At 39.8% G+C, this 120,823-nt stretch overlaps 3 protein-coding genes across 6 annotated transcripts; 1 reads left to right on the plus strand and 2 right to left on the minus strand.

Moving 5' to 3' along the window:
* Nucleotides 1-10,362: 10,362 nt before the first annotated feature.
* mafaa (MAF bZIP transcription factor Aa) lies at nt 10,363-11,370 on the minus strand. The gene has a single exon (XM_072683018.1). The coding sequence runs from the start codon at nt 11,368-11,370 to the stop codon at nt 10,363-10,365; it is 1,008 nt and encodes a 335-aa protein (XP_072539119.1).
* Nucleotides 11,371-23,172: 11,802 nt separating this feature from the next.
* zc3h3 (zinc finger CCCH-type containing 3) lies at nt 23,173-93,109 on the minus strand. 2 transcript variants are annotated; one of them, XM_072684295.1, is made up of 12 exons: nt 93,062-93,109; nt 90,287-91,808; nt 88,387-88,583; nt 57,822-57,960; nt 44,398-44,543; nt 42,330-42,402; nt 41,555-41,713; nt 41,229-41,298; nt 37,028-37,159; nt 28,375-28,538; nt 27,999-28,159; nt 23,173-23,788 (listed from the first exon to the last, which is right to left on the minus strand). In XM_072684295.1, the coding sequence occupies exons 1-12, from the start codon at nt 93,105-93,107 to the stop codon at nt 23,757-23,759; spliced, it is 2,841 nt and encodes a 946-aa protein (XP_072540396.1). In that variant the 5' UTR covers nt 93,108-93,109; the 3' UTR covers nt 23,173-23,756. The 2 variants fall into 2 exon arrangements, with proteins under 2 accessions (XP_072540396.1, XP_072540398.1); XM_072684297.1 differs by lacking the exon at nt 23,173-23,788 and having other exon boundaries at nt 28,045-28,154.
* Nucleotides 93,110-93,239: 130 nt separating this feature from the next.
* Nucleotides 93,240-113,844, plus strand: cyldl (cylindromatosis (turban tumor syndrome), like). 3 transcript variants are annotated; one of them, XM_072684298.1, is made up of 16 exons: nt 93,241-93,476; nt 95,598-96,042; nt 96,799-97,074; nt 97,192-97,261; nt 97,436-97,617; nt 97,778-97,922; nt 98,025-98,154; nt 98,803-98,913; nt 99,392-99,483; nt 100,164-100,227; nt 100,365-100,503; nt 101,900-102,008; nt 102,108-102,226; nt 102,613-102,838; nt 104,628-104,738; nt 105,497-113,844. In XM_072684298.1, the coding sequence occupies exons 2-16, from the start codon at nt 95,614-95,616 to the stop codon at nt 105,703-105,705; spliced, it is 2,412 nt and encodes an 803-aa protein (XP_072540399.1). In that variant the 5' UTR covers nt 93,241-93,476; nt 95,598-95,613; the 3' UTR covers nt 105,706-113,844. The 3 variants fall into 3 exon arrangements, with proteins under 3 accessions (XP_072540400.1, XP_072540399.1, XP_072540401.1); XM_072684300.1 differs by having other exon boundaries at nt 93,242-93,476; nt 95,598-95,748; XM_072684299.1 differs by having other exon boundaries at nt 93,240-93,476; nt 104,628-105,588.
* Nucleotides 113,845-120,823: the final 6,979 nt, after the last annotated feature.

Here is a 120,823-nt window from a genome sequence, read left to right on the forward strand (position 1 = left end):
AAGAAAAGAGTTTTAGAAGAAAAAGATTCTATGAATGTTCCTCAAAGCTCCTTTAGAGGTTTAAATTTAAGAACCCCTAAAAGTTCCTCAAGGAACTTAGACTTATAACAGTGACGTTGACTGAATGTTAAACTAATCACATGATTACAATAAGTAAGGCTTAAGAAGTGCAAGATAAGTGCTGATGAAAGTACTTTTGAAAGAGATGGGTCTTCAGTCGACATCTGAAGACAGCAAGCAACTCTGCCATTTGGACACCCAGGTTAAGTTCGTTTCACCACTTAGATGATAGGACCTGTCTTCCATGCATCTTTAAGGATGGTGGGTCAAGCCGAGCCGTACTAAGCCTGAAAGGCTCTTGGTACAGATCAGGTTTTTGACCATTGCCATTAAGTATGGAGGGGCTAGACTAGGGCTGGGTGATATGGTTAAAAATATTGTATCACAATATTTAAAGACATTTTCCATGATATACGGTATTTATCACAATACATGTAATCACAGACTAAATACATCAGCAGCAACAGATTTTTAAAAGCTACTATTCAGATACTCTCCCGTACTGAATACAGTGATTTTTGTCAACATCTGCTCCCCTTTATCCTATTAAACCAGTCTAATTACACTGTAATGAAACATGCAGTTGATCAGTGTTTGTTAAGCACTTGTAATACCCTCAATATGCTTATAAAAGCATATTGTGCAATAACAAAATCTATCACAATACGATAAAATGTTGTCATATTGCCCAGCTCTAGGCTTGTCCAGTCTTGGCTTTTCAGGCCAGCTTTAAGGTTTTGAATTGGATGCGGGCAGCTACAGGAAGCCAGTGAAGAGAACACAGCAGAGGGGTTACATGGCTGAAAATGGGAACATTGAAGACAAGTCATGCAGTCACATTCTGGATCAGTTGCAATGGCCTGAGGGTTCAGGATATAAAGACCAGCCAGAAACGTGTTGCAGTAAGCCTTGAAATGATGATAGACTGAGCAAGCACCTGGGTGGCCTCTCTAGCGAAAAAAAAGGTTGAATTCTCAGGATGTTGTAAAGGAGAAATCTGCATGATTGTGTCAGGTTTGCAACATGAGTTGAGAACAAAAGTATATAAAGTATTTGGATTTTAGTTGAATACGACTAATAAACATTTTACAGCATTTTTACTACAGATTATAGTGCATCAACACAGTTTTGTAACTGATAACAGATGTCAAAGACAGTGATGGCAGGACAACTGGGTCAGACCATCTCCAAAACATCAGGCAGGTCTTGTGGAGGTTTCAGGTATGCAGTGGTCAGTACCTACCAAAAAGTGGTCTAAGAAAAGACAACTGGTGGACCGGAACCTATGGCTCATTGATGCAATCCATGGAAGCCCCACCCCACAACTTACAGGACTTAAAGGATCTGCCGCTAATGTCTTAGACCTGTTGTGGCGTCACACAGGGGACCTACTCAGTACTAATGTTATGGCTGATTGTTGTAGACAACAATCCTCTTAACTTACATATCCTGAGGTCTATTAGCTCATGGGTCTATGTGCACATTGCACTTTGAACTAGTTGCTTTGAATACTTGAACAATAGGCTGCAAATGCTAATTCTCTTGCAATGTAATATAACATCTGCAAAATTGTAGCTAACTTGCACAGCTGACATAATTACCTCTGCCCATTCGCACATGTTGCCACGCAAAATATTGTATCTCCATGTTTACCATTTCTAGCTGTTTGACATAATGTGAATATGCATATTTACATTGTGTTACAATTTCAGGATGAATGGACCAATAGATTGCTACTGCATATAAAATCTTTTTATATTGACTTCCATTGAAAGTTTTTCCTTCTCCTGTAAAGTTGTCATTTTCGAGATACAAGGTTTTTTGTGTGACAGCAATGATATACAGTAAAACCTGTGCTGCAGAATTGCCAGAACTGCATTATTAGTTCATTCTTACAGCATTTACCAGACACTCTTATCCGTGTGACTTGCAAAAGTGCTTTGCTGTTTCCTCAAAAGATTTCCTTAGCTAATTTGTGTAGTCTAAAATTTAGTATGGATACCTAGATATGCAATACTAAGAATCTTTGTTTTTTTGTGTCTGCATCAGAGAAATGCAGCCAAATAGTGTTTAATTATACTGAGCAACCATGTATTAATAATTTGACAATAAAGATGAACTGAATCACATAAGCTAACAAATTTATCTGAAGAATGTTTTATACTTGTCAATAAGTGGCACAAATGATCATTCTCACTAGTTCTCAATGAGCATCTTGCTGCTGACCAGCAGTCCCTTACAGCCGTGCAGAGAAGGGAAGGGAAAGCTGTAGTGTAAGGGACAAAGCGATCCCAGTGAGTCAGCAAAATCATGACCTCTCTCTGGAGGTTACTGGAGGTCAGCACCCCTGAAAAACAAGACGGACCGCAGAGTGCACTCGTGCACGGCTCCTTACAACACTGCAGTGATCCCTCAGTCCAAATCATTACCCTCATGTGTTCTTTTCAAAGCCTTCACTTACATCCTAAGGTTTATTGTCCCGTAATGACATGGAAAACAGTTACTGCAGCATGCACACTGACGAGGCTTTTCTTAAGTTATAGAAGTGAGGAATGGATGTCCTGAAAGACTATTTAAAGAGTTAAGCTGCCAGCATGGAAGCACATTGGAAAGAATCCCTCCCAGTGAGTAGCTGCACTGAAAGCTAAAGTCATAGGCCACAAAGATGGTTAATGCATAGACTTTTAACAGCACTTACCTTGTTTTTCAAGGGTTGATTTTTCCAGCCTTATGACAACAGATCCATTGCTGGCAACTGTGTCCATGTAGGTTATGCACTTTTATCAGAGCAGTTAAACAGAAAAAGAAGAGGGGGGGAGGGGGGGGTGCCCTGTTTACTGCAAGGATCGACACACACATAATTGTGCGCCCCCCCAAACATACACCCCCACCTATCCGTTTACCCACAACCCAACGGGAATTCCGCTTGTGCACTGCCGGGTGATGACGTGCTGTCCAGGTGACATTTGATTGACAGGAGCCCTTTTGCAAACTCTAATTGGTGCAGCTAAAGCGCCTCTAACATTACACCCCCCTACGACTATAATCAGCTCCCGTTCTGCATTAGTGTTCCGTTTGTTCGTCTGTTTGTTTATTTATTTGTTTATTTTAGGTCTCGCTTGAACAATAAACGAAAACAACAACAAAAAAATCGCTGCTCTTGCAAATTCCCCCCCCCCCCCTCCTTCCCCCTTGCGATTGCATGTTTGCGCTTTGTCTATTCAGCACGGCGCGCGCGTGCGTCGGTGACAGGCGGCTGCGCGCACCAGCGGGAAATTGCTTTTTTTTTTTTATCGTGCAGTGGTGTAGTGCTGGTGTTTGGAGGAAGGGGGGGGGGGGGACCTGGGTCACTTCTTCAATCCTGAAAGCAGCCTGCATCATTATGAGCCGCTCCTGGACGTTAATAGAGCTTCATAGGCGATTCATCAAAGTGTCCGTTTGTTTTGGGGGGGGGGGGGTTAGGGGGACATGTTTGGACACTGGAGCTTGTGAGTCTGCTGTCCAGGTGTGTGACTGGACTCACTAGGCCTTATATGTAAAGCAATGCTAGCAATAGTTCTCTGATGCAAACAACCACGTGTTTCTATAAATGATGCGTTCGGCAGCGAGCACCAATATTATCCATTATACAATATGAACCACTATTATAATATTATATATTTGTTTAAAAACTAATACACATAAATCAGAAATCTAACCTCTCAGTAAGGAAACTTATTCTAACCGTAAAAACTGGTAAAATATTGTTTTCAAAATCATGTTACAATTGTTGGTGCCCCTCTTTATTCTTCTGAACAAATTCTAATTGATTATTCATATTCTAATTGATTCATATTTTTGCATGGTTTTACCAGCACAATCCTTAGATATTGTGAAGCAATGTCCTGCACCCTTAACTTCAGCTCTTATTATAAGAAAGATCAGAGAGGACACAACTGAAATGAGACAAGGTCACTGACCTTCATCAGTGCAGGACTGCTTCATGGCATGTGCTGTAGTAGGCCTTCAACTTCTTTGGTTGGCCTTCAAGAGTCTCTGAGCTCACAGAACAAGAGCATTTCAACCACATGCATCTCTCGAAGGATGTGAGGTGGAAAAAAAAACACGTCGTGTGAGATGCAGTGAAATGACTGGGTATAAAATTGTGTTTGGATTTTTATGAGTGATCCTACGGGCCTGCTGGGTTGGAGTGGAGCCTCTGCGTAATGGTTTATGTAAGTATGCAGACGCAGTACACTACTTGGAACGTGCCCTGTGCGTGTGTGTGTGTGTGTGTGTGTATTGTGCATTTTGTGTGTGTGTGTGTGTGTGTGTGTGTCTGCCTCTCCAGTAAACCGAGCCGTAGAGACGCTGACTACAGGGGAATCTCATCAGCAGTGCAGCTCAGACGCCAAAGAGCACACAGGCTCTTCCTCTCCCTCTCTCGTTTTCCATCCCTTGCTCTTCCTTTTCTCTCAGCCTTCTCTCCAAGTGCACCTTGGACTGCCACTGCAACTGAAGATCACACAGAGCACGCTCTGTGAAAAGGCAAACCCATTAACACACTTAACCCTAGGCTTATTATTCACTTCTTAATTTCAAGGCTGATTACTGGAGGTACATGTTAACTAATATGCCTTTAATAGATCAGGTATGTATTAAAAATAAACAAAAACAACAAATTCAAGTAAAGGCCGACAGAAAAGTCTGGGAAAACAGTGAGTGTGAAAATCATACTTAACATTTCTGAGCAGTATAGGACAATGTATTGTGTTCTATCCATCCATCTATTTAGGCATCAATCTATTTAGGCCTGTATATAATATAAATACATCCTAATATCACACATCAAACACAAGCAAAAGATACAGTGATGCTTTTTGTACACTTATACAGACTGTAAAGCTCAATTCTAAGCACACACAGATGCACACACACTGCATTTGAGTCAGGTACTGTGGAGGGCTGAGATGTCTGTCTAACACACACACAAACATACACTGGTTCTTCTGACTCAGCAAAAATGTGTGTGTGTATATGTGTGTGTTGCTGGTGGGGGGGGGGTGGCATCTTCTATACTGAGACAGAGCATCGGGATGGAACACCGTTTTGACTGAAAAGTAAGAGACATCATCTACATTGCCACCCCTGGCTCTGACAAAACACAGCATGGCCTGGTTGAGTAACACTGACAAATGTCTTGCTGATGAACTCTCTCAGTTAGACACACAGACCAGTAATCACTTAGTTTGCCAGTGCACACACCAATGACCAATGCCAAACACAAAGGCCCTCTGTGCTGTGTTTGCAGCTCCTGTTTTCCCCCATCAAAGAAAATACATGTAGACAAGCACTGATGATATTTTGAAATCCCTTCATTTCAAGGAGAAACAAGAGTCCTTACATTCGGATACGCTCTGATTTTCATGCCAGTCCCCCTCGTTTATGTCAGCAGCTCTAGCACTGTCAAAAATCAACACAAAATAAGCACAAAAAGCAGCAGTCATTATTTCATCATATAATGACTTCATTCCTCAAATGCTGCCCATTCCTTAATGCCTGTTTCCTATTGCTGTCTAAGGCCCAGTACTACACACAGCACCATCATTTGCACTAATGCTCCACAATAGCCAGATGATACATTTAAATTACAGTCAGATCATCCAGATACCAGCATTTTCCAATGGTGTAATCACAAGTGAACGGTGTTAACAGGGAGTCCTAATAATATCCAAACCAGTGGAGATCAGTAACGCAGGAGTGTTGCACTCAGAGATCCCGCAGCTTGACTCAAACCAGTGTGGACACTTAAAGCCACTGAAAGCCAAGGAGCCTCTTCAACAGTCCACCCTCACTTTCACCCCCCCTCCCTCGCTTTTCCCTTCTCACACCACAAACACTTAAACACACATGTACACACACACACGTTCATCAGCGAGCCCTTAAAACAGCAGTAAAACGCTGTGGAGACACTTGTTTTCTTCTCCATACAAATATTGTATGGATACGTGCTTCAGCTAACACAGACACACACACACACACACACACACACACACACACACACACACACACACACATGCATACTGGCTTTCTTTCTTGCACACATATTAACACACACACACATGGATTCTCTCTCTCTCTCTTACACACATATAAACACACACACAAAGAAACAGTTATGAATAAAACATCCCAGCCTGTGGCTGATGAAGCATGAGCTCTAGCCCACGTCTGTAAGACTCTATATCCATCTATTTCATGATCCAAAATACATCATCTTTTCATTCAGTTCAGTTGAACCATTCATACCATTCGAATAAACACAAGACAAATGGTGAGAAAGGGAACAGACAGATGAGAAGGTAACACTGGAACAGGAGGATGTCACTGAACAGAACAACCGCATGTGTACAGCTGGATGCAACAGATCTCATTTAAAGTCTCCATGCGGATCTTTGGCTGTAGGACGAGTGAGCAGAGTGTGTAGAGTGAGCTTCCTCTGTCACTTTAATAAAGCAGGACTTTACCGACTTTCTGACTGCGTGAGATAAAAAGAGCACATGTTCCACTGGTCCAGTTATTTAGAGCTTGGGGGAAAACTTAATTAAATAATTGTAATTATTTTTTTTCGAGGAGCTTTCATTAAAGTCGGCTAGGGAAAATGGCACATCCGTGTACAGAAGTGCATCCATGTTTTATGATCGAATATGAGTTCAAATGAGCTAAATGTGTACAGAGCCTCCTCTCACATGCCGTGAGTCACTGTGCACTACACTCACTATCACTGTGATGAACACACTCCCAGCTGCAGGTAAATGAGACTGAAGCCCATCAGTACCAATTCGCATCATCATCATTGTGAGACAGTCCGCTTTTGCGGCTGTGATCAACCGGTTGAGACTGTTAAACACACACACACGCGCGCGCGCGCATACAAACACACAGTGAGGGAAGGCGACCATTAAATTGTTAATTCCCTTATTTCGATTTTTGTTTTTAAAGAAACTCGTTTGAAACGAATTTATTGGACCTTGGACTTTCCCGTGCTGACAGACAATTATTATGATTATTATTATGATTATTATTATTATTATTATCATTACACCTACTACTAGCATTACTACTATTACTAACCACAACAACGATGATACTACTACTACTACTAATAATAATAATAATAATAATAATAATAATAATAACGAACTAGTTAGGCTATTATTATTATTATTATTATTATTATTACTTTAGTTTCCGATATTTAATAACGACGTACATACCACTCCGATATTTAGAGTCTCACATATTTCATAAGCAGGTTATTATCAATAAATTATAGTCAATTAAAACTACATCATGGCTTTAATCCGCAGATCGGATTTTAGAAATACCACCGGCAGTTAAATCGAGGAATTGTTGTTATTATTATTATTATTATTATTATTATTATTATTGCTATTATCATCATCATCATTATCAAATATACGAAATTAAAGAATTATACCTGAAGCAGACTAATTATATATTATAGCTTATATTTGGACTAACATTAATACTTTTTTAAATTGTAATATTGTTGGCTTATTTTCTATTGGCGGATTTAACCGTTCAAACGTTACGTGAAATGATCTTCCCACAAGCAAATAACTGGATTTCATTTCGACTTTTAACGCCTTTCAGGAACAGAGATGGAGAGCGAAACCGCGTTTGGCAGAACTTTTTATTAAACATTATGAAAACAAGAGTCTGAACAACATTCCAGTCAGAAACATTTGAGCTTAGACGTTTCGACACGTTATGGACATTAAATGTTTCTCGAATAAATATATAGAAATCGTATATACAGTCTTTTTTACACATCCAGCACATGTCTCTCTCAGGAGCTTTGTTAAATGTGACTGAATCACAGAGCCACTGCCTCAGCACTCAGTGGGAAACTTCAGAGAGGCTCCACTGACCACTTCCACTTAAAACCCAAATAAAGCGGGGCTCTACGTGTTCGAGAGACCCCTTAAGAAAAGCCAGAACGACTCGATCGCATGTGGCCAAAAAAAAAACGGGTCATTATATGTCAGCCGAAAGGGCTGATGAGCGTTTGGGGGAGAGCATTAGATTCTCCATAAGCTGCTGAGACCTTACTGGTGTCATATACTGGGGGTCGTTTCTATTGCACATTCTCCTAAAAATGAGCTGAACGCCAGTCAAATGGTCAGAACTAGTATTAAAGTTCCAGCTACGTTGCACACAGTCCTCGCCTATCTGCAATGCAATGCATGGACGCGATTCGCATACTTAACAATGGAGTTGATGAGAGCTTTAGGACGAGCAGTGAGCTTCACGGGTATGTTCAGGTTACACTCAGTTCGACAAGACTGTGGGAAATACAGTCGTTGTTTCGTTTTTCTCCATCACCTTTAAACATTGCTTGACACATTGCTTGCAGAGTGCGGATCGACAAGATTGCTTAGTTTATGTCGAGCCTGGCTGTGATGCACCATCGGTACACTGTAAGAGATGCTGGGGCTATTTTTTAAAACCTGCCACGTCTAACATTAATTCCCACAACAAAAAGAAAAAGAAAAGAGATTTGCTGTTCGTTTGCTGTTTTCGTTTTAAGCACAAACAGAATCACATCGTTAACTGCTTTTGAGTAATTGGATGCATAGAATATAGCAGCGACCGAAGTCCTTGTCCCAGATGAAGTAACTTAGGTACCATTCATCCAATACAAATCAATGTGGGCTTGTTTTTTCCCCCCTCAGTTCTTCTAGTCATAGTGCAGTAGGCTTCTCTTTTATATTGTACATTTATGGATAGGAAGAGAATATCGTTGACCATTTGCATGCTTTTACATACAAACATTGCATTAAGACGTTTTAAATAAACAAGCAAACAAACAAAAAGAGAGAGAGAGAGAGAGAGAGAGAGAAGACTTGGAAAAAAGAGTCATGTAAATTAACACACTAAACTCATCTCTACATATTTACATGTGAGAATAAATAAATTAAATCTGGCTCAGTTCAGTACGTGTGTCGTTATTTTGTTGCTTTGCAAAAAAAACAAACAAACAAAAAAAACAACAAAAACAACAACAACAACAACAGCAACAACGCCTTCATGGAAAGAAGATTGTCTTCCACTCAGGTCAGTCCTGAACGTCTTGTTCTGTTGCAGTTCCTCGCAGCTGAACACACTTTTAAAATAGTTTTTTGTTTTCACTACAGAAAGAGTGAAAGGAGGAGGAAGGAGAGGAGGAGGAAGGTCTGTGGGGAGGCATTAAGGGCCATGCTGCTTTTCATCCAGGTGTGTATGGGGGGCGGGGGAGGGGGGGTGGGGGTGAAGCACCGTACATGTCCCGCATGCAGGGTCGAGGGCGCAATGCTGAAGTTTGCGAGGCGCTCTGGAGTGTCACACGCTTATTCTTGCTTTCTTACATTCACTCACACACTCACATACACACTGTCCGACGAGGAGGAGGAGGAGGAGGAGGAGGGTGTGGAGAAAAACGACCACGTATTGCTATTTCCCGTTTTTGTTTGTAATTGATTTCTTCTTCAGTCCAAAAAAAATAATAATAATAAAAAAGAAATAGAAGAAGAGATACTAATGATAATCATAAAACTGCAGTTCCATAAGTTCCCCCACGACTTTAAGACTCGTGTCGGTCCGTTATAAGACGAGTATATAATTGAAGCGAGTTAAAATGACTGACAGTTCAGTCATGATATGAGGTTGGGTTTGAGTGACTGTTAATAAGACTTTTCGCTGCTGTTTGAGAAAGAACAACAGAAATTGTGCGGTGATGTAATGAATGAACAGAAATAATACAAAATCAGTCAGACTGAGAAAAGCACCCCTGTGCTGATGAAACATGCCCCAATGTTCTCAACTAACTTAGCTAGCAGAAAATGAGCAGACTTTTGGAGCTGTCTGATTGGATGCGATTGGTTGGAGCTGTTTGATTGAGTAGAGTTGATTGACCGGATGGTTGACCGGAGATGCTTGCTGTGATGTGTCTGACTGCTGATCCCATGTTGAAGTTCACAGCTTCTCTAAGAGCGCACTATGTTAAATATGTTAAGACTTCTGACGCAGTGCTCCGTGGTAGTCTAATAGTCTACAGGCGCGCACACGCTCAAGTGACTCACAAACTCAGGCGTGTGCATGCTTGTTTCACTGCGTCTAAAAGGACCGAGAGTGTGAAGTTCACACAGAGAGATTTAAAAACGTAACAATAATGTTGATGAAGATGATGAACACGTTGGCGTGGAGGAGGAAGGAGAAAGAGGAGGAGAAATGAAAAAAAAAGTCAGACACAGATCACTCTCACATGAAGAACTCTTTGCCGTGGTTGCCGGCGGACGGGTCCCGACTGCCTGCGCCGCCGCCGCCGCTCGCGCTGCCGTTGGCGCCTCCGCCGCCGAAGCTCCGACTCGCGAGCTTCTCGTACTTCTCCTTGTAGAGGTCTCGCTCCTTGGCGAGTCGCGCCACGTCCTGCTTCAGCTGCTCCACTTGGTTCTGCAGCGTGCACTTCTCCGTCTCGAGCATGTGCCTCTGCTGCACGCGCTTGTAGCGGCACGACTGCGCGTAGCCGCGGTTCTTCAGCGTGCGCCGCTTCTGCTTGAGCCGGATCACCTCCTCCTTGCTGAAGCCGCGCAGCTGCCGGTTGAGTTCGCGCACCGTCATGCTCACGAGCTGCTCGTCTGAGAAGCGGTCCTCGAGGCGCGCGTGCGCGTGGTGATGGTGCCCGTGGTGGTGGTGGTGGTGATGGTGGCCGTGGTGGTGGCCCGCCGCCGTGCTGAGGTCCTCGCCCACGTACTGCTGTGCGCGGAAGCTCGTGCCGTCGTATGCCTGGTGCGCGTGGTGGTGGTGGTGATGGTGGTGGTGCGCGTTGCCGATGAGCGCCTCCACGGCGTCCTCCGGGGTCAGGTTCAGGGCCTCGGGGCTCACGTGGTGCTGGTAGTTGGGGATCCAGTAGAGGTCCTCCAGCTGAGCCGCCTTGCCGGACGTGACCTGGCCATTGCTGCCGCCGCTGGGGCCGTTGGCGTTGCCGTTGGCGCCGTTGGCGTTACCAGCGACGCCGTTGGCGAGGTTGTGGCCCGGCTGGGCGCCCGGACTCGGGGCGCAGAAGCTGGGCGACGAAGGCACAGAGGAGCACGGCGTGCTGATGGGCGTGGAAGAAAGCGAGCCGGGCGGCAGGCGGTGGCAGTAGCGCTCTGATTCGGGCGGCTCTTTCTTTACCTCAAACTTCATCAGGTCGAAGTCGTTCACGTACTCGATGGCCAGGGGGCTGTTGGGCAGCTCGCCGGCGCTCATGGCGAGATCCGCGGCCATGTCCACGTCAGCGGCAGTCCATGCGATGGCGCGTGCCCTCGGAAGCAAAGGGGGGGAGGGAGGGTGGTGCAGGTGCTAGTGGGCTGGTGGTGTTGCACCGGGACTGCAGTCCTTCTCTGATCAGGATGGCAGTAGTGGTGGGAGGGGAGGGGGCAGTTAGCACACGTGCACGAACACAGAGGGGAAACCCAAGTCTGATTAGTCTTTAAAACAGCTTCTATTTAAAGTGGTGGTGGAGGTGAGTATGTGTAGGGTGGGGTGGGGGGTAAAGGATAAAGCACCCGTGTGCGTGAACTTGTCCACCTGGCAGCTCCTCCTGTTCACAACTTTCTCCGTTAATATCACCGGAAACCTGAAACTTCAGACCGACCTGTCTTGTCCTCGCGTACCCTCAGTTCCGTTACGCGCCGTCTGGAGGAAGCGGCCCTCGGCGTCAGAAAGAAAACAATAAAAAGACAAAAAGGGAAGATTCTTGACTGTGGTTTATCTGATCCGTCCAACTGTTTTAGTCCTTTCTGCACAAAAGCTGTAAGTCAGAGATGTGGAGTTTCATCGGGACAGGAGGCACAGAAAGTTCTCTTCCCTGTACTCGACTGGATATCAGACTTGAGTCAGACTTCTCCTCGAGAGTCCGGTGGAATGATCAGCCGATTCAGAAATGTACCAAGAAGCATAGCAGGAACACACACACACACACACACACACACACACACACACACACACACAAAAAAACAACAACAACAAGCAATCTCGGTAAGTTCCAGCGACGGGACCCCAGTGACAAAGTCTGTCAGCAGATATCCCGCGGTACCTGCGTGCCTTCTCTTCTGTTCTCCGCGCTTTTGTTTCACTTTTTGGAATATAAAACTGTAGATCCTGTAGATCAATGTCTCTGTTTTTCTCTAGTTCTGTTCCTTTCAGAGCTTCAGCTCTGTGCCCCACCGCTACCCTAAGCACTCAAGTAGCCTACTGGCGAAAACAGGCAGCGCTGTGTTGTATTTATACACGCGCAGTTCACGGTGAACCAATAGGAGGAGCCGATGGAAGTAAATTTGCATATTCCTGCAGCAACCTCCCGCTATAGGGCGAACCCGGAGCAGCGCGGGGCAGCTGTTTTGGCGCGTTTTTGCTTTTTCGTTTCCAACCCGTTTTCAGACAAAACCCCACCCCCCTGCACTAGGATTGGATGGTAGTGTACACTGACCAGGGCCATGGCTCCGACACAGACATACGGGATGACCTCATGTGACTGTAGGCAAATAGCCAATCCCTATGCAGGAGCCAAAGCTCCGTCTGAAAACGGGTGGAGGAAAATAAAAAGGAAAAAAAAAAAACACACACGGCGAAAGGGCCACTGCGCGCTCCTTCAAGTTCGCCCTATAGCCGGAGGTTGCTGCAGGAATATGCAAATTGACCCCATCGGCTTTTTCCCATTGGTCTACCGTGTTTAAATACATCAGAGCGCTGCCTTTTCTCGCCCCCTAGCGGCAGTTTTACGAATGAGACTGTCCGCACAAGAGGAGAAGAGTTGTACCTGTTTCAGTGCTCATCTGGAAACAGCATTAAACACTGAAATGTATCATCACTGTAACGTAATGGTAAATTACAGTGATATAGTCCCTCAGAAAAGTATATGGGGAGCGTCAGTCTATACTTTTTTAGTATAAAATAGCAAATCTGATATTTCATGCATTTGCTTGCCTATATAAAGAATACAAGAGGGGCTGTGTCCACTATTACCTGATGCAATATGGAATCCACAGTAACTTTAGAGGACACGATTTTTCTAATTGTCTTGTGACAATAACAGAACCCTGTCCGGTGCTGAACCTCAGAATCAAGACTCTTTTAAGAGATACATACAGAAGGTTATTCATCGCGGAGAGGAACAATTTAACAAAGCAAATAATCATTTAGACGTTGAAATTTAAGATGCCATGGTTATAGAACCGTAACATTTCATTAAGAAGCGCACTATAAGGGGTATATGTCGCTCCTATCCTGCTTGTGTAAAATGCAGTGCAGTTTTGAGCGTCTTTGAAACGGTTAAATAACAGCATTTCATAAGTAATTTGCATTGTTGAGAAGAGATGGAATAAAACTACTTTCTTTTGTAACACAAGAGCAATTATAAATAAAATTGGGATTCGTTTAAAAGACATAATCGATCATTTGTTCATCTACATTATTAACGAGTAAGAGTTGAATCCACGGTGCCTAAAGCAGCGCTTAAAACCGAGTAAAATGCATGCTCTGAGCCACCTCCAGTGACAATGCACCCTTACAGTAAATGGAAACAGAGGGAGAATTAGGACTTTGTAATTTATTATAAACAAGACTTATGAGTTTAATGGCATCTCGTTCCGCGAAGTGCAGGAAGGTTAAGAACAATCCCAGTATTGATGTGGTGCTGATTCCTGCACTGCCCTTTTCACTTCTCACCCGTTACGCCGTTACATCTGGCGATAAAATCAATCCTCATTTCCACCGGAAGAAGAGAGAAAATAAAATCATAATAAAGAGAGCTCTGCGACTGGATGGGTTCATTAGGACGGGAAGCGCCGGATTTCATTCGCAATTAACCCCTAATCGCCTCACGACTCATCTGCTTGGATCGACAAATAATTAAAGCCCCCCTCAGCACCCTGGAGTGAATAGAGGTGAAGATCTAGGGCCAGCACCCCTAGGTCACTGTTTACATGCGTTCTGGCTGGGTATATAGCTTTAACAGCAGACAGTATGTCTGACAGTAATTATAGTGGTGGTTATCCACGCTCTACTATACTACATAGTATCTAAAAAAGCAAAGTGCACTTCCTAATACAAATGCATTCATTAGTGTAGTATGTAAAGTACAGAAGTATGTGGTTTGGGACACAGCCAGGGAAACAGGATACAGGTTTAATTCTACATACATAGCTGATGACCCTAAAAGTGGAGCGACAGAGGCTGGTCGAGGTTGGTTCGTCACACTCAAACGTCTCTATTGCAGACATGGTTCTTTATGAGCACTAAAGCACTGGTGCCCAATCAGGAATCCTGGTCCATGATTACCTCCTACCTTCTGGAAATGTGACTGTTTTCCATGATTCCAAGACCAAAACCAACCATTTAGCTTAACAAGCCTGTCCTTAGTTTAAGTGGGTGTGTTCAAGCAGAACACATAAATGTTTAGGCACTCCAGGACCAGGGCTGGGATCCAGTGTCCTAAACCACTAACAGACTCCTTTTTTAATGGCATCCCACTATGTGCCTCTAAAATGTAAGGTGGTGCTCTAACTGATGTATGTGATGCATCAAGCAAATCACCAACCACTCGATCACTTACAATTAAAATATAAAAAATATATATTTTATAAGTTGTCCACTTCCGCACAGTAACCTACAGCAGATCAGATCTCCTTCATGCCCAAAAATACACATTAGTAAAAACTCTCTACATTTCTACATATTGAGGTATGTAAAAGTCCAAAGTACCCTGTAATGGACTTGCGCCTTGTCCGGAGGCTAGTCCTGCTTTGCGCTCAGGGATTTCTGGTGGGTTCCGGTTCCACTGCAACCCAAGATGAATGAAAAGTACATGATTTAAGTAACAAATTCACAGGAGATACAGGACATGCTTTTTTAATAACACAATGGTAGACATAAACTGTATGGCCAAATGTTTGTAGACACCCCTTCTAATGAATGCATTCAGCTAATTATAATTATAATAATAACTAATTAATAGTTGTACCCATTGTCACTTTACCCTCATTCTGGAGAAACACACTGCTCACACTCAGCATGCTAACACATACAACATGCTGTCTGCACGTAAGTGAATGTCTGAACGTTTGACCACTGCATCAAAAATCTACTTAATTGCCAAAATCATACTTGGCAAACAATATAATAGCATTTATACTAAAACACATTCATCCATCCATCTTCTTATCTGCTTCTTCCTGATCAGGGGGACGCAGTGAGTCCGGAGCTTACCTGGAATCAATGGGTGCAAGGCAGGGACACCCCCCTGGGGAGGGCACCAGCCCATGGCAGGGTAGAAGACACACCCAGGTGGGTGAAGTAAAAAGGTAAAGGTGTGTCCTCCCCATTTTACCCATCTGTGGCAGTGAACACACACACACACACTAGTGAACTAAAGGCAGCGAGTACACACACACACACACAGAAGCAGGTGGGCAGCCAACTCCAGCACCCAGGGTGCAGAGAGGGTGAAGGGCCTTGCTCAAGAGCCCAACAGTGGCAGCCTTCTAAGCCCGGGTATCGAACCCACAACCTTATCATCAATAGCCCGGAGCTCCAACAACTGAGCCACCACTGCCCCAGAAAATTGGGAGTGTGTGATATGTGAACAATCACCAGTAGTCATCCTTAGTCAAAAGCACAGTATAGCATAGTTGTGGGCCATTATTTAATGGTTTAAGAAAATATCCAAATATCCTTTCAAAATATCCACTCCTGTACACCAGCCCTTACATAAATACCAGTTAGCGTTGTAGGTTGTAGGTCTTATCCTTTTATGGTGATATGAATTTGATTAAAACAATCAACAGTAAAATGCAATAACTGAACTGATTGGCAGGAGAAAAACCTTTGAGGTGTGTAACAGTACTTTAAGGGGTAAAATGTATTTATGAGTACACAGTTTTGATAATAATCCAAAATAATACTTCAGTATGGAAAGAAATCCAATTGCTAAAGTCAATCCCTACCTAACCAGGCCAGTATTTCACTATTACATAGTTCTTAAGCTGCTTTACAGAGATCCGGGTGCAAGCCTCTTTTTTAGTAAACCAGTGGCGACAGTTAAAAGGAAAAACTCCCCCAGAACAAGATGAAGAAACCAAGGAACCAAGACTCAAAAGAGGAACCCATTCTGTCTGTTTGGACAGCGCAAAAGACAACAGAACAGCAGTAAAACAAACTGTAAGATAAGAGTGAGATCATGAAGAAGTATGGTTAATGTGAAAGCAAGCCATGTGTTATGTAGATAGGAATGAGTGCAGGACACATGCCTAGTAATAAGATAGATGGGAAACTACTGCTATCAGAGGAGAAGCTGTTGTTTTAGTTACATGTGATATGACAGGGTGTTTTGGAGCAGGGTTCAGTGACTCAATGTTCCAGTAAATCTAGTCCTTTAGATCAGGTGACTCACTTCTGTGGATTAGATACTAATTCACTATGTACAGAATGAGGACTTGATTTGGGACTGAGTCAAAGCTGACATGGGGTTCCCACCTCCTATCATCTACCACAGGGATATTTAACCATGCTAGAGATATCATAGTTATGGACGTTCCTTAAAATCCTCTAAAATGAGGATGTCTAGGTAACTAACTCACACATCCTTCTGCACTGGACAGCTTGGTTACAATGCAAGGTTGAGGAAAGCACAAACAATGCATAGGTGAAGCCCATAGGACAGACGATCGAATTTCACTCTGCATGCTGAGAATATTTATTAAAAATAACCCCATTTTCTAATTTTGCTGAATTTTTCATGAGAAACATTTTTTTCCAACAGATTTTTTAAAGCTTACAAATGCCAGCTGACAATGGATGGTTGCATAATGTAACTGATGCAAGCCACAAGTAAACTGAGGCCTCTATTTGCAGCAGGGGGCCTAAAAGCAGTGAGGGCTCGAGGCCTCTTCTAACCTGACGCGGCAGAGTAAGATATCCTAGCCGAGCTCGCAACAGTAAAATACAGACCCTCTCAAGACTCGAATCTGCCTACGAAGGAGGAAAAGGGGAGAAAAAATATGAGATGAAGGGACAAATCATATCAAGGTATTTGAGGTGCGCTAAGTCATTATAGGGGGTTTTTATCAAATAAGCAAGAGTGGACCCCAAAGTCCAAGCTAAGCAGTCCGCTTTAAAAATGCCACATTTAAGAAGATCTGCCGTGGTCCATTCAGCGAGCCGAGGCAGGGTGGGTGTGGACGTGGCCGAGGGCTTGAGACATAAATTTTGAAGTCAGGGCTTTCATTGTGCCTTTGCATATTGGGAGTTAGCTGCTGGTGCAGTTCTCGCGATTTAAGCGAAATGGACATCAGCACGTCCAAGGTGGAGAATAAGAGAGCGATAGAGTGAAAGAGAGAAGGGCGGCGGGTGGTGGTGGTGGGGAGAGGGAAGCCTGGGCCGGCCGTTAGGGGGGAAATCGCTGTGGCGGATTTAGTCCGGTTAACCCCCTTTTAACCAAAGGGAAAGATGTGAGGTGAGGTGCTGGAGGTTATCAAAGGCAGGTTTGGAAAAGCAAGCATTTGTAGGCCTTCAAAGCTTATTAAGCAGCTCAGCTCAGAGATTCAGCAGTAATTGTACATGTTTGCTCACACATTAACAACTTATTTGAAGTTCACAGCAAAAAAAGTAAGTAAAAATGGAAATCAACCATTTGCACTGCCAGTTATTAACAAGTTTTGGGCATTTGGGAGTATTATAGCTTCAGAATATTATTATAGAAAATGCAGAAAAGGATGTTGCATGGAATTAGACAGGCGACTAAAAAGAACGATCCGTTTTATATTATTATCGACACATAAGATGTTATTTTACTATTCAAATGGGATGTTTTAGGCATGTGAGAGTGGTGTTAGTGTTACCTTTCAATGTACATTGGATCATTTCTGTTCTTTAAAGAAAAATAGAAGTTTGCCATTTAGAGATACATAAACAAGGCCACTTTAGTTTATTTTAGTTCATTGTAATGTTAAGAATATTAGCATTAAATTGCATAGAAATAAATCCTTTTAATTAATTGAATAATTATTTATTTCTTATATATTAGTTTTTAGAATTGGAGGCAGGGTTTTGGGTGTTCTCAAAGGAATGATCCACCACTGATTTCAGAGAATGCAGCTTCATTGCTCAGTAGCCCAAAGCTTTACAGTGATTGCTTCATACTGCTCTAGTTGGAACTTGGCATTAGGCATGGTGTAGCATTCCCCATTCAATTGATGGCTTGAGACATGACTGATAGTGGGTGTATGTACTGCTCACAACTTTTGAAAACCAACATGATTAGGCAACAATAAACCACCGTAAGAGCTGTAAAACGAATTGAGGTATTTATCATTATCATCATCTCATTTACTAATACATGAAGTCTACTGTCCAAATAAAATGCTTTATTTGCTACTTATTTAAAATAGTGCACTTAACCTTGTACTAAAGCAGAATGAAGTTCTTAAAGCTCATTAGTTAGCAATTAGCTGCATGTAACATATCACTGTGTAACACTTCATTTAATTTACACAGAAACACTGCTAGAACTGAGCATAAACAAGTCATAGTAGTAGACATAGACGTAAATTACACACCTTTTGCCTCATTGTTTTGGAGCTTAAGCCATGTGAAAATACATAACAAGCTTTTACATATTCTTAAAAATTCTAATGCAACCCAAGTAACAACATATGAAAAAAACAAACACAACAATAATAAATCAAATAAAATAAATTGTTACGGGTTTGGGGTTATTTACACATAGTAATCTTAGGCTCTTGTGAGGTCGTTCTAGAGCACAGGTCTTCAATTCTGTACTTTGAATCCAGTTTCCAGTCCTGGATTTAGTAATCCTTGGCAGGTGTGACACTATGTGGCCAATCAGTGACTTGAACTGTTCCCTTAACTTTCAGTGAAAACCAAATCCAGGACTGGGAAAATGGATTCAGAGACCAGATTTGCATACCTGGAGCTCTAGAGCATCCGATTCTATTGCCAGTGCTAAATGAAGATTATGCAAGTTATGTACACTATGTAGCAATTGCATCAGAAATTGGTGCACTTTAAAAGAAATAGACTGTCTGGATACTTTTGGACACTTAGTGGAGATAGTGGACTATTTCATAACAGTTTGCAAAAATAATGGAAATGGTAAAACAGAAAAAAACAGTTAAAATCAAACGAAATCACCCAAGGAATAAAAAAAAAGTAGGGAGTGAAGAAGAAAAAAAAGGAAAAAGGATGAGTGTGAGACTAATGAATAACTACTTGCAGAGAAAGTATGATCTTTATTGATGGGGCAGAGTCTGCTGAGTTGTAATAAGTTTGTCTTTTTTATGCCTCTGCAATCTATCGAGGTGGAGAAAAATTACATTTGACCTTTCATTCTTTCCCTTTTTTTCCATTCAAGTCAGATTGTTCAAAGAAGAGAAGAGGAATAGATGTTGTCTCCCCCCCCACACACACACCCCACTCCTCTTTGCTCTCCCTCTGTTTCGTGTTCGCTTTTACTAAAAATTGAAATATTGATCTTAATTAGAGTTTGCCGAGCTCAGCAGCTCGTTGAGCTTGGAGACAAGCAGCAGCAGACATCTGTCTCGTGCACTTCCATCCCCACCGTCAGAGCCAGAGAAGGAGGGAGAGCAGGGGAGGGAGAGGAAAGAAAGAGTGATTGCTGTGTATCTCTGTCCTGTTGGGAGAATGTGCTTTTTTGTGTTGGCAACAAAGTGGTAACTCTTCAGTGCTTGTAGAGTGTGATAGATAAAGTATACTTCCCTCTGCTAATATATCAATTAAGAAGTTTTAGAAGTAGTTACCCTTTCTGTAGCAGCATGCACTTAAACACATAGAGCAAAAGGTATCATTGAAAATGTATATTCTCCCTAAATGGATACAAAAATATGAGAGTATGCGTCTCTCTGGCGTCCTTAGGTGACAAAGGCAAAGACTTTTTTTACCTTTACGTACATAAACCTTTAGTGCTAGAACCATATTTAATATGTTCTACATATAACTACCTACAATAGGTTGTCCTTTATTTGAGGTATTTGAAGAACCACTTGACCTGGAAAAAAACATTTAAGCATTCAGATACACTGTATAGACAAAAGTATTGAGACACATTTACATTGACATTGGCACATGCTCATTCATTGTATTTTTAATCAAGGTTATTTAAAAATGAGTCTATTTATTGGGGTATCTGTCTCTACTGTCCAGCAAAGACTTTCTACTAGATTTTGGAGCATTGCTGCAAGTATATGATTGCAATGGATGGTGGAAAGGATGTTGGATGATCACCAACCCAGCACATCCCCAACTCCCAAACTCATCCCAAAAATATTGGATTGAGCACCATCCATCATTCCAGAGAACACAGGTCCACTGCTCCACAGTTCAATACTGGGAAGGGGGCTTCATACCCCTCTAGCCCACATCTGACTTTAGGCACGGTGTCAATAGGTTCATGCTTATCACCAGAGACTAGACAAGCTGTGTCTGTGCGTGTGCATTTGCTTAAAGTCACTAAATGCATTCTTTAGAAGAGTTGTCCACAATCATTTGGACATATTGTGTATCATGGCTCTCTAGGGACCACTGCCTTTACTAAAGAACCTTGAAGGCTACCCTCACCAGCTTTTAAAGGTGTATTAATAACATGCTGTAAAAAGACCCATTCATGATGTGTGTTGATTTAGCAATCTCTTAGCAGTATTTATCCTTTTTTCATCTAAACAGAAGGTTGTTTTTGTTACTGTGTCATTAAGATTTACCATTTGTGAATGAATGTCTTTATGGTAATCCTTTAAACAGCAGTCCAGACTAAAACTCTCTGTATAATGGGAATGGATGGAGCTGGCTGAAGCTGCTGTGGGCTGAACAGGTAACTATCAATAAAGGTGGAAAGGAGAGCTCTACGCATTGCATCTAATTCTTCAAAAACCAGGCAAATTCAGTTTTCCACGATATGGGCCCTTTTATCTTTTGAGAGCCTTCCAATGAAATATGACTATTAGACCGGTCTAATCTTTTTCGTTGGCCGTCCTGTCACAGCTACTCCTTCATCCCATTCAAGAAGTGAGATCTGTGGTTGATCTTTAAAGAAAACCCCTCCGATTAAATCACTCTAAAGGCCAGCTGTCGAACATGCGGTCACTGTGCACTGCTTGTGTGTGTGATGCATCATGGCTTGATCTGCTCTTTGTTGAAACACACCTGTCACAAACACACCATCAACTTCCATATAAAGCATTCCTCTACATGACACACAACTGGAGGAGAGATGGATAGAGTGAGGAAAGTGAAATAGAGAGGGGTGCAGAATTTTCTTTCGCTCTATTCCTCTGTGTCAGCTTCTGTGTGTGTGTGTGTGTGTGTGTGTGTGTGTGTGTGTGTGTGTGTGTGTGTGTGTGTACAGTACATCAGGCCGACAGCCTTTATCTCGTTAACAGGGAGGCAGGCCTGTCAGGGTGTGTGAGTGTGTGGTGCTCCGAAGCGAAGCCCTCACCACGCTGTATTAATGCCCCCTGTCGTTGCCGGCGGCAGCGGTTAACCAGGTTTCCCGTAGCGACCAGTGGTCGTTTGTCATGGAGCGCAAGGCCTTGGTTAAACAGAGTATTAATAGTCTAAATATCAGCGGCTGGTGCACAGTGAGGGGGAAGCAAAGGATTACACACCAGACATCATCCAGCATCCACCTCTCTATCACTCAACACACTAATTACATTAACAGAGAGAGAGAGAGAGAGAGAGAGAGAGAGAGAGAGAGAGAGAGAGAGAGAGAGAGAGAGAGAGAATATATATTTATCAGTATGTGCAGCTGCTTTCTTTCGCAAGTAAACCTCAGTAGAGAAGGCAGGAAAAAGTGACACTATCAGAAATGAGGAGTGATGGATTTGGAGAGGCTGCACTACAGCAGCAGCAGAGGGAGAGAGAAGCAGAGAGCTGAGGATGGATGAGAAGGATCACATGCTTTCACTCATTCTCAAAGTCCAACAAAAGAGACTTAGAGATGTTTCACTCATAGTTTACTGAACATCTGCATGGATTAACAGCTCTCTTCATATTTACAACCCCCTACATTGTGCCTTTTTGTCATTTTACGCACCAATTGACAATATACACAATTCCAGCAATGCATTATTTGTAGCTAACAGAATATTTGACTAGTCCTGGACAAGACAGCGTTCTGAATGGGGATTCTTCATAAAAAAATAAAAAAAACAATAAATAAAAATTGTCACGGACTAGACTTAATCCCTGTCTGGGACATCAATCTATAATGTCTGTTCCATGTTCCAGAATTTGTGTGAGAGTTCAGAGAATATATTGATTAAATATAAAATGAAAGTACTGCGATATCATGTCCTGCCATAGTGTGTCAATTCTCAAAAATATAATACAGATTTGCAATTAATATTTTACACGTAAAGATTCATGGCAGACAGCAGGCAGTGGTTTATTTTGTGTTGTGTTTAAACCCTGACCACTAGATAGCAGTGTTGTCTTCAGATCCTACTGTTCTGAATTTGAAAAGTTTTCTTTTACTTAGATTTTATGCATGTGAAGGCGTGCTTTAATACTATGACAGTTTTTCTCAAATTGAATAATAAAGTGATACAGGGTGAAACATATTTTACAATATAACTCCTGTACTGTAAAACATAGCGCATTGCCAGCTGCCTGCCATACAGAGCCCGATATTACGTGCCATCTCCAAATGACACACTGGCTGTTGTTGCTGCTGTGCCTTTAAAACTGATATATTTAAATGACCTCTGTTCCCTAAATCTGGGCTTTGATCAAAAAGCAGTTCGGTCTAGAACATACAGAATAAACTTCAAAAAGTTTGCCAAATTTGTACCAAATCTTACGCGATTCCTTTCATATAACTGGATCGTTTGAAAAGCTAAGCAATTACAATATGTTGCATTGTCTACTACAATAACTCTGATAGAGGTTGTGGCATAACACTCATGATGAATTCAAAACATGCTGTTTTTGCAGCTTAATTTCATGACAAGGACTGTTTCATATGTTTTGTCTAATTACTTAAAAATAAACCAGACAGACAATCAAAACAGCTTTAATTCATTGTTTCAAATACAAATATCCACAAACTTAAATACTGCCTGATAACATGCCATGTTTTATGATAAAAACTCAAATTAAGATTGCTTTAAAAGTGACACATGCAGAGAAGAGAGTCCCTGAGATCAACTAGCTCAAAAGGGCACCTGTGTGTGATAAACACAAATGAGATATAGCTGTCAACACTGATTTACATTCAAAAAGATAGAAAGCCTAGTGATATGGCAGACAATGCTAGAAACACGTGATTCAGCATAAAGATACATTTTTGAAACTCTGGATGCAGACCAGAGGCTGCTGTCACTCAAACAAATGGTAAATTACGATTTGCTGTTCTTTATTATGTTAATGCGCTTGCAATACCACACTGCTTTCTGGGTAAATTAAAAAATCTGGTCTACTCTATGTTTAGGCAGACAGACATTCTTTACTCTATCGTCTTGGGATAATTTTTCTGAAAAATATACTTATTGAATCCTGAACATGCAGCAGTTGAGCCAGGGAACTCCTGCTGTTCTAGCCATCAGCTGTGTGTTGAAAAGGCCACATAGTTCTGGAAATTTCTAGAAGCGAGGCTTGATGTGCAGTTTCTTCCCTACAGCGCAAGAAGCAGAAAAAGGGCAACATGTCAAAGAAGAGTATATGTGTACGTCATGAAGGAAAACAAGAGACACTTTAAAATCTTTATGGAATCCCTGCTTTTAAATAATTTCTCTTTTTGCACAGTACTACATGTTAAGCACTACTGTTCTATATATTTGGAATAATAAGATATGTATCATGGATATGCCAGTATATCCATTTTTCACCATTTGACATTTGAGATCTGAATCTGGCAGTTCTTTATAGTGTGTCAAATATAACTGCTTTTTTCCTTCTTTTGAAATCTAAATGACGCTCCTAATAGTTATGTACAGTTCCTTTATGCTCATTTCCCCATTCTGGCAGCAAAGTGGCACTGGTTCAGTTAAGGCTTGTGCCAAATGTGCTGTTGCAATATGAAACTGAGCAGGGACAAGTAGTAAAACATCCATAGAACAAATGTAAGAAACAAGTGGCACAAACCAGAGTAATGAAAGGAGGCAGTGTAATAAAATCCCTGTTTGCAATGACACACGAGTGAGAACAGCAACGTGTGACTGCTCCAGACTGAGTGAGTGCAATGACTCCAGAGAGAGGGGTGAGAAGAAAGCAGAGTGAGGAAGCAGAACAGAGAAAGCAACAAAAGTGAGAGAGAGATAGAGAAAGAGAGGTGAAAGAGAAAGAAGGAAAATCTGGAAGAAACTGAAGTCAAAAACAACTTTTTTTCTTTCTTTTTTTTTGGAAAAATAAAAAATACATCATTGCTCTCGTGTAAAACAAGAAAAGAAAAAAAAAAACCTTAACTTGTCAAGGAAAAAAAAATCTTGGGTTGTTTTAAAGCATTTCTATTGATCCACATCAAAACTGTGACACGATGTAAAGAACAACTGCCACATTTACACTGTCAAAGAGTGAAAATTACTATTGTTTACTACAGAAATCTGATTTAACACATTAAAAAAAAAAATCGATTAGATCACAGAACATACTGCTGCCCTGATATCAAAACCTCCTCTCATTTACACCATAACATTTCATGATAAAATGACCTGAAACAACATTTATCTTTATGTTTTGGAGTTTCAGAGACGCAGATTTTTGTTACAAGAGCTGAGGCATGCTGTGTCTTTTGCCTGACAAAATTCCATTTTTACTATTCCACCCAAATAAAGCATTAATCATATGAAATTACAGAGAGGGAGGGAGCACATTAAAGACTGAGAGTGCGAGAGCAAGCGAGAGTGAGAGCGAGAGACAGGCTGTGACGCATTAGGTCTAAGCTAATCTATCCAAAGTTGAGGGCAGTTCATCTGGCTCACTTTAATGAAGCACAGAGGTGGATTGGGCACTCATTACTAACACTTAACGGTTCTCTCTCTGGTGTGGATGTGTGCGTGTGCAGTTACATCAGGGAGAGGTCACTGGTAAGTAGACACAGATTATTCACCACAGTCACCTGGGCTGTTACTGTTTTTGTGGAGTACAACCTTTGTAAGAGTGGTTGAATGTGACTGTAGAGGCGGAGTATGTTTTTCTCCTGTTTAATATGGACACACAAATCCCTCCCACTAGGGCACTGGGGAATGGCAAAAATGAGCATTGGAGAAAGTGAATGTGTGTAACCTAAGCTTCTAGAGTACTCCACTGCAGCTGCTGATGGCAAAAGATGGAAAATGGAAAGCATTGTCCACTGACAACTGCAATATTCATTCACTGTAAAGCTCAATGTTCAGAGTGTAACTTGGTGTCCTCTGTGTGCCTTTAATGGGCATTACTGCCCAGCCGGCAGCAGTAAGAATGTTCTCAGGAGGTAAATAAAAGAGTTTAGCTTGTGCAGTGTAGAGCAATTTTACAGTGGAGCATGAAAACAGAACATAATATCTGAAATATATCTTTATTAAACAATCACTGAAATGCTGTTTTAGCAACAGGAGAACCTGTCTGCAGTGTTTTAAAGGAACTGGGAAGTGAATGGTCAGGAAGGGAAGATATTAAAAAGCACTATAATACTTTTAGGATTTAATATAAACTACATAAATCAGTCCAGAATGTCTAATTAAAGAGACTGTTACAAAAAAACAGTGATTTTACTTCAGTATTAATCAGCAGCTAAACTTTTTTAGATACACAAAGATCAAACTGGATCAGTATCAGCTGCATTAAGAGACATGGATCAGATCGGGGGCAAAAAAAAAACAAAAAAAAAAAAACTAATCTGGACATCCCCAATGGTAACTGTAGTCTTAATGTATTTCCACCCAACTACCTTTATTAGTAAGATAACATTAGAATAGAATCCCCCGTTCACATCATAACCAGCAAGCCTATTGGCTCTATTTGCTACAGGGTGGGACTTTATCCATAAAGATGTGCCACGTTGAGCATTATGAGACCTCCCATTCATATATTTAAACCAGTGGCTGCTCTTCTCATTTAGAACATTTCTGGCTGAACCTTATACTTTGACAGTTCAATGGCTCTTCTGTACAAAAGGTGATAGTATCCGAAGTTATCTTTCACTGCATACAGAGCTCAACTGGTACCTTAATGAACCCCCACTAAGTCAGTCCTGCTGTTGTAAAATTATTACGGTCGTAAATTATTAACGTTTTTCACCGGAAGGAAGGAAGTTTTGCCTTTGGCTTGTGCCTGTGACCAAATCCCACCCATGCCACCTTTAACACTGTGGCAACACTGCAGCGATTAAGGGACCAAAAGATGTCTTTACATTACAATTGCATTAAAAGGCATTTTGTCTTTTTCCTGAAAAGTAACAGATACCAGACAAAAACAATGCAAAAGCAAATACATTCAAGTGACAAATCTCAGACAGTATTAATATTTAATATCTGAACAGTCTTGGAGGAGCTACTGCCAATGAGGTGTTTTCTGCTTTATGATTATGTGGAGATTCAAACATTTTGTAAACGGGTCAAAGTGAGAGAATGTCTGTGTCTGTGTGTGTGTGTCTGTGTGTGTGTGTGTGTGTGTGTGTGTGTGTGTGTGTGTGTGTGTGTGTGTGTGTGTGTGTGTGTGTGAGTGTGTGTGTGTGAGTGAGAGAGAGAGAGAGAGAGAGAGAGAGAGAGAGAGAGAGAGAGAGAGAGAGAGTGTTAGTGCGAGACCCAAGACTGTACCAATGACAGTTAGAAAATAGAGTAAGTGACAGTTAGGAGAGTGTGTGAGTGTGAGGTCAAAGGCTAATGAGAACTGATCCTGAGCAACAGGAGCTAAAAGAAGAAAAAGTCAAAGAACAACTGGAGAAAGAGACGAGGGAGGAAAGCAGCAATCGTAAAATAAAAAATCTTAAAATTCTACAGTATGGAGTTCTCTGCAAAGACAGCAAGACAGTTCAAACATAAGTGTACTATACCATAAAGGAGAGTGTGTGTCACCATGCAAAGAGAGTGTGTGTCACCAAGCACACTATATGGGGCCCCTTTCTTGTAATCCTCTATCAGTCAGACTGTCAGCACCACCTTCAGCTGTGCCTATGCTCCACAACAAACCTAAATATTATTACCCCCTTCCCTAACCATTATACCCCCTATGCATTCTATTTTGATACCTGATTAGCCCCTTCCTGAACCATTAAACCCCTGTACACATGGGAATATTACTACTAATATTCCTTCTTGAGCATTATATCCCCACACAAAGTACAATCTTTGACATTTTAAAATATATTTAATCATTACTTTAACAAAAAAAAAGAAATGAGAAGTTGAAAAAGCTTTTTTATATTTTTTTTTATAAAAATATAAAATCCATCTGATATATATTTATATATTAACAAGCAATATAACTGTATTTATATTGTATAGGAAACTGGCCTCATTTCCATTTAATTAATGTGAGTTTGACCTACCCCTACCATATAACCACTATAACTAAAACAAAAACCAGCTGCTCAAATACATGTTGCAAAAACCTTGTACCTCTGTTTTTGCCATCGCAGTTTTGACAGTTGTTCTTTACATTGCTTCAACAGAAATGCTATATATATATATATATATATATATATATATATATATATATATATATATATATATATATATATATATATATATACATACATACATACATACACACACACATATACACACACATATACACACACACACACATATACACACACATATACACACACATATACACACACATATACACACACTGTATTAACTGAAAGGCTTATTGATGTATACTGCACATACTGGTAGTCTCACCTGTGGCCTCTGTTCCTGCTACAGTGGGAAATGGGGGGCTGTCAGCAGCCTCAGGGGTGTCTGGGGAACTGGACAGCGAGATGAAGGAGGGCAGCTTAGGAAGACCCGAACTAGGAGTGCTCTCATCTGCCTCAGTGGACTCTGACAAGTTTGAGTCTGGTCTGGAAATATAGCATTGCATTAAAAATCTGACATGCTTTACTTACACTTATTGTCACTTATATATGCGCGCACACACACACACACAAACACACACGTATATCACACATTTGCCAGTCTATATAATTTTCCTAGCCTTAGACACACATTGAGGTTTTATGTGTAGTTCTAGAATTGCTAAATGTTACTTGATGGGAGATACTGGTACTGTCCTGACCTTTTTGCTGAGTCTCTGCTGCGTGCCTTTTTGGCCGGGCCCGAGTTGAGGCTGGATCCAGTGCGCTTAGCTCTCTGTCTGTGGTGCAGCTTACACTTGGACCCTTTGGGACACACACCAGTGCTGGAGAACTCCGGACACACAAGAGTATGTTTCTTCTTACACTGTGGGGAAAACGTAATCATCATAAGTGTTCTGTCATCAATGCAGGAAGCAATTTTTCATTAATGGTCTGCAATTATATATGTTATCACTGTCTTATCAAAGCCCAATCATTCCATTTGAAAAACTGTCTTTCACATTATGTGAACACACATTTGACGAGGAGTGGATCACACAGAAATGCTTCAAATGTACCAAATAAATTTACCACATTAACATGAAATGTTAAATTTCGTCCAATAAAGAGTCACAATTCCAGTTTTTTTATGACAAGGATGTTACGGGTTCTAATGGTAGACATCTGTACATAAGTCAAAGCAAAATGTGTGTTTGTTTCTCTGTGAGTGAGAGTGTGTGTGCCTGTGTGGAAAGGAAAGTGAATAAGTGAGAGTAGGTGAGAGAGAGAGTGTGTGTGTGTGTGTGTGCCTGTGTAATATGGGCGTAAATTGGTAGCTTCATTCTTCAGGAGATCCGATCCTTTCCACCTGTCAGAAAAGCTAATTATACCCACTATGGGGCGAGGGGCGCAAGATGTATGTGTGTGTGTGAGAAGATAGAGAGCGCATGTGCTCTTGAAATAGAGCAAGTAAGTGTGTGTGTGTGTGTGTGTGTGTGTGTTGGGGGGGCGGGTGAGTAGCTATAGGATCGTGTTTCCGGGAACAGTGTGGACTCTCCGTCACCCCGTACAGCAAGCAGTCCAGTAACTACTCTCCATACAGACCTAAATCTCCAGCCGCTACAACAACCATGTCAAATCCGTTAACACACACTGTACAATTCAGACCAATGTTCAGTCCATCAACCGTGCTGATATTTACTCAACCATCAGATGAGCATTTTATTCCACGCTTACAAGAAGAATATCAAACCAGCTATACAGACTACTTTCTTAAAAAGCTCCGGATCAGTACCAGAATTTAAGAGTAATCAAAAGGGAAGGAGTTCAGTCTGAACGCAATCCAGAGTTGAAATCCCAATAAAGCTGATGCAATTTATCTGCAAGAAACTTAGAACAATTCCTAGATTACAGAATATTAGCATGGACAAACAGTGAGCTCCAGGTTGATATACACACCCCGTTCTGCAAAGAGAATGTTATTATGGAATTCCTATATTTACCATTAGTTTGTCATTAATTTCTCTATTGCTAAAGAAACCTGTGCTCCAGGGGAAAGTTACTAACAGGCTAACAGGCTCTACACAGTACTAACAAAAGAGGTCTTTAACTCACGAAACCCTTTTCCCCAAACCTTACTTATTTACTTTTATATACTTTGTTCTCCAAAATACTGGTGCATATCTAGAATGTAAAACATTGTGAAAAAGTTCATTTGTGTTGATAATTTTAAAAAAGGTAAACTGTTATATTTATTACATGCAAAGTGATATATTTATTACATGCAAATATTTCAAGCTTTTATATTTTTAAATGCTGATATTGTTTGCATACTAATTTACTTAAATGAAATTAAATATTTTTTAAAAATGAGAAACTGGATTTCTAGATTTTCATGAGCTAAGAGACATACTGATCAACAGTAAAACAAAAAAAAATCTTACTTTACATGTAAAGCACTAGTACTCATTTAAAGGTGTTTTTGTCCTCTGAGAACTTGAAATGAATTATGAATTATGGTTAATGTTAATGAATTTAAGATTAGAACAGCTCAATCTACGTTGACCATTAATTCTTAATAAGCTCAAAAGTTCGAATTTGATAAACATTCAAACTATCTAACTTGAAATGTTATATAAGGTCTCTAAGCTTAAAAAAGCAATGCCCGCATTAAATGCTTGATTAACAATTTGCGTGAAGGTATGTCTTTAGGAGCAGTCTCAGGAACAAACAGCTGTCAGAAGGTCTCAATAAGAAATGACTATCATTTCATAGAGCTGGAGATGGATAATAAATAGATATCAAAGTGCTTTGGGATACCAGTAGCTATGCTGAAGACCATAATCCAGGAATGGAAGAAACGTGGACATAAAGACTCTACCAAAAAGTGGAAGATTACATGAACTGCCAGGAAAATAGTTTGAGAGCTCTGCAAGAACCCAAAACAAACAGCAGCAGACTTAAAGAAGTCCTTAGAAGCAAATGGAATTAACAGGCCACATCGAAGTCTGGACAGTGTAGGAGAAAAATATGCAGGAAGCCATTGCTTACCACATTTCGCAACATTAAGTAGTCAGATGTACAACCTTTGGTTATAATTCACATAGGTGGTGAGGTGTGTGGTGAGACAAAAACAAAAACTATACCTATGAGGAGAACACCACCAATCCCAGAGTAAAACATGGTAGAGGATTACTAATGTTTTCGAGGTGTAATGAAAGAATGAATGCAGTCCAATATCAACAGATTTTGGAGCACAGTCTCCTACCATGGGCCAGAAAGCTATGAAATGAAGCTATGAAATGAAGTGTGGATGGATTCTGCAATAAGACAATTATCCAAGTCAACTAAGGAATGATTTAAAGCCGCTTTGAGAGGGTGCCATGGCCTTACCAGGCCCCAGACATGAATATAATAGAATAAATGTAGATAGAAAGGGTGGAGAAGGCTCGCCTCAAACTAAGAAGTTACAAAGATTTACACTTAACTGTATATAGAACCAATTAAGGAACAATTTAGAATAAGAACACTTTTTTAAGAGTGTATGTTTCTGAAGATAATTATGAAATCAGGTCAATCTACATGTCTAACCAAACTTCAAGTCGTGCATAATTTTCATGATGAAATTGCTGTTACTAAAAGTAAATAAGGAAACATTCTTGCTTAAATTGTTCTGTTCTGTGCAGCTGGTCTTGGTTCTGCTTCTTACTCCCCCTTTTAGATGATCCTTCAAGAAGAGAAACATTCAATGACTCACAAATCGACACGATCAATAATGGCAGATCAGGACTATTCCATGCATGCAATACAGTCTTCCTTGCTGCTGAACACACATAAGACAGACACTAGTCCTGCACAACATTACAACAGAACATTAATTTTTGCAATAAAAAAAAAAGAACTTTCCTAAGCAAAAGTATGTGCACACCAACATGCATGCACATCAACGCACACACATAGAAGGTGTCTCGTGGGACAAGATTATCGCAGCCCATAAGTCCTGCTCCCTAATACCCCCTACATCATCCTATAGACAACATCATCACTCACCACCCTCGTGGCTAATTGCTCCAATTTGCTAAATCCTTCTCCACTTGAGCTCAGTCGATTCCAATTTCACCCCATCTCTGAGGAGCATTTGGGTCCTTTTTATTTTTTTCAACACCCATTTGTTTCTAGTTTGACTGATGATGTTGATCTGGTGCGTCACTCATTCAGAGGTCTGAAACAGGGTGTGGGGGGAAAGCCCTCTTTATATTCAGACTTGACCAAAATCCCTACTTCCCATCCTGTAACTAAATTACTAATACTTATACAATCCTCAATGTTGTAAAGGTGGCGTCAGAGCAAAAAACTAGTTTACATTTATGGCATTTGGCTGACACTCCAAACACCCTTGCCCAGGGATTCTTAATGATGTAGCGTGGCGTGCCTGCCCAGTCAGGGAATTGAACACTAGACTGCCAGGCGATAGTGTTACCCACTATATCAAACAGACAAACAGACAACAGACAAAATTCATCACAGATATAGTTAAATCAGCTAAGACCTGTTTGGTGGCCAATGTTAGTTCTTCAGTTCTCTACTCAAGCTACAGGCTACTGTAGTTAGCAAGTAAAAGAAGCTTATACTCCATCAAAGCAGCATTACAGGCAAAGATTGGTACTTCTTGCTCCTGGGTTCCTCCTACAGTTAGGAAGTGAAATTTGCACTTTAAGCCACCACTAAAGGACACGCTTTTTTGCATTTCTGGACAAGCTGAGAGATACAAAACCATCACTGGAAGGAAACAGAGCCAGAGGACTGACGTGATAAAGTAATATCACAGTTTTTACAAGTATGACCAAGTTATGCAGTCTTATGCAGTTCTGGAGATCATTTTCCTGACCTGTTTGAGTGCAGTGCAGTTTCTGTCATGTTGAGTAGATCATGCCTATTACAGGTCAGTGGAGCACAATTATTTTGTTGTTAATTTATTATAAAGTTGTTATTAAATAACAGTAAAATTCTACATAATGCTGCTTTAGTTTTTTTTTTTTAAATAGATAACAGTGTGTCAGTGTCAGAAACCACATAAGTAAACATTTGAGATACAAGTAACAATGTAGTTTGACAGTTTGTACAATTCCAATTGGTGGGTGTAATCTTCTATTACTTGTTGGCCACATTAGCCGCAAAGCTCAGAATTAGAGAAGCAGATATTGAACATAACAAAACGGCATGTATTTGACATTAATCCTTTATATGCTGGTGGGCCAGTATACACTGTAAAGGAACTGCTAGACTTTGTTCCATAGGTCATGGCCTCTATATAAGTCACAGGCAGTTAGAGAAACACAGAAGCAGTTTAGTCCCATGGAGTGCATCTACTGAAGCAGGCTGTGAAGTAATGGGAAAGAATAAGGTTGTTGTTAGGTGGACACTAAGAGAAGGTTCATTAACTGTGATGTGAATAGCTGCCTCTTTCAGCAAAGAAAACACATGAAAGGCCTCGCCTGTGCCAACCCTGCTCACCCATACATTTTCATTTACATAAAAGCAGTGAAAGAGAGGGGGAAAGGAGATGCGTGAAAAAAAAGGAGAAGTGGATGGAACATCTTTATACCAGCACAAGTTAACAATTTTCCACTTGATTTAAAGAAGGCTGGAAAGTCTCTGGGGCCTATTAGAAGAGCTTTCTACTGGCCACAAAGCAGAACGAGTCAGCACATTTTACAATGTTACATTACAGAGAGAGCGCGCGAGAAAGGGAGAGTGAGGAAGAGAGAGAGTGAGTGAGCACGAGAGAGAGCGAGAGAGAGAGAGAGAGAGAGAGAGAGAGAGAGAGAGAGAGAGAGAGAGAGAGAGAGAGAGAGAGAGAGAGAGAGAGAGAGCGCAACACAAGCAGTGAAAACAGGACCGGAAAGACAGAATGGGAGTACGTAGAGGGAAAAGATGCATGGTGAGAGAAAGAGAAGAGGGAAAGAATGATGGAGATGGAGAGGAAAAGTGGAAGGATTTGCAGCACAGAAGCTGGAAAAGGCAGAGCGGGAAGACAGCGCGATCTGGAGACAGAGAGACAGATGGCGAGAACAAGGCAGGAGAAGAGAGATGGAGTGAAAAAAAGAGGGGGAGAGAAATGGAGAGGATGAGAGTGCGCTTTAACCCTTGCTCCGCTGGCATATCCATCGCTGGCCTCTCGCCTGTACTGCCGTCATCAGCACTTTTTCACGTCCATAATTACGGCATGCTATCCATCATATCTGAGACAGTGCTTTTGGGACGGTGCAAAATTACAGACCTAAGCACTTCGGCTAATAGAATAAATATTAATATCTCTCTCTTTATATATTCGCATTCTCTCCCCAAATATTTAAATGAGCCCTGACAGCAAGAGAATGCATTTGTTACGATGGAGGAAAAAAAGCAAAAGATGAACAAATGGAGAGGATGAAAAAAAAGGGGGAAAAAAGAAATAAAGGGACAGAGATAAAGAGATGGTGATGGTGGGAAAGAACCAGAAAGAGAAGAAGAAAATGTGATGGAAAAAATGCCTTGAGGCATAACATGAAGCAGAACACCACAAAGCCATTTCATTAAAAGGAAAAAAAAAAAACACTTCAAGATAAACAGTGTAATTGTGTGTGTGTGTGATAATTAGCCCCCAAACATGCAGGCCAATGTAGTTCACCTTTATGGTGGGAGTGCAGCGGCCACTGCACAGGGAAGAGATGCTTAGACACAGAGATGGCATGATATGATGCCACTTTCATTTCTGACCGGAAAATTTCACCATCAATTAACAGAAATAATAATCTGACTACTATGCTTTTTAAAAAGTGGTGAAACAAACTTCCCCTGAGTGTCCGAACGGCAGAGTCACTTACTGTCTTCAAACGCTGACTGAAGACACAGCTTTTCCAAGAGTACTTGAGCATACTGACTAAATAGTAGCATCTAAGCTTAGGCATATCTTTTGGTTCCTCACCTCAACAAACTAGCTAAGGATACTGTCTGAGTAAACAGTGAAGCACTTTTGGAAATCGCTTGGGATAAGAGCATCTGCTAAATGCCTTTAATGTAAAGTTAATTGTTTGTGCTGTTTTAAGTAAAATATCCTATAAAACGATCATAAAAAAATGACAATAACTTGAAACCTCAATTTGGTGCTGTACAGAACATTTTTATTAAAAGGGTTCGTCAAGCATCAGCGTACAACGGGCTGCATATTCAGCCACGTCCTGTAAAGGGAGACCAAACTGAATGGTAGTGGTGGGAGCTGCTGGGCTGGTGAGCAGATGGAAGAGTCATGTGATCATTGAGCTTACACCCACAATTTGTCTGCCATTCAAAGACTCCATGGAGACCTAACCCTATCCCCTATGACCCTGATGAGGGCTTGAGGTCAGCATCCTTAACCCTGCATAAACCTTTGCTTTAGGAGCGCTGTTTAAAACTAATATTCAGTTATATGCAATATACAGTTATATGGGGAACCCTTGACCAAATTACAGTGTGTTGTTTCTTAATTAAGAAGCAGTAACCACAGCATATGTAGCTAACCAAACACAAAACACTTTCATAGCATTAAATCATCAATTTAGCCAGTGCACCAATTTGGGTACCTTACATAGTCAGAACATAGTAACACCCTTTATAATGCTATATGTGACTGCTAAAGGTCTTTCAGTTTTTCCCAGGTTTGACATTATTGGGCCATCTTGCATGCAAAGTTTGTTTAGGTTCTTTAGTTTTGTGACCATGGTGGATTTTGAGGTATTTACTGGATCATTATACTGTTAGAAGCCATTCTCTTGAGCTTCAGATTTTTCATTTTCAGCATTTTCTCCACCTGTGCAACACTGCCAATGCCACTGGCAGCAACACAGCCCTAGGTAATGACAGACCTACTCCCACGATTCACAGTTGGTATGATGTACATCTTATGAAATGTAATTATTTTCTAATCTGCATAACATATTTGTGTTAACTGAGGCCAAGGAGTTCTATTCTGACTCAATCATTTAGGGCTGCAACAATTATTTTAATAACTGATTAATCTGTTGATTATCTTTTTGATTAATCGATGAATCGGATTAAAAATACATTTCCATGTCTTTATTTAAAACTAGAACATCGAATAATAGAACAAATAAGTGCGTACAATAATGAAATAATAATAGATTAAATTATTAAATTAAATCAAATTTATTCAGAAATTAAAAAATAAAATAAATAATAAGGAAAAATAAATGCATTGCTGATACAAACACTGCATTGTATTGGAGTGAGGAGTGAGACAGGATGAATTGCCTTTAGTTTGTATGTAGTGTCTTCCCTCATACTTAAAACCTGAAGCTTAATCATTAATTACAAGTTACATGTTTTTATAAAGCACATTTAAACACTGCTTAAGTGAATTAAACTGATAATAAAAGTAACACACACACACACACACACACACAAACATACTCTATCACTGTCATTGTCTAGTTAACATCACAGCATTCAACTCGCTCTTATGTATTTCTTTTTTCCAGTGTAGACGAAGTGCTGCAGGTGACGTAAGGGGATATGACAAGGCAAGTAACCCATAAATCGTGCAACACAATGAATCGATAATGAAATTCGTTGCCAACACTTTTAATAATCGATTATTATCAATTTTATCGATTTGTTGTTGCAGCCCTACAATCAGTTCAGAGCACTAGCAGTTTTTTAAGAGTTTTCTTGGTCTTTCAGATCTTGTTTTGACCTCCACAGTTTCTAAAAAAATACCATTTCTAATACTCACTGTAGAAATCGCAAGCTTGTCTATATTCTTCTAGCCTTTCCCTACCTTGTAGACATTAGTGACTTGTGTTTTCAGATCTTTAGACAGTTCCTAATTACAGTTGGTGAAATGCCTCAGGTCGCATTTCGCCATGGGTGCCCAAACATTTGCATGACACTGTAATTGTAAATATAGGAAATGCAAGTCTGTAATGAAACCATGGTAAAAAGTCAACAACTCCACTGATTAAGTGCTGGAGATGCACACTATTATGCTCACAAAAATGAAAAGCCCAAACTCAGTAATACGTATACACAAGCTGCAAGCTGAACATTACATATTCTTATGAACTGAACAGGTGAGTGTTATGTTTAATACAATACAAACCCCTTTCAACTTCAAAAGTTTTCAAAAACTGGATTAGACAGAAGACAGCAGAACACCAAACTACCTGAATAAACAATATATCAAGGTCTAATGTGGTTTAACCTGTCCCACAATGGTCATAATTTAAGCCAGTATCCTATGAGGTGTGTGTGTGTGTGTGTGTGGACTGAGTGCTTGTGCGCGAATGCATGCCTGTTGAGAGGCAGACATACTGCAGTGTTGAGAGAGTGGGTTACCTTCTCTCCCTGAGGACAGTAGCCTCTGATGAAGTCTTGACACACGGCTGCCTTGCGAGACACATAAACATGGCTGTAGGGACAGCTACTGTTGTTACAGATTCCCTTCAAGAAGTACGAACACACAGGCATCTGAAAAAGAGAAAGGCATATTAAAAGATTAACAGTGGCTCTGTAAAAATAAGAAGGCAAAAGTATTGGGACACTTGCTCATTCATTGTTTCTTCTTGAAATCAAGGGTATAAAAAAAGAGATATCTTCTTTTTGTTGGAGTAAATGTCTCTAGTGTCCTTTCTTTAAGATTTTGGAGCACTGAGGATGTGATTGCATCCAGTGCCAAGCATGTTAGTGAGGGCCAGATTTTAAATCATCCCCAACTTCCCAGCTCATCCCAAAAGAATTGAATAGAGTACTATCATTCCACAGCTCCACAGCTCAATGCTGGGGGACTTTATACCCCTCTAGCCAATACCTGGCATTGGACTTTGGTTTCTGTGCTCCAGAGTTTCCTATATTGGCAAATACTTTTTCTACAGGTACTAGACAAGCTGTGTGTGTGCATTTGCACCTCTGTGTTTTAAAAATGGGTGCCACTTAGAGTAGCTAAATGCATTCATTAGATGGGGTGTCCACAAACACTTGGACATTATATATATATATATATATATATATATATATATATATATATATATATATATATATATATATATATATATATATATACACATACAGTGTATAAATCTTCTAAAATGTCTCAAATTGGTTTTGGTTTAAGTCATTTTAAATGCTTATAAGGTTTCTCACACTGTGTAATCATCCTGTATATAATATAGAAGTGTAATATATAATGTGTCAAAAATCTAGAAAATAATTATATTTTTACATTTGGAAATTTTAAAGATAAGGTCATTCAGTGAAAACACATAAGGCAGTCTATTTGAGATTACTTACCAACTTACTGCTTGTTAGCTAAAGTACATCAGACTCCTAGATCCAGTCATAAACTAAAGAAGCAAACTCTAAACGTGCTGACGATTCAACTGAAGTTTTCCCAAACTTTTTTTTTTTAATAATGTGGCACACAACGCCAGTAGGAGCTGGCAAAGATGATCATCCAATAAGAAACATAACAACCAGCCCTCAGTGCCATTTCGCTACTTCATATTAACACAAGGTGTACAATGCAAGTGTTGCATGAAGATTACAGCTAGAGTATTTGCAAGCGTGCCAGAAACACATAACACAAGATGCTACGGAGCATATGTATGAAGTGCTTGTCAAAATATGTATAATCAAATACTGTGTACAGGCGTTCAGATTCACACTCTTTATGCATAATCAGTAACTATGCACATGTGTCAATGACACAGTTATGCATGCAGTTTGCAGACCCTGACTTTCTGAATATTATCTGCATGTATGAATAATCGGAGTGTGAGTATGCGTGTGATTGAGTGTTCTGTAGGCCTGAAATAGAACATGGGGGAGGGTGGGGTGGGGGTTAGATGCAGTATGGCGGGGGGGATTGGTGGGAAGAGGGAGGGGAAACTGGAGCCTCCTTAAGTGGAATCTCATCTCGATGGGGGTCATATCATTTCTGTCTAATTAACTGCTACAGAAATATTTACCTAAGCAGGGGCTTGTACGGTGCCCATGATGTGTTTATGTGCAGGGGAGGGGCCTGGGTGTTCCACAGGCCTGGGGGGAGGGAGGGGAGTAGTGGGGGTCTTGTTTCAGGCATTGCATGGGGGTGGTGGGAGATGTACTGGATTGGTTTCAGTTTCAGGCACAAACTCAAGCCATGCTTCAGGGAATGTACACGTGAAATAAGGAGCAGGGTTAAATTCAGTTGGAGAGCGAGGGAGAGGGGGAAGGAGGGTTATGATGGAGGACAGGTGGGGCCCACAAGGAGGTGGCATTGCTCCTTTAAGACAAACGGGCAGCTGGCCTCTCAGCGCTTGGCGGGGGAGACCATGACGACTGTCACAGGTGCAGCGGGTGCGAGAGTGAGAGTGAGCGAGAGTGTTTTGGGGGTGTTGGGGGTGGGGGCAACATGAGCAAAAGTCCAAACAAGTGCTTGTGGGTGAGTGCGAGTGTGTGTATGCATGTGTGTGTGTATGTGTGTGTGTTCTTAAGGAAAGTGAAGACTCGCAGAGGGAGAGCTATTTTTTGCCAGACAAACAACAAGCAAGACAGGTGTCCACCCCTCAGCGAGTGAAGGAGGTCTATGGGGAAATCTTCAGATTGTGGCCTAAGCCAGAATTCAGAATGCAAACTTTATTCTTGTATTTGAAAGTCAGGTACACTCTTCCTTGTGCCTCTCCTTCAATAAAAGCTCTATGTGAATCCAATAGCTTACCTTAATGCACGCACACATATATACAAACAGGATAGGGCAAAATAAGGGAAAATAAGGGAAACTGGTCAGCTTAACCATTTGAACCCTACTCAAAATACTATTAAATTCAGCAAATTGTCACTGTACTGCAAAAACCTTCTCCATTTCGACATTCTCAATTTTTGACATGATGTATGTGGCTGTTGCCCTTCAAACTGTGTAAAAGTTTCATATTGAATGGAGAGTGACAAAAAGCAAAAAATATGAATGTGCTCTATTCAGCAAAATTGTACTATTAGAAAAGCATAACAGTAAAAATATTATATCTGAATATTAAACTAAGACCTCTCTACATTAATGTCTTAATGATTCCAGTTAAGTGTAATGTGAAATCTGTGTGATTTAGACACAGCTAAAATGTCAAGCTGCAGCAATAGTAATAATATAAAAAACACTTATTTCCAGTAAGACAAAGCTGACTAACTGTAGATCTCTATAGCTAGTATACAATGCTTAAGCCAGCTAGTCAAAAGAATTCCAGATAGTCAGTCAACGAGGTTATAGCTTTTTTATGAAAATCTTAGGAAATAAAAATATAGAGCACCAAGCTAAAGGTGGCCATCTTCCCCCAAAGATCTAAAATTTGTATTTAAACGAAATACAATGCCAAAATGCACTGCTCTCATAATAATTCTATAAAAAAACAAAAAGGGGGGGGGGGGCATCTTATTCCTAAACCTTTATACATTGAGCCTACTCAGTGCATATTAGTACTTAGTACTAATGTTGGATGGTATTAAACGGATTAAATGTAATATCATGTTACTTTTCAAATATAGCAGATGATCAAAGGTTTTTTTTTTATTTAGCATTAATAAAGGACTATATGATTCCTGAGAACTGCTGCTCCGCTCTAAAAGAATATCCTACATGTCTCACAGTGTTGGACTGTTCTGTTTCCTATTGTTCTGTCTAGAAAAGAAAACATCAAAAATACACAATTTATACACAAGCTAACCAGACAGAAATCACATTTTCATTTGGTAACATACTACACATTTACCGTTTATGCATTTTAAAATAGTAGAATGTCGCCATGGATAATGTATGCAAGCGGCAATCAGTATCATACTGTGACAATACAGACAGAACACTGCCCAGCACAGATGGGTAAAATATTAAACAAAGATGTCATTCCTGAGGTGTAAAGAATTGTTCTGGGGGACATTATTATGAGAACAAATTCCAGGCCTTGGAACTCCAAACCCATATCCATAAAAGATTAAAGTGCTGTGGGCAGCCAGATGTGTGTGTTTGAATGAGTGCATGAAGAGAAGGAACACCTTGTTTCTGGGGCACACATACTAACATGACACTCCTAAGTCACACTTTGCCCTCGATACTGATCTCCCCCCTTGTCTCCAGGGCTCCCACCACCAAGGCAACAGCTGCCAAGTATGCAACATGGGAACCTGATGGGTGAATCTTACAGATAGATCATAATACACCATCAGAAGCTGAGATCAGAAGTTCATAATCTGCCAGAAGATCTTAAATTATCACCCGGCAGGCGAGCATGTACTGACCTTTACCTGACTCCAGTGCCACGGGCCGCTCATTGCTTTTTCTTGTAAACTTGCAGAGCGCAGGTTAGCAGCCCCAGTGACATTCTGCATGTGACACGTGTGCACGCTTAACAGCTTAATTAATGCTCGAGTACAGTTAAAATGACTCTGGCCTCTACGCTACTCTGAACCCCTGTGGTCTAATGCTTGCATAGATTTACTATAAGCACATTTGCCTTTTAAACATTATTTCTTCTTTTTAGAATGGAAGAAATCAAGGTATTGAATGAAGACCCACCTTTTCCTTGGACACTTTGTGTGAGAAAGGACACGTCCCATCTGTCTTCTTACATGTGCCTCTGAGAAACCTGCAAGCCAGATTTCACACACTGTACAGTTAATCGCAAAGTTTTTCACAACAGCATAAACAATACAAAGGAATATTGTACTTATAAAGTACACTACAGTCAGATATTAAATAGCACTATGAAGTAAATATAGAAACAGCAGCTTAATGATGCTGATCTTAACAGCACATCATATGAATTAACCTACACAAGAAACATTTACTTAAACTTTATTATTTAGTAGATAAAAGTTTTTTAGATGACAGTGACTAAGTACCTGGTACAAACGGCCACCTTATCAGGATCATGGATGTAGGGACAGCTGTTGCCGCGGTTGCACTTGCCAAAGCGGTTGTAGTACATGCAGTACTGTTTGGCCTGCTGCTTTTTCTGGTGAGCCTGCCGGATGATGGCCAGACTTCTCTGCACTGCTCGACTGAGAAGACAAAGATCAGCTTAAAATGTAGTCAAAAACAAGCTAAATGTGGGCCCAAGAAAATGTAAGGTTGAGCAAGAACTAGATGATATACACCATATGTCCAAACATTTGTGTGTGTCCGCTGTTTTAATAAATGCATTCAGGTACTTTAAGTGGCACTCGAGCTGACAAAAGCAGACAAATGCACACAGCTCTGGTCCTTGTACAGAAACATTGGCTATACAATAGGACTCGCTGGAGCAGATAAGCATGAACTGTTCATGCTTAAAGCCAGGCGTGAGCTAGAGGGGTATAAAGCCCCCCCCCCATCATTACTGTGAATGTGATGCAGTGCAACTGTGTTCTCTGGAATTATGGTGGTTCATCCAATACTTTTTTTTTGGGGGGGGGGTGGTGATCATCCAACATTCCAACCTAACTAACACAGAAGTCTAACTAACAGAGGTCTGGCTCCAATGACAGAACTACATTAACAAGTCTCCAGTTGATGGGTAGAAGCTCTCATTACTGACCTACCAACCTAAGAAAAGCCTAATGTAAACCTACACAGTATAGTTCACAGAGTTCATCTGAGGTGTCATTTAGGTAAGAGATTTTCACTTTACAAACTCACCTGGCCACATGTCTCACGCTGGACGCCCTTACTATACTGGTGGATGATACGTATGATGAGTTGAACCACTTGGCTGAATTTTGGGAAATACATTGAGGAAAAAAGGGTGTTAATTTACATAACCTTTAGTAAGGAGTGGCTACATATGCAAAAACCTGTACAATATTAAATCAGGGCAGCCTTAAACAAGTTGTACCTCTTTTCATTTACACCTGTCCAATATGTACCCAAGTATACCGATTTATTTATACGCTCAGTGAAATAAATCTGATGTGATTGCAGTCCACAGCATTGGCTGCTGCCCTGAACCCATGAAAGTGAAACTATGACAAGGTGCAACACCGTTTATTTATATGCCAGGGCACATCAGTGTGCAGCCAAACCAGAACGTGACAGAAAGGGACACAGAGAGAGACGAATAAACACGATGTACGCAACGTACAGGGCTGATGGGTGAGAAGAAGCAATATGGGGAAAGAGAAGAGGGGGAATGTAATGACTGGGTGTGTCCATGAAGTGTAAAAGTGAGACTACGTCTGGTACAAGAACTGTTTGGTCATTCCCGGTGTGACATCTTATACTGTCTGGGCACGTGTGTGTCTGTGTGTGCGCATGTGAGAGAATAAGCCAAAGAGTGGAATGTGTGTTCTTAGGAACTCATCGCAGGACAAGTGCTGCTCTTTAATTCTGCTAGCAGTTCTGACTTGGGCTACATGGTTTAATCTCGAGCGCCCAGTAAATCTCCCTCCCGCTCTGCCTGTGTCACACATACAGACTGGGGCCAGTGACAGATGACAGCTTTATTATTTCAGATGGCGACCTGCACAGCCTTTCCACGCGCTCCCTCTCTCTTCTTGAACACAAGCAACAGTGTAGTGTGCTCACACACCAAATAAAAAATGATAATAATTAAATACATAAATAGCACAATGTTTAATTGGCCTGATGTGACTTTGTACTGCATTCTTCTATTAATTCCCAAACGAAGCATTAATTTACTGGACAGCACAATGGATAAATACCATCTCAGTCCTAAGCAAAAGTCAAACAAACTGTTAATTGGCTGAACAGCATAGTGGATAAACACCATGCCACAGTCGTCTAGTTTATTAAGAATTAGTTTAGTTTAGTTCATTTACTTGAACTAATGTGAACAAATCCTCTACAGGAAACAAATAAGAACAGTGCATTTACTTGTAAACAAATGATATATGGTTTATTTTTACAATATGTTAACAAATGAACCTTAATTGTTCATTAAAATGTCCAAAAGTGTGTTCTCTGAAAATTCTACAGAAAAAGCTAGTCTGCTTCATCATGTTGTAATTTTCTCTAGATCTGTTGAATATGTTAGTACTTAAAGTAAGTGTCATAACTGATATGATATAAGCTTGTCTATGGCATTGCATTTTAAAATACCATTAATACACAGGGTATTTTTGTGATAATTTAATATTAAGCTTAAACACTTGTTTAAGCTTACAGTGTACCGTGTATCATATACCATTACAGTATATATATATTAAAAAAAACATATACCATTTGGTTATAGTGTTTTGCAGTTTGCAGTTCTCACAGACTTTGTATCAAACCCTGATCCAGTCCACCTGATCCAAAAAATGACTGCCTTCAGAAGTCCTTGTTTGGCAGAATGGGGTGTGTAGGGTGTAGATTTGGATGGGAGTTATAACTTGCAGAAAGGTAGCTCTGAAGACCACTGGCGTAATGGGTAACAACACTGCCCTACATGAGGCAGACTAGGGCTTGATTCTGGGGTAGGCAAAAAGCACCAAGCTACAATAAGAGTCCCTGGACATGACTCCTAATGCTACATTCGCCTACCTGCGTAACATGATGCAAATATAAGTTGTTCTGGATAAGAGAGTCAGCAAAATACCATAAATGGTACCTATGGTACCTAAATTAAAATGTGAACAAAGTTTTAAAATACACATAATGTAAACAGATCATGGTATCAGAATTAGTCAAGTAATTAAGCATTATTACTTTCCCAAATTCAATTCACAATTCCATGCACACATGAAATGCACACCACTCCAAACTTTACCTGATCTCACAGATGGCGTGCTGGTAGTGTGTGTGCGTGAAAGCTTATTGGCTGAGACCCTATAGAGGGCCCCACCTATCCACCGCATACCCCGCCCCCTCCACTGTCTATCCGGGGGCAATCGCAGACGACTCTGCAAGAGAATCCTGCAAAGACATTTAAAGAAGAGAAGTGAATAAACAGATGGCAATCTCTGATGATTGCTGATCTCTGGTAAGACAAATACTACACCACCCTCAGCACTAAATAAATAAATAAAATGCTACATAAATATATTTTATTGGGCATTGTGCCTCGGTAGTAACTCTCTACTCTTCACCCACACAACGCTGTCCATCGCTTTCATTCTTACATATCCCAGGCCCTTCCTTCTCTGCCTCCTTCCCCTCCGCCCCCCTTTCTCTCCCTCTGGCTCCTGTGTCACAGCACTCTGGTAAATTGCTCCTCTAATGGAAGGGACGGCAGGGTGGAAATGGAGAGAATTGAAAAGAGGAGGAAATCATTGAGATAATTGCCAGGGCAGGAGGCCAGAGCAGGGAGATTGCCCTCCAAACCCCTCACACACATGCACACTTTTACTCCACCTCTCCTGCTTCCTCCTTTACGCTTACCATTTCTCTCACATGCAGTTCATACACACACTAACTTCATGTCTCCCTCACTTATGATCCTGTTATCTACCTTAAAAATCTATATTAAAAATCTATATATGAAATCTTTCCTTTTCTCACATTTACCATGTTGATCTCAAGATCGAAAGGTTTACTTGGAGACTTGCTTTCTCTAAAGCGCTGTACACTTCTTGATACATTTACAGACATTTACAATTAAGAGTGTTCATTTAAATGGAAGTACTTCTACACATCTTCCAAAAATGGCCTCTTACTCGTTGCTTATGACTACATCCCTCCCTCCACCTAGCTCTTCAATCAGAGTGTCAGTGTGTTAGAGAGAACGTGACCGTGTAGGTGGGCCCAGCGGAGAGGTTGTGAAACTATGTGTGAGGATAAAAATGGAGGAAGGGGGGGGGGGTGCAAGTAACAAAAAAGCTAAAGAGAGCTGGTATCTACTCTATATTAGGAGACATGAACTCTGCTCCAAGCGTTTCGAATCCATCTAAACCCCCTACAGCAAATTACATCCAGCATCAATCTGAACCCAATACAGAAGCCTTTACTACACAATCTATTGCCATGGCCAAACCCAATCCTTGGCCCCCACCCCCTCACCTACTCTCACAGACACACAAGCAACATAGACCACACATGGAAACTCAGAGAAAATAGCTTAAAAAAAGTGCCATTTCAAACTATCGGCACTCTTGGTTAAACCTTTTTTTTAAATTAAACATGTCATCTTACAATAAAAAAAATCGAAATATAATTTTAAAAACTTTAGGAAATTGCCACTCAAACAAAATTTAACTAACACACATTTGAAAACCTGAGTGGACATTCTTTTACGTTTACCTGTAATGTACAGGCTAGGGGTCATTGACACCTGCAGATTTTGAAGCAGGAGTGGGGAATTCTGATCTTGGAGTGCTGGATTCCAGCACAATTTAGTGCTTTTCCTATTTACTTGATTTAACTCACCTGTTAACTGCAAAGTATAGTCGTTGTATTTGAGCAGGGAAGTCAGCAAACTATGCTGGATTCTGGCCTTCGGTTCCCCACTCCTGGCAATTTAGTAGGATGTGTTCATAGTTTCCATGAAATCCCTGATATATTTACTGACTTTATCAGAAAAAGCCAAGCTTAATTGCTTGCATCTTTTTTGTATTTTGTACATTTTGTGATACTTAACAGACACATATAATGTAATTTACTTTAAACTGAGGTTTAAATTTAAATTAAACGGTTTTAGATAACTTGGTTTAATTAGAGTAAGGATTAAGGAACATCATTCAAAATCATGTTGACAGTCCACTGACCTGCAAAAGGTACAGCAGCACTGCAATCATTGCTATTGTAGACTTGGCATGCTGCTAACTTAACTATTTAACTGTGGTGAGATATTTAGATGTGTTCTCTCATCTCATTAAGTACTACTTAAAAAACCTCCAATAACTGTAATCCTGTCATTGCATTACTTCTCTCAAATATTGTACAGTAAAATCATGTTGACAAACAGTAAAAACATTTATTTCATAGCATGACATACAGACAGGAACCCAGAAAGCAAAGTTAATAAAGGGTAGTGATCCAGCTTTCTTTCAGTTGTACGACTACATACTTGACATGGCTCATAACTTAAGACTGGTTCACACTAGCTAAGTGACTGTAGCCATGGGAGCCATAATGAGGGATAATGGGAGAACAGTTGCTGCCCCCAAAGAGGCTTTAGCAGGACACCCTAGAGCCAAAGAGCCATAATGGAGACTAATGTAGCCATGACATGGGCATGGAACATGGACAGCAGTTAACCTTTCACAGAAAAGTCACTGTGTGTGTGAGGAATGTCGCTGTGTATGTGGTGTGTGATAAATGTAAAAAAGAGATGCACAGGGAAATGAAACACCAAAAGGACAGAGAAAATACTTTTTTTGGTCATTACATTTTTGGCTGTGCATTAGCAAGAACCTGAAGATACAATAGGAATCACGATACAGGGTTACGATGTAATATATTACTATATAGTGTGATACTGTAAGCAAGTGGGATAAACATTGCGATAAAATTGCAATACTCCAGTGTATCAATATTTTCTTACACCCCTATTCAATATGTTTATAATTGTGGTAAGAGTGGCCATTATATGAGAACAGCACAATTATATGGGTGATATATGTCCTACAATTGCCGACTCCATTGCCCTGGATGCTCTTGACCATGTAGCCTTAAACAATGCCTTATCTTCCCCAAACAGCAGGGCGACACTCACAAATCCAGTGCGAGAAGAGTGCACAGTCCCTTTAGCTGCTGATCCAAAACCAGCTACATTGTTTTGCTCATACTGTTAGAATTCAGCCTCATGAGTGCTGGTCTGAAATCAGGGAAGTAAAAAGTCCTTGTGGGGGTGGGCAGCAGACACCACTAATATCCCAGGTCTGAGGAACACATCACACTATCACATGCATCATCTGAATGGGGCAGGGGAATAATTTTAATGGGACACACGCTAATGTAATGGCAGTGCTGAAGCTGCAGGTGATTTAGAGTGGAAGGGGTGTGACCCCAGTCCTGTGGGGCTGCGATCTAAAGAGGTTTTACTGCCGGCTCTCAAACACAGAGGAGAGTCAGAAAGAGTACAGAAGTACAGGGGGAAAAAAAAGAAAAAAAGAAAAAGCAGCATAAGTATAGAGCAATAACTAATAACTTTGTTATCAAATCCAATACCACTTTTAAGAAGCTAAAAACCCTGATGACCAAGATCAACTGATATAGAACTTGGCATAAAAATTGAACAGTTACTGCTGTGTAAGCTGTGTAAATTGTCAGATGATTGTAAGTCTCTACTGTCAAGTTAAAGAATTTTCAGAAGTGAGAACTGATCAAGTCTAAAATGTCTAAAAAGTCTAAAGTTTGCTTCATATTCATATTGTGAGCTTCAGTGTATAACTAGAGATTTTGTTGGTACACTATATGGATAAAAGTATTGGGACACCTGCTTATTCACTTTTTTATCCAAAATCGGAAACTAACTGCTTTTGTTGGACTAACTGACTCTACTGGAAGACTTACTACTAGATTTTGCTGAACTGCTGTAATGATTTTACTGCATTCAGCTTTAGTTAATGAGGTCATAATGTCGGATGATCACCCACCACCTCATTCCCAACTCATTCCAAAAGTATTGGATGGTGCACCATCATTCTAGAGGACACAGTTCCACTGCTCCACAGCTGAGCTTTCAGTTCCAGAGAGTCTTATTGTATTGCCAATACTTCTCTACAGGGAAGTCTGTGTGAGCGCATTTTCACATCTGTGTCAGCAACGTGTGCAACTTACAGTACTGAATGCATTAATCAGAAAGGTTGTCCAAAAATATTTGGACATATAGTGATTCAAGTAGCATTTTTCTTTTGCATCTCTAATAGTTTTTTTCTAATAGTTTTTTTTTAGGTAATTAGCCTCGCTAACACTAATGGTTAGTTTTGGATGAATTTATTTGAATATTTTTGAATATTTTAATTTATATGAAGTTATTTGTGCTACTGCAGTAATAACATTGAGCAGCTGGTGGCTTCAACATTGCAGTGAAGAAGTGTTGTCAAATTATTAAAAAGGAGTGACTTTTCAAATGTTACAGGGTGTAAGTAAATTTTAAGGAATATCAGAGATGTTTGTCAGTTTTAGAAATTTTATAAAAAGCAATTTCATCACTTAGCTAATATATCATTCAGGCCTACACATTAAAAAATGGGAGCGCTTCAAGGGTTCTTTACTAAAGACAATTTGTTCCAAATGCAACTACATCGACTCAAAGAACAAGCCACCACTAGTTATGCAGTCTTACACAGTTCTCGCAAGAGGTGTCCATCCCACATCAAAGTCACAAAGTACAGTTGTGGAATGCTACACACGGATTTGCAATGACAGAGATGCTATTCTCCCAGTTACAAGTGAGTGGAGCATCACAGTGATTCTAAAGCTGTTACTTTAAGGTAAAATGCTACACAATGTTTCTGTAAATAAAATAAGCAAGTATATAGCTGCAAAAAGGGTTCCACTATTGTTACAAGTCAAAGACTCCTTCTTCAGTATTAAATAGAGCTATTTTTGCATAGAGTGCAATATTAGCTTTGGTACCCATGCTTTAAAAAAAAAAGACATACAGACATAAAATGCTAAGATGTTGATCCAAGTGTATTTTCTTTTCTTTTGCAAATGATCAACTACCTTTAAGTAAAAATACATTAGTCGCTTTGTTCTTCTAAATCATTATGTCAAAATAAGAGCTATTATAGCAAACTATCACTCCCAGTAGATGCAAATCTCTTCTTCTGCTGCTACCTGGCACATTTAGGGGGCACGATAAGCAAACAATCAGCAAGACTGAATGGTTTACACCTGTGTCTCTCTAAAAAAGGCATCCATCATATTCCATTAAAATAAAAAATAAATCAGTGCTACCTACTCTTTTTTGTTTTTCTCAAAACTGCTGTGGGCAGGCTCTGAGCAGGTGAGTTGACTAGAGTAGTAAAAGGCATTCATACATTATCACTTGCATAACTTTAGGCGTTATCCACAAACTTATGTACATTTGTGAAGTTAACGGACCAGAGAGGTAGCTAATAAAATAACCTGAAAGGAGTGATGAGCACAAGACGGAATGTGTATTTTACACAGCTCATGCTATCAATTCACTTGAGCTGAACATGCTTGTGCACAGTGGCGCTTTGGTGGATGCGCGTCCATGCGAGGGTGTGTGGCGTGGTGCGCTTCGACCGTAGGACGAGCACAGATGAAGGAGAGAGCGAATCAGCACTCCGGCAGGGTGATTAACGATGTGACTTTTGTTTTGGTGACGGCGAAGAATTCACAAACCACACGGGCATTCACAATAATGCTTGTCTGACCTATCTGTTTGCAGAGAAAGCATTAGTAAGCTCATCCCGAGGAAAGGAAAAAACAGTTACCCTTGAAATGAGCTAGCTAGCTTCATTTAGCTAATTTCTGTTGTTTCAATGGCTCTTCGCTTTAAGCAAACTAGGTAATGGAGGAATCAAGTGCTATCAACGTGCTAAAGACTATTAAAGGAGCAGTATTATTTTGTGAAGAGGCAGGTGGGACTCATTTGAAATTAGCTTCAATAAAGAAATAAACTGGAGCGAAGCATAGCGAGCAAATTGATGCAAAGTGGATTGAGGGGAGTGAGAGAAAGAGAAATACAGCAGGAGAGAAAGAAGGAGGCAGAGAGAGGGAAGAGATGATGGTGTTCAACTGTCAACTATATCACTGTTTCTCTTGTGTTTCTGTCATGTGTTCAAATCTTTTATATAAAAGCAAGTCATGTCAAAGTCTTGGTTTTGCTGAAAGCAGAACAGCAATCCTGTTTTTAAAACATTCATACAACTAATAAGATACAGAACTGAGATCTAATACAAAAATAGTTCTTTGGAAAGCTATTAGACTTGGCAGTCATGTTTTGTATTTGCTAAGAAGAGCCCATTGCATCTGGTTGTTGGCACAAGGTTTGAGAAGTATTTTAAATCTTAAAAGCTTTAAATTTGCCTCACCATGCCTATTCTAACAATGACGGTGAACAAACCATAGTGTTAAGAAGCTACTTAAGGTCTGAGAATTTGGTAAAAGTTCTTAAAATTGTATAAACCACATTCATCTTTAAATGTTATGCCATTTAGAGATAGGTTAAGATCAGCTCTTCTACTAAGGAGTGCTTAAACTTGTGTGTTCCACTGTTTAAATCAAATTTTACATGACATCTACAGAGGTTCCAAACTCTCTGTTTAAAAATGCCTGCACATGCTAGCTAAAAGGTTTCTTCATCAGGACACAACACAAAATCATGAAGAAAGGTACTTGTAAACCACAGAGGTTATTTATCTATTGGTGTTTTATTTGTGTTTGTGTTGTTAACAGATCGATAAAGATAAACTTAAATTATTTGAAATATTATTAATACATTATAGCCCTTGTTGAACAGTGATTAGTTTTACATGGGGAGGTCGGGTAATGTCATTTTACTACATATATATAATGTTTTGAAAATGTATGGCAGGTTCGCACGGGATAAGAATCTTGGCATAAATAAATGAGATGGGGGTGGCTTCTCGGCTGACACGCTGCCGTCACAGCCAAAAAAAAAGTCATGATAGCCTAAAAGTCTTATAACCCATTTAAAGTAACAAAGAAATTTTAGTTTAAAAATAAGCAGCTACATGTTTGTAACACGTGTGCAGGCTATAAGCTACACTACACAACGAGGAGTCCTTTGGCTCGTCTTCTGGAGGTTTGCCACAGACTTGAGTGACTCATGGTATCTGTGCTATGCACTATAAAAAATTTAATGTGACCTCAAGCGCCCCCGTATTTGTGAAAAAACACAGGAAATGATGGAATATTTACCCACGTCAATTTGCATGCGATCAATATAACCTGATTATATTCTTCCAGATTGTTTTGAAGGTAAAATGTGTCTTTACTGTCTTTAGTGACACAGGATTAATGCAGTCCCTAGAAACGATAACCTGATTCTTTAATCAAGTTACCATTTTGTTTATAAAAGATTATCATACTGACACACACTTCTTTTATGACCTACAGAACTGCTGCACATGTATACCCAATGTAAGAGATTTTGTAAATATTAATGTCTGCTGTGGACTGCTAATTCTCAAGCCAAAGAATAAAAGCACTCTCAAGAAGCACACTCATACCCACCATTTCTCTTGTTTCTTGGGAGGATGGGAGGACGATGGAGAAAAGAAGTGAGCAATGCTGGGTTTATTACCGACTCTCTCCCACTTCCTTTACTGATCAATACTGGAGCACTAAACCTGATGACGGCCATGTCAGCCACTCCACCCACACTCTGCACATGGCGTGTGTGAGTGTGTGTGTAAAAAAGGATGGTGTTGGAGCAATTGAATCTGTACATGTGTACATCTGTTCATCTGTACATTTCTCATGCCTTAAAGGCCAGGTATACACTGGGTCCACTGTATGACTGTACGTGGGCAGTTATTGTTGAGCCATTGGTGAAATCTTGTAGTTTTTGAGGCTGCAATGCCAAATATACTGCCTCACTTCGCCACCCTTGGTTTGCCTGAATGACTGAAACGGAATACTTGGAAGTAACTGAATAATTAGTAACTGAGAATTTTAATATTTAATCATAAGATGAAAGTGTTCTGGTTCTGTTCTGGTTTTAGTCAGAAAACCCTGTTGGATCAATGTTGTGCTGTTGGCATTATCCAATCACGAATGTTTACTACCGTGCGAGAGAAGCTGGTTAGCGTTAGCTTAGTTAGCATGATAACATACTGTTCACCATAGAACAAGCCAAGTCTTACTTACTGAAACCTTCCTTGAGCGCATTTAAAACGAGAATGACTCAGATTGAGTGACTGCTGTTGAAAGGAGAGAAAGCTGAAATTGAATTTTGAAATTGATTTTTTCTGTGGTGTTGGATCTGACATGGGTATTGACAATAAAAACTCCAGCAACTGGTGTTGGAGTGACAGAAAGGTGAAATGTGACAGGTTATGTCAAGTTTGGACTCGTGGCCAGACAGCTAGACTCAGATAAGTTAGCTAGCTAAAAGGCTAAACACCACAGCACAGGCAGTGTTTCAGCTAACTGAGGCTCAAATCTGAGGCCCAAAAATGTAAAAGATAAAGCCTCACACCTGACAGCACAAAAGTTGAGGGAATGGTCTTGGAGGCGTTTGTGACAGTTTGAGGCACATCTTGCAGACTGGTTCATCCAGGTTTGCTTGCTTTATTATTTGCATAAATTAAGCATGTTGCTAAACTAAAACTACAAATGGGCCTGTTTTTAGAGTGTGATGGCACTCTTAAATGCACATGAATGAATGAGCTATTTTGGCCGTGTATTTGATAGACACTGAACACTAGGGGTGTGTGATATTGAAGTAATATCTCAATATTTTCTCAGGATTCTGCTGATAACGATAATTAGACGACACTTTTCATCCTTCAAAAAGTCTTGCATTGCTCTAACTTGTTTTTTTATTTGTTTTTATTTACTTAAAACTGAATCATTTAAGTAAAAATAATACAAAAACAACAGTGCAAGTGTTTGACATTACAAACTTGTAACTTGTTTACATTAAATAGTTTTTAATATAAAAGTACTATCTATTACACTATATTTAGATTTCATGTTATTTATTGTCATTTTCAAACGTTTATTGTCATTTTCAAAGGTTTAATACATAACGCACACCCCTACGGAAGACAAATTTGACATCAGACATTTTGAAATGCCATTCTCATTTGGAGATACAGTTATACTCATTATGTACAGCGGTACGGCATTACCTTTAAACAGTCCAACCCTACACATGGCTCAGTCAATCAGATCTCCAAGCCGGACTATCTATTTTTTTTTTTTTTATTCTTACTCCGAGGGCAGCAACAAAAACAAATGAGCCTTGCTTTTCCTGGGTGCTGAGCATCTTGACCAATCCCAATTACACAGAGAGGGTTTCTGTGGGTGTTGCAGTCAAATATTCTGTTGTAACGGTGTTACTTTATTGATTCAACAATGCACTTTAAATATGTGACAAGGCCCATCACTGTCAAACAGGGAGGGATATTACCACATTACTAGCATTCTCCATATACTGTGCAGCTCTATTACAAACCTACCGATGCAAAGCCAGAAAAAGCCCAGGATGGAAAGATTGAACAGTAAAGAAACAGACATGAGCACCACAGAAATAAAGAGGGTGAGGAAGAGAGAGAGAGAGAGACACAGACATAGAATGAGAGAGAGACACAGACATAGAATGAGAGAGAGACAGACAGAGCGAGAGAAGGAGGGGAGGGGCTCTGAATGCGTCTGTGCGTGCATGCTTGTGTAATTTATGCCTTAGCGTCTATGCTTTATGGCTTTCTTAATTCAACTCCTGCTACTATTAATGTAGTTAATGTTGAGATTATATCTATTTTCTGGTGGTGGCTGGCGATTTACGAGGGCCATTTCTCCCCCACCCAGTCGCCCCAAACACTCAATCACCCAGCACAGGCCAGCGCGCTCTGCTGACTGCACACTCCCACTCTACCCAACACACACTGGGTCACCGCACTTAGTCCCTGTGTCTAAATGTCTGTGGTAATAGGGGACGGGTCAGGAATGGCTGTGGGTGGTAAGAACTGGGTGGTAAACCGCCTGTCGGAGTCAATTACTACCATCTACCGGTACAGAATGTACAGAATTCTGAGATATACAAAAAAAAGAAAAAATACACAGTGCTTTATCATCACAAGTGTAGCTCATCTATAGCAAGTTTAGCGAAACGCTAAAAAAAAGTTCTTCCTTCAAGCAGGGAGGCTCCCGCTTCTTTTCTCCTTCTCATTTCTCTCTCTCTCTCTTGTAATATTTCATGCAGCGTCACAGTGGTTCAAATTGAAAACCCCTTGATGAATCAATATTTATTGCAGGGAGCTAAATGAATAGTGATAAGTCACCAGAGCTCAATGCTCAGTCCAGAGACAAGCACACTGTCTCTGAAAATCTGAATTAAACAAATGAAGCACTGTGCAAGTCAGCGTCCACATACACATGCAGCCCTGTTCATTCTACAAATGTGTTTGATTTGAACCCGAAAGGTAGTAATAAATGATGATTGTGATCATATTTATATAGAGTGCTTTTAAAGGGGGCAGCTGTTAGGATTTGACGGATATTTCAAAACAATATTTGATGATGTACTTCTGAAAGAGCAGAATGTTAGGTGCCGCTGGTCTACTATACCAAAATATCTGCATTTCATTCATTAAGTACCTTAATTTATAAGCCCAGCTCTGGGACCCAGCTGTGATCTATCTTAATCATCTGCCTTAATGTGTTTACAATATTTATCTTACCACAGGACCACCATTTATTTATTTGAGTGGTGGCTCTGTATGACACTGACATGGTGGTGAAGTGTTGCCCTGGTATGAGTGGTTCAGACACAACAGGGCTGCCAGACAATGTGTCCACTCTCAGTCCACTCTATTAGACATTCCTACCTAGTTGGTCCAACTTGTAGATATAAGATCAGAGACAGAATCATCAGTTTCTGCACAGTTTGTGTTGGTCATCCTCTAATCCTTCCTCAGTAGACACAGGATGCTGCCCACAGGACACTGTTGGCTGGACATTTCTGGTTCTTGGACTATTCTCAGTCCAGCAGTGATGCTGAGGTGTCTGATCCACTGTGCAACACACAAACACGCCACCACCATGGCAGTGTCACTGTAGTGCGGCGAACAATCCAAATAATATCTGCTCTGTGGTGGTCCTATTGAAACTCCAGGACCTGAAATCTGCATCCATGGCCTACAGTATAGTCAGTCAGGTACTGACAGATCCACCAAGTCGTCTAACGGAGCCCTTACAGAGAGAGGCTAATGAAAGAATGGATAGAGATGAGAGCAGAAGTGTATAAAAGAGAAAATGATTAGTGTGGCAGTGCTCTTAACACCTAGCGCATGGCACACAGGCTCGCTCTTCTACATGAGTGAGTCTAAGAGGTGTGTGGGGATTTACTATGGAAGATAATCTTTTCTCTGTAGATAACACTGGGTGTAAAATATTTACACCCATGTGGATGACTGATTCATTTATGCCATTAAGCAAATGCGATTTTCTATACTCACCAATCAGAACACAGCTTGTATAAACCGCAATCATTCACAAGTCACCCCTCTAACCTTTACACTCTTCCAGTAGAAAATCTCCCTTTCTACTATCTTTAATTATGTCTTAAATAATCCCAGTAATTAATTCTTTTTTTGGGTGCCACCAAATCTCTGTCCAGTTCACAACTATGCTGTATTCCTAAAAACAAAGAGTACTATGTTTCTGAGCTCGTATGTAAAGTTGCAGTAGAAAAAATACCATTTTACATTTTTAAAAAGTCTTTCTACTTTTTTTAAAATTGCGCTTTGAGCTTCACCTCATGGAAAGCTCAAACCTCATGGAAAACGTGCATTTGTTGACAAACTGAAGTGAAAGTACCACATCATTTGTCATGGTACATTAATGTTACAGGATTTTACACAAATATGAACAGGGTTATTTAGGGTTATGCAGTTCTCATGAGAAGGCTCGTGGAGTTCACCACTAAGTTACATATTGTAGTAGCCTAGAGATATTATTGGAGGATATAATTGCTACATAATGCTCCTTTAAAGAAACAAACGCGAGGAAGTGATCTGTCCTATCACTTTTAACTTGACATTTCATTTTCACAATGCAGAAGAACAATTCTTTACTTCCCTAAAAACATCAGTGAATGGTTCTTACTCGATCTTTAAAGATTGGTATTTTGTAAATATGACATGTGATTGGTATGGTACCACTCCAAATAATCATTATTTTTAAAAAAATTAATTAGTCTGAATATGAAAGAGAGTAGAGATTAGAGTAGAGTAGAGAAAAGACAGTGAAAGAGAGAGAGGGAGAAAGCCTCCTTTTAACCCCAAACTCCCTTTCCTTGCATGTCCACCCCTGCACCCCTCAATTACCTAAATCCCTTCATGGACTACATTAATGGTGTTATAAACCCATCACTGGCGGACACTGGCCATTAAAAGCGATCATTTAAAAGAAGCTTCTCACGTGTTCCCATGTGGGCATGGACTATATTATAGCAACATGTTTATGGTCTGAGTAATAGATTACCATGATGAGCAGCACCTTCCCCCTGTCACAATGTTATTGGTGATGAGGTGCTTATATCTCGTAGTGTTATTAAGGCCAGCCGGTTAGTTAGTGTTTTATTATGGTGCTTCTGAGGGACTGTTAGAAATGCAGTGTATCAACAGAGAGGCTTTAATCAGTCCTATAATTGGTTGTGGTGGACTATGATTGTGTGTGGGCTGGGAGGCACCAACACACACAAACTTGTTTTATGGCAGAACCAAACTCTGCTCAAAGACTAGAGCAGAGGTGCTATTAATGTGATGAAAGAGGAAAAAAAAAAAATATGCATGAAAACGTCTGCAGACGGCAGTCCTGATACAATTTTACATGCAAAATAAACATTCATTTCATGGGCACGAGGATAATTAATACCGTATGTTGATAGGCTGGTGAAATAAGCATTATCTGTCTAACCTTTTTTTATAGCAGCTTTATATGCAGGTACATTGAAAAACTTTGAAGCAATGAATATAGCATGTCATAGATAATGAAGTAAGTAAAATGTTTCAACATGTATGTACAAAATCACTCCCCAGTCCATATACTGTCGTCCATATATGGAAACATAGATGCAAATACAGGCTGTTATTGAATTAATTGCTTCTGTGAGGTCAAATCTGCATATATTTGCTTATACAGCAGTTTAGCCCTACCCATGCACGCTAAAATTAGGAGTGTTTCAGGCCCCCACCTCATTTTTTAATGAGGCACATTACAGGGCAGCCAATCACAACAAATTGCATTTACATATATCAGTCTATATATATATATATATGTATATCAGACATGGTTAAGGGAATTAAATACCAAAAATGGCAGGATATGGATCCTCCACGACGAGTTTCTGCTTGTTAATTCAGTTTTAGGGATCATATGTGTCCCCTCAGTCACATCAGTCAATAAAACACTACTTACCTAAAATGAACAGAGTCTGTTTAATTTCAGACCATATAGCAAAATCACTGATAATTAGAATTATTTGTGTACAGTGATTAAAAATTCATAATACGTGGGTTCTGGTCTGAGTGTGTTTTGAGTGTGTGTGTGTGTGTGTGTGTGTGTGTGTGTGTGTGTGTCTACCTGGCTGATTGGATCCTCTTGACTCTGTAGGAGAGGGCAGGGTTGTGGTGCTGGAGGTGTGCTCTGCGTGTGTCAATCTTGTAGCGGGTTTTGATGACCCTCTGTGGCGCTGGACTACGTCCAGAAAGAGAAGAATAGCCTATGGAGGAAAAAAAAGGATATCACATGAGGATTTGTTATAGAACATCACCGATCATTGTTGCTTAACCACCTTATGTACTGGTCCTGGTTACTGTAGACTATTAAAACCTCACCCTTACAGGCACTCCAGTTTGATCTGGACATTTCTGATCCAGCACTGGTGCTAACTTTTTTGGTATGCATATTTTTGTATTTATTTATTTGTTGATCATTCAGAACCACATTTGTTTCTGGCACAACATGCACTATCAGAGTCTGCCTTTAAACACTATCCAAATGCCCCTTGACCCCCACAGAACAACAGAACATCAGTATGATACTTTTCCAACCGCTTTAAAGTAATGGGCATCAATGCGAGTCAGTCAGTGCTCCTAAAGCTGTTAAATTCAGTAGCTCTGCACACTCACAGACACAGACTGCCGACTCGCTCATCCCCACTGACAAACTCCCTTTCACTGGCAGGTGCGCGCCTTAATAAGCTGCACATGTAAAAATGAAGGAATAACAAAGGCTGAATTTTTATCAGCCTAATAAATCATATCCTCTGTCTCTCTCTCTCTCTCTCCCTCTCTCTCGCGTGCACCCCCCGCCCTCTTTCTCTCCCTCTCCTTTCTCTTCAGGTCTCATTCGTTATATCATTTCACAGATCCATCAGAGGAGAGACGGAGGGAGAGAGCAGAGGGAGAGAATAAGTGTGGCTTTTATTTATTTCTTTATTTCTTCATTTATCCATCATGCTGCTTTATGAGTGGCTGGGCGGAGGTGACATGCGTGCATGCAGGCTGAGTAAAAGATGGACTCTGCATGGCGGCTTTTCGCTCGCTGCCTTTTCACGCCAACGCTAAAAACCCCAAAGATTTATTCCCACTAAATATCATTTAGCATGTTAGACAAGTCAGCGGGAGAATGGAATTACTTACACAACTTAAGAAATCCTGAAAAGGTTATTCAACAACAGAGGAAAGAAGCTTTTTTGTTATATTTCACTTTTTCCCTCCCCAAAGGTCTTACAATTCCATAATTAGATAATACTCAGTTTAGAAGCAAGGCCTATCATCATGGAGTTTAAAAAATGGCTTTGGGACAGCCAAGCAACAATCATTCTGCTCCATTACAGAACAGAATGAAATGTTTTGGACAAACGAAGCAACTTTTTTCCCTCTCCCTCTCTCCCACACACTCACATCAATCTCCACAGTTTCCTATTCCTGACAACACTTTATCTTTCTAATGAGTGAAGACAGTAAGCAGGACACCGAAAAGTGAAGAAACACTAGAAAAGAGAAATAAAAGAACAGAAAATGACACATGGGGACAGAACTAGAGTCTGATTGATTATTAATATCGACGTACCGATATATAAGACAGTCGATAAACAGGGCCTGGGCCGATATATCAACTAACATAACGGCATACAAGCTCAATGTCTGGTCAAACTGCTGACAACTGGTTACACTCAAAAGCAACTGGAATGACTTGGTCGATGGCGAGAAGATGAGCTACTGTCAGTGTGGTCCTGCCAGTGCAATTAATGACCTGATCTAAATAACATCAGCTTTTTAAGTCAGTGAAGACACAGTTTGCCTTTGCTCATTATAGTCATGGATAACATCAATTGTTCTCATGCAAGCAGTCCGTCTACCTCACATGCGCAGTCTTTTGCGACAAAGCAAAAACAAAGACTCCAAAAAGAGTTTATCTCCCATATATGCACACTGAAGTGAATGGCTGAACAGTGATTACATACATACAAGTGAGGAATATTGGTTTTCCATGAAACAGACCCTTTAACATTAACAAACCTGAGCATGCACTGCTGTAATTTCACTTTTTCCCCGGTCATCTCAGAGCAACCACAGTTCCTGCCAGTCTTAGGAATGGCACGTTTCAAGGAAGAGGAGATGGTTTGACTGACATTGAAGTGTATACCGACACATTGATGCAATTATCTAATCAGCCGATCGTGTCATAGCAGTGCAATGAATTAAGTCATGCAGATACAGGCCTGAAGTGTAGAATGAGCATTGGTGCCTGTCAGGCTGGTTGGAGTCTTTCTAGAACTGCTGCTCTCCTGAAATTCTCAGCACAACAATGTCTAGCATTTACTCAAAAGTGTGTGATAAAGTTAAATCACAAAGTGAGCAGCGTCATCAACATCAGGTAACCACTCTGTACAACTGCAGTGAGCAGAAAAACATCAAAGAATGGTATCTTGAGGCAGATGTGCTACAATAGCAGAAGACCATGTCAGGTTTCAATTCTGTCAGCCAAGAACAGAAAGCTGAGGCTGCAGTGGGCACAGGCTCACCAAAACTGGATGATTTAGTACTGGAAAAAGAGCCTGTTTACACCTGGCATAACCATGCGTTTTATATCCGGATAGTAGCTAGATCCACTTTGACCGAATTCTATTCACACTTGTCGCTAGAATGAGTCCCCAGTGTGACCAGATGAGATTTGATTGTACTTTCCCATGTGAAAAGCATATCAACGTGTACATCACTTCTGTTTTACTTCTGGTACACAGCATTTCACGTTGTATCCTGACGGATCCATCTGTGACCACCTCTAAATGTGGTTTGAGTGATTTGATTATCAATCCTTTCACAATGCGTCCTGGGGATGTTTACACCAGGCTGTGAAATTTTAATGTGATTCGATCACCTAAATTACACCTGGCATTAACATGCATTTTGTATCCGAAAGGTATCTAGATCTACTCTGACCGTATGACCAGATGAGACCCTATTTTACTTTCCTGTTAATGTCAGGTGTAAACAGGCTCAATTTCTGCTTAGGCACACAGATGATAGGGTGATTTGGTGCCAACTACAGGAATCCATAGACCCAACCTGACTTGTGTCAGGCTGTTGGTCCAACAGTCCAGGCTGGTGGAGGTGGTTTAATGGTGTGGGGAATGTTTTCTTGGCATACTGTCGGCTCGTTAATATCAATTAATCTTTGCTTGCAACCCAAGGCCTATTTGGAGTATTGCTGCTGACCATGTGAATCCAGTTCATGGCCACATTTACCCATCTTCTAAAAGTGACTTCCAGCATAATAATGCACCATGGTTTCATTAAAAGGACAATGAGATCAGAGTTCTTTACAGGCCTTCCCAGTTCCTGGAACTGAATCCAACAGAACACTTTTGAGTTGTGGTAGCACAGGAAGATCTCTCAAAGAACTGCTTTAAATATCTTGTTTCGAGAGGCATGGAGGCCATATCTATTATTAGTATAGTCTTCCTAATAGCGTGTTCGTAAGTGTTTATTTGGTAACTTTCTCTGGTTGGAAATTGGAAAGGTATCAGTTGAATGTACAGTATAGATACAACAGTAATGAAGCGTTTAATTGCATTTTTTCCACTCACTTCCTAACTCCCAAACTTCTGTTTGCCTCCAAGTGCCATAAAGGATCTTCTACAGTTAAAATCTAATAACAGAAAATATACCAAATATGCCATAACACTGTGTTTCTAACACACTCCTAGTACCTCCTTTTTCTCACTTTCCACACTGTGTGCCCCTCTCAATTTGTCACTACAACACACTTTGGTATCAGTAAAAGAAATTCATCTTCCACAAACATTTACCAGTGATCAAATCTCAACAGTGTGTGTATGCGCTGTGTGAGGGCAACCTTATGGGTGTTCATGTGTGCTATAGAGTGTGTGTGATTTATAGTTTGAGCTGGGCTGTGTATGACTGGACTTTGAGGGAGCAAAGTGTTTGTGTGTGTGTGTGCACACGTGTGAGGAAGGCATGCATCCACACGCTGGTATGGGACGTGTATGTGGGAGCTTGCACGATTACTTGGCTGGCTTGAAGTCACTTTTTCACCCAGCACTCATCTGTATTGCAGTCAGAGCTATTTGGGCGTCCCGGCGGATGACAAATTTGGCTTGTCAAAGAGCCCGTGCCTTACACACTCAACCCCTTACCGAGTTCTTCACTACACTGTTCCACCTTACGTACTGTTTAACGACACAGCTGCAGAACTCATACCGCTTCAACTGTGGCTGTGTATGTGTGTGCATGAGGGCGAGTGTGTGTGTGTGTGTGTGTGTGTGGCCTGTGTTGAGCGGTATGTGCCAAAACCAAGGCAGTGGTCCCTGTCAGGACCCTTTTTATTTATGTGTGTGCTTGTAAGTGTGTGCGAGTGTGTGTGTGGCAGGGATCTGTCAGTGGCCTATTAAGGGGAAGATTGAGACCCCACTCGGTGCAGACTCACTCAACCAACACAACCTGCTGGGCTTTACAATCAGGCCTGGGGACTCATCCATCGCCTGCTGACACCCCAGCCCTGCGCCCGCGCCGAAACACACCGCCGATTATTTACTCAACTCACTCCAGCTCCAGCCAGCGTCGCACGCTCCCACCTTTATCTATCCCTCTCAGTCACACACACACGCTCATTTTTTCTGACAGGTTCCCATGTTATTTTTCTGCCTGGTCTTTGCTGGCGGTAGTAATGTCCCTGTGGTGCTGCTACAGGAGGAAGTTATAGTTGTACCACAGTTTATTTTGCAAGTGGAAGAGAGTCAAACGATATGTATTCTTTCCTACAAACTGCAGCAGCTGTTTAAAGGTGCTTAAATCAAAGGCCTTCAATAACTTACTTTTATCAAGAACAATGCATAGTGACATACTGTCACTGTCCAATCAAAATCTTGTATCTCCGTTTTGACATTTGTGCTTTTCTACCATAATATGACATTTATAAACACAAGCAGCCATTTATGCTGGTTCAAAAATTATATGATGAAAAGACCAACTGTAGTGGTATACAATTATTGTTATAAAAGAGCTTTACAATAATTTTTGTAATAATTTAAAGTTATTTAATTGGAGATACAAGTTTGTCTGAAATGTCTGAAAGCAAAATTATGAAACTTTTTTAAGGACATTTGATCTTCATTTTAACAATATTGAGAGATTAAATTAAAGACTAAACTAATACAACTGAAGAAATGTCGGTAACACTTGGATGGTCCATTATAGATGTTTTGGAGATGCTTAACTGATATTAAACTAACACTCATGGAATGCATATTAAATGCAACTGAACCCATTTAGATTTGAGGTTTAGGTTAAAGTTAGGTTTTTAGGTTAATTTAAGGGTAAGGTTAAGCAACGTGTTATGTATAGGTTTTTCTGTAGGGTTACATTCAATGGACAACCTTTTACATTCACCTTAGAGTTCAGTTGCATTTAATAGATATTTAGTCGAATGTGACTTAAATGTCAGATGAGCATCTACGAGGCATCTGCAATGGACCATCCAAGCAAAGTAATTATTCTTTAATAATTATGATTTTTCTGTTCTCAAGTTTATCATTGGAGTTAGAAATGGCACTGATGTAATAACTGGTGTCAGTTTTGGCTGATGGGTTTTCAGGTCAGTATAGGGCAAGACACAGTACTGTTACGGAAAAAGTGGCTTTGTGCCATCTCAAATTTCAATTTAAATTGATTTTGAATTTTAATTGAATTGAATTGGATTTTCCTTCTTTTGGAACTGCAACTTCTTAGCACATCTCATGAAGACGTCTTCGAATATCCTTAAAAATACACTTTGCGATGTCGCCCACCCCTAAGGTATTAAATAGGTGGCACTGCCAACTTTCTCCTCCCTTTGCCCAGTCAACATTTAAACACTTACTGCCATTTCACTCCTTACGGAAATGTTCCCTTGCTTCCATCATCAGCTATGACAGGGTAGCAGTGGCACCCAGCAGAAGAAGTATCCGCTTAGGGATTATCAAGCCATGTTATCTCGCCTACTCTGATCCCCTCTCCAAATTTGACAACTAATTCCAGCTAACTGCACTCCCATTCTTTACTCTGGCATCTCTGTCACATCATTAATCTTATTATTGACAGCGAGAGACCCCCTACTCCTGCTACAATCCCCCTGGGACTCATCTTCTGATTCCCACTGGGGCAGCAGCATTGCGATTAAGCATTCCCTCAGCTAAAGCAGCAACGCCAGGCATTGGTCAAAATAACATTACCAATGCAGGGCGGAACCTCACAAGCAAAACAACGACGCAAATGTGCTTAGAGTATGGAAAAGCTCCAGAGATAGACTTTCTTAATAGTGCACCCAGACATTATGGAGCAAGTATTCAGACAGCTTGTGTTGGCTTCAGCACTGACAGCTTTGCTTTGTTTTTTTTGCAAACTGAATGCCAACTGTGTTGCACAATTTGATTCATATTCTAAATATGGCTCCCGAGGCCCATGTTATAGGGCAGCTGTTTGACCGGCATTCTCAACACCAAATGGCGTTGCACAGCAATCGCATCAGCATGCCATGGTGTGCCGTAACCAGAGCAGAGATTCTCAGTCAGGAAGCACCAGTTAGGCAGTTAGGTAGAGTTAAGGTTTCATTCATTTAACAAATACAACAAAGGCACTAATTCCATTGCTTTGCAACAAGTTATACATGTCATTCTCAAACTAGTGAAGAGACAAAATTGTAATTGCGCAATCAAAAAAGAGAATGTTATTGTTGCCATGGTATAGCCATCATATTCCTGAAGAACCCTTTTCTCAACACATTTTAGGCTCTGTGATAAATTAAACAAAAGTTAAATTAGGTTTAGGTTTTCATCAAATCCAAATGCATAGTTAAAAGTAGTTTTTTATAAATTTAAACAAAGTATTTTATTAGATTAAACAAAAAAAGATATTAATTCAAAAATATTACATATATATATATATTACAAAATAATACTGCCAATGCCACTAGAGGCAACATAACCCAAAGCATGATAGATCCACCACCCCATGTTGAGCTGTGTGAAAGACCTATCTTGACCAGAACTGCCATTTCTTATGTCTTTCCAACGCTTAGGTATCCTCTTATGGCCTTCATCTGCCTTGTGAACATTGAGAACTTTTGTTTTCATGTTCAGAGAGTTGGTGTCCATGTTTGAGAAGTGTAAGGAGATACAAAGAGAAAAAAAACAACAACAAAAAAAAAACAACCTCAATACTCATCCCAAAAGTGCTGGAGAGGTCACAGATCCACAGCTCAGTGCTCGGGGCTTTATATCCCTATAGCCCACATCTGGCAATAGGCAAGGTGCCAGTAGGTTCATGTTTATCTGCTCCAGAGAGTCCTATTCTATTGGCAGTGCTTCTATAAAGGGGTTAGTCTAACTGTGTCTGTGTACATTAGCACATCTGTGTCAGCAATGGGTGCAACTTAAAGTAGCTATATGCATTCACAGTAGGGGTGTGCACAAACATTTAGACATATAATGCATAAATAAGCTATATTTTGTGATGAGAATAAAGTCATGCGATACAGTGAAGAAGAACTGGAAAGCTAGTCTGGCACTCTAAAAAGCAACATGACCTTGAGAGGTTCCTCAAAACAGCCACGGGAGACATGCCCTGCGCGCCGAGGGCCTGCTGATGCTGATGGACAGATAGCAAGAGCGCTGACGGACAGAGGAGAGGGCTAATGAAGGAGGGATGAGAGATGGAAGAGTGCTACAAGGGCCCCAGAAGCGAGCCACTTGTCCACTGCTGGATCGACGGCAGGATCTGTGATGTCAAACAACCCAAGCTTGGACTTGTCAGTCATCACTATGGTGCAATAGTCATGGAAACAAACACCGAAGCAACACATACTGGCCTGCTTCACTTTCCACAGTTGGGGCCCCTAGGAGCAATCTCAAACATGTCCCTATGGGCCGGTCCACAACATTATCCTACTTTACTAAGCAATATTTCTCAGAAGCCCTGACGAATAGTCAAGGAGAGAATAATACAGTCCTCCAATTTAGCAGAGCTATTAATTAGTGATGTAAATGTAAATGTGATCTTATCCAGGAGATTCAGGATCAGAGTCAAACCAGCCATGTTTTTGTAAACTGGGTATGGGTTACATTAAACCTTCCACTTCTGATTGTTTCTGGTTTTCCTTACTCTGTTTTGTGGGAGAAAGAGGTTTAAATCTCTGCAGCTTAGTTAACAGAAACTAGGCTGCTGCAGCTCAATTCTATATCTGCGCCTACTGCATCTAACTGTCGATCAGTACTAAAGGTTTAGTAACAATTTCTATGGATAGAGAGAGGCTGGAAAATGATTGTGTAAAAATAAATTAGGACTGATTTTACATATAAGAAAAATGTAGGATCTGATCACACAACCAAACTGGGCCCGCAAAGAAACCATCCTAAACGTGTCATAATATTCATTTGAACACAAAAAAAAAAGAATAATTATTTTATCCTGACTTTATTTTCTGTTGGCGGGCTTAAATGATGTGGCTATATTGCATATATATATATAATGCAATGTTGATTGCAAGCAAATTTTGAAATTACTGCCAATAATATGCTATTAATGTCTTTTTATTGTTATAATGTTAGAAATGTTGCTGTCTGCAGTTAAGAAAGAAGAAAAAAAAATCTTGGGTTGTTTTGTAAATAAACACAAAGAGCATCACATCTGCCTTTTAAGCCTTAGACAGCATAGGTTGTCTGTTCTGAACATGTGACATGCCAAAAATGTATGGACAAATGCAAACTATCTAGGCCTCTAGAATGACATTGCCTGTGCAGCACTTGCTAATATATATCCGGAGATTACCCAATGATACTTTAATCAGATGCTCACTGTAGAGTTCATATCACTCAAGACACCTCTCAGACCAGTGGTGGACAGCAATGAAGTACATATACTTCACTAATGTACATGATACACTTTCATACTTTCGTCCTGCACCTTTTCACCTAACCCTGCCACTAAATACAGATTTTCCAGTCAAAGCTGTGACATATAGGAATAAAAGAAGTTCTGCTGAGTTTTGTTGAAATATTGAAATTGTAGTTTATCAGCATCATTCTCATTTGTTCTTATAACATAGAGGAACGATTAATGCCTCTTTAAAGAATGTGTGCAGCCAAAAACTTTAAATAATAATACTAACAAACAATAGTACATAGAACAGCATTTAAAAGCAAGGCCCTCTGTCCTTCTTCTTAGCTATATTGAACTATTTAGTATACTGAACATAAATAGAGGAGATCTACTACTACAACTCAAGTACAATTTTACAAAGGGGATTTTTCACTTTTATACTTCCACTTTTAAGTGCAGTGGTTGTGTACTTTGTCCACCTCTGTCTCAAAAATGCCATACATGGTCCATAGGAACGACTTCCCCTATCAGTAGACTTGGTGTCTGTCAGAGGCAGTTAGAGACAGCAGCGGAAGTGCAGGAAGTGGAATCAGAAATTGCACTGCCTCCTTTATTCACCACTGTGTTTACCTTCAAGTGATGGCTTTCTGAACATGAATAAGAGATGAGAAGTAAAGCAGTTCCTTTAACCTTCAGCCTTACCTTGTCCTCAGAAGGCAATACATGAACTGCAGACATGCACACACTGACTGTAAGCATGCATACTGCAGAGAATAATTTATGATACGCAACACAAAGGCCTGGACAAGAGTTTGTAGACTATGGGAAGATCTGACTTTGAATTTGACATTATTTAACAGATATAGTGTGATCTAATTTAAGTTTGTAATACTAATGTAGCCTAATCAATACATCTTTCTAAAGTATTGTGCATTTTGGGGTACTAAATAATGCCTAGCTAGTAGAGCAGTGGTTGGGCATACAAATACAATACATATGGTGGGATACTGGAAGTAAATAGACAAGCCAAAATAAAAAAAAAGACCTTTTCTCTGCAAACAGTATATTAGTATAAGTTATCATAAAGTACAAACCATGATGACCTATTCCAGTAAATGGAACAAACACTCTAGCTAAATATGTTAAGAATTCAAGTATAACAGTATCTAGGAAGACACTGATGGTTAAGCTGACTGATGACACTTGACTTAACTAGCAGAGACTACCCACCAAAATCAACATCATCCTGAATGATGGAAGCAACCACACAGGAATATCACAGGGCTGTGGCTCTAGTCAAATTTTTATTAAGGCCCGATTTTTTATTGTCAGTTTATGCAACTATATTGTTGTGTTACTGTGGCATGGGCATGTGGCAAAGAGTGACATATGAAGGTTTAGTGTAATCCAAAACATGCCACCCAAAGGATCTGGTTTTGTTCCCTTCCCATCGCACCTTACAAAAAAAAAGTCAACCCAAAAACATTGAGGAACGGAAACACATTTACAGGGAGGAATGGTCCAAAGTTTCTCGGCAGTGTTATCTTATCTTATCTGCAGATACAGGAAATGTTCGGTGGAGATTTAAAAAAAAATAAAAAAATAAATAATTATGATACACAACATGCTTTTCATATCGAGGATTTCATGAATGCTTAAAAGAACATTGGTCAACTGCACATTTGCTATAAAAATTCTGTATCAAAATAATCGCCTGCGATCATGAGTATTGTGATAAATATTGTGTATCGTGTAAATGTTTTTAAATATCATGATACAATATTTTTCCCCATATGCCCAGAGCTTTATAAGTTTATTCAAACTAACACATCTCTATTATACAGTGCCTGTGTATTTTTTATTTTATTTTATTTGTTCTTAGGAATTTAAAAAGTATAGTACAATCACTTGAGACATGTTCACTACACACAGGTGATCTCCATTTCACTAACTGTGAATTAGCACCAATTTCCCAAACCTCTGTTGAATTAGGTCTGTTTTCACTTTGACATTAAAGAGATTTTTGTTTAAAAAGATGTATTGACCATGAATCCCTTTACAAAAACAATAAAAGGGGAACATATCCAAGGTGTGAAAACTTTAGAGGCACTGTATACATAGGGCCTCATTCACCAAAAGTTCTTAAGAAGAAATGTCTAAAGATTCATTTCTTTTTCAGGATTTGTTTAATGTAGGACAATGAGATCCAGTGTTTTAATAGCAGAGCTGAGAACAATCCTAACTTTTTCTTACAAAAAAAAGAAAACATACAAAAGATATTGGTGAGGTCCATGTTTTTGTTTGTTTTTTAAATGGAAACAAAAGTGGTTCATCTTTGGAATCACTCAAGGAACTTTTGAAGCATAATTTTTTAAGGCGAAGTTGTTTACACCAACTGTTTTTAAAACATTAAAGCCAATTTTTAAAAATAAGTACAAGATAATCATATATACTCAAAGTAAAAATGTATTGTTAAAAAGACATGATGAACTGACAATCAATCAACAACTTTTTACTGTGCAGTTTATGCAATTATCACATCCACCCACTGCTAGGGTCTAAATGTGTCTGTCCCTCTCACATTTTAGAACTGAGTTTAGAACTGGAGTTTAACTATCACTCCACAGACCTTCTCACTTCCACCACAGTCATGTGAGATGGGGAGTGTAAACTAACTTTGCGCTCAAAAGTCAAACAATGCAACAGCCATGCCCTTTACCTCCAAATATCAGGCCTGGGGTGTAGGAAACTGGAGGAGGCATGCACAGGAGAGCTTCATTTGAACCGGAGTTTACAGGGGAGGGGTCAGGTGTGGTAAGAGCCGCATGTTCTTAGTCCATGTGCTAATTTTGCCGGCAGCGAGTGTTAAGACCAGTCTACACAGCCGAGCCTTTGAAGTCAGGCAGGTGTTCTGAAGACAGAGAACACACAGATTTGTCCCCCTCTCCTTCCATCCTGTACCAACTCCTCGCGCCTCTTTCCCCAATCCGACCGGACCTGGTGCCAGCAGCTGCTGTAAGCTCTAATTGGTCCCTCTGGGCAGAGCTGGCACTGAGGAGAACAGGCATCTGTTCCAAGTGGGCACAGGAGCGGGCACCTCACCACTGGAACAGCTGCCCTCAATGTCACTGTGCTAACTGCAAGGGCAGGAAGATCTGATGGGCTCATGACCTTCAGCAACAACAACTTAAGCCTAATCTCAGGCTCGGCTACATATTGTAGTGACTTCCTACATATTTAGTGGACACTGGAAAGGTGCTCTCCAATAACAATAAAATGGGGTTTAACAGATTCAAGAAGAACATGATTTTGGTCATCTACTCATTTTCTACTAGCAGCAAGACCAATATTACAGCAATCAGGCATATATTTTTCAAGATTATCCCTGAGGACTGCTTTTATTCCACAAAAGTAAAGTTTTTTTCCTCTAAAGTGTGTTTAGATTACTGAGCTGTGTGAAGAAATCACTGAATTCACATCTGTATAATTTTATTTGCCCTCTTGGTGGCTGTAATAAAGCCTTGGTTCTTTCAACAGCACCACTAACCTTAGAGGGCAATGGGGCAAACACTCCTCCCAAGAATGTCAAGTGCTTACTCTCACTACATGATCCAGCCAAGATCCTGACGGAATATATTGCTTACATCAAAGCTGCGGCACCACGCCGCTCTGTCTAGGCTGTGCTCTCGTGAACTCTTGGCCACAGAGAGCGCGTGGCATCACTTGAATTCCTCACCAGTGTAGCAACAATGGCATGTTGCTTACTGTAATCCTTTGTTAGCTAGCCAAAGCACGTCACAACATAGTGCAATGGTGGTACTATGGTAAAGTAAACAGAGAGGAAATGCATGACAAATGTAAAAGAACTGTATCTGTGATTGATATATGTAAGAGATCTGTGAGAAAGAGAGAAGCCAATAACAAACACAATTGTTGGACAGAGATATAATTTGACTTCCATCTCTAACCTGTCCGTATAGTGAACACACATACACACTAGTGAGCAAACACACACAGTGGACTGTGATAATCTGTGCCCGGAGCGATGTGCAGTCTCCGTTGCAGTGCCCAGGGAGCAGAGAGGGTTAAGGCCCTTGCACAGCTTGGCGAACCTGGGTATCGAACCCACAACCATGTCATCAATAACCCACTGTTTAAACAACTAAGCCACCACTGCCCCAAATACAATAATGCATTAAATTTACTGAAGATTTTGATTAAGAAATGAATCCAACTACCCTAATCAGAATATGCAACTCTTTCTCTAAGCTGTTATGGACAAATCTAAGAGAGAATAAAGAGTGAACTGAACGTACGGGCGTCCAGACCAAGCCATGTCAGTGACAGCAACTCTGTCACAGGGGTAACCTGAGAGGTGTCACCTCAGGTTGGTCATTAATATCCACAAACTCGTTAAGTGGAGAATGCCATGAAAGAAGATCTGGGACAGGACAAGCGCCCTTGTGGGTGGGGAGAATATCCAGCCCTAAAATAGTCCAAGGGGGCGTTTACTAACCCCCACACCACACTATAGCGCAGTCATATGTCCTATTGCATAAAGTGACATGTACAATATCTGTGTCACAAGAAAATCCCATGTCTCAAGTTATGCTCGTCACAATTTACATATTTTGGGGTTGCAATATACACAGTCACATCAGAATATTATGCCCACCCCTAGTTTGGAATAAACTTAGACCATTACATCAGCTCCACATATAGGAGCACTTTGTAGTTCTATAATCACAGACTGTTGTCCATCTGTTTCTCTGCAGATATTTGGTGTGTTAGTGTGTGCTTCGCTGGTTTGACTGGATCAAACAGGACAGTACTGCTGTAGTTGGATGGCGCTGGACGTTTGCAAAATTTTATTAGACATCAGATATATGCATATATATGCATATGCAATCTATATATGCAATATATAAACTGCCTAGAATTAACTGATTTATATACATCTAAAGGTGTAAATTCTAAGAGCACCAAATTTCCTCTGGACCCGGTCTAAACAAAACTCCTAATTAAAAAAAGTACATCAGTATTTCTTTATTATAATAGTATTTTGACTTACTACTGGACAGAGCACCTAAGGCTGTTTACCCATTAACAAGCCACCACAACCCCTGTACTTAACACACAACACAAATCAATACCACAGAGTACAACAACATCATGCATGAGCATAGAGCACATAGACATTGGCAGTAACATGCTACATTTACTTACAGTGACTTTTTAAACAAACTGCATCTCACTGCACGACAATACAACTACAATGGCTGAAAAGGCAGGGCGGTCTGTGAAGGGAGGCTCTATGTCAAGCCACCAAAACATGGTTTAAAAATACAGGGTGCCTGCACAAACATGGCTCTGCTTTACATAATATAATATATATATATATACAAACATTAGCTTTTGCTTACATAAACCCACTATCAAAAGCCCTAGTCAAAGCTAGCAAAATGATAAAACTCCTGAAACTTCAGGAGAATATGGCATTGTTGATACTGGAGAGCAGTACATGACCAATAGAGTGTGCTAATTAGAGGAAGAAGGGTTGCTTCACAAACCAGGCCTTGTGACCATGGCTTTTCTTGTGCTAGTGTCTGCAGAATGGGAGCTCAAACTTGGCACATGACAAAAAAATAAGCAGGAAAGGCAAATGAGGATCTACATTAGGCCAAAAGCTAATGCTAGCCTTTTACTAACTCCTATATTTACCATCTCTTCTCTCCATCAGTTGCTGCCTTGGGACTTAGGAAAGACAAACCTGGGAAAGTAAGAGAAGGCAAGGCTAAAAGCTAAACTGGCTACAACCGCTTTAGCTTACTAACCATACACTGTGTTGATTGGACACACAATTGGAGCTCACAATTGTTTTTCATGAGCCCGCCGACAAAATAACAAGCAAAATATCAGGGCTGTAAAAAGGCAAGTAACAAAGTATGAACATTGTTCACCCCATTTAAAGTCACAAACTTACCATTTTACCCCCCAAAAAACTTAAAATGTTCAACAAATGCATTCTGTGGCACCTTTAAAGCATGTGTCTTGTGGTCAGTTTTATCGGCATAAAGATATGTTAGCTCTTGTGTGAGGGGCTCTACTATGCACATTTGTCTTGTGAAATGAATCCTGTAAAGCATACACCAAGAATTCTCTCCAAGAATGTCAGGGTAGTAAAATATCACCTCCTTCAGTTTAACAGCAAAGCACACAGAACGGTTCTCATTGAGCTGCACTCAAACTACAGAATACAGCTTATATATTACATTATATTAAAGTAGGAAGTTAATGCTCAAGTATAATAAGGGCTTTAATATAAAAAAAAAAGTCTAAAAAGATGTGTGTGTATAGGCTGTGTACTGACTGAGGTGGATATTTAAGTGTGGCCCCTGTTCTCAACTGTAGAACCATGAAGTCACTGTGACAGGAGACAAACTAGCTATTTCCTACAGACCGGCTCACCAGGGACAGCAGAAAATGAACTGGCCCTGATCAATACTGTCCTCTCTCTCGTTTGCTCTCTCCACTCTCTATTCCTTGTTCTCACCTACTGCATTTGTGTGGGCCATAGTGGGGTTGGGGAAAGACCTTTAGGTTCCACATTTTTCCATGTTCACACATACAAAGAAAGACATTCATATGTATGTGAAAAAAATATAACATGAGGCAGAGAATGATATGGGAGTTTGTCTCATCATTACTAAAACAATTTTTTGAGACATGTTTTTGAGAAACCACAAACACACTGAAACTACTACACCTCACACATTTATGCATATGAAATTTATTAAATATGCAGGTAAATTAATATATTGTGTTTTTTGTCCTTGCAAACACTTAATTTGTGCAGATTTGGTACTCAACATCCTCTCCTGATTAAAAAAAAAAAAATTCAGGTTTCTCTTCACTACATCTTATTACACAGGACTAAATATGCTCTTTGCAAAGAAACGCGGAGGAAGTTTTAAAAGTACTTACAATATCCACAATATTTTCACGCATCACACAGGTGATAATATATCACCTTATTGCCCAACCCTAACTAGTGTAGTACTGATTCAATTCATGATACTGAATTAATGATTCACATTATTTGCATAATGTACTAATGAGACAAGAGGTGGGAGGAATGTAGTGGTAAAGTGGGTTTTTTGTGCTGTTGATTTGCCTCAAGCTTTGCAGGAGGACTACAGCAGCAGGTTGCTTGATTCCACTGTGATCTTTTAAAAAGATGGTGGTTTTACTCTGCTTTTGGAATTAACAAAAGTTACAAAGTTGTCTTTACAACTTTATAACTTGTAAATAAAATAAAAGGGTCCAGATTTCCTCAGGTACGTTGAATTAATTAAAGTCAATGGAAAACCCTTTACTAAGTCTTCCAATTCAGTCCCAAGAAGACACAGATAACACAGATTTTTCTAGATGGTACAAAAATGCTTCTAGACACTCCAGTATCAGAGTGGCCGAAGGAAGAGGGCAACTGGCAGGTGACAACCCTGGCACATAAGGTAGGTGTCTCAGAGAAGCCCATCCAAACTCCCCCACAGGGACATGGAAGGGTGCATAAGGAGGGAGAGACTACTGCTGACATTTAAATATACCCTCAGACATTCCAGCACTGTTACACTGGCCTGTGATTACAGTTCAACACGCAAAGTAGCTTCTTACTCCATCATAGAGAGTTGAAAACAACCCTGGGTATGAAACTGATATGAGAGCAGAGATGCTGTTCTCGGCTTCAAGCTACGAGAGAACATCTTTTGGTCAAGCACGTAAGTTTCATAAAAGGGAGTAAAACATATCATATAACCATGGTGACTACCTCTTACATAACTTTAAATGCCCAAATTGCCCTAAATTACCCCTCTTTTTATATATATATATATATATATATATATATATATATATATATATATATACACACTCACACACACACACACGCACACACACAAATACACACATACACACATGTTAAAAGCTAATATAATAATATGAACCTAATCCTCTGATCAGGTTCATATTTCATATGTTTGGGCCCTTAAGGCATTACGAGCGTGCTTTCTTATTTTAGAATAGGAGATACTATGCTAATATTGCTATAAAACAGTGGATCTCATCTTGGTAAATCCTAATTTATTTGTTTTAACTTGTCATGTAAATGTATCCAGTCTTTGTTTGTACCAGTACCTTAACACCTCCTAACATCTCCTGTTCTAAACTAAAGAACTAAACTTCAGCTACCAAAAATATCTTGACTGATAGACTGCATCTTAGCACAGTTGGATTCTGAAATACAGTCGGGTTCAGAGTGAGCTTTGCTAAACTATAGTCAGGTTCAGTGAGTTTTGTTGACCTACAGTGGGGTTTAGACAGAATTTGGTCAGACTACAATCAGGTTGAGACAGTATTTTGGTCAGACTACAGTAGAGTTCAGTCAGAATTTTGTCAGACTTACTCAGGTTCAGACAGAATAAGGTCAGACTTAACTTACTTAATACAGTAAAAGAGATAAACCTTACTACAATGGAGACAATAAGAATTTCAAATGCACAGAGACTGGACGTTAGTTTTAAGAACACCAATTCTCCCTCAGTGACTGCCACTATGTAAAGGGCTCCCTCTGCAGGGACTGAGCAGAAACAATTACAGACTGACACCTGTATGAGCACTTTGACTAACCCAGCTCATTTCTGAAGCCACAGCTTTTGTGTGAGAGAAATTCAGCTGGTGACAATTTTTGTGAACATGATGAAGCATGATTACAAAAAAGGTCAACAGTAAATAATAATAATAATAATATAAATAATAATAATACATAGGTTACAGCATTTTGGCAAGATTCCCTGAGCTATAGAATAAGATAAGAGAGAGACATACAGAGAGATTGAGAAAGAAAACATGTGTAAGTAGGTCTAGGTGTACTGATTGAGGTACAGAAATAGAACTGGGACCCATGCCTGGCTGTGTGACCCAATATGCAGGAGGCAACTTCAAAACTGGCAATCAAACCAATATGTATCAACCAAAGTCCCTGTGCCAAGATGGGTACCCACGTCTGAACAGGAACCGTTCCAAAGAAGAGGTAAGCTACACGAGTCAACCCCATAGCGCGCGCGCACACACACACACACACACACACACACACACACACACACACACACACACACACACACTTATACCACCACCTGACAAGCACTGAAGTTGATTGCCCCTCCCTCTGGTTGGGACTCAATTACTCTTTGCCTGTTCAGAGGAAATCTCACTAATTAAATACGTTAAGCATTAATTATTCAGGCTGAGTGGGGCCTATAAAACCATACTCACCCAGCACAGCTAATCAATATGCCAGGAGTGGAATTAACAGTTATCTTGAAGTCCTCTGCAAACAGAGCAGGCTAAAAGACCAACATAAACAGTCATCCGTAATTAAACGCAAGCTCTGATACACACATGCCCAACACAAACAAACAAAAACACAAAAATGAGTAAGTCTTCCACTGATGGATACAGTGCTGGATACAGTAACAGAAAGCCTCTTACAGCATATGAAAAAATAATTCATTTGGGTTTATTGTTCTTTTTAAAAATTATATATTTATACAGTCTTCACAGTGGAAAAAAAAGAAAGTCATGGTTTACAGAGATCATCTGTCCATCAGTCTAACCGCCTTGTGTGTTAAACAATCTGGGACACATTTCCCAGAGCCACACACATACACATACCGTTCTTGTGGTTTTAAATTTGGACAGGCACCTGTGGTGATGGATGGGATAGTTGGCTAGGGAGTCTGTGTGTGTATGTGTGTGTGAGTGTGTGTTTTATGGGACTTACTCGGACATTGGGGCGCTCAGCTGGGGGGCTGGCATGCCGATCATGGCTAGAGGCTCAGAGGCGGATAGCGTGTAGCCCTCAAGGGGCCCAAGCAAACTTAACTGCTCCCCTGAGGATGGGAGCACAACCGTGAGGGAGGAGGTGGTGAAGCAGAGAGAATGAACGGCAGAGAAGAAGGGAGAGTGTGGGGACCACGTAAAAACATAGATGTAGACTGAGAGATAAAATATGCACGGAGAACGGGCAGGGGTGTACGGTGAATGAAATGGGCCTGGATGGAGATATAGTGTGAAGGAAATCAGGCAATGCTGGCTCACTCCCCAGTCCCAGAATAGAGCATCAGCTCGAGTGTCTGGGCCAGTTCAACTGAAATGGAAAGCTGCGAGTGATGGGGGGAGGTCAGGTTTCCCCTGTCCAACCTCATGCCGTGGGCCCAGGGCCAGGTGGAACGGCCGGTGGGCTCTAAGATGGATGTTTTGGGGGTGGGGAAGTGGAGGGGAATAGGTGGGCACTCTGGCTCTGGGATGGCCTCACTGGCCTGTGGACAGCAACACCCAGCCAGTTAATTAGGAGAATTTCATCACTCACATAGAGGCGGGAGGGAGTGAGTGAGGAAGGGAGATTTAGAGACGAAAATACCTTATGACCCCACTCTCTGGTCACTGTAGCTGGTCCAACTCCATATGGAAAGGACTGGGGTTACACAAGCTATAGCACTATCCTAACATCTTGCTTTACAAGTCCAGCTGATTTATTCCAAATTCTATATATATATATATATATATATGTCTGGCAAACAATCAGATCAGCAAAGAAAAGTCTTGGAAAAAGCTGAATCTTCAGCTGATTATAAAGCAACCAGTCTAAACATTTACTAAGAATAGGCAGTCTGCTGCTGAACATCATGTGAGCAGCAATTTAAAGAAATTCTAGGACACACATGGTCAAAGGGCTGCATTGTTTACTCCAAACAAGTTGACCCCCTAACCCTTGAAACACCCCGATTACACAGAGGGGACTGACCCTGACTGCAGTGCCTGTTTTTGGCTCTGGCACTTCTCATTTTGCTTTTCCCCTTTCACCTATCACTTTACTAGGGCTTCAAGTTCAAGTCCAGCAAGAAATAGCTTCAGTGATGCATAATGACGCAATGGAGCAAAGTAGTATTTGGTAAGTAAGGCCCTGAGTCACTTTTAGTAGGTCATGCATTGTTCCATGTAAAGTAATAAGATGAAGATTTGGAGCCAAGAAAATCTATTTAGCAGATCTATTTAGCTGTATTTCTATCCAGATCTCCTCATTCTGAAGTGTAAGGATTTGCATGACACTGTAAGTAGTTCCACAGTGAAATAAATGGAAAGAAAATCTAACAATATACCTCCAGTATTGCCTTAATCTCTGCCTAATCAAACCTCACAGGTTTGCCGCCCCCTTTAAAGCAATTTGACAAATCCTCTTAACCATAAGACAAATATAAGGCTGAACGACTCAATTTGAACAACGTAATAAATGCAGTTCGCAAAGCCAATCATAATGAGTTAACTAGAAGGCATTGAAAATAAAAATAGCATGTAATTGTACTAACCGAGGTGCTGAAATTGGCTACACCACAGCTTCAAGACCCATCACTGACAGCAATGTGTTGAAACTACTGAGTGATATAGCTACTCAATAAAGCCAAACATCTGTGGCAGCCACCAATGCCAAAACTATAAACGGATACTAGATTAATCAATTCTGCCATTTTCACTTCACTCATCTTTATAAGTCAAGGTAAAGTGCTGAGTTTTCACACATTCTCCTCATGTGAAGTGATGAATACGAGTGGTCTTATGGTACGACTGTCAATAACTAATCAAAGTGGTAATGGGCAGAGTTATCATATGTCATGTTCCACACAACCATGAAATACAATTTGACACAAACGAACATGAATGAAGGATAAACAGAGAAAATAATAATAAACAGAAGATTAGCCTGACAGACAGAAGTAACAAACTAGCAGGTACATAACATTTGTAACTGGTGACTGCAGACATGCTGCTTGTGGTGGTCAAGTGTGTTTGGTAAAATGTAACACAGACTTGTAGGTTAACATGTCACTGTCTCATATCCCCACAGCAATGTGATCTGCCAGACATTTTAAATGTTTAATTTTTCTGTACCATGTAGGGCTGTCCTGATCTGATTTAGTGAATCAGGGCTGGGGTCAATCCAGGCATATTTTAATGTATCAGGTATTGGCTATTTTAATCCCAATCAAGTTCAGAGTCTTTGTTGAAGCCACAGTGTTCAGAGCTGGTGACTTCAACACGCCATTAACGGACATTATTGCCCAGCTGGCTGAAGTAAGGACGTTCTCAGAAGGTAGATAAAAGAGTTTACAGTCTGCAGTGTGGAGCTATTTTACAGTGGGGCATGAAAAATGTTATAAAACAACCACAGAAACACTCCATTTCACCAGCCAGAAATGCCTTTGTTTAACCAGCACTGAAAAGTGCATTCAGAACCAAGGGGAGGCTAACGCTAATACATACACACAAATTATAGAACACTGACCTCTCTATAAAAGTTATTTCACATCAGTTGTCAATAAACAACAATAGATATTTTTTTTTGCAGAGTGTGTACCACTATACACATACAAAGTGATTTGACTGCAGTGTTTTAAAGGAGCTGGGATCTAATTGGTCAGTGAGGAGAGTCAGAATGAATTATAAGATTCAAAGAAAAAATGAAAGAAAAGTCACTACTATAACTGTGATTATTGGTATTTTAGTAATTATTTTAATTTGAGCCATTTATTTGGAATACCTGTACATCTGTATTCATGCAATTATCTAACCAGCCAATGGTGGGGCAACAGTGCAGTGTATAAAATCATGTAGATATGGGCCAATAGTTTCAGCACATGTTCGCATCAACTATCAGAATGGGAGAAATAACACTTTTATGACTTCTTAGATTGGAATAATTACAGGTGCCAGAAAGGCTGGTTTGAGACTTTGTAGAACTGCTGATCTTTTATTTTCAGCATAACAGTCTTGGGCAACAGAGAACAATCATACTGCTTCAACCTAACAGACAGGCTACGATAACTCAGATAACTACTGAATTGTGATAGCAGAAAAGCCTCTTAGAATGCACAAGACGTCGCACTTTGAGGTGGGTTCCACTTCTGTCAGACAAGAACAAAAAGCTGAGGCTGCAGTAGGCACAGTCTCTTCAAAACTGAACAGCTGGAGACTGATAAAAACATAGCCTTGTCTAATGAACCTTGATTTCTGCTGACGTACACAGATGGTAGATTCAAAATTTGGTCAGCAACAGCTTAAATCCATGGACCCAACCTGCCTTGGGTCAACAGTCCAGGCTGGTAGAGGTGGTATAATGGTGCAGCTAGAAAATAGCACATTCTCTAGGAGTATTGCTGCTGACTATGTAAATCCCTTCATTCCCCACAATTTATCCATCTTCTAATGGTCAAAAAAGAAAAGGCATCTCAAATTGGATTCATGAATGTGACAATTCAAGTTCAGTGTTCTTCAGTGACCTTCTTTTACACTGGATCTGAATTCAATAGAACCCATTTGGGATGTGGTAGAACAAGAGATTTGCAGCATAAACGTGCTGCTAAAGCAAATAAAGGATTTGTGTGATGAAATTATGTCAACAATCAACAGAATCTTAAAAGAATGTTTCTAACATTTTTGTGAAAATCCAAATTTGGTAGTGTTGTTAGTGACAGTCTCACATTTATACACATTAAATGTGCTGTGGTTGCAAAGTTCATTTAGTTTTAATATTCAATAAATATTATTTTAATATATTGTTCAATGATTCATCAAACTTCAACTGCTTTAGGTTTTGCCCAGTACATTCAAACATTCACAGTTCCTTCTCAGAATGCATTGTAATGAGCATCCTAATCCTAATACTCCAGAGTGGAGCCTACGCCACAAGCTTTTCACCATCATTCTCATTTATTCGATTGGCAAACACTGTGGGTACATAAGAGCAGATGGCAGTTAGGACAACATAGTGCGCTGTGCATGGCATGATCTGTACGGTATGATTAGCTATAGCACAGTCAAGATGTGATTGGTCGGAGTTAGGTGTTTAGGGCTGAGGCAGGTTATATTTAATATGAACCATTCTTTGTGGTTGTATCAAATAGACACTTGCCATAATTAACATGCCTGGCAAGCTTGAGGCTCTGTAGCCTTCTTCCCACACAAATGCCAAAGCACTATGATTATTATGGTAACACTTCACCGGGCCTGCCTTAGGTTACTGGAGATGGGGAACAGGAGATGAGTGGGGGTTGGGAAAGGGATTGGAGGGGGGACTAGGTGCCCTGGTGCCATTTGCAGGAACATCACTACAGTCACAAAACAACAAACTGGACCACAGACTAGGCTAAAGAGTCCAAAGTTAAAATTATTTTAACTGGTAGGGAAGGTCAGAGCTCAACAGTGTAATGTGACATTTGGTGAAGAGCAGAATCAGTGTAAAATATTGGCAGGTAAAAAAAATACAATCACAAGATGATCACTACTAAAAATCAAATATCCACTCATAAAAAAAAAAAAACTAAATACATTAAGAAATTGGTTAATGGCTACATGGGTCTTTTCTTTGGCTGAAACATACCTCCTCCAATGCATTCACCCACTTCATCCAATGCATTAATTGATAAATGAACACGTCTGTGGGTGGGCATGTTTTTGGCCTTCACAGGCCCTCTTTACATCCTTACACAGGGCACCTGTTCAAGGTGGGCAATTGCATTAGCATGTCTAAATTATTAACTGACCCATTTCTGTTTATGGTTTCTGATTTATTCTGTCCTCTGCGTCACCAGAGACCCTTCGTAATGCCAAGAAAACATTTGCCCCCAAAACAGGGAAGGAAAGAGTCTAACTGCAGGCTAGGATTTCAGTGCACTGGAGTATGGGTTACACATTTCAACACTTAGCCTTCAACTGCTGGCACACACAGTCAACAAATGGACATACGCATATGCCTGCGCACGCGCACTTACACTTCAACCACACACATGCTGCTCCACCTGTATGGTTATTTCATGCATTTAAAAATAAGGCAAGAAAGAAATGGCAGAATACGCTTTTCTTAACTGAAGACACACAAAGTCACCTGACAGAAAATCCCTCCATCCTACACCACTGATTAAAACTGTTGTAAATGCAATGATGCTTAAAAGGCCCATGTCACATAAAACTGAATTCCGAGACATTTTCAAAAAGGTATAAATCTTTCACTAGTCCGTACAGTCTTTATATGGAAACTTTGTGGTAAAAAGAAAAACTCCCTGATCTCACTGATGTCACGAGAATCATCTCATTTACATATAACCGCCTATTCTGTTTGACACAGTTTAGCCACACCCATTCATATGGCAGTTCTCAGGGGTGTGTCATCTTATTTATCCTAGATCTATCTTAACGGTACAGGTTAGAGAGAGGTTATGGTGGTGTAAAGGTTAATTTTATCAATGGATGCCCTAAATTCAGTGTTTTTGCTCACTGATTCGATCAGTGTTCCTTAATAATGTGTATGGGCTGATGTCAACTTGATCTGATCAGATTTCTATAAATAATACAGCCACATGATTTAGGCAATATGTGCCACTGAGAGATACTGACAAAAAATTCCTTTGTTTTTAGTAAACAATTTATGTAAATACCATGTTCTAAACAAATGTTTTTAGTTTGGTAGACTATTTTTAAAAAATAATACTTTTATAGAAACTATAATAATACAACACCTAAAAATACACGGACTGAGCTGTACAGTGATACAAAACAGCAGAACATAGACAAATGCCTGAAGGAAAAGTGGCTCAAACACAGTCAAAGCGTTTTCATTTTTTACAGTAGTAAAGTTGCACACTGCAGACTAAAACCTAAGACTGAGTTTTATTTCTTCTGACAACACTCCTCACTGCTGCGAGCTGTGAATAAAGTAATTTGGAAACATTCTGAATTGGATCGGGCTTAAAACAGCCAATCCCTGATCTATTATGCCTGGATCAGTATTCCTAAATATGACCACAGAAAAATATAGGATACAGACTAACAGTCCACTGAAAAGTATCTCATGTGAATGATAAGAAACAACAAAACAAAGAAACAACATAAAGAACGACTGGTGCAATAAATTATGGGTTGGCAATATAACAATGCTGTATTGTATCCTGAAATGTTAGAGATACACAACATGCTTTTATGAGTACATCATAAATATTGTCAGTGCTTAAAGAACACTGACCAACTTCACCTTTCATGACAGAGAGTGTAATTAGTCCTGTACTAGTACTGTACTAAGTGTGGGATAGTTTTTGTATAGCAGTTTTTTAAATCTGTAACTACTGGTAAATTTAGTCTGCTTAAGAAAATAGTGATAAATATTGCACACTGTGAAAATGTCTTAAAATATCATAAAATAACACTTAAATATTTTAAGTGATATTTTAAATATCATAAAATATCACCCAGCCCTACTACCAATTGCGTAAAAATGTATAAACTGAAAAAATAAAGGTTTTATATGACAACAATGACTTACAACTGTGTGCGTGTGTGTGTGTGTGTGTGTGTGTGTGTGTGTGTGTGTGTAAAGTGGCTGTGACAGACATGGGGCCGCTGGTTGGTTGTGTGTCATGTGAGGAGGGGCACAGAGATTTTAATTGTGGCCAGTTGACAGTTTGATGAGGGATCAGCAGGAGGTTTAGGGTCTCTGCAGGAGCTCTGATAGACAATAAGTGTCTTTCTTTCACTAGCCCTGTAAAATAATGTGTTAATAGAAGAGGATATGACTCAAAGGACTTGGTTGATGCCTCATTTGTGGAAAAAGAAGGGTTTCTCTCTCCCCCATTAATGACAGCAGTATTTAAGCAATATATAAACACATATCTAAATCAGCTGATTAAATGAAATAACTAAAAATACTCACTCCATAGCCAAAGTATTTTAATGTGCTTATTATTGTATACTGTTCATCATATTAATTATTCCCACCTAAACTTAACAATTAGATAACTAAAAACGTAACACTATGGAAAAATAACACACAGTATAGGGAGTGGGTGGTCCTCACAAGCAAGACTGGTCAGTACATTACCACCAAAAAGGTGTTTAAGCCATGACCGGAGACAGCCTCAAAGACGAGTACTGACCTGAAGACAGCACAGCTAGCCCACCTGTCTGACACAGAGGGCCTGAGAAAGTGGGGTGGAATGAGCAGAATGTTAAAAGTCATAATGAGTGAAGGCAACATGGTGTGCGGGTCTTAAACAGTTGGAGAAAGCAGTATGGTATTATGGTATTTAAAATGGGGAGATGTGGGGCGGCAGCTGAGAGAAACTGTACACTGACGGGTTGTCCAGCCTACACTCGCAAACAAATTCTCTCCCTGTGATCATGTCAATCTGGGCCTGGGGACGTGCATTTGTCGTAAAAGGCATATATATATTACATAGCCTGGGTAGAGTTACTTACTCGATAAGGCAGCGGCATATGTAGGGATGGAGGATTGAATTAGACAGATGAGGGAATGGACTTCAGAAGAGAGGGAGTGACAACAGTGTGAAAAAAGTGGCAGAAATTGAAGGAGGTGTGAACTAGCCATTGATGCCAAAAAACAAACTAAAATAAACAAACAAACCAACCACATAAGGAGAGAAAAAAGGGGGCTGTGTTGAGTAAGAGAGATAGAGTAAAAGAGGCAGAATGTGTCTGAGAGTGTGAAGCTGTTCTAAAAGAGCACAGGTTTACTCCGGTTGTACTCGCGGATGTTCTAGTCTGAAATCTAAGACGACCTTCTAGCTCAATAATGATCCCAACCTACCACTATCTTTACATTATGTGAAGGTTATTCACAGTATTTCACATAGAAAGAAATCATTTTTATTACTTTTTTTATGCACAAAACAAGCTAAGCACTGATAATGGCCACCATATGCTAAAAACATGTTTATAATAACAATAATATACAACAATAGTCATATTGTATCCCTCTAATTCTAGTATTTGTTCAGTTTCTATCACAGGAAGGTTGAGAAAATATACACAATAAACAAAACTATAAAAATCATATTAGACTGCACGTTATTTTTCCTGTTATGTCTTGTTTCATATGAATAACCTGATCTTGCAACACCACTGTTATAATGATTTTAATATGTAACAAACATGATCTAACAAACCTGTTAACTACGCCAGCTGATGCTATCTACATGTGAACCCCTTTAACTGATGTTAGCTAGACAATAACTTTTTATTTACAAAATAGTTTATTTGTCACATACATGGTCATACATGGTACAACTAGCAGCAAAATGCTTTGGGGAACATGTTGGCACATTGTCCACTGAGGAGAAAACACCTTGTGTTGAGTCATCCAACACTGTATTAGTATTACACATATTCGTTACATCTTATTAGGGCCTTTGAAATAGAAGACCCCTCCAATCAACACGTATACTACTAAAGCCACTAAACCACTAAAGACTGTTGCAAAAATGTATTCAAATTTAGACTTTACAGCATTATAGCTGTAGCCTAATCCCCTCGACCTGATAGGCCAATCTAGTTTTAAGGGGCACAGTTATACCACAAAGAGAGGCTACTTTATCATTGATCACTGCCATACCACCTCACATCCACATGTGTGACTTAACATCTCCTAAAAGTAGAAAATGGCACATAGAGACAGGGGAAGACTGATTTATGGGTAAATAAACTATTATATCAATGGCTGCTATTGGAATCCTACAAAGAGACACAAGCAGAGCTGCTGGGGGGTGGGGGTGGGGGGGTAACATAATTCTGAGAGATAGAGTGTGGGTTTTACTGGAGAGCTACCCAAGCTGGTCAACATTTATGTCCTGTGTGTATATATGCAAGAGTGTGTTTGTGAGCCCACAGACACACACAGCATGATTTACACACACACAGAACTACTGACAGCAGAAAGGGTAATAAAACTTGACCTGACCTGAACTCCGTGTGTGTGTGAGAGATGGGACAGTGAGGGGGTGGATTCTATACACATAATACCAAATAAAGTCATGGCACAGCTCCCTGAGGCTAATCTCTTGAACACATGATAACGTGCAAACATAAACACATGTATATATTTACACTGTGATGTCCTAGAGTAAGGCGCCCAGCTCAAAATAAGAGAGTGTTTTGGTGGATCTTATTTTTATTCCATTATTATTGTTGGTTCAAGCTAAAGTAAAGGGACTAAATTCAATGTACACAACAGGGGTGGGACAATAGACCATATTTATCATTATTATCATTATGTTTTGCGGGTATTGTCAGTAGTTCCAACCACTGCATGCATCATAAAAAGACAAATTTAGACCAACTATTTCACATTGTGGAGCTTGGCACATTTTTCATCTGTCTTATACTACACTGAGTTTCAGATTCCTGGAGAACATAGTGACAAAAGCAGTTGCCCAAAACCCCAGACAAACTGCTGGACATAAAAATCTCCACATGAGGAAACAAAAGACAATACTGAGTGCTAGAAAGGTAAAGCTTCATCTAGGCACACAGATGGTCTCCTTTGTGTGTTTAGCATCTATTCTGTCAAATAGTCTGGGGCCAAACGTCTGTTGTGGAGCTTGAGGCCCCTTCATTTCTTCTCTTGTTCCTCCCCTCTCCTCATCTCCACTCTATTGCATTCTTCTGTCGTTTATTCACTTTATGGGATTATCGAGGCACTTCTCTCCCGCCTGCGATTCATTACGCCGCTAACTGCTCACTTAGGTTTATGCACCTTTAAATCCCCCCTCCAGATAACCAACTAGCCACGGTAAACAGGGACAGAAAAGGAAGAAGGCCGATAGACGAGGGAGGAGAAGAGAGCGGGGATGAGGGTCGGGGGGTGGGGAGTCATCAGAGAGAAAATTAAGAGATGTCACGCAGCGGTGATCGTGGCGGTGACGAGAAGCGGTTAGTCGCCATTTTTAACACGGCTGCCCTCTTTCTAGTCATTAGTAATTCAATTTGGTCTTTATTAGCCGCTCTTATCTTCCGCACAGAGTCCCTCTGGCTAGCCCATATGACTCCCCCCTGCCCCCTCCTCCTCCTCCTCCTCCTCCTCCTCCTCCTGCCTACTCCTTCCCCTCCTAGTCATTCATACACTCCTTCACTCTACCCTCTCATTCACCTCACTTCCCACCTCCCACCAAGGATATTCACCTTAAGCCAGATAAATAAGAGTACAATAATACAGCCGTGGTTCAGAAGAAAGAGTGACAGGGAAAGAGCGAGATGGCTTTGAAAAAGGAAGCTGAAACACTTTAATGGCAGCAGGGACAGCATCTGAGTGTGTGAAGTGCAGGAAAACAGACTGCAGGCGATTACCGCAAGATGGGCCGCCTTGCTTGCTCACTATCTATGGGAGGAGGGAGTGGGCTGTAAAAACAGTGATTGCTTTAAATCAAGTTGGGCCTATATTCTCCAGTTCGTTAAAACAATCCAATTTGCAAAAGGATAATTATGCATTAGCTCCTTTTTATCTACTGAGTGTGAGCGCTGGCAGGGTTTGATAGCGTAGCTACATTCAGCGCACCATTGCTGCAAATTACCCACTATCGGCACATGTACACCATCATGGCTGGACCGGACAATTAATTAACCCCACCCCCCACACCAGGCCAGTCTCCTCACACTCAGACAGCCTAGGGAGTTCAATAACTACAACTACTGGGGGAATGCTGACCTCTACTGAACAAGTCATGGTATAAGTTCATATCCCAGATTAATTGTAGGTTCAGCTTTAGGAAAAAAATCATTATTTTCCTGATGTTTTAACAGTCAGGACCAACTGAATGTCATAATTCATAACCATTAAAACACATAAAGTTATACACAATTCACATTCAGGCCCAAAGGCAGGCCCCACCCGTATGTTTCCATGGTGACGTACATCATACAAACAGAGTTAATTCATTTTCCAGTGACTGCTTTGTGCCAATTGCCCATTATGCCAATTAGTCACAGAGGGTATAAGAACAGTGTGCATGTCTATTAGTTTGCTTATATGTTCAGAGTCAGAAAACAAAATACATCTGTTTGCCTGTCAGTGCTCAAGTACAGGCAGTTCTGGACCTGGAGTGTCTATGCACTGAAGAGTTTCTCCAAACTTCCAAAACACCTGACTCAATCAGTGGTATAATGAGTGTAAGAGCAGTAAAAACACAAATGGCCGCTTTCTCAGACGAGGTTTAGGTCTAGTCTGAGAGAACACAGCATTTGGAATGGAAATTTTTCATTGAAAGAAAAATATGAGTCTACAACTAAGCTTAATCCCAGGCTGGGAATCTGGATCTAAAAATTGTCGTGAAGCTATACACCAGTATAAATGCAGTTACTTCAGTAAGAACTGACTTGAGTATAATTAAATGTGCTTCTTTAAAAAACTGCACAAATCCTCAAACTGAATATTTGGAGATTACTGATCAGTGTAAACTCAACTCCAACTACTTGGAGACTGCTAGCAGCAAAACAGATCCTGGACCTGGCCTGGGCCTGTGTTTAATGACCGTATTAAAATGGCAAGCTATATTACAAAAAGTTCAGCCAATTAAAGCTACTTTCTATCGATGTACTACTTAATGAGATGCCCCTACTGATCAACCTCATGTATATAGATAGGCTGATTATGTCTACATTACATTACATTTAAATAGTTGAGTTGAATTAAATAGTTTAGTTTCCTGGGGAGAACATTGAATGCTGCAATGAAATATTTTATACAAGTCAGTGAGGTGACCCATGAAAAACATACAATTGCTATAATCATCTTGAACTTTGAGGTTTGTTTTATTGCTCCTGCCGACCTCAGACTTTAGTGTGTTTGTTTCTCTGAGATGTTACGAACTTACCTGTTCTTGAGGTCCATGCAGCAGTAGTGGAAGAGAGGCGCCGGAGTTTGTGTCTGCCAAAAGAGACAAGCATTCTGGACTGGCCTCGTCTGGCAACAGTCTGAGTCCTTACAGGAGTGTGTGTCCTCCTCCTCAGGGAATACCGACTCCTCACAGTCACCACACATTGACTGGATCTCCTCTCTGGAGCAGGGCTACTAAGAAAAGAAAAACTCATGTTGAAAGTGAGGTTTGTATGAAAGTATTTGACACTGTAATCCACTGTAGTATACTTGGTCTTCAATTCACTGAAACACAGTTGAGACAAAAATAAAGAAATAAATAAATAAACAGCCTGTCTTGCTGCCATCTTGTGGCGAATTTTTGCGTACTTCTGTGACTTTAAAACGTGCTGCTCATTCCCAAGTATCTAAGTGTTGGGCCATATAAATTGTTTATGCACACTTCTACATTTACAAATTCTACATTTACAAAATTCTACATTTACATTCTACACTTCTACATTTACAAATATTTAGTACAGACATTTTAAATATATATATTATTCATTTTTTCTGTATAATTAGACATACTAAAACTGGTTTTAGTCCTAACTCTCAGACTAAATTGTTTTCAGGGTACTAATTCTGTTCCAGGACTGGTACTCTTCATTGAATATTGATAAAGGGAACAGAAATATGCCATAAGCTGTTTCCTCTGTGGGGGATTAATCTATATTGTAACATAATTCTAATAAGTTGAGTTAAATGAGTTTGACCAAAATATCATTTTTATAGTCAATACATATAATGATGCTTTTAAAAAAATCAGAACAACAATATTATGGACTGATAATACTTATATTTATAAATCAGCTGATGATATCCAAAATACATATAAATATAAAATGGATGGAAATTTTATGTATCATTTTATATGCCACTACTTAATGAAGCAGTTTTCATAATAATATAATAAGAAGAAAAAGAAGAAGAATTTGCACTTTGGAAGTGTTTAGGGGATACTTGGACTACCGCATTGAAAAATGTGCATTTATTAATTTAACTGCATTTGTAACCCTTTCTAATACTATACCAAGTAGATGTGGTCTCAATTTGTACACTTTAGTATTTTTAAGAATTGGTCTAGGCAGATATATACACACATGAATGATATCAGATATCTGCCCACAACAACAACATAATACTAATACTAGTAGTACTAGTACTACTACAAATAATACTACTACTACTACTACTAATAATAATAATAATAATAATAATAAACATGTATAATGTGAAAAAAATCTGAAACCATGTTCCTTATTTCTCATTATTTGCCTTTTCTTGTTCTAACTGCGTATTTTCAAGTTAATTTTAATTTTGTTCTAGTTTGTCAATTTAACCACTTTGCAGTTGTGTCCTAATTTAACCTTCTCAGTCTGTATTACTTTGATAAATTTCCTGTCTCAACTGACCCCATTTCCCTTTTTTTATATTCAAGGTGTAACTCACATTAACCCTCCATGTGCATTTTGGATCAAACCACTGCTCTATACTAAAATATTTAAAGAATTCATTTAATAGGTCTGTCATTGAAATTAGGGTTCAAATTACCGCAACTTTGCAATCCATTTCATGTAATAAAATAACCTCATGCATCTGCAAACAAGTCATTCATTAGAAGTAACAAGCTCTGTCATACAACTAAGGTTCTGAAATCATGTTTTACCCTGAACATAACAAAAGCAAATAATAAGAAAAGCATAAGCCCTGTGAATAACCTAGGTTGCAGAGTACTGAAAGGTCCTTAGAGGGCTTAATAAACTGACAGCACATGGTTTTGTGGCAAGTCTGTCAAAATTTATTATTTTATTATAATTATTCTAAATTTATTTCATAATCATAATAAAAATTCTTACCTGGTGCTAGATCTCCTGATAATCTTTGTTCTGCTCCTTAGCTTAAATCCACTACTGGAAAGAGGAGTGGGGGCAGGGCTCGTCTGAACTCGAGATGGATGTGGTCTAAAGCCTGAATCTTTTCCCTCTTTCTGAGCAGTCCATCGATACACAGATCCCTTTCGAGATGGTCGCGGGGTGGACCCAACTGAAACCCCAGAGGAACTCTGAACAGCGGCCTTCCAGGAATAACGATTGGCATTAGCATGGTTAACATGAGTTGTGGAAGTACCTCCACTAACTTTAGTCCTCTTTGACATGGTAGAAGGAACACAAGTGAGTTTTTTGGTCATGTCTGATCCCTCCTTTGTTGCTTTCCCAGGTAACTTGTGAGCTTTGGGAGAAGGTTGCTTGTTTGGCAGCTTGGTTGGGGTTCCTCTGGTAACTGTTGCAGTGGAGCAGGATGAGGACACCCAAGAGTACTTTGAGGTCTTAAGAGGGCCCGAGGAAAGACTAGGCCTGCGATGTGCCTTCTTGTTTGAACTATGGACATTCTTGATGTTGGCTATCCCAGCGGCAGCCGAACCTGAACCCGAGTTAGGAGAAGACACAGTAGAGTGGATCTCCGGTTTAAGCTGGCTATTTGTAGTCCCTTGGCTCTTCACCCAGGTAAACTGTGATGTCTTATGGGGAGAAGATGATGTTGTCTGCGCCCGTGCTGTCGAGTCCAGTTTAAACCTGTGGTTTAATGCAGAACTAAAGCAAGTCTGAGGAGGAGTGGTCGGAGCTGAAGAAAAATCTTTAGTGGCTGCTGCCATGATCACAGTCCTATCAGCTGAGCTGCTGCTGCTGGTGAAGTGTGATTTTGCTTGCAGGGGTGCTGAAGTCTTATTTTTGAAGGCACAGGTCTCCTCATATGAAGAGACAAATGAGGTAGCAGTGGCACAAACCATATGCGATGCACTTTTCGATGTGCAAGTTGGATTTGCCTTCTTTTCACTCTGTTGAGCACCAGTTGAAGAAGACCCTGCAAGGTCAGCATTAGAACTGACTGAAGTGTCAGTCTTTGTTTGTGTAGATTTCAGTATTGTTCTGTTTGCACTGGTGGCTCGGATTACATCACCAGAAAGTAATGATTCCTTCTTGGTAATGTTCTGTAAAGGCACTGTGATGCCCTTAATTGCCTTAGCCTCTGTCGTCTCATTGAGCGACAGCTTACAAACATCACCACTGTTTTTACTGCTGCCCACAAGTGTGTCAGCAACAGAGGCTACAGAACTAACATGCTGAGTCTTCTTCAGGTAAGGCTCAGAAGCCTGGGAGGGTCCTCCTCCAGAAGCTGGGGTACTCTTGTTGTTGAGAGAGTATGTTTTCCGCCATTGGCTGGTAGAATGAGGTGCAAAAACCTGGGCCTGACTTGAATATGAGTGACTGTAACGGGGGTTGTGCCCTCGAGCCCTACCCAGGCCGCCTCTAGACGAAAACCATGGAGCTGAGCTTGTCGGGGCATTACCATGAACTCTCTTGTGGTCCTTAATGAGGTCTGTGAAGACAGAATAGGAAGTATGCACAGTACATATTTAGATAAAATAAGACATCATGTTAACGTCATGTTAAGTTCATTCATGAGTTCCTGAAGTAACTTGAATATACCCAGTATAGTGTTACGAATGAAGTTTTTTTTTTTTTTTTTTTTTTTTTTTTTTTTTTAAAGCTTGTCCAAGCCACCCAATCCAGCAAGACCAGCTTGGTCAACTTGACCAATAAAGTCTATCCAGCTGGTCAATCTCCTTAGCTTCCAATAGAATTTATTTCTTAATAAAAAAAAAATCATTAATTGTTGATCAGATCAGTTTATCGTTGCCCTCTACTTCACTAATGGAGTCTGTAAAGCCCCTGACCCTTTAACCATGGTCCGATCAGAGAAAAGCTTTAAATTACTTTTTACTGATATAGATTTATATGTTTGACACACACACAAAGAAACAAAACTGCTGAGTAGTCTGTACTGTAGTACTGGGTTTTTTTTCAAGAACCATAATTTTTTAAATTAAAAAGACATATGGAACACAAAATATAACTAAAAAGTCTAGGATATCTTGGCATTTAAACAAACAAATACAAAAAGTATATGTCTCGATGCTATTTTCCATATTGTAGAAACACACTGCACTCCTGCTCATCATCTACCTCCTGCACTAAGATTAGCTAGGGCAGTTCAATTTTACATTAAATGAATAGGAATATGCATGATTACATTAGCTAAATAAGTGGGAGGAGACTGACAAAATAAAATAGAGAAAAGAATAGAAGAAGTGTGAATAAGAGCCATGATCCTTTCACCAAATATGTTATACATATAAGGACAACGACATTCTTACAAGTACAGTGAAAGTCAGGCGTAAAGGTATCTATATGACTATAAGAAATGGGGTGCAGTTATTCAGAGCACGCAGCTACGAAAGCTATATTTACAGTTTACATCGCCAAACCCGCAAAAGTTACAATCACAAATGTTTTTCATATCTGCAAAAAACAGTGAAACATCGTTTAAACATGGTGAAAGTATTAAAAACTCATGACATTTCGCAAATTAGTTAGCTAGAGAAGTGTGTAAGGTTACTGTACACTGCTGGTGTAACGTTGAGCACAGAAAGAGAGAGAGAGAGAGAGAGAGGGAGGAATGGGCTAAATAAACACGACTCGATAAAAATGGAGGACTGATGGAAACTAAATAACGCCTTAAATAACGACAGAGAAAATGAGTCAGCGGGTATGTCACGTTAAAATACTTACTTTGCAGCTCCTCGATTTCTCTTTGTAAAGCTTCACGTTCTGCCATGTTTGGATCCAAAACACATTCGTAATCAAACAGCGCGGAGACTCGTGCTGATGACGCAACAATTTGCCGGAAAGAAGATCTACAAATGCTCGCCTTACCCCGAGTGTGCCCGACACGGTGTATATATCGAGGATTGCTGCGTTTCAGAGAACTGTTCTAATCATGCATAACTAGTTACACGACAGGCAGCAAGTTGGGGCGGCTTATGTAGCAAACAGGACTTCAATGCCTTTAAACTATATTTGCGAGTTCTGGGATTTTTCTACTCATATACACCGACGGGTTTAAAGGATTTGTACTGCCGTAATATTACGACAGTTTTCATCTCGGCTCTTGGAAGACACCTTCGATTTGATCAGCGAAACGAAAGTAAGTTTACAGTCGTAAAGTGAGACATTGTGCTTTCTTTCTTCACCATTGCTTCTGAATGTGTCCTCAGGAGTGGACCAGTCTGTTCGTTTTAACAGGTGATTTTCACGGGTGGTTGGGGTTTTTTGGTTTTATCGGCGGTTGTGTTTTTAAATCATGTGTATTTACTTTCACTTTCCTCCGTGAACCTGTTCCCAAAACACTGTCAGTGACCTGAAATAGGAAACGAGCTCAGACGGTGCAGGCCCAGCTGCAGTTCACATGTCCAGGGTTTTATCTCCGTCTTCTTACTAATTTAAAACTGCGAAATCTATAGTACATGATAAAAAATAATTATAGCTACTGTTATTAGTTTAGATGCGGCATCAGCACATGTGTATTAGGTTCCTGAGAAAACCCGTTTTAAAAACAGCGCCGCGGCCCGGACCTCTTATGTAGTTACACTGAACTCCTGTCACTCTTCAGTGCCCCGTTTATTCCTTTACTCCACCCCATCTCTGTTTCACTAACACATGTGGAGAAAGCCGGCCAGTGCCCTGTATTGCCGTGGGCAAAACACGCTGTGTAGCCCAAAAACGTCATGACAAACTCACTCACTCAAAAGATCTTGACTCCAGCATTTTCTTTGGGGGTTGTATCTTTACTATGAACTTAAAATCATACAAATCAAAAGATGAATTTCTGTCTTCTAAATGAAGCAACGTGACGGTCAAAAGACTGTGGTGCTCCTCGGCTCGAGGCTTCTGCGGTATTCCATGCGTCCTCGCGCTTTTTACTAAACTCAGCAGCCAATCAAATTGCATTGCATTAAAGCAATTACTTTCTAATAATAATTACTAAATTATTATATAGCTACCCAAATGCAAAAGTTACACATATTAATGAGGAATTAAAGACAAATTCACAACATACATTTTTAATTAAAACACAAAAATGGCTCTAACAGTAGTGCTTTGGGTGAACCTCCTTCAGAGACATATCAAAGTGTGTTTGACAGTAAAATGCTTTGACAATTGCCTGCTCACATGAAACAAGATATAATATCAAAAAAAAAATGCTATCAAAATAAGAAAAATAATTCAGACTCTGCCGTTCGGACACTCAGGAAAAGTTGGTGCCACGACCGAAAAAAGCCTGGATGCTTGTCTTCCGTGAATCAGGGTTTTGAATCTGATGCTGACAGCACCTACAGAAAGCCAGTAAAGAGAACACAGCAGAGGAGTTACATGGCTGAACTTTGAAACGTTAAAACGTTGAAGACGACCCGTGCTGCTGCATTCTGGATAAGTTGCAGGGCCCTGATGGTGCGCAGAGGGAGACCAGCCAGAAGAGAGTTGCAGTAGTCAAGTCTTGAAATGATAAGAGACTGAACAAGCACCTGGCTGACCTCTCCAGAGAGGAAAGGTTGAATTCTCTGGCTGTTGTACAGGAGAAATCTACATGGCAGAGTCAGATTTGCAACATGACTTGAGAACAACAACTGAGCATCCATGACTACACCAAGGCTTCAAGCTTCTGTAGAAGGAGTGATCAGTCAGTTCTCAAAGGAGATGGCAAGATCATTGTGCAGTCCAGCAGTTCTCGGGATGTCCAGCAGCTCTGTCTTGCTGGGGTTGAGTTTGAGGTGGTGAGTTGCCATCCAAAAAGAGACATCAGTGAGACATGTTGCTTCCATGTCGCAGACTGGATGGGGCTGAGCCAAGTGACTACACATGCGGTACAGTGTGGGAAACATAGGCAAGACTACGTTAATTAGGGGTTCATTCTAGGTTAATTGCCTAGCCCTACTTAATGGTAAAATGCTAAAATCATCACACTCACACAAGGCAGGGGTGCTGTCAAGGATTTTGGAGTCCCATGAAAAGATATGACACTGGGCCTCATGACTCTTAACAATTCTGCCAAAATACTTAATTAATACACTCTCAGTAACAGGCACACACACACACATGTCGCCCCTGTACATGGAAGTTGGATTTCTGCACTGGTCAAACACTGTTAAAGTTATGTTGTATTCACTGCCTCTGAATCACTTGTGATGTATCTTGCATTTTGATTAATTCCACAGTACAGGAGCCACAAATTAATAACCAATATGTTTGCTTATTATTATTTTTACAGGTGTTGACGTCTAGTAATGGCCCCCAAAGACAAGAACATCTATTTTATTCTTACTGCAACGCCCGCGCCATTCAGCTGTATGACAGCAGGCCAAATTTGTTACATTACAGAGGATCGATGTTCACAACAGAAGAAACAGAAGAAAGACACCGTACGTGTGAAATGTATAGGCTCTCCAATTGAACATGACCTGCCATTGGATTTTCTCTGTATACTGCCCCAAGAAAAGGCAGAGTTATTGTTGGCTCTTATAACAAATGAGGAGAGACTGGATGAATTTGCACGGTCAGAGACTTTAGACCAGGCTACAGCCTTGGTTAAAGGGTCTGAAGTGACAGTGGAGCAAAATGGAAAGTGGCTCAAAGGTGTGGTTAGATACATCGGCAGACTCTCTGAGACAAATTTGGATCCTATAGCAGGGGTATTCTTTGGAGTTGAACTACAGGTGGGATATTAGTTTGTACTTTATGTGCTAAATTTTATAAAATAAATAAAAGTATCAAGTTATAGATTCAAATATTTCCAAGAACAGCTAGAAAAATATTCAAATGTGCACAGCTGTGGTCTAACCTTTCAAACTGCACTGCCTGCCCATGTATAGCCTGTCTAATATTATTGCAAGCTATTTGCCTACTGACAACTTTAGTTTCTGCTTAAATATGTATTTTAATAGCTAAAACAAATTGCAAAAAATGCAATATGAATTTCTTTTTGTTTTGAAATAGGTATAGAAAATAACTTTGCGTTTTCAACATTTTCCTTAACAAAACTTTGATCAAAATGGCAAAACTTTACAGCAGAAGAAAACACTTCTTATTCATGGAAAGAAAGTGTAAAAAGAGGTTATTTTAAGTCCTTTTAAGTAATTTTGGGCTATTGTTGCCAATCCGTTTGGTCATTTTTAATTATGTAAAATGCAGAATGACAAAAAAACGGATACAACTATCAACAACTATCATTTATGAAAAAAGTTATGCATCCTGGAAGTAGCATCTGAAAAAAGCTTCATCACATGACAGGAAATGAAGTCTTGTGTGCCTATGCAAATCTGTTGTATGCTTGTTTTTATGTGTAGATATTTTAAAAGCTTTAAAACACACTGCACTGTGCATTGCAGCAATTAAAGTTTCTGGCGGGGCTGAAATGGGTTATTACAGCATGATGTGACTAATTCATCAAAGGATTGTAAAACCTTTCTCAGGGAGAAGACAAAGGGAAAGGCCAGGATGGAACATATAATTTCAAAAGCCTTTTCAGTTGTGGGAAGAATTGTGGCATGTTTGCCCCCTTCAACAGAATTAGACCAATGCATTCAAAACCAGCAGGCTCCTCCCATACACCTTGGTCTAGCGTACCTGAGACAACTGAAGAGCAGCTGTCTGTTGGCAATCGTGTGACATATTTCATTGGTCCAGAAAGGCACCACGGCATGGTTCTGCAACTGCTAAAGGAAGAAGGCATGGTTCTGATCTCAACTGTAAGTCCCTGGACTATAAAGCCTTCATCTTATCCTTCCTAAGACAGTGGGGAAATAAGAGGGCAGGATTGAAGCAGTGTTTTAGCATTAGGTCTCAAACTTACTGTTTCTTCACAGGACAGGGATGAACATGGGAGAGAAGGAGGAGAGACTACAGTCTCTTTGGAATGTGTTTTTAAAGAAGGAGGTAAGTGGACAATAACCTCACAGTCAGGGAATATCAAATAGGTATTTTTTTTTATATTTGCATTGTTATGTTAAATAAATTGTAAATAATTGTGTAAATAATAATTACTTATTTAGCACAGTAGGATTTCTCCGGCATTGGTGGACTTCCCCTTTCATGTTTTGTGTTCCACAGATGAAACAGAACAAATGGATACATCTGGAAGTCCAGAAATACCAAAACATTTGGGTGGAAATGCAGACATAGACGTGAACTCCATGGTGGAGGTGGATCTGGCAAAAGGGCCCACCTACGGAACTGTTAAGTGGATTGGCTATCTCCCAGGAAAGTCTGATCTCATGGCTGGGCTGGAACTGGTACTTAATAATACTGACCTCTTCTGGTGACAGTGAGAAATGTCACCTATTAGAATCTCCCCTAAGTGTGTTCCAAGCAGTTTATAGTTTATATAGCTGTGTAATTACCCTGTGGCTGACCCATTAGGTACTGTTTAATACATGCTTTTCTCTGTTTCAGGAAGAGGACTGCGGAGTGGGTGATGGTAAATTTAAAGATAAACGCTATTTCACAAGTCTACCAAACCGCAGCCTTTTTGTGAAGCTCACCTCTTGTCGTCCTGATTCTCGCTTTCTGGGAGACAGTGCATCAAATGGACATTTTGGTAGTCATTTATTCTGCACAATTTATTCATTAAGAAGCACTGTATGTATGTGTGAGTGATGTCTGATTTTAATATCTGTATATAAATTATATGATATATCAGATATATCGGCAGGGTCCCAGGACAATGTCCCACCCATTAGATCTCAGGATGTGACAAAGTTTCTGCTTGGACGAATGAAGGGTATTCAAGGTCACTGTAACTCCTGCTACATGGACTCTGCTCTTTTCAGGTTAGAAGTTCTGTTTATTCCTGCTTAGAAACAAGAGGTAAACAAATACAGTAGTCTAGTTTTCTCATTTTATCATATTTTCTTAATCACTGAATTTCTTTAAAAAGCAGTTTCTCAATCTTTTAATTGTGATGTTGGCAGATCATATATTCATTGCTGCAAATATATGAATCGTTGCAGTGTGCCTTTTCCAAAAAGAATTTAGCCCAGAATACTTTTCTGCTACACAATGATATTACTGTTACATTAGTTTACTGCACCAGGGCATAGGCATGCATTTCTTTTCTTTGCATGAATATCGATAGTGAATAGAGTTGAAGCACTGACTTTGCCTATAGTCAATTTAATACCTTTTGCTTTTTCAACATTTGACTGTTTTCTTGGCACAGTAGCTTTTGCTATACAATACAGGGTTATTACATTCAACTCATTTATTCAGTTGTTCCTCAGGTTAAATTTAATGCCTTGACGGTAACTTTTTTTTTGTTGCATTTCTTCTTTTGGAGTTTCAAGAATCTTGAAAGAACTTTTTACACCTGGCCTTGTGGTCTTATTTAGTAATGACAATCTAAGCCATCAGTTCTACATAAATTTTAGATGGCATTCTACTCTGGGCCTTACTGTTTGACACCTCTTTCTCTGTTCTAGTCTGTTTTCCTGTTCATCAGTACTGGACTCTCTGCTGTATAAAGGCACTAAGCAGAATGATAAGCACATCCAGAAAACCCTTCTGAGGGAGATTGTGTGCCCTCTGCGCAGGTAAAACTTTGTGTGACACTATATATATATATATATATATATATATATATATATATATATATATATATATATATATATATATATATATATATATATCCTATAATTTTTTTTTCTACAATTATCTTATCTCAATTTTTGCCATTTTTCTTTGCTTTTTTGACAGTCTGAAAATTGTTCTTTACATTATGTTAAAATGATGATGAATGAACCAATAGAAATGCTCTAAAATAAGTTGGAATAGAATGTTGTACTTTAACTGTCACCGTCCTTTCCTCTTGAGTTGACATTTTTAAGATACAAGGTTTTTGCATGACAGCGACACTTTGCTTACTAATGTTTCGTTCCGTAAGAAAGACGACATACACATTTCTTGTATTGACACATGACCTAAAATGTGTTGCATAAGCATTCCACATGATTAGAACGTCTTGAAAATCACTATTTCTGGAGAGATCAGTTTGTGTGTATGTGTTTGCAGAGAGGGGTTTGTGGCTGACCGCAACGTGATGAAGCTTCGTCAACAGTTGCAGGAACGTGGCCACTCTCCTAGCTACACCACGGATGAGAAAGGTTATATGAGATGACATGATACAGTATAGTTAAATTTTGATGATTTTTTATATATTATTAATGCAGCATTTTTAGTTTTGTCTGTTGTACAGGATGCATTCATTATCCATTATGGTGTCTTATACTGTGTGTTTTTACACAACACAACACATTTGTTAACACATAGGTTTGTTAAATACAGAAAGTAGAACTAAAATAAGATACAGATCATATTTCATATAAACACCTACAAATCTGTCTTACATCTGTTTGTTTGGCCTGAAGGCACTGTAATGAGCTCAAAACGACTAAAATGTACATGAGTGAGTATTAGTGAACATACATAATGTGTAGTATGTTTTTGATGCATCTGTGTAAAATAATATCCCAAAAAAAGCACCCAACGCTTATGAACTGTTTAGTCTAGTTGAAAGTGACAGACCGCACACAGTGTGGTACACACAAGTATGAAAAGTTGTATTAGGAAATTTTGAATTTACATAGGGGCACTTCTCTCATTGTTTACTAACTCCTCAGTATGGTGCCTGTACATTCGAATCTGAAGGTGATTGTTATCTGTAGGATGAAAGTTATTCCATTATTTATCCAATTCAGTATGGCTAAAAAAAGCTTTTTGAAAGTCACGGCTCATAAGCAAATACAAATGCACCAATAACAAGTCCGCCTGATCCTGTGCACAGATCCAGAGGAGTTCCTTACACTCATTATGCAAGACATTCTGTCACTGGAGCCGCCACTCAAACTGTGAGTAGCACAGCACATGTTTGTCCATCTGTCTGGATTTCTTCTTCTGTTCTTTTTTAAACACTAAATCTCTATTTCTGTGTACTGTTATTCTACTTGCACACTAAAACCCTTTTTTGTTACAATGATCTGAACAGAAAACCGCTGGGAATGGAGAAGGTGGAAACTAGTTACTTTTACCAGATCTTTGTGGATTACAACAACACTCTGGTTTTACCAACAGTTCAGCAGCTGCTGGAGCATTCCTTTTACAACAACGGCCTCAGACTGGCAGAGGTGAGCCCGATTTCTGAGGGGCTGCATACACTTTGATGCTGTGGATGTGTTGTGAAGTTATTAAGAGCAGTGTGTATTTGTCCTGTAGATGGTGCTGTCTATCTGTAGTCACTGTCGATAGTAGTCATTCCCGCTGCCAGAAATACACTGAAGTGTTACAGCAACAGCAACTTTCCAATAACTTTACTGTGCAGTATTGGTGGTTTCCAGCTTAGCAGTTTAGCAATGAGGTCAAGAGACATAAGACACTTTTAGCATTTGGGAATACTTCATTCATAATCCGTAACTATAATACAGAATTAGCCTTTTTTTTGGATTGTATTTTTTTTCTCAACAAAATTACCACATTTAACCTGAATTAGCAGTGCCTGAATTAATTTGTTTAGATGGAATACGTCATAATTTCCTCAGATTACATTTGAGAATTAAAGACCAACAGCAACTGCATTCCTTCAAGTATAATTACATACCATAACCTCTAAAATAGAGATATCAGAATTATATTGATATACGCAGATAATAATATTGGCATCAGACACTTTTGTATATGTGTGTGTTATATATATATATGTGTTATATATTATATATTGAAAATGACTAAATATTAGCATCTGTACTATACATACATAGCTGGCCTGTCACAATTATTATGTAATTTCCTGTTATTTAAGCTGTTATCTAAGCTGACCTAATTCCATTATTACTTCATGATAACTTAAATGACTTAGTTGTATACTTTTTGGTGCTTCAAATGGTTCTTTAAATGTTTAAAGAACCTTAGTTTGATATAACATTTTTTTTATTTTTTATTTAAAGGTTCTTCACGCCCAATCTCTGTTACAAGCATGGTTCTTTATTAAAACCAAAAGTGTTTTTCTATGGCATCGCTCAAATACAATCTGAAGCACCTTTTATTTGTAAGAGTGTTGAGCTGTTTCGGTCTTCAGTTGCAAGCTACTAGATATCAACAGCTATGAAACCGAGATGGCTAACCATTTATTTTTTTTAAATTGTTAATCATAGTTATTTATTTGGCAGTCAGCTAAAATGTCACGGTCACAGAAAAACATGGCATATAGTATACTGATCCTACAGAGTGAGCATACACTTCCATCATTGTTAGCTACATTATCCTAATAGCATCCACTAAAAAAAACTAAAGCAAACATTAAAATGTCTTGGATAATTGATTACTGTTGGAATGAGTTCACAATTGTGTACATTTGAGTTTTGTCAGAATCATTCCTTTATAAAGACATATTTCAGAAAGCTAAGGTTGTCTAAAGAGCTAAAGAGTCATCTACCTCCAACCATTACTTTACACACGGCGTGTATTTTTCTGCCAGAACCCCCCACCTACCTTTCCCCTTCTATTTTTATCTTTCTGTGACACCAGGTGCCCTCGTGCCTGATCCTTACCATGCCTCGCTCTGGAAAGCAGTTTAAAATGTTTCCAAAAATCATTCCCTCACTAGAGCTAGACATCACTGCTCTACTGTCCAGTGGTAGGCCAACCTTTATATATTACTGATATTCTTCTGATATGGCCTATGCTCCATCTAACACATGGTTGTCCTGTGTTCATGTGTGTTTATTTGTTTTAGGTCCTCAGCAGTGTGTGCTCTGCGGACAGCTGGCACATGTGGAGTGTATGGAGTGCTTTGGAGATCCAGTATTTAGCAATACAGGATTCAAACATTTCTGTGACACATGTTCAGCTCAGGTGGATTTCTTAACTTGTTTTATGTTTAATGTGGGGTCACCAACCTTGTGCCCGCAGATCTACTTCTCTGCAGACTTTAGCTCAAACCCTAATACACCCTCCTGATCCATTAAATTATTGCCTTTAGAAGTGCTTGATTTTGAATTGTGTCAGATTTGGGTTGGAGGAGAAACCTGGGGGAAGTAGGAGTGTCTGTGACCAATTCTTTAAATTCTTTCTGTCCTTACACTTTGTTTTCAGTTTTTTTGGTAGCTGTAATGCTATATTACATATTATTCAATCACTGTTACTTATCAGTAGTAGCTCAGCTAAAGCTAAGACTTTAGGCCAGACCTTCTTTTTTTTATATGCTTCCTGAAGCATGTGCATGTGGATGTCATACTCAGGTCCATTTGCACCCCTGCCGTAAGTCCCATAAGCCCACTACCGTGCCCCTTCCAGAGGGCTTCCTTCACATGTGGGAGTCTGGTGGGCCGCCTCGCACTCCTCCACGAGAAAAACTGGAGTTGTTTGCTGTGCTGTGCATAGAGACAAGCCACTACGTTTCATTTGTCAAACACGGACCAAAAGCAACTGATTGGATCTTTTTTGACAGCATGGCTGATCGAATGGGTGAGTAGCATGTATTGTTTGGGTTTCAAACAAAAACAAGATTGTCAAGTGCCAAGAATAGGTGTATTAAAATTCAGTGTGCTGCATCTGTCTAAGGGGGGCAATCCAATTGGCAAATGCATTTGTCCTATTCCTTTTATTTTCTATGTTGCATTTTTGTAGGGATACAGGGATACAAGACCCTCACTGAAAGTGAAAGAATTATGTGGACTGAGGTGGTAAAGTAATATTGTTGGATTTTGCACAAAAATAACTTGGGTTACACATTATTCAGTTCTGACAAGCGTTGTTCTACATAGTGCAGTTAGCAGCATGCAGAGCTCAGAGCAGAGGACAGGTCAGTGGAGAACTAATATCATTTTAAAGCCGTTATTTTTAACAAAATGCCATATAGTGTTGCTTCAAAGAACCGTTATTGAGATGGACGTGTAAAGAACCTGTAAATTGATAAAGAACCTCTAAATCGAGTGAAAGTCCTTAAGATTCACACATCTCCTTTACAAACATGCTTCTTTCTGAAACCAAAGGTTTCTTCTATTTTTCTAGAACTCTATGAAGCACGTTTTTTTTTTTAAAGAGTGTGAACACATGTTTAAAAGCTGTGAGAGAGCAGGTTAGATTATATTGCATGCAGATAATGTTAGAGTAATTACCTTGGCAGGAAAGCAGCATTAGCAGCCGCGTCTAAAATTGGAGCACCGGTGTGCTTCTTAGAGGGGAACCCTGCCCTCATGCCTGTAGAGGGAGTTACACCTACACACTTGCACACAGTATATTGTAGCGTGTTCAGAAAATGTTTTGGATTGATGTTGGTGTGTGTATGTGGGCAAGAGCTGAGCTGCACTAAGTGCATTGTTTGAGAGAAAAGCTCAGCTTGTATTCAGCATTTCTGTGACCAGCAACAGCTGGAAAATAAAGCACCACAACTGGTGCAATAAAGCGGTGTCTCTATTAATAGCGGCAAACACTACAGTATATTGTTTCTGTGAAATAACTACATTTTGTAGCTATACAGTACACACATATAGTTGTACTTTATACTTTTTATTTTGCTCTTTGCACAATAGTGAATGCTTTTGTGATGCTGTGTGGTGTGGTATTTGTTTAAAGCAGCATTATGTAGCATTTCACCCTAAAATAACAGCTCTGTCATTGCCCCTCAAGTCTCTGCACACTGTTAACAGCACTATTTAACGTTGGTAAAGCAGGTAGAACTAGAACTACATAAGTCATATTTGTGTAAAATGTAATATTAATCTACCGCGTCAGTCCACATGCTTTTTTTACTTTCAATGACCGTTCTGTATCTTTTTTGCTTGTCCAAAAATCCATGTGTAAACTGTCTCTTCCTTGAGGAAGAGCTCACATGCACGTATTTATATTCTCTGCACTGGAGTAAAAGTCAAATACACTGCCCACCTGTAGGGGCAGCCTAGGAGCAAATACCAACTCTTGCATAATGCTGCTTTAAAGGAGATATTGATTCAAAAATATCTGTGCTTGCTGCACATTCAGTCCGGAACACATTATTATTTTAACCAGGCTTTATTGCTTTATGTGTCTATTGTGATATGTTTCACATTTTTGTTTGTATCATGCAGCCTTAATTGTTTCTGTATAATAATGATCAGATCTAATCTTCGAGGTCAGAGATGTGCACTGCTAGTGATAGCATTTTAACGTTTCAGTTGTATTTTTTACACTTTTTTTTTTGTTTGTTTGTTTTAATATTGAAAAAGCAAATGTTTGAATATAAGTATGTGCATTTGTTTCTCATTTCCATTGTTAGGTGAGAGAGATGGCTTTAACGTCCCGCAAGTTAAAGAGTGCCCAGAAGTGGAGCGCTACCTCACTATGCATCTTGCTGAGCTGGCTGCACAGGGGCCTCGAGAGATGGAAGGTGTGGCAAAGCGACTTTTCTGCGATGGCTACATGTATTTATACCAGAGTCCCAATATGGGCCTCTATCACTGACATTGTCAACTCTCTAAACTAATACTAATACTAATCACTCACATATTTACATATATACAGATCCAGTTCTGATGCCCTAGTTAAACAGAAGGACATAAATTCTACACTTGCGTCTTCATTTTCCAGCTTTTAGCTGATTAGCTGAGTATGTATGCTCAAGTGGCATAAATGATTGCCTTTCTGGTTTGTACATCAGGGTACAGGTGGGAATACTTGATGTATACTTGATGAGCTCCTGAATTCTTGAGTAAGATGCTACTCAAAAAAATGTACAGAGCTTTGAAACTGACTTTGTAAATAACTTACAAAAGTAGGACGAGTAGACAACTTTTTTGTGCACTTTTTTAGGCTTATTTCTGCCTTTGTGAACAATTGGCAGAGTTGATTTGCAGATAGAGATACATTGTGAAAGGGACAGGGTATCTAAGAGTATCTAAGGAAAAGTGTTCATTTTACTTCTGCCAAAACAATTTATTCCAGAGACATGTTTTATGTGTCTATACAAGCCAGTAGTTTGGCAGTAATTAAGCACTTATGATTACAGAAAGTAGACAGATATTTTACTCTAAGGTGGTGTAAATGTTGCTGCATAAAGTGGCCAGGCTGGGATAGAAACTACAGGTACTTCTACGTGTTGGATGGTCTTGTGGAATTAACACAGTTCTATCTTCCTAATATGGTCAGTTATTGGTGGAAGTGTGGACATTCTGGCAATAGAACAGCCAACATTCCCATGTGGGGCTCAAATGGGTGGAAAAAGGTGGGTTTCCGGTGAGTATGGGCCGTATGTGTTACTAGGACCCAGTAGGGCTTCCCAAATGACCCTCATTGTTACAGCCCACTTTAATCTCAAATGGGTCCCTTGTAGGCCCCATGTGCAGTGTACAACCTAAATAGGACCAAGGTTTAACCCCTCTTAGTCCCATTACTAACCCTGTGGGACACTGGTAGGCATTTGTATGTGAGGCCAACATGGAACCCATGGACAAAACTTTCTGGTTCCCAGTTGAGCTAATTATACAGGCCCCACATGGACATGCTTTCTGGGTATGCTTACATATTTAATAGGATTCTTCTGGGGATGCAGTACAAGCTGGTGACATCTCAGGGAAATTGCTATACAATTTTGTTCCTGTGCAATTGATTTATTGAAAACAAATTAAATAAAACAGTTGCTGGAATGAAAAAATACAATTTTCCTCCCTTACTGTGTGTGTATGTGTGTGTCTGTGGCACACAAGAAGAAGCAGATCTAAGCAATGTTCAAACTCCTACCACACAAGGACAAGTCTGGATGAACTGTGCTTTGTTTATTTTATGTCGGCCCTATCTCGTTCCTACTTGTGTACCTTTCCCATTGAATAACCTTTAGCTCATTATCATCTATTTAATATGTCTGCAAAGGGAACTATTTTTTTTTATATATATAGATTTATGAAGTAATAGCTAAGTAGTGATAAACCTGTCATAAACGTTTGATTTCAGACGTTCATTGTAGGGTAAATGCAACAGTCCAGCTTAAACATTTACACTAGATTCTAATGTTTATCCACTTCTGTTATAGAGATGGATTGCTTCCTGACTTAACTGTGCCTGCTTGACTGCCCTTGATATTCCTGTCCGTTTTCTGTAAACGAAACGTCTCTCACATATTTGCACAAAGTGAAAGCTAAAAAAGGAGCAAGGAACGGATCAGAAACACCCGTCAGATAAAAGGGGTTATATGTAAATTAAATGGTGACTAAATCAAACAAAATACTTTTGCGGAATGTCCCGAAACGTTCCACGGGAGCTCCTGAACCTAAGGATCAGTTTCATATCTTATTCCAAAAGGGACATCAACTCGCTTTCTCTTTCTCTTGGTACGCCTCTCCTCCCTTTTCTTCATATCCACACTCTCCGCTCCCTCTCTCTCTTGCCTCGGCCTAGAACAAAGAGAATGCATGAATATACTCAACTGAAGTGACGCATGGAGAAATAATTTTTTCTGTCCGTAACTGACCACAGAACAGTCTATGCTGCAACATAAACCAAGAAAACTTGCCTCCGCTTGACCCTCTTTAAAGAACCCCGCTGTAAGGTGACTGAGTCTCAAAAGCATAGTATGGTTGAATGAAGCTTCTACCAATTGACCTGTTTTTTTTTTTTGTTTTGTTTTGTTTTTAATTAGGATTACTGTGCTGCGTACAAAATGACTAGGAATTAATGACCTTAAAGCCTAATCAACCTTAAAGCCTAATTCTAGACAGCTTCAAGCACATTAGGCCATGTGATCCATCACAGAATCAATGATTCAAACTACTCTATGAACAAAAATAAAATATGTATGATGTGCTATGTGCTGGATTATGTCTAATCTCTGTATCACTTCTATTTATCCCATAGTTAGTTGAGCTCTATCACTCCAGAGAATATAGCGTCACTGTTCCACAGCCTAATGCTGGTGGAAGTTATCCCCCTCCTAGCTAACGTTATGCAACAGAAGTGGTGACCTTAGACTGATACGACTGCTCTACAGTGTCTCATTGTATTGCTAATACTGTTCTGTTGAGACTATACATGTTTCCATGTTTGAACCACGTTTGGTTCTATAGAAAAGGCGGTTTGTTCTAGATACACTATATGTCCAAATGTATGTGGACAACCCTACTAATGAATATTTTCGTGTTGCATGTTTATAATAGATAGTTTGTAATAGTTTGTGCTAATTTAGTAAATATGTACACAAATGTGCACACCCTTTGATATGTCTCCCAAAGTGAGCAGAGGTGTATTTTGTTTTCACTGAAACTGCTTGAAATGTTTCTGCAACTTAACTTGTGGTAAATTCAATTGATTGGACATGATTGGGGATTGCCAACACTTGTAGAAATATATACATCACACATTTGACACTGCCTCTCAGAGCAACCTTCAAGCCATGGGGTCAAAGGAATTTTCTGCAGACATCAGAACAGGATTGTCAGGGCATAGATCTGGAGAACGGTACGGAAAAATTGCTGCAGCTTTACAGGTCACAAAGGGCATCGCTCATCACCTGACTAATGCCATGCCTACAGTGAACATCATGATGCGGGGATGTTTTTCAGCAGCGGGACTGGGGTGACTAGTCCTTATTCAGAGAAGGATGAATGTAGCGAAGTACATCAACATAAAGAGAAGGTATAGAGAAGGGGGAAACCTTTATGACCTTCATAACCACTTATCAAAGGTCAACCACCAGGTTAGCAATGTTAGCAAAACTAGCAAGGAAACGATTCCCTTCATCTTCAACGGAAGGATGCATATCATGTTGCCTTTCTTGTTGCTTAGTGTGCCTATTTATAGGTTTACCTCTTATATTAACCTAAGCATATAAAGCACACAAAAGCACAAAGATGCAGTACTGGATCTTGATGACATAAAAGAATGGGTTGGTAGAAAGACGGAAAATATGAAAGGAGAAGACAGGGAAATGAGGGAGATGCTTATCTTGAACTACAGCAAAAGGGATATTGGATGTTGCAACAGCTGTCGGTTATCTTACAATAGTGTGTGGAGAGGTTACCCAGGAAACTAAGACTCCATTAGGCCATTAAGAGATACTGTAATGACCTTTTTGACCCCACAAAAGTAATTGCAGATAGATGCTATGCAAAGAAATGGTATCGGACAGGACTTGGCCAAGATGATCAAAGAAAGACGGAGGCTGGTCCAACATCAAACATGCCGTGGTAAAACTAGGGGCAATGATAAGACTATGCTGCACACATTAGTGGGGACTTCCATCGAGTGTGAGTGTACTGCTAGTTCTCTTTATCAGTGTCCTCTGAATGAGGAATGGAGGTTTTGAAAGTTTTTTTTTTTCCTGGATGTTTTTGATCTAAAATCATGAACAATATTATATATATTTTAAAGGCTCATCACAGTTACTTCGCTTCTATTAAATGCTCATATGTGAATGATATGAACAATCACACGGTCAATATCAGTGACTTTCTAGATGAATAATAAATCAAGAGCCATTTGCCAGCATTTTAAATATGAGTCCTAATTGGTTTCTGAAAGAGAACTAGTTCAAGTTCTCTGATTATTCAAGCAAACATGGTCAATCATCCACAACAACAAATACTCAAGTACTGCATGTAGTTCCTGGCATCGCCTATATTTCAACAACAGGACTCAGATTTCAGATCATGGACAGTCCTGCAAACTGTTTAGAATTCCTGGATGTTTATGTACCTGCTCATCTCAGAACTTCTGCCTACCTGAACTGCTTGACCTAAACATGATCTGGGAGGCCTTTTCAGCAGTAATAATAGAGTACATTAGCGCACATTAGCACATGGATCTGTTGGGATTTTGTCCTTGCCTCCTCCCTAGTCTCCGACCTTTGTCCTGCCTTGTCATTTGTCTCCCAGGTGTTCTCCATTGTAGCCCTGCCCCTTTGTTAACTCTCCTTAGGTGTTCCCTGTTTGTTTCAGTGTAAATGCAGTACTTTTGTTACCCTGCCGGTCTCCCAAATGCGACGATACCCTTAGTCATATTTTTGCTTTGTGTTTTCTGTTTAAACTGTGCTTTAAATAACACAGGTTTAGTATTAATACAGTACATTAAAATGTGATCCCATAGGTTTTAAGACACAATATGTGATTAAGATTATGAAAAACATTCTGTACACTTAGTCAGGTGTGCTCAGGATCTTTTGACAGGTGTAACGTTTAAAACTCAACACATACCATTTTAGGCCATAATTTCTATAAACTGAATAGTATTGATCACAAACTCAATATCAGCTACTTAACTACCATGCTGTGTACATAAAGAAAAAATAAGTGTATCAGTTTAAAACGAACACTGAACAGCCAGCCCTCATACCCAGATATGAGTGATTTTGACCAGGCAAAAAAAAGGGTACTACCAATTATTTAAGTTTAAAAGTTTGGTGTCCTTGACCTGTTCTTTTCATTCTCCATCTTCCAAAAGCAAAGCTTACGCAGACCAAAAAATCCAGTCTTCTCATGCTATATCTCACTTTGTTAACAGCTCAAACACTGCTGTGTGTGCAATTAGCATAACATCCAGCCTTCTCCCCAGGAAAGTGTCAGCATTTGTTGGGACGAGAGAGACAAACCGATACGTGCCCTCCTTCTATCAGAGCTTTCTCTCTTTCATCTTCCTTGAGGAGTAGAATTATTTTTCATGTGCTCTTAATGGGGCCGTGTTTGATCTTTCTGCCCATCATGTGCAGGAGCCTGTGATCAGCAGAACAAGTGACCTCTGGTGTGCTTGCAGCGATTGTGATGCATGCTATGCTACTCTTGGGTATAATGCGGGCTCCAGCTCCAGCAAGAATATGCCTGAGTACAGCATACTGTAGAGAGGGATATGGATTACTGGATTACTGGATTACTGCTCACCCTTACAAAAAAAGATGGTAAAAAAGGAGTTCTTTAGAGCGATACCATAGAACAGTGGTCACCAACCCAACCCTGCTCCTGGAGATGTACCTTCATGAAGACCTTCGCTCCAACCTCTTTTGTTCCGTCTAATTATGGCTTTCAGAAGAGCTTGATTAGCTGAATGAGGTGTGTCAGATTTGAGTTGGGGTTAAAACCTATAAGAAGGTATCTACAGGAGAGTTGGTGACCATTAATATATCAAATCCAGCCACAAATAAAAATGTTTTCTCATTGATTAATATTTATAGGCCTCCAGGGCCCTACTCTGAATTTTTAAAAGAATTTAGTGATTTTGCTGCAGACTTGGCAGTGTGCAGTGACAAAGTTATAATAGTAGGAGATTTTAATATTCACTTTGAAAAAGCAGACGATCCATTAACAAAGGCGTTTGTATCAATTTTAGATTCTGTCGGCATTATACAAAACATAACTGGACCCACACATTACTGTAATCATACCCTAGATTTAGTCCTGACCCTGGGTGTTAGCATTGATCAGCTAAATATTCTACCTCAAAGCTCAGTAATATCAGACCATTATCTAATCTCCTTTGAGCTACATCTAAGGCAAAATGTAAATTCTTCTCCCCAACACTGCCTAAAACGCACAATAACACCAATGACAACTGTACAGTTTACTAAAAATCTCCCACCCCTATCGACCTTAGCTTACACTCCGTCAGACCAAACGGAGCTCGTCAAATTAACAAACGATCTAGAGAATACCCTCCGATCAACCTTAGACAAAGTAGCACCGTTCAAAAATAAAATGATGAGGCAAAAAAGGCTTGCACCGTGGTACAGTGATCAAACTCGTACCTTAAAACAAACAGTGCGGAAACTAGAGCGTAAATGGCGGACGACCAAACTAGAGGTGTTCCACTCTGCGTGGAAGGACGGCCTTAGTCAATATAGAAAGGCACTCATTAAAGCTCGCTCAGCGTATCTGAGCTCGCTGATCGAGAAAAACAAAAACAATCCCAGAGTTCTTTTTAATGAGATCTCTAAACTTACTAAAAGCCAGGCAGATACTCAACCCCAGATCCCAACATCTTTAACTAGTCATGTTTTTATGGACCATTTTAATAATAAAATAGAAAATATTAGACAACAAATCCATCCCTGCTTATTAAATCAAACATGGCCGTCACCCGATGTAGTTGCTTTAGAACAAAACTTAGTTGTAGAACAAAGGCTGGAAGCCTTCTACCCACTTCCACAGCCAGAACTAGAAAAAATTATATCCTCAGCTAATTGTACAACATGTACACTCGACCCGATTCCCTCTAAATTGCTAAAAGAAATTCTCCCAATTATAATCGGACCTCTTTTAACAATTGTAAATTCATCCCTTAGCCTTGGGCATGTACCCCAAACCCTTAAAATAGCAGTTATAAAACCTTTAATCAAAAAACCAAATCTTGATCCTAGCGTATTATCTAATTATAGACCCATCTCAAACTTAACATTCGTATCTAAGATATTAGAAAAAGCTGTGGCCCAACAACTCTGCTTATACCTGAGTAAAAATGACATGTATGAGAAATTCCAGTCTGGATTTAGACTCAATCACAGCACAGAGACAGCCCTAGTGAAGATTACGAATGATCTCCTTCTTGCCTCTGATCAAGGCTACGTATCTTTATTAGTCCTACTAGACCTTAGTGCAGCCTTTGATACAATAGATCATTCTATATTACTAGAAAGATTAGAGAAAATGGTTGGAATCACAGGGACAGCCCTATCATGGTTCCAATCATATCTAACGGGACGCTTCCAATTTGTAAAGATAAATGATTTATCTTCAAACTACACAGAAGTAAGATATGGAGTTCCGCAAGGCTCAATTTTAGGACCACTATTATTTACATTATACATGTTACCACTGGGCTCAGTTATAAGCAGACATGGCGTTAATTTCCACTTCTATGCAGATGACACACAGCTCTATATATCAGCCAAACCTGACGATAAATTTAGACTACAGAAAATGGAGGACTGTGTAAAGGATATAAAACTCTGGATGTCACATAACTTCCTTCTCCTTAACAGTGACAAAACCGAAGTTCTCCTTTTAGGTCCAAAAGACTCTAGAAATAAACTATCAGACTTAATGTTAGACTTGGCAGATTCTCCCATCATTCCTGGTTTAGCAGCTAAAAATCTTGGCGTCACATTCGACTCAGATTTATCATTTGAGCAACATATAGCTAATATTAGTAGAACAGCCTTTATGCAGCTTAGGAACATCTCCAAACTAAGAAACTCCTTATCACTACAAGACGCAGAAAAGCTAGTACATGCTTTTATTACCTCAAGGCTAGATTACTGTAATGCGTTGCTGTCAGGTTGTTCCAGCAGGAACCTCAATAAACTTCAGCTGGTGCAAAATGCTGCAGCCAGGGTCCTTACTAAAACTAGAAAATTTGACCATATCAGTCCAGTTCTATCAGCACTTCATTGGCTCCCAGTTAAATTCCGTATTGAATACAAAATTATTTTATTAACATATAAAGCCCTACATGGCCTCGCTCCTGAGTACCTGCAGGATCTTATAGTATATTACGAACCATCAAGACTACTTAGATCTCAGGGTGCTGGCCTCTTACGCGTTCCCAAAATTCAGAAAACCTCAGCAGGGGGAAGAGCCTTTTCCTATAAAGCCCCCCAGCTCTGGAATAACCTTCCAGATAATGTTCGGGACTCACAGTCTCAATCTTTAAATCTAAACTGAAAACTTATATGTTTAGTTTAGCTTTTGGTAATTAATGTTTCTTAGATAAGGGCTGCAGGTCCAGGGGTTCGCGGACCCAGGGAATTGTAGTACTCTGAGATGCTGGAGCTGTCGTCTCGCTGCTTACACGCGATCACTCAGGTTTGTTGACGGTGGAGCAGATAGATGCTGGTGTTCTCAGGGTACGCCCGTGTCCGTGTTACCTTCTGGCTCTCTCCTTTTAATTATGCTGTGATAATCAGACCTGCCGGAGTCATCAGACATACCCAGATGCTGATGATCAACATTCTCTGCACTCCATAAAATTCCTCTTAGAACTAACTTCTCTCTCTTTACCTTCCCCGAGTAAATGGCCACCCAGCCCGATCTGCAGGAAGATTGCCCGCTGAGGTCCCCTCTACCTGCATCTAACCAGCTGCCACCTACCAGTCCAGCCAGCGGGTCCCCCCCAACCCGCCACCACCCATGGCTCACCCGCCAGCCGCTGCTGCCTGTTTGGTGGCCGTGCTGAAACCTAGATGGACTCGTGCCTGTCTGACACTATTAATATCACAACTATTAACTTTCTGTTGTACCTGGTTTGGTCATTTTTATCATTAATGTTTAAAACAGTCTGGCCAGAGGAGGATGGGTCCCCCTTGTGAGTCTTGGTTCCTCCCAAGGTTTCTTCCTCCAGCTCTGAGGGAGTTTTTCCTTGCCACTGTCGCCGTTGGCTTGCTCACGGGGGTCTTTGACGCTTCATGTTATTTCTTCTTTCTTCTCTGTCTCTGTTCTTTATTAAGTAATAATTATGTAAAGCTGCTTTGTGACGACAACAGTTGTAAAAAGCGCTATACAAATAAATTTGACTTGACTTGACTTGACTAATAGAAAAGGAACTGTTTTTACGGGTATATCATCCAATTATGATAAGGAAAGGTATCACACATAGGCTATGCTGTTATGAGATCATTTCTGTAAGAAAGGTCTTTATGCAAGGACAGGTTTCTAGAGAAAACTAGAACAGCTGTTTTCTGAAGTTGAGCAAGTTGCACATGCTGCTGAAGTTTGTACAAGTCCTGGTTTCCTAAAGTTAACTCTTGACTTTCAACTCCTGCCACAGTTTGTTGAGTCAGTTCATGCTTTAAGAAAAGTTTTCCAACAACTGCCTGAACTCTGGTTGGGCACTAATATTTGCAGGTAGTGATGTACGGTATGTCGACCTTCCAGAAAGCCCAGAGTGGTGATGTTTCAGATGAAACAGCTCCCACCCTCTGCAAATCAGAGTATGATTGTGTTGGTTGATTTGACCCATTGGGCTTTCACCTGTGCTAGTGAAGTTCCAACCATCCCAATTAAGAAGTGATTTGAGTCTTTTTGTTGATCTAAATATTTCAAATTGAGATTTGAATCTTTTGTACAACAAGCCAAATATTTTAAAGTGTGATTTGAGACCTTTTAAAAGACCACTTGTGTAAAGTAAGGCTTTGAGAAAACTGTTTTCTTTAGAAACTGCTAATGCTTAGACTGATTCATTCACTGTACCGGTGCCATGGAAACTAAATAAACTATTTAGTAAAATTGCTACAGTAGAATATAATAAACATAAAACATTTAAATAATTAATTTTAAAAGATGTTAATTACTTTGCTGTTTACATGCTGGTTACATTTTAGGGTGAAAAGACCAACAGAAACAGCCCAACATTACATGGAGTAAAATCACACACACACACACACACACACACACACACACACACACACAATCAATCAACTCACTAAATGTTTGATTTATTGTTTAATTTTCTCAAGAATCTATAGAGGTGATCACAATATAAGATAATAAGAGTTGAGTCTCCATTGCCATCACTGGCTTAAAAACAGCAAGGGGAAATACTGACCCTATAAGTATTTTATTCTCCTTGGGTAAAATAATAAGTGTAATTTTAAACAGTATTAAACATATTGGTTTAAATGTTAATGCTTAAAATACAATTAGCATAGAGCTTGTAAAGCGAGTCGTTGCTAGGTTAATTAGCTAGTTGCACTCCAAAAATTTGGATTGATCACAAGACCCACTTACGTTAAAGATGACAGGTATTGATTATTGGTAATCTGGGGGATATTAGTTGTGGTAGGAGGTGAGAAGGTATAAAGGGAGCTTGTTTGGAAGATTTGGGAGACATACAAGTAGGGGAGTTATTGATTGCCTTCCCCAAGAAGGTTTGTGTGTCGAACAGACGCGTGCGGTTTACCCAGGCCACCGCCTGTTCAACACAAACCTTCTTGGGGAAGGCAATCAATCACTCCCCTACTGGTTAATGGACGGGTGTTAGCAGCTGATCTGTTAGAGGGAGACGTGCTCTCGCTTGACTGTGTGCACTGGACAACTAGGATAATCGCTTGTTGAAGGCGGAGCAAATTAGTGGGTATAGTGACTTATAGTTTTAGCCGTAATATGAACGTTTTTGGATTCTGGCTTTATGAGGATTTGGTGGTTTTAATGAAAGAGGTTTAGCTTACTGTAGCTAGCGCTAGCTAACTTGATTGCGACTCGCGAAATTGATTAACTTCGCGAGTCGGTTAAAAAAAAATCTGCTTTGCAAAGAACCTGATACTTTTTCGGTTCATGAGCCCTGAAGCTTCCGTCAAACAAACTCTTTGTGAGTGTGTGTATGTATATATATATGCAGCGACCTGTACATCTGCTCATTCATGCAACTGTCTGACCAGCCAGTCGAGTGGTAGCAGTGCGGTGTAGTCCTGCAGATACAGGCCAGCAGCTTCAGGTAACCTAGAGAAAAAATAGTTTTTTATTTTGAATTTATTAACTTTTTTAAATATAAATTGGGTGGCTGCATCTGCTCCGGAGCTGATCATTTATAATAAAATAAATTAAGATTTGTTCTGAGTGTCTGATTTGTCTACCCCTCTTCATTTTGTTCAGTTTAGGAACCTTTATGAAATGTTAAGTTGAATAACATAAGTCAGTGTAATTGTTAGTTTAAGTCAGACTACTAGTTTGACCATATGGTTGCCTATGTTCATGTAACAACTGAAACAAATTGAATTGAATAAACACCTTTTCCCCTTTTAGTCCACTTCTAGTTAGAAAATGTAAGAGGTCTGCTTTGGCTAAAACCTCTGTAGTGATACTTTGAACGCCTACTCACTTAAATCCATTCAGACTGTCCCACCAACCCAAAGGTGTCTTACATTTCTCTCACTTTCACAAGTCTGTTCTAACTTTAGGTTAAAAAAAAGACCCCAAGTTCTGTCCCTTCATTCTAGTGCTTCTAAACACTGCAGTGTTGTATTGGGAGTGTGACCAAGGCGGTGTGCACCATCTGAAATGGTTGTATAATGGAATTTGTGGCCTCTACCCTTAAGAGGTGAGCTTCACACTCTGACATTAGAGGGGCCACTGCCTCCTATTATCCTTCACTAATTGGATTGCTGTGGGGCACGCACACATTCTCACAACCCAAGAAACAATAAAATTACATTGGAAAATGACCAAACCTTTCCTACTGGGTAGAAGGGGACAGGAGAGCTCACTCAATGCAGTGATGCCCCCATGCTTCTGTTGCACCCATCATATCTTACAACCTTGAGTGTAAGCCACTATAATTCACTATTCCTAATACCCAGACTACCATTGTCTGGAGAAACCAAACCATGGCTACTGACTTCATTTGGGGAAAAAAAGCAGGTTTTAGAAAACTGATTGAATAAATAAAGAATGCTTTGTATAATTGCTTGAATTTATTCACATTTTATTTTGAGCATGAACTGCTTACATTTAAAGGGGGTTCAAGTCAGGCCTCTCTAAAACCATTCAGAGGTGGATTGGGGTAGAGGCTGACTATTTAAATGTCTGGAGCTTAGTCCAAACGTACAGGACAATGCTTGCCTTGGGAGCTTTACACATACACAAGATAGATTACCCTGGAGTTGGCAGATAAAACAAAATGCTTGCATAAATAATCAAGTCCACACAAAAACTGTACGCCCGGTGTACCAGCAGGGCTCTACAGAGTAACAGTACAAGGCTCATATTTGAAACTGAAGATCAAATTATCGTTTCAAACACATATTTCAACCCCCTGATAAAATCTGACAAACATCTTGAAAATGTTCGTAACATTTGGCTTAATGAATTCAGCTTGTTCTGGCTACTGTGCCTGGGTCTTTCCCCACTAGCGCATTGAGCCTCATCCGCTCTCGCGGCGTGACCAGCAAGCTGGTTGACACTTTTGGAGAAAGGACTGGACTTTATTCGTAAACAGATGCTATGTTGAGCCATACAGTGTCCGGTCTCCTCATTTTTATTGTCTCTGATGACACATAGCCCATACAACACAACTGGTAGTAGCTAGGCATGAGCAGAACGTTTGAAGCAAAAATGGTTGAAAGCTTCGGAGTAGGGATGAGATCTTCAGTACTGAGGCCTCAAAGCTTGTCGCTTTGTCAACACTTGCTGATTTGACTCAATGTTTACCGTATCCCGTATGGGATTCACTACCCTCACGTGACAATGACGTTTGAGGTTTCGAAAACATCAATGAACCCACGGAAATGGACGAGACTGCTTCAAAAAACACTTTATAGGCTTTTCACAACCATTAAACCATTGTTACATGATATACTCAAATGAGTGGTTATCATGCTTATAATGTATAACTGGGATTTATTTTTGATTGGGAGGGAGACCCAAAAGAATAAAACAAGGGCCAACAATAGGGTAAAACAGGCAAAACAGAGAGTCACCTAGAACACAACGGTAAAATCGGGCCAGATTATAAGTGTACGAGTAGTATGTGTTGACTTCTGGTCAAGTATTAGAGATAAGACAGAATTATTGATTCCAAAAGTTACATCGCCTTAGTCTGACAAAGACTATATTATTAATGAATAATAATTCTAGGCTACTATTTAATGTTATATTTGACAGAATATGATAAAATATAATTGAATATTTATTAGCATTAATTGTGTTTGAATGCACAATAAATAATAAACAAATGTAATCATTTTTTGTATTTTTATTTTTATATGATGAAAAGAATATTAATCTGGTCTGGTCTGGTTTTGACTCAATGTGTCACGATCTTGGTCTTGACTCAGACCCAGCTTTGGCAGTTTTGACTACAACACTTCTTATTTGCTTTTAAATATATATATATATATATATATATATATATATATATATATATATATATATATATATATATATATATATATATATTTAAAAGCTTTTGTCCAGATGTCTTTTGAAGATCTGAAACAGTTACATGTGATAAAATAAAATCAGGTGGTATCAAATCGCACTTTGCGTTTCCCCTAATGGACAGCTGTACATGTGCATTTGTTGACAAGCTGCAAAGACACCTTTTTCAAGTTAAAGAATTATGTGGACTGACAAAGTAGAGTAACTAAGGTTAAGCAGTTCTCATTAGCGCTCTCAGGCTTAATCCACCAAAGTTACATAATGCAGTATCCAGTCAGTGTACCATCACAATGATTTTGAAGCTATTTTAAGGTCAATTTGTTACATAATGTTCCTTGACATAAAAGCCAGTCATTTTCTGCTGGTGATTATAAAGTAACGTAATGAGGTGGGCTTACTTTACTTTTCTTTTTTCATTGTGTAATTCTGTCTTTTCCAGGCAATACAGTTTATAATGATGAGGGAAGTTCTCATTAGGAAAAAGATCTTATTCAAGTTGTAGGCACAGCTTTCAGTGTGAGCTGACATTATTACAACCCTGGCCTTTGTATTCACACAGATACGTGTTCAATCATCAGTTTGCAGAGTCATTCACAAGGTGCGAGATAGTAATGTGCTCAGCATCTAATGATTAGATGCTATAGAGCAATGGCCAGGAGAAACTCAATGACGTCTTTAGGCGTAGCTCGTGACAGCCACATTCCGTAATTCATTCTTAATGACAGCATGTTTACAGAGGAAGAGTCCTTACACTGAGTACACAAACCAAGGAGATGATGTGAATGCACAGATGTTTTTTTTTTTTATATTTATAGTAATAATGCTTGTCAGTTCTTATTTTACAAATCATACAAAACCTGAATTTGAATACAAGGTTGTTTAGTTTATAGTATGTTTAACTTCATGTACCATTAATACAGTGACCATCAGCCCTGAAATGTTCACACGTAATGTTTAACAATAAATCATTAAGCACTCAGCTGTCATTTATGACTCTGGAGCTGCCTGCTTTTTATATTAATAAATAAATCACATTGTTATATTGCTAGGTTTCAATGGGTTTATAGGAAATGGTTAAGATTTCAATTGTATACGTTTGGAAGTGAAGCATAGGTTGGATAAGATCATTGCATTAAGCTATGAATGACAGTTATCATGCATTATGATGGAACCACTATCCATCTTTATAAACTTTAAGAATGCATATGAATATATGCTTAGATACTAAAACCTCATAACTCCATTTTCTATGTAAATGTGTGTTACATGAACATTGCATGATGAATGGATTAATCGAAATAAGCCAATATTGAGTGTGCTAAGTGCCTTTCTTCCTTCTCCTATGAAGTTTTTACAACAACAGTTTATTAATGTAGTCTATCGACAATCATCAGAGATCAGGCAAAGGTAAGACATGCTGCATTAACTATGATTGTAATTGCACCTGTTACATTTGATTAGACCTGTAAAAACAGTCTGATTAAGAGCCAGGCGCCTTGCATATAAACCACTTAGGCTGTGCACCACTAGAAGGACTATTGCTTGTTTATGCCTTGCACGACACTGCTGATTACTACAAATGGAAATGAAAAGGCCTGTAAAAGACAGTAGTATATTTCTGTCTAGTTTGTCTGACTTCACTTTTTATACAAAACAATTGGAATATCACGGAATAGTAATCTTTTTCATATTTTAATTAAAAAATGTGCACTGAGTATATTCCAGAAATCCAGTCTCTCAAATTGCTAGAATATCTCACTTGGAGTTTGAGTAAATTATGTCCTTGTTTCTCTCACTCTACTTCAGCACACACAACCACAATCATGGGAAAGACTGCTGACTAGACAGCTGTCCAGAAGATAATCAACACCCTTAAGATATTAACTGATAGCGCAGGCAAACTGCACATTGTGTGGCTGACACCCGATTAGACCGTCAACACCTGTAATTTCGATTTTTTTTTATTGTACAGCTCCCACACACTGCTGTGTGTCATCTGTCACAAATAGCTCCCTCCATAAGAAGGGTGAGCACAGAAGGTCATTGCTGAAAAGGCTGGCTTTTCACAAAGTGCTGTAAATTCTAATTGAAAGTTGTCTAACAGGAGAAAATGTGGCAGGAAAGGGTGAAGGATCAATAGGGATGATCGCAGTCTTGAGAGGATTGTCAAGAAAAGCAAATTCAAGAACTTGGACTGAGGATGGTGTTATTGCATGAAGACCCACCGCACACAGATGTCTCAGCCCAGTGTCTGACTTGAACTTGGGGGAAAAGAACTGGACTGTTACTCAGTGGTCCAAACTCCTTTTTTTTTTAGATTAAAGTACATTTTGCATTTCATTTAGAAATCAATGTCCTAGAGTCTGGAGGAAGAGTGGAGATGCACTGAATCCAAGGTGTCTGAAGTCCAGTGTGACGTCTTTGCAGTCTGTGATGGTTTGGGGTGCCATGTCATCTGCTGGCATTGGTCCACTAGTGTTTTGTCAAGTTCAAAGACTGCACAGCTATTTACCAGGAGATTTTAGAGGACTTCATGCTTCTATCTGCTGACAAGCTTTGGAAAGATGCCCATTTCCTTTTTGGACGTAGCATCTGCCCACAGTGTCAAAACTACTACTAAATGGTTTGT

This window comes from Salminus brasiliensis, chromosome 7, assembly GCF_030463535.1.
Source record: "Salminus brasiliensis chromosome 7, fSalBra1.hap2, whole genome shotgun sequence".
In the NCBI taxonomy this organism is placed as follows: Eukaryota; Metazoa; Chordata; class Actinopteri; order Characiformes; family Bryconidae; genus Salminus; species Salminus brasiliensis.

Excerpts from the sequence above, each read along its gene's own strand:
- cyldl (XM_072684298.1), top strand. The coding sequence starts at position 95,614 with ATGGCCCCCAAAGACAAGAACATCTATTTTATTCTTACTGCAACGCCC. Across the intron at positions 100,504-101,899 it reads ACGGCCTCAGACTGGCAGAG|GTGCCCTCGTGCCTGATCCT; the intron begins GTGAGCCCGATT and ends CTGTGACACCAG. Across the intron at positions 102,227-102,612 it reads GTGACACATGTTCAGCTCAG|GTCCATTTGCACCCCTGCCG; the intron begins GTGGATTTCTTA and ends TGTCATACTCAG.
- zc3h3 (XM_072684295.1), bottom strand. The coding sequence starts at position 93,107 with ATGGCAGAACGTGAAGCTTTACAAAGAGAAATCGAGGAGCTGCAAA. Across the intron at positions 41,299-41,554 it reads AAGGTGGCCGTTTGTACCAG|GTTTCTCAGAGGCACATGTA; the intron begins GTACTTAGTCAC and ends TCTGGCTTGCAG. Across the intron at positions 28,539-37,027 it reads ACTGTCCTCAGGGAGAGAAG|TGTAAGAAGAAACATACTCT; the intron begins GTAACCCACTCT and ends TTTTCCCCACAG.
- mafaa (XM_072683018.1), bottom strand. The coding sequence starts at position 11,370 with ATGGCCGCGGATCTCGCCATGAGCGCCGGCGAGCTGCCCAACAGCCCC.